Genomic DNA, 144,179 nt, shown 5'->3' with positions numbered 1-144,179 from the left:
ATCATGACCAAGTTTATGGATGCCTCCGAAATTGACGGAGAATAATCATACAAAACGTAATGTACTCAAACTAATTTTACATTCGTCTATGCATTTGACACTGAGAAATCAAAATGTTTTCAAGCTAATGTCTTTGTCTTCAGACCTCTTGAAAACGCTCCATATACAATGTACAACGTTTCGTTCCGTTTTGATGATGGCAATACAACGCAATAGTATACACGGTATAATCTATAGCCTTGTTCCTTCAAGGGTCATCCCACGAGACCGACGCCCACGAGTCATATACGGCCCACGAGTTCGACATTGGAAAAAAAAAAGTCCATGATCGATGTGTCACGCAGTCTTCGAGTCATACAGCCCACGAGTTCCACACTAGGCAAACAAGGCCCATGAGTTCGTCAATAAGCAAAAAGGCCCAAGAGTTCGACGCTAGGCAAAAACGACTCACGAGTTCGACATTACCTCATGGGGCTTTAATAGTGTGTCGGTCTTGCGGGTATTTCTTGTCTGGAATGATGTTCTTTTTAGGGGGGGGGGGGGGGCTTAATTCAGTTGGAGACTTTGTAGGATGACACATCACCTCCTGCAATTTGTATATCATGCAGTTCCTTTCTAAGAGTTGTTCTTCACTTTAGTGAAATCATGTTTTCAATTTATTTCATATTTTCTCACATATATCACAATAAAGTATATAAATACGAAAATTATACAAAACATAATTAGATGAGACTTCATCGGAATGTACAGAAGTTTGATTTGGTATAAACACAAGGTCTGTATGCATGCGAATTAAACTGTGGTCATGATGCGAAAAAATATGATGGGGCCTGCAGTAAAAGCATTAGCTTGTACAGCCGTAGGTCCCGTGAGTAATCAGATTAGGGAAAGTTTAAAATGCGGATTTTTTTTAAAAAGACCAACTATAACTGGGGAAACCGATTAAAAAACAAACAAAACAAAAAAAATCCAATTAAGTTTATGTCACTAAATAAAAATACAGAAAGGTCACATGTTGCAGCAGTATAACCTACTGCTTAGTAAGGACATTGGTAGAACAACAACTGGGATTGCAGAAATTCAAGGGGTGTGTTGCAGAGTATAGACAATGGCGTAACTGTATGACATAAATACATAAGTGGAAGGTGGAATAATAATGAGATTTGTCGTGAATGTAAACAATACCGTGTAGTAGGGAAATAAAACAATATGTCATATCTTTATGGTTTCAGGCGGGATTCTGATGAAACTCGTACTATTCTGCCTATTTGATACCACTCACAATAATGTCAGCCTGAACATGTGGAATTGGAACTTTGACCTTTGCCAGGGTCACTCTATGAATTATTAGATTTCGAAAAAAGAGGAAAATAAAAGGAATCCTTTTATCACCGATGCAGCTAAAAAGTAAATTATCCAATGCTGTTATTTCCACACAGACATACACTTGTATTATATACGGGTTTTTGTATTGTTTTGTTTGTTTTGTTTTTCTTCTTCTTGTTGTTGTTTTTTTGTGTTTTTTTTTTTTAGTCCGTGGTTATCTCTCACCTTTGTCGGGGACAGACTGGAGCGCTGGAGACAGCTTGGAGAGACATCCCTGGTGTGCTGTGTACAACGGTTTATTAGGGGAGGGACGTTGGAAAGGGATACTCAGGAGCTAGCTCACAAAGGCAGAGGACACAGCAAGCAATTTCTATGAAGGAAAGAGTCAGCCATTACGTGTCAGAACTTCATTACGCTGGTGACGATATTTATCAGCTGTACACAAAACACAGACTTGGGATGTTGCGTTTAAGTATTGACTGCTATAGATTACCACACAGCTATATACTGAAGATAGAGACTATAGCTCATCAAACTCTTTAGATGAAGTTAGTTCAAATTGTACGAAGCGATGTTCTCACGTCTGTCAGCATATACATCGTGTGCTCAGATGATTCTTGACTATGGTATATTATGCAAAATAACACTGCCATCAAAAAGCTACCATTGTTTGGAAGGAAACATCCACGAAGAGGCAAAGTGCAATAATAACAAACTTAAGATGTGGCTGGATATAAAAAAAAGTATATCATGATTTTTCGTTTTAAACGAGTTCCCCGTGACGAGGAAACAATTATTCGCTTTATCGATGAGATTTGATAGCTTTTGATTTATGATAATATAGCTGTCATTTTAACACAACACCAAAATTTTGATATGCATGAGACATGTTGTTATGAACAATGTAGATGCCATGTTATGACTGCGGAAACACATCTGCGCTTGGAACACTATTTCTAAGATTTGCAACCAACAAATGAATGCAATAAAAGACAAATATCAAATGAATTGGAATACAAAGGAAAATCGACACAACACGAAAGAAAATATATCGATCCGCATAATGATACTCTCTCCATAACCATAAAAATAATAGGTGTCCCATGTTGAAGGAATACCGTAATTCTAAAATGAACTTGTTGCCTATATCAATTATACTCACTCTGAACATACCCAGCACGTCACACGAGAGAGCGTCCTTCGATGGCAAGTATGCGAACAACTTGTTCCCACTTGTTTTTATACATGACAACAACAGAAACTTTGGCCCGACAGTAATGACTGTACCCCTTCCTCCTCGCTCTTTAACCCTATCCGTGCCGAGGAACACCAGGCATGGGTCGCTGTTTGTGCGTCGAGGGAAAAGGTACAGCGATTGAGATGGAGAGTGGGCCTGGAAAGATGGGGTGGGGTGGGGAGTGGGAGGGGTGGGGTGGTTGAGGGGGATGTCATTAAATAGTCGAAGGAGAGCTGCTGTTGGCTGCTGTGAGCGAGTGGGATGTGGTGAGGGACGAAGTGAGCAAAAATAAATATATCAATATTAAAGTGGTTTGCGTTATTGAAAATCATTTAAGGAAAAACCACCCTCAATCTTCTTGATTATAACGGTAATAAAATCTATAGATGCAATGTTGATGGACAATTCAAGCCATGGATGAAACAAGGCTACAAATGTTTGCTGAAGAGCATGAGCTTTAAAACTGTAAACGAATGCCGATATAGGTAAGGCCTATATGTTGGAAAACATACATGTGTAGTGAGATATCTTTGTACATGTAGGCCCTATAGTTGTTTTCCCAGTTGCGAGGAAGTGAATTTTCGGTGTTGGATGTCAGCTTGTTCAGATCACAAGTATGTGTGTGATTGGTGTTGTTGTGCTTTTTATCGCCTTCTCCAGCTCCGAGCACACTGAGCAATGAAAGACAATTTTGAAATGGATCTTTAAGCAGCTTTTATCTCCAAAATAGCGCACCAAGATGGTTCCAACAGTACAAGTTCACGATCGCTTTCCCTGCAAGTGTGTCGCAATCTCAACACTGGCTCATGGCCAGGTTCCCAACATTGCCAAATCTGGATGAAGCAGAGTGGTGGGGCGCTGTTGTATGTGAATAACACGCAACTTATAGGTCTACATTACAACCAAATTCCACTCCCGTATGTTTCAGTCGATATGGATCAAACTGTGGAAGATCTTTGGGGTAACAGTGTTTAAAACTTTTGCTCAGATTTTCAATGCACACGGACCTGCCCCATTCCCTCCCCCTTAATCTTCTCACAGTCCATCTCACAAAAGCCTCTGAGTAGGGCCATATTCCAACTCAAAACAGACACACAAGTTAAATTTATGTTCATGATTACTGAAGATGAAGAAGAACGACATTTCTGAATTAACCGTTAACCAATGCCAAGTTGCTCTACAACTATCCATACTTTAGGGTGTTGCTGCTTTCTCTCTCTCCCTCTCTCTCTCTCTCTCTCTCTCCAGCCGAAAAGGTCTCCATGACTGACTCATACACTGATACAGCTGTACACACCTTCAAACACTTTCAGACACCACCAAAAATCAAACACACACTATTGACATATTGTATATTGTAAATGATTGGATACTGGATACATTTATATAATTCTTTTCTGGACTGCATGTGGCAATACATCCATAAACATTTTGTAAGAGGGTGTACAATGTAACTGCATATGACTAACAGACAAAGTCACACCTCTCCGGTTTCACACTGTAGACAACTACAATTATACATGTGATTGACATTGTTCTCATTATGGAAACTGCAGTAAATTTTCCTCTTGTTCTCTGTATTTTCTTCAATTATTCATTAACTTGAACCTATACTACTTTGTATCCCTTTTCAAATACATGTACAATTACTGTGATGATACAAAGAATGAATGCAAAGATACCAAGAAATAGTGCATTCCCTAATACACATGATACAAGTAGTACAATGAGGTAGACAGATCTAGTCATCCTGTTGTGCTGCATTATACGTGTACATTGTATAATCAAGGTTACCTATGCCAAATTTACACGGTTACAATGAAAGTTCATTACAAAGTAAAAATTCTGGCCCGAAATTTTTTCCATGTATTTTAATTTATTTGTTTGGCTTTAATGACATTTCAATACAATGAAAGAACACTACGTGTACATATTCACAGCTACTCGTGCCAAATTTCTCAGCACTGAGCAACTGACACTTCTGGAAAGTCTGTCACTGAAAATGTGAGTAAATGCAGGGATGACATTTTGAAGAACAATATAGAGCACTCTCGTTTTCACAAACACGGGTTATAATGAAATTTCATTACAACATTTCAAGGTAAAAATTCTGATCCAAAAATTATATTCCATATATCTTTGCATACTTGTAATCTATTTGTTTGGCTATAAATAAATTTCAATTGAAAAAAAAAAACAACTGCCAGTCCCAAGGCTTTTTGTTATAATAGGCATTGCCTGCATCATATCTTTGCAGTTAACCTGTTCCCTGCCAGAATTTGAAATCACCACTGACTTTACAGTGTACCACGTTCCTGAGCACAATGGTCAATACCCATTTCAGTTCCCAAGTTCAAATTTCCCATGTACAGCGCCATCCGCATTCCATAGAAATCTAAGTGAACTACATTTTCTGATACCACCAAGATGACTTGGACAGCCAAATGCATCACAAAACGACTTTGCTTGGTGTGTGTGATACATTTGTGTTTGATTTTAAACATCACATGGGTTCAATTAGAGATGGGACTAAAGTGTACCAACTTCACCAATGTTGTCATATACCACAACTGTTTTGAATAATGTTTTCCAAGGCGATATTGTCATTACGACACAAATATAGAACACAGCAAATGGCACCAATTTTGTGGCTGGTATTGCTTTGGGAGTTGCCCCAGAGTAACAAGTATTTTTGCATAAATTGGTTGATTTTTTTCATATTTAAATGAACATTATCAATGCTATCAGAATGTTCCTAGTTTCATGTCAGAAGCTTTTACAAAGTGTTGTCACTGATTTGATTTCATCATTATGACGGCAAAACACAATCTTTCTCCAATGCCTAATTAAGTTAAAATGCAGGAGGTGCTGACTTTGCCTCAGGCACTTGAAAGAACTGATATGATAAAGGCATTGTTTGCAATTTGCAGATGAAACTAAAACCCAGCTTTAGTGCTTGAAAGTGGTTCTGAAATGTGAGTTGGGGATGGAAACAACCAGTGTAAAAAAGTTAATCACCAATCAATCTTAAGTATTGTTAAATATACAAAATGTGAACAACACTTATGATAAAATTGTTTCTAGACTCAGCCATCTACAGTTATGGTTTAGTGAGAAAAAGAGTGATATCTCCTTATATCTTAGCCTTTATTGCAAAATTTTTATATGGCAGGATATTTTGTGATACAACTGACCTACACATATGCATCAAATGTGATAACTCAACATTTTTTAACTCACTGCTCCCAATGGTAAACAGTACCTTTAAAGAGCGAGGTTTAATCTTCACTGCATTTAATGCACCTCGAGAGGAAAACTGTAATTTTACACCCAGTCAGTCTACAGGTATGAAATGCTCTACTGTAGCACATCTACCTCTTGCTGTAAGTGCTCACCCATTATACAGAACTGTCATCTTGCATTCTTCTTACTCTTCTTTTTCTTTGTCCGGGTTATACTCTCATCTTTCCTTGCATCATCACTACCCACATCTTTCTTCCTCTTGGCTATCTCCATTATATCAACTACTTCTCCCATTTCATTGTCTCCTGGAGATTTACTACGATCGTTATTCTCTTTGGATTTCCTCTTATTTTTCTTGCCCTTTTTCTTCCTTTTGATGGGCATTTCATCTTCATTTGACACCATTACATCACTGGTTTGTATCTCACTTCTCTCCTTGCCTGATGTAGCTTCAATGGCACTAGATGTCTGACAATTATAATCACCTACCACTCTCTCGTGCTGCTTGGTCACTTCTAAGTCACTGCTTTCAACACCAAAACTGTCATCAAGTCTTTTTGAGGTCTTCTCTGTGTGGGGTCCACCATTCTTAATATCCTCTTCGCCACTGCTTTTAAGTTTCTTTTGTTTCTTCTTTGATTTCTTATTAGGTGTTTCCTCTTTTAACCCACCTGCCGCCACCATTTCTCCATCGACACAATCCTCCATCTCTTCATCACTTCTATCATAATCCCACTGAACTCCTTGACCGTCTTCTACTGCTGCTGTCCTATCATGCTTCCTCTTCTTTTTCCTTTCTTTCTTTTCTCTTCTTTTGGAAGAGTCTCCTCCATCCTCTTTTCTCTTCAAACTTTCGCTATCATCAGCTTCCATCTCTGTCTCCACGTTCGCCACGTGGTCTCCCTTCTGGATGCGGTTGCCATGACGATTCTCTTGCATCTGGATTCGTTTCAACTTACCAGACAGATGAAGCCCATGCCTGGCTCCCCTGAGAAGAAACCACAAAAGATGATACCAAAGTTTTAAACGAAGTGCTCCCCAATCTTAAAACCTTAGTTTGCATAAAAAATAGCCTCATACCGCAAGTTCCCATAAGGGAATCTGATCTGAAATGACAACACATTGTACAGATGTATTACACCTCACATGCCTGTCCCATATTTACAAATTAGACTACAAGACTGCCTTTTTTACATACATACAATGTGTACGCCTTCGTTTGATTTGAAGATTTCTAGAATAGAGCAACAAGAAAGTGAACTTAATTTTAATTGTCATAGTTGACTGGAGGAATAGTTATTTGCTGTTTTGCTATTTACATGCAACTCACATGGATCTACACTCAATGATACTTGCTTTGCCTGCTCATTCTTTATGATAAACTACTGCACTCACATGATTATGGTTTCAGTGTTCTGTTCCCACATTCCATTTTGGTTGTTATGTACACAATTATGTAGGCAATTAGATACAGTGTACCCCCGTTATAGCCAAGTCCTCGGGACCAGCGGTTTTCTTTCATTTATCAAAATTTCATTAACCAAACAGTATGTTGTGTAAAGATGAACAGATGATATTTTGGGACCTGAATCTTTATTTCGTTGTGATGATACGTCTGTTATCATAAACCATCTTCATTAAAACGGGAGTGCACTGTATTTGATTCACAAATATTAAACGGAAATGTGAAGTAAGGAATTACTTGTGGGCAGTCCTCCCTCCACAAGCTTTGTACAATCTTTCATCATTGCCCTCGTAGGACTCTGGTGGATCTTCGTCACTCTCACTGTCTTCTGATGAGGATGACAGTGAGGTTTTCTCCTGGGAGATCAATCCATCTGCCTTCATGGTGCCATGCTGTGACAAAGACAATCAAATGTGAATTGAAGTATCAGTTGCAGTGAGTATATTTGGTGAGAGCAGGGGCGGATCCAGGAATTCTGTAAAGGGGGGGGGGGGGGGGAGGGGGCGTGACTAATATTTCTGGTGCCACTTCCGGGTTTCATTTCATTTTTTTCTTTTTATTTTCTTTGTTTTTAACGAAAATTAAAGGGGGGGGGGGTGCGCCAATTGCGCCCCCCTCTGGATCCGCCACTGTGAGAGTAAATTGCATTCCCTGTTTCCCTTGGGAGACCCAAGGGAAGGGCTACAAAACACTGCATACCACAGAAAACATTGATGCAAAGTACATAGAGCTTTTTGAAAGCAAACATTACAGCTTGGCTAAGAACTGGGAAAGGTGCACATACTAAGAATGCTAAATAAGAATTAAGGGGAAAAAAACAGCAGAAGAATTGTACTGTACATTCTAAACACATATCAATTAATGGCTTTTTAAGGTGGCTCCTATTACAGCAAGTCCAAATAATGGAACATCAGAAAGGGAAACCTTGATTACATAGCTATGGCTACATGCTGTACGAATATACCGCAAAATTCATCTAGTCAAAGCTGGTAATAATTGAGTAACACGATAACATCGAAGAAGAGGGAAGAGAGGATGTTTAATTCAAATGCTCTGGAATTCAAGAAATGTAGTCATTAAGACCTTGTCCTGCTCTATGTACAGAGACACTCCCACTGTATTTGCAATGCATTTCTTTTTATTATCCTAAATTTTTTGTTTTGTTCTACAGAGCAAAAAGCTTTAAAAAATGCTGCAAAGTAACAAATACATTGTAGAATAGAACCTCCTCTGTCTTTGCTTGACAGTTTGGTTCATGTATGTGGTAGGTTTTGAGAAACAAAGTGGGATAATTTGAAATAACTCCTGGGAAGCTTAGATTTGTCTGAAGAACTTAATCATACATAATCCATGCTTGGCATTTTTTCATCAGGCTTTATCTCATCAGGCTGATTGGCACAAATGTGTAGAAAGTGAGTGCATATTGTCACATACCTTCACAAATGATCCATAAAGAAGAGACTTTGCTTTGACTTTTGATGTCTTTCGCTTGTTTGATATGAGGTCGTCCTTGCTTCCTTTTAAGCTGACCTTCACGCCTTCCTGTATAAGGGTTTGAAAGAATGAGTATGCCCTCATGTGATGAATACTGTAATTAGGACAAAGAGGGAGGAAAGAGAGAGGAACTGCTGGAAAGTGTACATAGAGTACCAACTTAGCATGTGTTGATTATCATTTACTTACTTAGTTCAGAGGGGTTAAAAGTATGCATAACCAAAATCAAGAATCTGTGCAGAATAGCTGTTCACTAATCTTACACAATCATTATGTTACCATTTGTTGTTCTCTTTTGCTACCTGCTATTCATTCTTAACCCTAAAAAGGCCGGGGGGGGGGGGTTGAATCAACCCCCCCCCCGACATTTTTCGCGACTACTCCGCCGCGTGAAATTTTTTGATCGTGCCGTTCGCTGACTTTTTACTTTCAAGTCTCGCGCATCTTTTGACATCATTTTCGCGAAAATCGCGCATACCGTTACGATGCTGCATGACGTTTTATACATGCCTGTCAGACCGAAAATGGCTCAAAAACGTGATTTTGTGTATAAGTGTACGCAAATGGAGTTTTGTCTTCTTATTCATAAAGATATGATTATTTTCACTTTTATAGACTGAAACTAATTAATTTTAGCATAATAATGCTTGATATACATAGGTTCTTTCATAAATTTTGCGGGAAAAAAATGATAAAACAAAAGTCGAAAAAACAAAGAAATACATAAAACAATAAAATACATAAGAAACTATGCTACAAAGAATGTTTTCACCAAAAATTAGGATTCTAGGAGCTTTAATTTCTGATTTAGAGCAAAACGTATGATTTTATGCATATATTAGCATAATTAATTGTTATGACAGAAATTTTCATTTCTTTTTGTATAGCTTGGTAGAAGATGCCACAGGTAATGCACGTGCCAAATCAACCCCTCCCCGGCCACAGAACACCCAACAAAGCCCGGCCTGGTTTGGGTTAAAATGTGGAAAACTTGATGGAGAAGATTGAATCATGCTGACTGTAGAGACTGATGTCAGTCCAGCTTGGATGTTTAATTCTACCCAAACTAAAGTGGGCATCTCACTTGCTTGGAAACTTGCAAAAACTCATGGTGACCTATCAGCGGCGCAGTGGAGATGTCGCGGAGAGAAGACATAGTCTGGAGATGTCGCAGTGACATTCCTGTGACTTCTGGGTTGTAAGTTTGTTTGGAGATGTCTTAGACATCGCCCTGTAGTCGCCTTCTTGGTGAAAGTGCAAGCCATTTCTTGGTCTTTTGAGTCGCACGAGTCACAGCGACGTCTCCTCCAGTGGGTTCTATGACATTTGCTCCTGTGACAATTGCTCCCATGAAATATTTGCACTCTAAAAGTCAAATATAAATTCCACCCACAAGCATAAGCATAACCCTAACCTTAATCCTAATCCTCACATCAAACTAAACCTAAAATTCTATCACAACCCTAACCCTTACCCCAAGTCCTTGGAGAAAATAAGACCAGAGCAGTTGTCGGAGGAGCAAATGTTGTGTCACCGCTCCAGCAAGATAGTCCTTTTAATGGCAGTACAGATGCCAGTCTCAGTTTAGTTTTTCCCCTAACCCGAAAATGAGTGTAAGTCATCAGAAATTATGCCTATGGTTTGCATGGTCTTTCAGCTAATTTTCAAAGTGGCAAGCCATTCGACATTGGGAATGAACCAAAGATTGAACAGCTTCTCATCCTGAAAGAGATCAAACTAGTACTGAAGTGCAGTACTTTACCTCACTGTTTTTGACGGAGATGTTCTTGGCTGCTGAATTGAAGACATGATCCCACCAGTGGAAAGAGAATTGCTCCCCTGCATTGTGTCCCATCTGCATGAAGAAAACACAGTATACCACCATGGGTGAGGTAAACGTATGATGCCTTAATACCGATTAAAGGGTGTGTACAGTTCTGGTCGGGGTGAGGATTTAGCTTTTAACGTTTTGCGAGATATTCAGAAATCACTCTATGAGATGTCAAAGAGCATGCAATTCTAAGGGGTATCAAAAGTTGTGATATTTGATGAAAATCAGTTTTGAAATGGCTGAAATGGCTGAGATATCCAAAAACAAGGTGAAACAAAGAGATCCTAATAAAAGGCATGGCCTGTCGCCTTTTATCATCATCACTTTTTTGGAAATCTCAGCCATTTGAAAACCAATTTTCATTAAATTAATGTTGAATCCTTCTTAAAATTACATGCTCTTTCATATTTCATAAGAGGTTTCAAATATCTCACTCAGGAATGTTCAAAATCCCCACCTCAACCAGTACTGTACAGTCCCTTTAAAGGCATAATTTGAAATACAGTGTAGTTTTAAAATGTGAATTAGGGATAGAAACAACCACTGTAAAAATTTGAATATAATCGATGTTGAGTACTGTTAAATAAACAAAATGTGACCAATAGATATAATAAAAGTGTTTTCAGACTAAACCATCTACAGTTATGGTTTATTGAGAAAAATACTGATATCTCCCTATATTTTAGGCTTTATTGCAGAAATTTTATATGGTAGGGTGTTTTGCGATACAACAGACCTACACATACATTGCATCAAATGTGATATCTTGAACATTTTTTAGATCACTGCTCCAAAAGGTAAACAGAACCTTTAATGTGTGTAGATTGGTATTTCTACTACTTAACAAATCAAATCTATTTGGCAAAAACGAGAAGGGATTTGTTTAATCCTTTCCCTGGTTTACTTTTTCTTTTCTTTGGTTTTTTTTTTTTTTTAAGAAAAGAGACTGTTATGCACATTGCCCACAAGAAAAGAAGAAGAAGAAGAAAAAGAAGAAGAACAAAAGGTGCAGGAAGCAAGGTTCAGAGTGTACATTATCCAGACTACACATGCATTGAAGTTATTACCTCTCCTATATTTTACTTACCCCTGCAGTGTCAAACTTAAGTTTTGGTTTGATGGCATCAGTTATCCCTGATTCAGTTCTTCCTAGGCCTTTCCCTGTGAGAATGACATTCAGTAGTGAACACAATACAGCATCTCATTATTTCATGTTACAATAACATAAAATCTTCATATCCTATACATTTATACATATACATGTACATAGAATATAGGGCTTAAATAGCCTACATACAATAATATGTACCGTACATACACACGATACAGTATGCAGCAAAGATACACTGTAGGTACATGGTAGTCATGGTGACTGGGAGTATTTTTCTGTCTATTCTCTTTCAGTCTTCAATTTTACTGTCTAGAAGTAGCAGTATGAAGAATATATCGATTCATGGTCATTCATACAATTTCAAACAGCAAATATAAATGACAATAACTAGCCCGACCAAATAGTGTGCAACACTTGTGTACAACGACAGGGCTGTGTATAGTTACTGCACAACATGAAATAATAACAGATCAAATCAGAATATAGGTTCTAGATAGAACATGTATTACATCAGAACAGCTACTCTGCAGCCCCAACATGAAGCGTTCTGGCTGCAGATAATAGGATTTTGGGTCTCGCACAGGGTAGTATCGCAGCCAAATGTCAACTTAAATACTAAAAATTGCTTCAATTTGAATACATACAGATGTGGTCCAATTATTAACAACAGAATACTTGGTACGTTGAACATTTCTGTCCAAATTGACGACTTCAAATCAAAATGATTCGGTCAAGAAGAACCTGGGAGAACAACAACTGCTCTGTACGACACATTTGAAACCTGTGCACAGGTACTAGCCGGTAGCAGTGTAGCCTCTTGACCAGGCATTCTTGCTGTGCGACATCGTGTGGCGCCTGATCGCTCTCTGCTGTTATGGGCACGTTCACCATTCACTCGAACCCTTTCGCTCGCCACTACCCAGCGCGCAGCAAAAGGGCCTGATAAAAGGCTAAATACATAGCAACTTTCATGCATATTCATATCGCCGATGCGCAAAGTGCCATGCAAAGGTTGATTCAAAAAATGAATGAATGAATGGGAGGTATGGAGATGAACTTCTTGTAGAAAAATGTCTTTTCAAGACCATGAGATCAATGTGGAAATGAACAAGTGCACAACCACAGTGGTCTAATTGGAACTTATGTACAAGTATAGTTTAAAAGTAAATTTAAGCCATTTGCTGGTAAAATAGGACACTCTAATGATTTAGACGTGCTTAAATTTGTGTTTCTTTTTTCACCATACAGAGACACCACTCTGTTTGCTCCCCTCAGGGCGCTCCATAACGCCAGCGCTGGGTGCTCCCTAACCCCGGCGCAGGGCGCTCCCTAACCCCGGCGTGGGGCGCTGTAACTAGCGACACGGTACGTGTTGGGGGTCACTGTAACCGCACCAGCGACCCCAACCCGTACTGAGTCGGGGTCACATTGCAGCCCTATGGCTATTGATGTACCACCTGATATGGCTTAATATTTTGGTGACCAGAGACCAAAATACAGAGTTTTACACTGAAATTCGTAGCCATACTGTTAGATAAGATGTACTTACAATCAAAGGTGCAGAAATCGAATTTACAATACGATCTGTTCCCTGTTTTAAGAGCCCAGTGAAAGATTTTATCCGAGGTTCTAGTCCTTCCACACTTCATATCGTAGTACAACTTACACAGCGCATGCGCTAACAGCCTTGCTGTCGATCAGGTATGGATAAAACGTAGCACATATTATAATACACAATGTATGCGTGTGGGAAGAAAAAACAGGACGGCTAGCTGAGAACTGAAATGAATATTCATTCGCGCATGCGCAGATCATTTTATTTACGTGACACGTTCAAAATGGCGATTCGCACTACGTGGAGATGGTCTCAGAGATGATGATGATTAATCTTGTTTTCGGAGGTATGTAATGGTGAGGGATACATAGTTGCCTATAATATTCAACAATATGGTATTACAACATGTGGTTTTTCGTTGCGAATCCAAGTGTCATTTTGAACAATGAGTTGTTTACTGTATTGCAAGCATCGCAGTGCACTTGATTACTTCACTAAATTGCATACAAGTCGTCGGGGCAGGATTAGGGTCGCTGGTGCGGTTAGGGGCTCCCTAACCCCAGGGCGCTCCTTGCACACAGTTATAACGCTTCACATTCGGCGTTCGGGCTGTGTTTTGCAGTTAGGCGCTCCCATACTGGCCCATAGACGCATAGTATAATGACCGTGTGAAGGAGTGTAATGGGGTTACTGTAAAATGAGGAATGTTCGTGTGCATTTTAATTTTGCGAATTTCGCGAGCGCCAAGATTCGCGAAATTAAAATGCATGTTAAAGTTCTTTTTTTGTCTACATTACACTAGATCTATATGCATTAAACGCCTGCGGCAATTAGCGAAAATTTCATGCCACTAAAACTAAAGGCCGGCCGCGGCCGTCAGCTCCAATTTGCCAAAATTTCATGCCGAGAATATATCTATCAATGTTTTAACGTTATACAATAGTTTCTACTTAAATTCTAGGGCAAACTTAGCCCGACCAGACTGTGTATAGTTAGGGCAAACTCAGTCAAACTGAACATTCCTGTGACTGTGTCTGGCCGGCCGGCTGTGCTGTGGATCTGTACTTCTAACGTTAGTTTGTCTGTCATCCTCAGTCAAGAGTACTCAGACGGGTAAAGTTTTTAAATTAATCATCATTCATAGTAAATTTAGGCCCTATCACAAAATTCCACCGTTTGACGCTGGCTACCTCAGTCCGGGAAACCCGCTCATGAGGACTGCCCCCGCGTACGAGGATGGTCCCTCCTCATGAGGACCTCCCCCCGCCTCATGAGGCCCCCCGGGGAACGCCTCATGAGGCCCCCCATTCACTTCTTATTCATCTCACATCTGACGTATAAATTGTCGCAACTTTGCACGGTGATTTTTTGTTACACACACATGTCCACTATCCATGATGAAAAGAAGAAAAAAATCCTGTCTGTTTTTTTTTTTTTTAATCGAGTTTGAATCACCCGATGCAGAGCGCCCATCAAAACACGGGCGCCAGCGCGTTCGCACAATGCAAGACTGCCGCACCTAGCGGCCTGATCCGACTAAATATTTTCGATGCTTTTTTCTGCGGCTCTCACCTCTCCACGCACGAATCAGCCTCGTGAAGCTGAAGTCTGACATCTTTTTACACAAATTCGTAACGAGAAAAATTAAATCAGTACTAACCTGATCTTGTCCATATATTCCAAATTACTATTCCACACTGATAGAGTAGGTGGGTAGATGACATACTCCAGTTTGTTAGCAAAATAATCACTTTGTAGGTATGACGAGTTCACTTTCTTCGTCAATTCCGCCGCCCGCTTACCGTTTGGGCGCTTTCTCTGGAATCATCCCGCGACGCGACGTACGTCGCATCACATCACGCATCCAGCACATACCAGTCTGGTACTTAGTATGTGCTGGATGCGTGATGTGATGCGACGTACGTCGCGTCGCGGGATGATTCCAGAAAAAGCGCCCAAATGGCGGAATCGTGGGCGGAATTGACGAAGAAAGTGAACTCGTCATACCTACAAAGTGATTATTTTGCTAACAAACTGGAGTATGTCATCTACCCACCTACTCTATCAGTGTGGAATAGTAATTTGGAATATATGGACAAGATCAGGTTAGTACTGATTTAATTTTTCTCGTTACGAATTTGTGTAAAAAGATGTCAGACTTCAGCTTCACGAGGCTGATTCGTGCGCGGAGAGGTGAGAGCCGCAGAAAAAAGCATCGAAAATATTTAGTCGGATCAGGCCGCTAGGTGCGGCAGTCTTGCATTGTGCGAACGCGCTGGCGCCCGTGTTTTGATGGGCGCTCTGCATCGGGTGATTAAAACTCGATTTAAAAAAAAAAAAAAACAGACAGGATTTTTTCTTCTTTTCATCATGGATAGTGAACATGTGTGTGTAACAAAAAATCACCGTGCAAAGTTGCGACAATTTATACGTCAGATGTGAGATGAATAAGAAGTGAATGGGGGGCCTCATGAGGCGGGGGGAGTTCCTCATGAGGAGGGACCATCCTCGTACGCGGGGGCGGTCCTCATGAGCGGGTTTCCCGGACTGACCTTGCATGGTTAGATCTAGACCTTTCATTCTCAATTTCCGTATCTGGCTGCTGACTGCTACTGGGCCTGGGAAAATGGAAATGTTCTAAATTAACTAGTTCTAGTTTACTGTCGCACTAATGTAAGCATAGCACTCTAGGTCTAGTCTAGTCTCTAGCACTCCACTGGAGTAGCAGTCACGCTCACCACACATATTTATCAGCGTGTGGGACTAAAGCGATCCTTATATGGGAGAGCTGCGAGTATAAGCGCCGTTGAAGCTTACATTAATACAACGTTTAGCCCGGTTATTCACGAGCGTATACGTACCTTGCATCCATCCATATTTTTGCATTTGATTTTGGGCAAAACAATTGTCAGCCATCACTGCAGATCACCAGCAGCCAGCACAGCGCTAACGTTATCAGAATCGAAGCCACCGACACTTATTACACGAACACGTACCACGTGAACGAAACTAGCGAGCGGCGAGCGCGTATTGTACGGACTCCGCGTGTGTTTTGCCTACACGATAACGAAGTACCGGTACATGTGTACATGTACAGTATGTACGTGGAGCTGACTGACATCACACACTACATACACACAGTGACAATGCACAGTGGTGCCGCGCCGTGGTACGGTGGCCATGGGTATTGACTTATGAAACATGTCTATGACAAGTGTTTCGTCATCTTGCTAACCGAGCAGGCACGCCGACGGACCGGGGCAAAGAAAGCCAAACAACTGGCCCATCATGATGGCCGTTGTGTTCTGAGGGACACCACAACAGACAACAGGGAAGTTGAATTACATAAAACTAACCAACAGACAAAATCCTAGCTGACGCCTGCGCCTGAGCTTGAACCCGCACGCCATAACATACAGTCGCAGTCCGCACTACAGCCAACACCAAGGTCAAGCTCTTCGAAGCGACAAACTTCCTCCTCGGACTGGCTCGGAGATCTCTCCTGACTTATTGATAGTCTCTAATCTAACGTAGAAATTGAAACACGATGTTCTCCATCGGTGGATTGAATCCGCAGGTTAGTACACAGTCTAGATATTATGCAGTCATCCTCATGTGCTGGTGAGAGAAGGTACCCCGTGAGAAAACATTGCATTGTTAGCTCTCCCAACATTGGCCCACTATCGGTGACAAGAGACCACGGAATACATTGCATGATGTTACAGGAGGCAACAAATTTGAGTATTGCTAATATATAGATCTAATGTAGGTGATGTCAGATGCCTCTCGAAATATGCAAAAATAATTAACAACCACAGCAAAGTGATGTGTAAGATTCATGATTGATGAGTGCATTTATTGATTCCTTGTTAATAATGTTATCGCCATTGTATCGTAGATTCTGTTATAGAATCTGGAATAAGAATCAATACAATAGTACCAAACAGTCCAAGGGTACCATCCATGACTGCATGAGTGCAAGTGCCGGGTAGGTCTCTTGTAAATTGGATGGTTTGGATGGACTGCACAAATTTTGTAACGAGCAATGACACTACAACTACAAGTTGTAGTGTCATAGTTGTAGTACAACTAAACAAGTAGAATCTATTTGTAGTATTAATATTATTCACGTCTAAACAGACATCAATCATCATTCACCATGAATGTTAAAAATCGAATGGTAGTTATATACTCTTTATGTTGTCGTGTAGAACATAGACTCTATGTGTTTTAACCTGTTGAGGACAAGTCCTGACTGAGGGCAAAAGTGTCTTAAGTTTACGACTGTTGGGAAAGGCATGTTGTAGCAAAATCAGCCCGTCCTCGACAACAACGGGTTAATAGTAAAAATCCAGGAATTCCGTAAAGGGGGGGAGGGGGGAAGGGCAGCGCCTTTACAAAATCAAAAGGGGCGCATGCGCCCCTCCATCCATTTTTTCTTTTTCTTTTTAAACAAAAAATAAAGAGGGTGGGGTGGCGCGCGCCTGGTGCATTTTCCCCTGGGTCCACCACTCCAGTCTATACAGTAGTAGAAACGTCTAGATCCAACTAGGACCAGAACAATATGGAGTCTACATTGTACAAATTTTAATACCAGATCCCAACCTAATACAGCTCTGCCTACACAAAGGATTGCTTCAAACAAAGTGATGGACTGGCAGTTTGCATTGTGAGAGAGCATGAACTGATGAGGATGCCTTTGATACAAGAATCTGCAAGATTTTTTTTTTTTTTTTTACTTGTAATGTCTGTTGTATGTACAGTACAATTTCATTTTTATGTTTGATTTTAAACCAGAACCAATGACTGTTTTTGTGCTCACTCAATATTACAGCAGCTGGTGCTACCGTTGCCGCACCTCGTCACAGCGTTTCATTCACTAAAGGGTGTAGCAGAAACCAGTGCTGGCAGGAGATGTCATCATTCACCAGTGAAAACATCATCAAAAACAAAGACAGGCAAAGCTGAAGGAGAAGCACATTTCACAGACAGTCTCTCAAATGTAAGGTTGAAAGCACAAAGTATTACTCTATGAAATAAAATGACTATGATAAGTGAAAGTTGCTCTGTTATGTGCCCTTGGAACTTTTTCAGTTGCTATGACAATACCAGGGCAGAACATATACCATAGTATAATGTAAGTTGCTGATACTGAAGATAAACTGATGCCGAAGATGAACTAACCAATACGATCTTGTAAAGACTTTTGAGATAAAGACATTGGGATGCAAACTCCAGGTTGTCAATATAATGACATTAGTGATCTGACCTGTATTGATTATGAACAAGTGTATGATTTGCAGAAACCTGTTTGACAGTGTCAGATTGGAAAATCTGGTTAACCACACCTGAAAAGATGTGAAAGGAAGGAGAGCGATGGATACAATTTAATATGTTTAGGGAAATGTGAAAAGATTGTTATCATTTGTCCAAGAAAGAAAAAACAAAAACAACCTGGAGAAATATTTGATCAAAATGTGTCATGCTTATTGGAATGTCTCGAGTGTTACATTATTCAAGCCATAACTGCATTTTTCGAAATATCGGGGAGAGTCTTATGTGAGTTATGACAGAAATAACCTGTATGTAGAAAGCTGATATGAAGAATTCAAATATCACTTTGAACAGTTACTCGTAACTAAACAATCACAGAAGATTGATCAGCAGTTATTGAGATGGCCATCTTTCCCTGTCTTTTGTCTCTCTTGCTCTTTCCCTACCATCTCTTTCCCTATGTCTCGCCACATGCATGTCTCTATCACTCTCTATACTTATGTGTCTGCATTTATATATATAAGATTTATCCTTCTTTTCCCTGTCTGTCTGTCTATTTCCCCCTTATCCCGAGCAGGTGACGCTCAAATTGACAGATCTTGGAGCCCAAATGCTCCCAAAAGACTGGATGAAGACGTTACTACCCACCATCACCGAAGCAGCAGAGAGACTGGATAGAGTACAATCACCTTCTTACACCTCTGCAGAGTCCTTCTTTGAAAACAGACACGGTGATTACCTCAAGAGTGCCTTGAAAAATTGTTGATAGCTTGAGTCTATAGTATTGGTGTGGCTGGAAGCGGGGATAGGGAGGGGAGACATACAAGTTAACAATAATGACTTTTGAGATAGCTCTGAGCGCATCACTTACCTTTTGTTTGTTTGTTTATTTTGTGTTTGTCTTAGCATTCAGAGGTGAACATGATGTTGAGGCCGACTTTACTCATTAATAAACACGTATCAACATGCCACTATCTGATGAGACAATTTTTAGCTCCAGCATTGCGAGTAGACTTGGACAGGCTAAAAACAATGAAGGGGCACTTACATACCTTGGTGCAATGTTGTACATCTATGATATATTTGATCAGGGCATGATCGTAGTGTGCAACTTACCTTTTTATGCGCGATGGTGCAAACCCCCTGTGTGCCACATTATTCTTAGACTGATATTGGCATAGTTAGGGAAATAATTCTATTTTTCAAATCTGTGTAACTTATTGTAGAATCTTTTATGCTGGACATGCAATGACCCGAGTTGTACAAAAAATGACAATTTTTGTTGTGATGTTAATTTGCTGACAAATCTCATCTGTGATTATTTTCTCTGAAATGGCCATTAGCTACATTTTGTCAAGGTCTGGGAGGCGTGACTTTTCACACATAACTGTGACAGAAATTAGAAAGTACTCAAAAATCAAATTAGGAACACCACTTGATATTCCATCACCACCCAATGAATGCAAGCTACGTGTGAGAGGAATGGAGTAGCGTGTGAAGCTTTCATTGTCCTTGTACTTTGGCATTTGGCAATTTATCAATCGGTTTCGACAGGTTGATGCTATTTGAGCAAAAATGCGAACTGGGCACGCTGAGGTTGGCGTGCGAATGTGAAACAAAGGATTAATTGTTCAGATCCAATGTTACCAAATTGAGCATTGTATAAGAAAGTCATGAGCTTAATGGTAGTAAATTATTTGAAATGGTGACGTAGATTACTGTTGAATGCTGCTTTGGCCACGTGATTTTGAGGTCACTTGTATAGAATTTCAGTCCTTTTGCCTCACCTCTAAAATTCTTACATATCCTTATGGATAACATTATATAGCATACTGCATTAGAACGGTTTGACTGCAAAGTCATATAGGGATTCTGACACTTGCTGTGTAGTTTTAGAAAGTGAACCTATGCTTCAGTGTGCTGGTGTAAGGTGCAGTCTGTTAATTGTCGATTACTGACAGTAATCTCTTTTTTGTTCTAGGTTTTCCTGCATCACATCTAAGATTCTCTCACCCTATGCCAACACAACCAAGTCTCCGGTTGCTGCAAAGTTTCCTCCAGACAAACCAGTGTTCATCACAGGCATGGGGTAAGCAAAGCCACTCTCTTGTCTAGGATCAAGATTTTTGTTCATATTTTTATTTTAAGTATTTCAGTATGAAACTTTCAACACCACAAACATTAGTTACAACATACCATATTCAAAGAAATTTGTTGTATAGATAGTTTTTTGTATTCAAAGTGTTGAAATGTGAAATGTTCATTCATGTGTCTGTGTGTCTGTGTGTGTCTGTGTGTGAGTATTCTAAATAAATTAAACCTTCCGTCATACTGTAAATGAAGCTACAAGCTATATATACAATAAAAAACCTGTCATAACATAAAGTAGGCACACGTTAGAAACAAGTTCCTGCAACTATGAAGTAATCTGTCCTCCAAAACAGCAACTACATATTGATCAAAGTGATGGAGTACATCACAAGTTATTTTCACTTTCATATTGTTATATGTGCAATATGGATTTCCAATGTCTTATTTGGTTTTAAATGCAGTAACAGAACAGAGGAGAGGTTTCAAAACCAAGAGAGCGGCCACAGCAAAGTCACTATCCTCCAGGAAAGCTGGCCAGGAAGACGTAGGCCTATCATCCTTTCTGAAGGTGAGAAAGCGAGAGGTTTTCAATGTGTTTTCACGTAAATGGCTTTACTGCCATTATTTGATTTAAAAAAGTATCTATAGAAAATATTTATCCTTCAGGCAGAAACTGAAGTGTCCTGTGATGATGTTGATATGATTTGTATCCATCTCCTTCCGAGAGTGTCCTCATACAGAACTCCTTGCTGTGTGCCATCTCTAAAAACAAAAAGCAGTTGTACTAGGTTGTTCAACTTTTCACATGGAGAATGTTTGATATCAGATATCTGTATTGCAGGACAGATCTGTTAAGAGCAACAATATCAACAGCAATGCAACAAAACCGTGAAAGTTGATACAGTGGACTCTCCTTGCAGCGAAGTTCTCGGGACCAGCAGTTTTCTTTCATTATATCGAAATTTGGTTATAACCGAACAAATGAACAATAAAATTACATAGAGTGGATAACGTTACGGCGTGAATTTTTACTTCCTTGTAACCGAAATTTTGTTAAAACCGTTTCCGTTATAATGGGAGTGCACTGTATTTGATTTGTATTCCTCCCCTCAGAAATTTACGTCCTCAAAGGACACCAAAGAGAGGAAGTTTCGTGACAAGCTCGACGATGCCCTGACGAGCCACGAGGACCAGGTAGCCGACAAGGACTCCTTCAAGACTGGCTACCTGGAGGGCTACATGATGGGCAAGGAGGAGCCCAAGAAGACGGACAGGTTCCGGGGATGGGCCACCGTCCTCGTCTTTGGGGTCCTAGCTTACCTGTATGTCAAGATGGTGTCTGTCTTTGGTAAGTCACGTGTCCAATGGTCGCAAGCATGTCAAGGATTTTATTTGTTTCATTTGTCTGTACAATATCAACCAGTGGCTGATTACAATTGATCGTGTGCAAGTCATATTTTGTAGGGAATTAAAAGACAGCTGTGTCTTGTCCATGCAGTGTGACTGTGTGGTATGTAAGTTTATACTGGGAATTTTTCTGTCATCACCCGTGCATGTGGTGGTGCACTTCTAGGTTTGTCATGCCAACTGTGTGGGTGTGATGAAGCCATTACTCACAGTCATTCTTGTGGCTATGAATGTGACCAGCATCTGAGTCAGGTCCTGGTGTCACATTCTTTAGTGCCTTCCAATTATGCCTCCTCAATTTTGCATGTGGTAGCACATCAGCTCAAGACTTTCACAGTGAAATATGTGCTGTGCTTTTAACCTGGTATTATGCAGGTGTACTGTATAAGTGGAAATTTTCGCTGTGTTGGAATACTCATGCAATTTGTGCAACCAGAAAGTAACATGAAAATAATAAGGACACAAATATTATTGCTTGCCATATGTTCCTGTAGTTGATGTCTTGTTTCCACAGAATTACTAACTTGTGAAGCTCACTTTACCCAACTGAGCATGAAAAATTACTCATGTGAACATATCCACTTTCACGGTAGAGTGGACAAATGTTATTTTTAAATCTTTTTAAAATTTAAGTTCAGCTCACAAGGTATTATGTGTTTTCCGCCCTCTCTACTTCTACAGCCCGCGTGTCCATCATTGGTACCTCCAGCGTGGACAGCATGAATGTGGCAGATGTCACATTTGATGACGTCAGAGGGGTAAATAAAACTTTTTGAAGCTACAGCGATGCATTTTTTGTGTTTGTGTGTATTTGTGTGCGTGAATGACAGAGTGATATTAAAGGTGTCGATCATAGATCACTGGAGAGTTTGAAACTTTGTTCATTATATGCACCACATGATGTCATCATTCTGAGACTATGTGTTGTGTGTATGCCACATATTTACATAATCTTGAAATTTTGGTGAATTTCTGGGTGCCTCTCCAATGTGAATGAAACTGACTGTTATACATTCTATTTCAAAGATTACAAAGCCATTATTTCTACCCGTGATTTTATGACTGTCCAAGAAGCGCAGAAAACAAGCAACAAAATCCAAGAATTCTAACACTGTTATGCATGTGTAGGTTCTGACTTGATTACAATGTGCCCAAGCTTGACAAGCATGTCCATGTATTTCATGTGACTTGTATTTATCCCCCCCCCCCCCAACCCATTCATGACTACTTATATCATTGTTCTTTAGGCTGAGGAGGCAAAGAATGAGCTTCAAGATATCGTCAATTACCTGAAGGATCCTAGCAAGTACACCGCACTGGGCGGCAAGCTGCCGAAAGGTAATGTTTCTTCTTCATCCTGCTGCTTACTACCATTCAATTACTTGATTTACCTGTTGCACTTTGCAGAAATGTTTGTGCTGATGATATTTTTTTTTCCCAGTGATACTTGTAACAATAAAAGAAAACTTTTTTTTTCTTTTTTATACAGAATTAATACTTGCCTAAAAAAAAAAAATACAATTAAAGGGCAAGATATTCAGTATCAGCGATGACACTGCATTGAATAGGACCAATTCCTAGGTATTTGTCTGATTCTGATTTTCTTTCTGATTTTGACACGGATCTTGTAGTATGTATTGTAACTGATTATCCACCATTGCAATCTTATGTTTTTATTTGTATGCCTTCCTTGTGACACACCTATGACTGTAGTACATGATGTAGTCACGTTTTCTCTTGCACATGGCATTCTCATGAGGCCCTTTCATGTTACTGATAGGCAAGATGTAGGGAACTTCAGTGACAAGCTTCTTAAACACAATATTTGTTGGATGAAGAAGTGTAACGAAAACAACAAGGAGAAAAGAGAACTAGTGTCTGTGATGGTGGTTATCACACTGTAGTATAATGGCTAATCAGAGTCTTGCATGTTAATGACATGCATAACTGTTATGAAATCTGTGGTTTACACTTGGATGCAACAATGTGTGGCAGTTTTTTCATTTCCAAACACACATGTACCCGCTCCCTCATAAAGCATTGGCACAAGCTGTTGGCTGACAAATTGAACTTGATTTCTCAGGCTCTCAGACTTACAGGACTGAAATGCATTTTCAGAGAAATTGTGATTCCCTCTATACCATTTCAGACTATTTCATGTGTTCCTTTTCCCCCTGTGTTATTGATATGATGAACCTAAGCATCTTCTGTTGTTTTCTTCTTGGTACAGGAGTATTGCTGCAGGGGTCCCCTGGGACTGGTAAGACTCTTCTGGCCAGGGCAGTGGCTGGAGAGGCAGACGTTCCTTTCTTCTATGCGTCGGGCTCGGACTTTGACAATATGTTTGTTGGCTCTGGGGCCAAGAGAGTCAGAGATATATTTAGTGAGTTCAACCAACTACCTTGCTACTCTTCCGTTTATTTCAGTGCAATTTTCAATGACTTTTATCTCCCTGCTGAGGAAGTAGCTTGGCATATATTGAAACTGCATGCATGGGTGCTTAAAATAGTAAACACTGTGATAGGGTTGATGTGGACATGAGTTTGTTCTGGCCTGGAGAGATTAGGGTGTAGGAAGTGAATTTGGTCAGTTAATGTTGAATTTAACTTACCTCCATCATTACCTCTGGCAACTAGTCGTGTGCAGTGTTAATTTCATAGCGACATTATGATCCTGATAGTGTTGATACAGTACTCAGAAAGATGAAGCTGTGTGGGCCCCATTTCATAAAAAGTGAAGAGTTTGTTCGCAAAAACCGATAAGTCCATATTTGCCAAATGGAGATATTTGCGATGAAAGGTCAAGTAAAATAAAGAGAATAATAAGAAAATTTTTGCTTCTTTTGACCATAACCTCAAAAATGTACCTTTATATGTAGTGACCAATATATCATTTAAAAGGTATTATCTTTTACTTTAGGACAGAGACAGTGCTTCAAAATCTTCAAAAATGGACTTATCGGTTTTTGCGAAAAAACTCTTCAAGTGTATATGATTGCAATTCTTGCTGGAATAGCAGTTGTTAAGGTAATGACAAGAATCCAGCTTCCTGATTGGCTGTTGCTATGGGAAGTTGCCATTCCCGCAAGAGTGGCTATCTTTAACATCGTATATGAAATGAGTCCAAATCTTATATGATGCTGGGGTAGTAGACACTCATGTGACAAAGCTTTTCTTGGGATTTTCACAGCCGAAGCAAAAGCTAGCAGCCCGTGCCTGATATTCATTGATGAGCTGGACTCTGTCGGTGGTAAGCGCGTGGACTCCCCACTCCACCCCTACGCCAGGCAGACCATCAATCAGCTGCTTTCCGAGATGGATGGCTTCAAGCAGAATGAGGGCATCGTGGTCTTGGCGGCCACAAACTTCCCAGAATCCCTCGATCCGTAAGTTATCTTCAATTTGAATGACTTTCCACCATTACTCCGTAATCCAACATCTTTCCTTTTTCAGTGATATCTACTATACTTTTGCTGCAAATGCATAGGTTTGAATGAGGTTGCTTGAATTAAAGTGCCATTTCTGTCCCAAGAATTGATATGTACCAAACAATATCTGCTTGACACTAGTCTTTGACAGCTGTCATTAGTTTTGAATAAAAAAAAGAAAAAGAAAAAGAAAATAGACTGTGGACAATTTTTGTTGTAGACAAAGTAAGAAAATACCTGTCAGCTTGATAAAAGGATAATGATGTTACAAACGATTGTTATAAATTGATGTGTAAACTACGTTCAAGCAAAATGTTTATAGCCTACCTACCTGACATTGAAAGGCATCCAACTTTTTTATGCCTCCGCCACGAAGTGGTGCCGGAGGCATTATGTTTTCGGGTTGTCCGTCCACCCGTCCTTCCGTCCGTCCGTCCTTCCGTCCGTCCGTCCTTCCGTCCGTCTGTAATGAATTTTGTGGACAGGGTAACTATCAAAACCTTTTGAGGTATCCTAATGAAACTTGGCATGTATGTGCATTAGGGGGTGAAGTTGTGCCTATCAAATTTTGGGTGCACATGCTCAAGGTCAAAGGTCAAAAGGTCAAGGTCAAATGCTTAAAATTTTACTATTTCCCCCATATCTATGCAATGCCTGAAGATATTTTCTTGAAACTAAGTGTATACATGTATTACCCAATTAAGATTCTCTGGTGAAAGTTTGGGGTCATGAGGTCAAAAGGTCAAGTAAAATGTTAAAATTTCACTTTTTTCTCTTTATCTTGGAAATTGTTCAAGGTATCTTTATGGAACAAAATATATATGCATGTACTGACTGGCAGTGGTTATCTAGGTAATTTGGGGTTTATGGGGTCAAAGGTCAGGGGTCAAAGGTCAAGGGCAATACTTCAAAATTTTACTATTTTCCTTATATTTATGCAATGCCAGCAGGATTTTTTTTTTTTTTTTTACTTGATGTATGCATGTATAACCCACTAGAGATTCTCTGGGATTTTTTTTTTTTTTTTGCCAAGAAGGTCAAAGGTCAAAAGGTCAAAGATCAAGTGAAAACGCTGAACTTACTTCTTTCTCCACATCTCGGAAGTGGCTCAAGTTATCTTTAAACTTAGTATATATTTATGTATACCTGCCTGACAGTGATTCTCTTATGAATCAAAGGCCAGATGAAAATGATAACAATTTGCTGTTCAATACAGAAATTGCACTTTTTTTCCATACCTTGAAAATTACTCAAGTGCGTAAACTTATGAAAGGGTCAAAGTCGAAGTTAAAGTTCTTAAATCCCCAAATACATGCTCTCCTATTCATCCAATTAAACATAGGTCAAGGAAGGTGAACATTCGATACATTTGTGACAAACATGTCATTTTAATATTTTGCCAATTTTGTGAAAATGTAATCACACATTGTCCACATGTACTATAGACCTATTAGGAGAATCATGCATTATGGCAGAGGCATACCAGTCGCCATAGCGACATTTCTAGTTTTAATCTGACATGTACTTTTTAATCGGTTGATGCTAAAATGCTTCTAATGTTCTCCTTTTTCTGGAAAGTTGTAAAGAATAAGGTAAAAGTTTTTAAACAATATTTATGCCATTACCTTGTGAATCTTGCAGTCTTTTCTTGATTCCCGGAGACGGTGTTTGTGTATTTATTTCCTTGCAGTGCTCTAACAAGACCTGGAAGATTCGACATGAAAGTTGTGGTTCCACGGCCAGATGTCAAAGGTCGGCAGGATATTCTTGACCTCTACCTAGGAAAGGTCAAAGTTTCAACAGGTATGCTAATGGTACCAGATGGCATGTGTCTGTTTGGTTTGTTGAAAGTAAAACTTGAGTTATTATGATGGTATGGCTTCAATCTTTGAATTTTTATGGCTTCAGTCATTGAATTTTTGTAGAGCTTCAATCTTTGAATTTTTATGGTCCTAACATTCCAGTCATTATTTTGGTACATTTTAAATTCTATAATTTTGGGTGTTGCAAGAAAAGTTTTTGAAGTATCCCACAATGAGATCTTTGAGAACACACAGGAACTTAACTGATATTTTAGGCGAATCAGGATTTTGTGTTACCATAATATGTGCAATGTGGACATAATACACACCTCTGAATCATGTCATGTATCTGTGGTAAGATATGTGATTGTATTCATGAATACCCATCAGGTCGGAGAAATGACATTTCTATGGTTTAGTTTTGTATCTTTACTCGAAGATATGATATGTGTTATTGTCCCCGCCGAACGAGTTCGAGCAGGGGACTATGAAACGGGCTCCGTACGTGTGTGTGTCCGTGTGTCCGTCCGTCCTCCGTCCGTGTGTCCGTGTGTCCGTCCGTCCGTCCGTGTGTCCGTCCGTGTGTGATCAAAATCTTCAATTTGCTACTTCTCTGTCATTTATGAGCCAATTTTGATTCTGTTTGCTTTATATGATAGCACTACATGGGAGCTTTGAAACTTCTACACAGAATTTCAGTCGTGACCTTTGACCTTGACCTTTGACCTATATTGTACATTTTGCTACAAAATGCTACTCCTTCGCCATTTCTAACCCGATTTCGATTCCGTTTGCTTTATGTGATGGCACTAGGTGAGGGCTTCAAAACTTCTACACAGAATTTTGACCTTTGACTTCTTTGACCTTTGACCTTGATTTTTTACCTATATTGTACATTTTGCTACTAAATGCTACTTCCGGCGGGGACATATATTACGCACCGCGTACTTTCTACTTTTCCTTGTTAACTATTAGTATATAATAAGGTTGATTTTTAAAAAAATATATATGCATCCTGTGTTGTCAATGTTTATATGATTGTTTGTTTCAGCTGCAGCATTTTCAAACCCTCTTATTACTAAATTCATAACCTGAATTCATTACCTGGCCAGCACATTTTAGAAGACTGAAGTTTTTGTCCTCTGAATTTGGTCAAAGTCTTTAACTTTCTCTCTGAGCTTAAGTAGATTTAATGAATATATCTACCAATAATTCAACATTGTCTTTGTTCAACAAAAGATTTGTAGTGAAATTCAGAGGTGGCAATTTAAGCTGACAAGACGATCCCAGGACTTGACTCGTGATAAATTATTAAAGATGGGGCATGAACTTGTAAGAAACAATTTTCTAGACCTTCTTTGCTGTACCAAAACAATTCTCCTCTTGTTAAAGGACAAGTTCACCTTCATAAACATAAGGATTGAGAGAATGCAACAATAATAGTAGAACACATCAGTGAAAGTTGGAGGAAAATTGGACAATCGATGCAAAAGTTATGAATTTTTAAAATTTTTGCGTTGGAACTGCTGGATGAGGAGACTACTACAGCTTGTGAGTCATATGCGTACAACAGTATAAAGAAAATGTAAAAGAAAATTCAACATATTTTAACTTTTTTCGCATAATAAAAGAGCACTTGACTTGCCTCTTTCTAAAGGCGGGGGGAACAATATTACCCATAACATTTGTCTGTAACGAGTCAGGGGAATGTGTACTTTTTTCAAAAGATGGAATTTTGTGAAATTCTCTTTATATTTTCCTTATATTGTTGTACGCATGTGACATCTAAGTTATACATACACTGCAGTAGTCTTCTCATCCAGTGGTTACTGCACAAAAACTTCAAAAATTCATAACTTTTGAACGGATTGTCTGATTTTCCTCAAACTTTCACTGATGTGTTCTATTAATATTGCTACATTCTCTCAATCCTTATGTTTATGAAGGTGAACTTGTCCTTTAAATAGCGCTTAAATTTGTGACCACCAATAAAATCATTGATCAGCACTGTGTTCTATTTTCCCCCGCTATGTTTTGCTTCACAGAGGTGGACGTTGAGACCCTAGCAAGAGGAACTGTTGGCTTCACAGGTAATAATCTGAAGGGATTTGCCCAATGTCATTGAATTATCTCTTGTAGCTCTATACTGTCAGACATATTTGCAAGAAGGTACTGTGTTCATATACCGATTGATTTGGACTGACGGGTGTGGCTCAACTTGGGGCCTGTGATCAGCAAGTAATCGCTTGACTGACTTTCATTTTGTGATTGTTCACTTTAATTACTCTTGTTTGTATTGAAGCAACATTCTATCCTGATATTATTTTATTGTGTATGATAACAGAAATACTAGTGGAATAAATCAGTAAAATTTAGGGAAAGATGTGAAAGAATTGTAAAAGTTTTTACAGAGAGTAAGACAAATTTGCCAATTTGGCAATTCTGTATTATCTAGGTGTTCCACAACTCTCTATTTGCTTGTTACACAAAATTTTACAAATTTTCATTTAACTCAAATATTTGGGCACAAACAAAACTTATCTGCTGAGGAGAACAGGCAAAAACATATTTTTGTTGTCATATACCAAGAACAGGACTGAAGAAAAAAAAAATCTCTGGACAGAAATGAATATTGGTGATTTTTTGTTGTTGGAGTTCTTATTTTGACTCCATTTCTGCAAGGGGAATATGACAGTACTTTGCCACAGAGGCTGTCTATCTGAACTGTGCCATGCCACTACTATGTGTCCTTGAATATCAGGTATACTGGATTCATTGATTGTGTATGGATTTAGTGGATTTAGTGGATTGAACAGGGGTGCGAAACATGACATGAATGCTCATAAGTTTGGTCTATACCTGATGGACAAACTTTCATTATCTATGATTGAAAACTTGGTATTAGGATGAGCCAACGTACACAGCTGATTGCCATCTCAAATCAAGTAATGCTAATTGAGTATGGGGAGATTGTGACTGACTTTTTGAATAATCAGAGAATGCTGTGTGTGCCATGTATTTAGCAAGTCTAATTTTCCCCAAGACAGCAAGTCTAATTTTCCCCAAGACAGCATTTCCAGATAATTTCACAAGTGTTTAGATTTGACATTGTGGAGTAGAGTAATAAACTAATAAACAGAGAAACAGAGGCTAGCACGTCTCATTCATGTCAGAATCAGAGTTGATATGTTTGTATGTTGTTCAATTTGCGGATAGCACCCAACTCGCGAAATTTGTGAAAATAAAAACCCAAACCCAGTGAAATATATGGTGTATACAACAGCAGTTGATAGGTTTGTTTGATGTCATAGGACCTTGGTCTCTTGTGACTGGTTCAGTGGGATTTTTGTAATCTTGACCCTGTACACTTGCATCTTTTCCTTTTTCCTGGCTGAAGGAGCCGACCTTCAGAACTTAGTCAACCAGGCAGCGCTGGAAGCAGCCAGGCGAGGCAAGGAGTCTGTGGACATGAAGGATCTTGAATTTGCCAAGGATAAAATCATCATGGGTGAGTAGATGCCATGAAAATTTAATGGAATTGAGCAGGCAATCTTACAAAGTAAAGTATTTCCTATATATAGTATCGTAATCTCTATCAGAGTCAAAATGAAATCGTAGAGATTGAAGTGATGTCAGTGATACAGTGCTCACCTGTTTAATATGGAACTGCTTTAGTGGGAACCCGCTGAAGTGCAACAAAACATGGTGTAACAAAATTTTCACTTTATTTCCACCGCTTAATCAGAACCATGAACTGCTTTATTGGGACAAATCTGGCTGAAACACTCCCATTGTCCATCATTGTGTAATGTCTCAATAAAATAAGTAAATCCTTAGAAATGAGTGCAGGGATTTCATTTCCCTACCAGAATGATTATTTTCTAACCAGGTCCCAGTATTAGAGTTAGATACTGACTGCAGACTAAACATTTGCCGTTGGGCCGTAAGACGTAGCGCAGAGGCGATCATCTTATCCAATGGCGTCAGCTTCTACTCATGCACTTTAATACACTGTACTTCGTACAGTGCAATACATAGAGTCACCTTCTCCGTGTGCGGCCCATACTCTCCCTGTTTGTGCATAAACTATGCATGCAGTGTGTGTGTTTGTGTGTGACAGCATAACAAGGGGGCATGAATATTAGAAAAATGTGTTCGTACAACCATTGCAATCAGTGTCGTCGTAATGTGCATGTTGTTGACATGTTAAACAGCGTGTGGAAGTTAGCATATAGCTGCCACTTTCTCTACATTAATAGGGTCATGGGCATCGTGACTTGATATGTACTTTGAACCCTAAAAAAGGCTTATTTTCTGGATCAAATGAATGAAGGTTTGTTCTGATGATGCATTTACCAAAATTATGAGACTGTTGTGTCTTTTCTTATCACAGTTTTGTGTCTGCATGTCGTAGCACGGGTGTACTTGTTGCTGTGGTTATCAGCAAGTTTGATAACTGTGCATGGTTAGTGTAGTGCCCACATACTTGCTTCATGTTTTGTGGTTTGCACAGGCCAGTACCAGCCACTGCTTAAGTGGGAGCAAAACTTGTCTCCCGACCCCTCCTGATTAAGCGGTGAACACTGTGGGAGCAATATTACATGACAAAAGTATACACAAATAGTGTGATAGCAGCAAATGAGAAGAGCAAGTTTGTAAAACATATTTGACTTTGTATATCTTTCTGTATATGCTGTTTAATTGTTATTGATTGCTATTAGTTGCATTGTATTGTCGCATAGTATTTAGGCCATGGGTAGAAAAGATGCATGGTCACCCCAAGAGTGGGGGGACTTGAAGGATTTCATATTTGTTTATGGTAGGGGAGTGAGAAAATGTCTATGTTGTAGCTGGACCAGGCATTTCTTTTTTCTTATACATATATTGTATGTATGTTTGATATAGGCCCGGAGAGGAAGAGTGCCAAAATCGACCTGAGGAACAAGAAGATCACTGCATACCATGAGGGAGGCCACGCCTTGGTAGCCTTCTTTACCAAGGATGCCAAGCCCATCAACAAAGCCACCATCATGCCACGAGGACCAACACTTGGTCATGTGAGTATCAGCCTACCCTCTTCTCGGTACACTCCTCTGAGTAGGATTGCATCATATGGCCTGGGGGCTGGGGGGGGGGGGATGTGGGATGGGCTTGAAGATCCTCTTGAGTAGTACTCCTTGGCCCACCTTCATTCTTCAGAATTTCAGTCTGCTAATGGATGATAATGGTATTTCTTGTAGCGCTTCAGACTGGGAAAACCAATCCATGGCGTACAGATAGATATCACTATAATCATGAAACTCACTTTAAAAGAAATAAGAATGCTAATTCAACCCAATAGAGGCCATTGTCAGATGACAGTGCAAAAATTGCTGGCATTCAAGTATTTTACAAAAAATGTATGCTTTCCCAGAATGTTTGTGAATAAATATAAAATAGTAATGGACTGCTTTTCGGGACATTCATGATATCGTTGCCCTGAGGGATCTCAACTTCGTGCTACGACTTGCTAGGAGCCTGCTTAGAGAGTTGTAGCATGGAGCTGAGATATCAAGGGACAATATATCAACAAAGTAGCAACAATTTACTTGATGGATCATGTTCGCACTAGCCAGTTCACATTTGGAGCGCGGCCATAAACGTTTGCATGGCAATCACATTAGACAAGGGTCGCCTCTTGTGCTATGGAAGCCAAGCATTTACAGTGCATGCATGTACTTTTTGCATATGTTCTAAAACAGCATAATTTAGTACTATGGGATGGTTTAGAATTATGGGACAGTTATGGGTATCGTTGGGCTGAAGGCTATTGTTGAATTTATACCCTCGATTTCATCCAATCATAAATGAAGATTCATCAAATGAGAGTTATATGATATGGATTAGCATCAGAGTATCAGATGTTCAAAATAACATTGATGAGATCAGTGAATGCCTGATATATCATAGATTTCCACATTTGCATTGTTGATTGTGATCAGGTTTCACTGCTGCCGGACAATGACCAGTGGAGTGAGACCAAGTCACAGCTCCTGGCCCAGATGGATGTGTGCATGGGAGGCCGAGTCGCCGAGGAACTGGTCTTTGGTACCGACAACATCACCACGGGGGCATCCAGCGACTTTGAGCAGGCCACCAAGATTGCCCAACTCATGGTCACAAAGTTTGGGATGAGTGAAAAGGTACTGAAAAGGTCCCCATAGCCTTGTTTCCATGGTTGCATGATATTTAGTGACTGGCATTAGTCAATGTTCAGGGAGCCATATAACCCATTAAATAAGGGAAAGGGGAAAAAAACCTCTTGACTATTTTATCATTTTGCTCTTTTGTGTCAATAATGCTGACATGTGCCATGACCTGACCAGAAAACTATCAACCCAGAAGCCATTCGTCATAAAAGTCATTAATTGAAAATGAAAAGATTGGAGAGTGTATTGATTTCTTTTAGAGTGTATGTGCAGTGTCTTTTTTGTGTAAATATTGAAATATATTAAAAAAAATAAAAACAAATCAAAGAAAGTGATTGGAAGGAGTTCCATATGAAGTGGACAAGAGAAAGAAAGTGATGGAAATCTTTCCAGGCAACTTGATGTGGCACACCTTACCCCGATGTACCGTCATCTCCCAGATTAGTTTTGTGTAGCTCCACCTCATGTTCATAAGACGTACAGTTGCACTTTGCTATCATGGCAGTCAAATTTTAGCAATCGGCCTCAACTATCCCAGTGCCAATTCAGCGCTGTTATATTATGTTTAACATAATCATGATAATAAAAATAATACTTTTTTGTAATCATTGAGGGAATGATAGGGAAAAAGTTAGGCTGGCTTATTCAATCTGTGCAAGAAGGGGTAGGTAATATCTGATCTTTTCTAACATGATACATAAAGGAAAAAAAAAAGCATGCCAAAGTTGCTGCAGGGTTTTGAGGGAGTGTAAAGGGAGTACACACACTTTCAGGGAATCGTACACTTTTGGTTGAGACCTAATTTCAGGTTTCAAACATTTTTTTGGTGAAAATGAGAAACCTCTTATGAAATATGAAAGAGCATGTAATTCTATGAGGAATTCAACATTTATTTGTTGAAAATTGATTTTGAAATGGCTGAGATAGACAAAAAAGAGGGATTCTAATAAAGTGTGCGACCCACACTTTACAATCCCTTTGTTTTACTTTGTTTTTGGATGTTTCAGTCATTCCAAACCCAATTTTCATCAAATAAACTTTGGGGGGGGGGGCCTGGGAGGCCCCCCTCTCCATACTTTTGGCAATTGCTTCGCGACCGCTGGGAATTTCGGATTCTCGCTTCATGACTTTTTCCCCTGAAGTCTTGCGCACATTTTGATACCACATTTGTCCATATCAGACCTACCTAGGGGGTGTTATGGGCCAATTAGTATGCGCATGTCATTAAAATGGCTAATCGCTGCATATATTTGTGTACAGTTACATACTGTCAATAGACCATGGCTTGCATTACTTTATAAATTTTGCTCAGGAATTGGTTTTCCACTTGGTTCATGCTTCTATATTGTTCTGAAATAAATATGGCAAAGTTTAGAAACAATGATATACATAAGGAATATGTTACAGCTGTTATTTTTTTGGGTGATATTCCATGTTTTTTGCTAAAATTGCCTGCTGGTTTTATGGAAAATATTGTTTTTTCAATATTGCTTTATCTTCACGTGTCTATTATAGGACGGTAAACAAGCATGCTGTTATTCCACTAAAAAAAATTAGTTTTTCAGCCCTCGTATTTGATACTGTAATGCTGTTTTCAAGGCTAGCATCTCTGCCTTCTCCCTACGAAGTCCTCATTAGTGAGCTATAGATCTGCGATGCAAACGCTGAGACATTAATTAGGCAAAAAATAGTGTTCTGCATATAATAGTGTTCTGCTTATGCATGAGACAGCTGTTTCCATTCTTCAACCTGGTAGGCTGTGTCGTCTTAGCGATTGCGTCGCAAAACTAAAGCTCACTGTTGTCGAGCTGTAACAACACTTCAATGATCCAGTTTTCTGAGGAACAAGAATTGACTCGTTGGGAAAGATGCTGTTATGTTCATCAGTATGTTACGCTCGTGCTTTGTATGAAAACTACAAGTTGCCCTTTGGTTGTGATTAGAAGTGAATTCGGAATTATCTCTCACATTCCATATTTCATTTCAGCTGGGTGTGATGACGTTCCAGGACAAAGATCCCCTGGTGTACGGCGACAGTAACAAGCTCAGTCCGGAGACACAACTCCTTATCGAAAATGAGATACGCGCACTGCTGAAGGTGAGCATCCCATATAGATGTGTCATTTTGCTACTTTCTGTGCTTAATGGCTCAGCTTGTCGAAAGCAGATGCAATTTCCTTCTTTCCTGTTGTTAAAACCTTCGTATGATTCATGTTGATATGTTGTCCATTTTACTCTCAAATTTGTTTATTACACCATCACTACCACCTGTATCGCTTGTCCATTCATTTTTTTTGTCATTCCTCTCATTAGCAAATGCCCCATATACTCATGGATAACGGAATAAAAAGAGAAAAAAAGAATGTGGAAACTAATGCATGAAAAAGATAGCTGTATTATCCGAAGACAATAAACTTGCCATTTTACAAATGGCAGAATATTCAAATATGAGATTAAAGAATAGGTATAATAATTTATTGCAGAAATGAAGAAATTATTCAGGAATGCAAACTTCATTGAATCCATGAGTTGTCAAACCTCAAAAGACTTGTATTTGATTATAAGACAAACTTACTCTAAGTATTACTCACATGTATATGTTGTGCTCATATCCTTTACAGGGAGATATTAAAATAGGCAGGAACAATGCTCTCTCCCATAAGACAAACTTACTCATAGCAGAACTTTTATTATTTTTGACTTCCTGTAGTAATCTATGTAGTATCAATTTTAATGTACATTACACTTGCATGCATACCAAACGCTAGATGTGTTTTTATGCCTCCACCATGAAGTGGTGCCAGAGGCATTATGTTTTTGGGTTGTCCGTCCATACGTCCGTACGTCCATCCGCATTCGTTTACGCGATAACTTGAGAAATATTGACTGGAATATTACCAAACTTGGTCCAAGTATAAAGTATGATAAGGCAATTACTTGATTAGATTTTGGGTGAAATTGGCCAAAGGTCAAAGGTCAAGGTCAAATCATGAAATTGTATTCGTTTACGCGATAACTCAAGACTGGATCAAGCAAATTTCACCAAACTTTGTCCGAGGATGATGTGTGATGGGACAATTACATGATTAGTTTAAAGAGGTCAAAGATCAAGTTCAAATCCTAAAATTTATCTGTTTACGTGATAACTCAAAACTGGATGAAGCAGCTTACACCAAACTAGGTCCAAGGATGATGTATGATGGGGCAATTAGTTGAGGAAATTTTAGTGGCATTGGAAAGAGGTCAAAGGTCAAAAAGTCAAGGTCAAATGCTAAAAATGTTGCTATTTCCCCCATATCTATGCAATGCCCGAAGGTATTTTATTGAAACTTAGTGTAGACATGTACTACTGCGTAAAGATTTTCCAGATAGAGTTTATGTCATAAGGTCAATGGTCAAAAGGTCAAAGGTTAGGTGAAAATATGGCAATTTCACTTTTCTCGCAAATTGTTCAATGTATCTTCATGGAACTTGGTACATATGCATGTACTGACTGGCAGGGATTATCTAGGGAATTTAGGGGTCATGGGTCAATGGTCAGGGGTCAAAGGTCAAGGTCAACTCCTCAAAATTTTACTGTTCCCCTCATATACTAGTATATGCAATGCTTGCATCATTAGTTTTAATACTTAACATAAGTATGTATTACCTAATGGAAATTCTCTGGGAAATTTCCAGCCAAAAGGTCAAAGGTTAAGGGTCAAAGGTCAGGTTTGAATTTTAAAAAAAAAATCTATTTTGTACTGTAATTACACTCTTTCTTCATACCTTGAAAATTACTTGATGCATAAACTTATAACAGGGGCGGTCAGAAGTCAAGAAAAAATCCTCAATTCCCCAAATATGTGTACCTGCACCCTTCGACAGTTATAGCAAACCCAGTTTGAGGAAAGTGAACATTCAAGACATTTTTGACAAACCTGTCATACCAATATTTTGCCAGTTATGTGAAATTGTCATCACACATTGTGAAGACATTGTACTATACAACTATTGGGAGAATCATGCATTATGGCGGAGGCATCAGTCGCCATAGTGACATTTCTAGTTCATGAATGTCATAGGTGACAATGCAATGGCAGTCTTCTGCTTTTTTACTGTTTTCTGGGTTGCAGTACTATTCATTTATTTATCTTTGTGTGTGTGTGTGTGTGAGTCCTGTTTGGAGAGTGTGTGGGCTGGTTATGTAATGAAGCGCTGTGGAATGCCTTTGGATTTGACAGTTTCAAGTTCTTTGCTTTGCATAGTGATTAATCTGAACTTGATTGTTAGTGTATACCAGGTACATGTAATGAAATGAGAGGGATTTGGGCAAATCGAATTGTGTGATCATGAGAATTCTCTCCAACTCTACCATATTGGAGTGCAGTTCATAATGAATATTTTGCCTCCACTTCAATTGGAATAACCTGAAATTATACCATAGTAGTAGACAGTCAACCTCGCCTAAGTGGAATCGAAAGAGGACCAGAGAAATCCTTCAACTTGTGTGAATTTCAGCTTACATGATAGAATTAACACAAATTTATAATATTCATCTGGGGTAGGATTTTTCTTCGACTCAGCCAATTCTTTGACTTGTTCAAGGTCGATTCAGGCCATGTTGTCTGTATTTTAGAATAAAAGTCAACTTGAAACAAGGTGATGCATTGCATTGCTATGGTGTCTGTTGACTTCGCACTGGTTTTCACTGTCATTTCTCTCAACTTGAGGGATGCAAAAGGCAATATGTTTGGGGTTACAGTCTGTTGTACTAGGTGCCATCTCCTTGATACAACGGAAGAAATATGCTGTGGTGGGTTTTCATGATACTTGAGCCAGGTATGCTACATGAAGGGTAGATACGTAGCACGTAAGAATTTCTGGCAAACCGTTATGTATGGTCAAGGTTATAATCAACGTTCTTGACCAAGAATGTTGATTTTCCGGTTGCCATCTTCAGCTGGGAATGTCCATTGAAAATAAACTTGGTAGGAAGCACGAAACTAGGTAGAGAAGTGGAAACTTGGTAGAGAAGTATTAGCATGAAATACTAGGGTAAGAGGTTGAAGGTCATGGTACGCAGTCATTGAAAGTAAGCCCCAAAATGTCATGTCATCCTTAGATTATAATTTATGACTTCATTTAGGCAAGGCCAGGGATTAAGCAGTTTGGTCCAATGAAATACCAGCAAATTGGCAGAATTTTCCTGGTGTTTGGAGGGTTTAAAAATTGAATCATGAAATTCAGTGATCAAAATTAATGAACTTCATGGGAGTGTGAGTAGCAGGCCGTAAAATCTGCAATTTTAGTGGTTGCTTTAGAGGATGGAATCATTCCGGTTAACTGTGTCCTGCAGTGGAATTGTTCTAGTTGGGTTGCATTTCCAGCTACACATCATTATAGCACAAAAGCCTTTATAAATCAATGCATGTTTCTACTTCATCTAGTGATATTGTCAACTTCACAATATTCCTTTTTTATGACATAGATAGGCTTGTCGATTCCTCTCCTCCCATACAATTATTTAAGTAAAGATATTCAAAGGAGGTGTGCGGATGGATGTGGGAAATCAGAATTCATGAAAAATATCTACACACCATAGGTAAGAGATGATAAATTTAGTACCAAGCCAAGGACAGAAAAAAAAACAAAATTATTGAGTCGGAACAGGAGCGTAAAACCAGCAATATTTATGAGATATGCATTGAAATGAATTGTGTCAAAATTCAGCAGATATTCCCCCTGTAGAGACATGAATTATTCACTGATTATTTCACATTCTCTTTGCTCCTTGATCGTAGAGGGATGATTGCTCTGGTGGAGCGACAACAATGAATATTTCACATTCTGTGGTTTGTGCAGCAGCACGAGAAATGGAATTGATTTGTTTTATTGATGAGAACACTGAAGGTCGTGTAACTTCCGTCTTTCATTGTGCCAGTGATTGAGGAGATTTATGTGTACCCACAAGCAGCAAGAGAAATCGCATTCCGGAAATCACAAATCCTCAAGCTGCACCCAGCATCCTTGGCTGCTACATCATGATGCTTTATGAAACTGTCATAAAACACAAGTAGCAGCATTATTGATAGAAGTATAATACTACTATCCATGGGTTTTTTATTTGAAACAAAAAAGAAGGAGAGAACCAAAACCAAACCAAACAAAAGCACATGAACAAAGACAGACATCATTGAATGCAATTTTTGTTGTAAATAATAAGTGATTGTTCTTTCTCTTCATTTATTTGAGGGGTTTTTTTGTTTTGTTTTTTTGCTGGTGTGTAAGTCATAGCATCTGAAATTGATGTATCCAAATCCGCTGGAATGCACCAAAGAAATAATAATAAGGAGAGTTCAGACAGCATAGAGGATTCTCCGTTCACAAAATATTGAGAGCATAGAGGAACCCAAAATCGAGAACACATATTTTACTGTCCCTTTTCAAAGTCATATTTTTTTTTTGACCACACCCCTTCGAGTACATTTTATCCAGTAACCCCTTACAGTAAATGTTCTGGAAATGTTATTATTTGAAGAAGTGGTCACAAAGTTGAAGTTATGACCTCTGGACTAACCATGACATTCTATGCTATGCTTTCCGGGCAACTCTGTACGCCTTGTATAGTGATAATGATAAAAGTAGATTACTCTTAACAGTAATAGTAAACTATACTGGGTCCTTATCATGATGAGATTGGATATAGCGAGATGCCTGATATAATGAGGTACTTAGTTTTGAAGGACCCATTCTTTTATATTCCTGTTTTTACCCCTGATATGATGAGAAACTCTAATGAGGAAATTTCAGTGGTCCCAGGCAGCTCGTTATAACAAAGTTCCCATGTATAGTCATATCACAACCTGAAAAAGACTCTCTGTATGTTTGAAGGATGAAAGTGTGAAGTAAAAGAAATTATATTTGTTGTGATAGTTTTATTTTTGTGAATAGTTCAGGTCAACTGTTAAAAGCCAAATATTCTCATGCCAAACTCTTGCCTTCTGTAACACAACTGCTGCGTACTGTACTTGTATGTGATATATGGTTTTCACTGTTTGAAGTCGGTAAATTTGCTGCCCTGGTGGGAGGTCATTTACATCTCATTACATTGCCATGGTTTTTGATTGTGGATTTCACCCGCTTGTGAAATTGTACAAATCGTGACTTGGGAAATGTCATGCTTGCGAATGTATGACATATTTTGAGTCTATCAGGGTCAAGGTGGAGACTTCACAAGATGCGATCCATTTTTGTGGTGTTTATGCAGGATTCCTACGAACGGGCAAGGAGTATTCTGAAGGGGCACAGCAAGGAGCACACCCTGCTGGCAGAAGCCCTGCTGCGCTATGAGACACTCAATGCTGTCGAGATCGGCAAGGTCATCAAGGGTCAACAGCTGGACAGGTGAAAGTCCACCGGTCAACGGGTATAGAACTGCACCCCTTCGGTGGAGATGATACGGTGTAACCCTGACAGCATGGCCAACTCGGGCACCAAGCATGTTCAACCCGTCAAGTGAATGTACCGTATGGTTGTAATTCCTTAGCCATCACCATGTTAGTGATCACACATACATGTATTTCAACTTGGCAAGAACAAGGCAAATAGGTGTCACATGTACTCTATCTCAAAAAGATTGCACTGTGTGTACGTCATAACATAACAGTTATGGTTTCGAACTGTATTATAGGAGAGTAATCATATCTTTAACTTACTGTAACTATCAGTGAAAAGAAAGAAAGAAAAAGAACCTTATTGACCTGTCATGTCACATCATGCTGACTTCGTTTTTCAATAAATTAAATTAAATATGTACAATGTGAAAACCTTTTTTCTGAATTGTATATTTGTTAGTAAGGTAGAGACCTAATCATCATACTATTAAAAGGGGGAAAAAAGGTCTGCCTGAAATGTGCTAGTGGAATCTTAGACATATTGCCTTGTACATAGTCTTTATTTCTCCTTGAGAATCGTGATTGTCTAAATTCTGCTTGAGTAGAGCAAGGTTGGTTCCAGGCAGAGATGACAGTTTTCAGGCAAAAGGCTCAGGGTCTTAGGGCTCTGTACAAAGTAGCTTCTTGTAGATGTATTTCAAGCCCTCTCTTTTATCCTAACTGGCATCCCTGTCCATGTTTAGGCACTAAACAAGCAGGCAAGAGTACATGTATGTTTTTTAAAGGGTTGTATTTCTGCATTATTTGTTGACACAGGAAATGAAGACTCCACTTGTATTTCTGGGGTTATATCTGTCCAGTAGAGGTGCATTCATATGTGTGACCCCTTTATTTGTAGACAAATACAAGAACATGCTTGAAAAATAGCATTATATCAAACTAGGTGGAGGCAAGCCGAAGTGATGAAAGATGAGTTTCATAAGAGGTTATCGGGAGAATATTTAGGAGAACGTTCAATCTTAAGTACAGTGGACTCCCATTATGACGAAGTCCTCGGGACCTGCAGTTTTCTTTCGTTATAACCGAACAAAAAAACAGTAAAAAACAAAGAGTGGATAATGTTACGGTCTGAATTTTTACTTCGTTGTAACCGGAATTTTGTTATAACTGTGTTCATTATAACGGAAGTGCACTGTACAGTAATTTCCCAGTGCAACACAATTTTTTTTTTCTTTTTATTGTGATATGAATGCAGATGTATTTTGGGGAATAGAGCCTGTGACACAAATTTTGTCATTCAAAAAATGAAGGTTTTCCACAAGCACAGCAAACTGCTTGATTAAAAAAAGAAGATTTCTGAAAAAAGCGTCCTCCTGAATCCCCATTGCTGTAGTGCAATCTTTGAATGGAATGACCCATCCCGACATGTACACCTGATTATACCTTATGGAAGTAAATGTTGCAGAGCAGTGAGAAATATTCTCCATGAAGAATTTTACGCATGATCAAATATCAGTGCCCTCAGGCATATTATTTCATTTAGTTTTTGTTGCTGTTTTTTTCCTTTTTTTTTTCTTTTTTGTTATATTGAGTAGGGGGTTAACATGGACCATCTAGCTGTAATGTGCAGGTTGCTTGTGTTTTGTTTTGTTTGTTTGTTTTTTTTTTGGGGGGGGGGTTTGTCCTGAGGACTATTTTTTTGGTTTGTTTCATTTTGTTATCTTCTTTTTTTTCCTTTTTTGGAGGGGGGCTTCAAAGTCAGGTAGGATGCAATAATTAGAAACAATAAGAAAAAATGAACAAAGATATTCAGTAACTATATATCGAGATCATACTACTGGTATGCAAGTGATATTTATGTATTACAAAACTACTGTATAAAAGACCTGAATTCATTTTGAAAAAATATCCTTTTAATTTACTGGTTTGGGTTGTTTTTTTTTTTTTTCATTTTCAATCTCATTTAATTTTCATTTCTACATGGTACAAATCAAATCACTTTAGAAATCAAATATGTTTATTCATCATTTATCTTGGCTAACTTTGCACATGAGAGATAAAGAAATCATTGTGAGGAAAAGCAGAGATATAATACAAGGAAAAATTGAACTACCATGCAGAAGGGTCCTCAGTAAGCCAAGCTTAAAGTCTTTTCTGTATGCAAAGGAATTTCATTATATTGAGAATTCTAGATCGAAGTATTCTTTTATATAATAATACCAGAGACTCCAACCCCAAGCACCTTCTGATCTGGAGATTCTCCCGCCTGAAACCCCTAGCAAACGGGAGACTCCAACTTGATGTGCGTGAAGCGCGAAGTTCCTTGCTGCCATGGTTCAGGGCCCGCTTATGGGCCGTGGGAGCTCTATAGAGTTCTAGATACTCTCGTGCTTTCTAAGGCTTATTTTTCAAGAAACGATGGCAATAAGTTAGAAATCCTTTCCAACGGGAGACACAGGGCTAGGGCGGGAGAAATTAAATCTCAAACGGGAGAACGTGAGATTTTGCAAAAATGGGCTTTCGGCGGGAGATCTCCCGTCGAAAGCGAGAGAGTTGGAGTCTCTGTAATACACTTGTATAAGATTTGTAGGCATTTTAATGTTCCCAAGATCAAAATACATGTATATGGGGTATGCTGCATCATTAGTCATTGTGCTTGTTTTTTTCGGGGGGGGGGGGGGAGGGTTTTAGGACAAATGTTTCAAGAAGGTTTTGTTGTTGTTGCTGTTGTTGTTATCGTTATCGTTGTTGAATGATTTATGTATTTTTGTCACCAAAGCTAAACAATACGCTTCTTGTTTCCAGAGTAGTGTAACTAGTCTTCACTGGCAGAACATAAGTTATAACGTTTCTTTTCTAGTATTTGTCAGGGTCATATCATGGTCAGCATTGATGTCTATTTAACAACTGAGATATTCCATTACCAAAACAAGTTCAGTTTTAAGTTGAGTATGTGTAGATATCAGGACGGGGCTATTTGGCCATAGAAGATATAAAATTGTCTCTGATTTAACTTTAATGACAGGATTTTGCCAAATTGAAACTTATTGGACTAATATGTTTATTTGAAATGCAGTTGTATTTATAACTCGGTGGGTAAATGGAACAGGGATTGAGCCTCGGTGATTAAGTTTGCCTTTTCCTCCCCTGGCAACTAGCAGTATGCACCTAGAATCACCACATTTTTATATCATGTGATATGGCTTTCTCCTTGTATTTTATGGTGACATGCCAAATAAATGAATAACAATAAAATAGTGCATTAATGATGTGGATTCTCTTACCCTCTCTGATTTCTCACACCAGCCTGATGTTATTTCTATTGAAGAAGTGTATTGCAGCTCATGCAACAGGTGCACTTTATCATGTGGTGTATCCTGCATTTACATGTGAGATGACACCTATGTGATTAATCCAAAATCCTGATGGCTTATGTAATCAAATCTCACTGGTTTTACTTTGGCCTAGATATTGTAGGGTCTACTCACATTGTTGGAATGTATTTCAAGCACTGGTGTCATTTTCAGTTCCTGTGCAAATTTTTCCCACTTTATTTCATCGTACTGTCCTTTTCAGCTTCATTTTGGGCGAAATTATTTTTTTTTTTCACAATGCACTCAGAGTAATACATACAAGAATCTTGTTACTTAAATCACAAAGACCCATTGAGAGTGTAGTCTTTGCCACAAGTGGAAATAACTAATCCGAAGTGGCAGAAGATATTGCAACCATGCATATTAACAACATTGGAAGGTAGCCAAGATTTTGTTCATTTCCTTATTTGATGTAAAGCATATTGCGTACACATTTCTTCAAAATGAAATCTTGAAGAGACAGAACCTACAGCAGAGGAATTCAAACTAGGGTAGTCAAACTTCTTCCTTTGTTGTAGTGAATTGACAAATTTTGTATAATTTCAGCATATACTCTAAGTGTTGCCTAAGGCTGCCTAAATTCTCCACTCCCAATAAATCTTTGATAAATACGCTTATTTGACTGTACATCTTGAAATGCTTTTGATTGTGACTGTACATCTTCTCTTCACCCTTCAAGCTAGGTTTGTGTTTACATGACAATTTGCCCCCATGTGGGTAATTTATACGGCATGAGTCGAGTGAAAGTGAAGCCATGTACGAGTGACAAGTTACAGTCATTTCATTCTCAAAGCCCATTGAAGAAACGAACCTTTATTAACTCTTGTCTGCCGGCAGTGCTGTCCCTTTATCAACTTCATTAAAAATGTCAACAATGAACACAATAAGCCGTTTGGATTGTGTGCGTTTCCCCATTCAAGGAATACCAGCATGCAATGTGCAGCGTATGAAATACTGAGTACTGGTAAGTCTTACTTTGTTGTGATTTGTGAAGATTCTCTATCTACTGGCTCTGTTAATAGTGGGATTTGCTAAAATGCTTCGTAAAAGATAGTGAGTCTAAAAGCATGGCACTTTGAAGTAGTGGTTGGTAAGCAGAACTTGTGTTAGTGATAGTGTTTCATTCCCCAATATAAAGTAATGTATTATTTTTGAATGATATTTAAACCAGGAAAAGATGAGTGTGTGTGTGTGTGTGTGTGTGTGTGTGTGTGTGTGTGTGTGTGTTTGCGTATGCATATGTGATTTCACTCTTTCTCTTTCTCTCTCTTCTCTCTGAGACCACCATATACATTGTACGACCCCTTTGGATCAGCTGTGATGTTACTGGTCCACGTGGATTGCATCGTATGTACTGGTGTAAATAAAATAATAAGCGATATCAATTATATTCTGCTGTATGCTCCACACATTCTACCTCTCAGGTTTAATGCTGCTTTCATGAATTCATCTCATGTGTATGTTTTTGTTTTTGTTTTGTTTTGTTTTTTTGTTGTTTTTTTTCTTCGTGTGTGTGTGTGTGTGTGTGTGTGTGTGTGTGTGTGCGTGCACTTGCTTATGTTTTTGTACGCATGACCTTGTTCCATCATTCTTAGTGTAATCATTCTTTTGGATGTGCTGGGAGAGGGGGGGGGGGGGGTTAGCTTTCCTGAGAGTAAAAAGTTGCATGTCTCCGGAATGTTGATGTGTTTTGTTTGTTTGTTTGTTTGTTTGTTTATTGGTGTGTGTGTTGTCGTTGTTTTTAGGTTTTTGGAGGGCTGCATAGCCGGTTAGAAGTACATGTAGTCATGTCGCGATGGTTTTTCAGGTAGGATATGACAGGGAGTGACCAGGGTCCCATTTTACCAGAGCTTCTTATTGATTTTAAGTCCCCGAAATCAGTTAAAACTCTCCCAAATCAATTATAAGTCCATAAATAAATCATACCTTATGAATTGATTATAAGTCAGTTTTATCAAAAGACCTATTGTTGAAATCAATTAAAACTTCAAATCAATTATAAGTCTCTTCGTAAAACGGAAACCCATGCTTGATTGAAAGTTATAATCGATTGTAAGTTGGTCAGAGTTATCATTCATTTCACTATCAATCATATCTCCCGCTTTATAAAACAGGGCCTTGAGTTTTAACTCGCGCTTTCTCTCCCCTTTGAATGTTTGTTTGATGTTTGTTTTGTTTGTTTTTACGAAATGGATACCAATACAAGAATGTACACGTGAAGTAATGCAATGTAATGCATGTGCGACACCTATATCTTTGACTTTCTCTCTTTCTCTGTCCCTCTCACGCACACACGCCCGTCCCCGTGCGCGCACACACACACACACACACACTTTTTTTCAGTAATCTTTACTTGATTGCTGTATAACTTTACATGACAAAACATTCATCTTGAATGTATGCAACAATATTTAGTCAACAATGATTGATCAAACGAAAAACAATACATAATAACCCGAGAATCATAACATACAGTACATCTTAATTTTACAATCTAAAATACAGTCTTACTCGTACGCACACACAAAAGAAAAAGGAAAAGAAAACAAAAAAAACCTGACCTACCCCTTCCACCCCCTGTAGTTCTAGGGTATACCCGTTCACATCCCAACCCTACACTTCAATAAATTACCTTTTATCGTAAAATTCTATAATGATATTCATCCTACATAGCCCTGTACTAATTAATGTAATCACAAATCACAGGCGCTAACAACGGAGAAGAAGAAGAAGAAAGTGTTAACAATAAGCCACAGAGAAAAATAAAAACCAAACTTACATTTGAACAACTACTATCTCCTTACAAAACCCCAGCCGCTCTCTCCCATTCAAATACATTAACTTTTAAACACTTTTTTTCGCTATTTTTTTCAAATATTCCAATTGATTAATAGATTAACATATTCCCACTTTATCAGATGCACACCTAATTTCCCTCTCGCAATTGCCAATTATCATTTCCTCTTCAATACTTGCTACTACTCTTTTCTGAATTGCGTTCAGAAGATGGTAAAATGCCACTACTTCTTGACTTATAAATATTATATTTCAACAGAATAATCAACAAATTAGCAAACACACACACACACAAACAACACAGTTTATCTCTGTAATGAGCAACAACTTGGTGTCATTTCATACTTAGAGGGGAAGTCCAGTCCAAATATAAGTTAGTCTGATAAAAAAGAGTAAAATCTTACAAGTTCAACAGTAAATATTTGACTGAAATCAGATGAAAAATAAGGAGGTTATGACATTTTGGAGTTTTGCTAATTTCTGCGAAACAGTTCTTGTACAGTGGATATGAATATGCAAATAAGTGAGCTATAACCATGTCATAACCTCGCAATTTTCCATTGATCGCGTACAAAAAAAGTGACGAAAATTCAAATGTTCTATCATTGAAGTCTGAAACATGATGTTATTCCGTTGAATAACTTCAGAACAGTGATCAGTTAGATATACATGTACATGTACCAGGATTTGACTCTCAGGCATAATTGGAGGGGTCGGTGCAATATAGTGCTAACCCACACTTTTGTAAAAATTGAGTTACATGCATTTTCATAATCCTTATCCTTCACTCTAACATCCGTGAAAATATCGTATTAGAATTCAACCAATAAGATTGTAAAAATGCATGCATTCATGTTTTATTAATGTACAATGCATGGACTTTCCAAACATTCAACAGCGATTATCTCAAAATGACTATTGTGTGGGTTAGCACTATATTGCACCGACCCCTTCAATTGTATTTGAATGAAAAACTGGAAATTTCAAACTTTTATGTACAAACTATATGGCAGGTTGTGAGGGGATGACATGCTCATTCTACCATTTGCATATTCATATTGACCGTTCAAGAACTGTTTCCTGAAATTTTAGCAAAACTTCAAAATGTCATAACTTCCTTATTTTTCACCCGATTTCGATCAGAATTTTACCGTTAAACACGTAATATTTTACTCTTTTTTTCAAACTAACTTATATTTGGATTGGATTTCCCCTTTAAAGCTGATCCACTACCTTCCGACCCCCGATCACAGTAAGACAATCCGAGGCGCTCTGATGTAAACACATCCAAGTCGTGACGTCACATGTGGCACCGAGTTTGAGTTTGAGTTCACGACCTCTCGACGATCCCCGGTCTAGGAACATCGCCAAGTGACCTATCACGCTTCTCTTTATTATATCGATGTAGCTGTCCTGAATAAGGAAAGGAGTATCACTCTGGGAATCCAAGGATTATACTAACGTAGATGAGAACAGAAGACCGGGTTCAGCGATACAGGTCGGGAAAAATACAAAACAAGAACAAATTTATGGAAAGAGGGCGGAAGAGAAAGAGAAAAAAAGATAGAGGGAGAGACAGGCAGAGCGAGGGAGAGAGATGGATGAAGACCTTATTTCATGTTCGAATTAAGGAACCTTCAGAATAAGAAACCACATTTCATTTTCGGCTCAACTAACCTTCAGAACATCGAACCTTCGAAATAAAGGCACAAAAAGTTTAGATTAACGAACCCTATTCATTTTCGGATTTACAACGAATCTTCAGAAAAACGAACCTTCGCAACAATCCAACAAAAATGCTCAGCTTAACGACCCTCTATAGGCAAAGGAAATTATATGTTTTGGAATAACGAACCTTCGGAATGACGAACTTTATCTGTGTGTGTTTTTTTTTCTCATTAACGAACCTTCATAATAACAAACAGCACCCGCATGTAGTGATTGTATAGTAGCCGTGTCTGAGAGGCCATATAGGCCAGCTTTACAAAAATGGTGTAAGTGGAAAATATATTCAAAATGGTGTTGGCAAGCCCGGCACTGCGACGATATTTCAGAAATAGGTCCACGTACTGGCAGAAAAGGTCTGTCAATACGTCATACTGTGGTCCAAGCCGCATAATAAACGATGAGGGCTCTCGTGTGAAACTCCTCCTCTACATCTCCCTGCTGCAATAGTCATCGATGTCACCCTATAGCAAACCACCCCTATACCCCATTACCAATGCCTCCACGACTGGAAAAGTCTCCAAAGCAAACAGAAAAGGACCCTAACCGCCTGGATGGGGACATTGAGGCTGGGTTGTCAACCCCTCTTCCACCTCATTCTCCACTCCCCCCCCCCCCCCCCCCAGAATGATCAACGAGCAGAAATCTCAAAATAATAATGAATATTATTGTGCATCGTTCTCCTCACAATACAATATGACAGAACGCCAGCATAAGTATCAGACGAGCAAGCATTTAAGATATAAAGAAAGCCAGAGCAATGGATACATGCATTCATGTTGGTAATAAACATTGTAATAAGTGTAACTTGTTTTTATCTTGTTATCCATCTGATACAGCTTGTATGTGACCATGGGTGATTAGTCATTTAGATAAAATTCAGCCAGGATCTGTTGAAAAAAAAAAACCTCTATTAGATCAATGGACGGGCTCTGAAACCGTGACTATTGGGGAGATGATAATGGGGTGACGACCATGACGACGACGACGACGATGATGACGAAGACGATGATTATTGATGGGTGAGTATACAGTGCTCAGTATTAAAGAAGAAATCCACTCTAAAATTTTCTTAATTTCATTGAAAAAGAGAACAATATTTCCTGCAGAACAGTGCAAATATGATCAAAAGCGGATAAGAAACAAGAAAGTTATGACATTTTGACATATCAAAATTTTTCGGAAAGCGCTTCTTGACCAGTCGTTATGAATATTCAACTCAGCAAGTTCTTATGTTCTCACAATTTCTCATACTGATTTCAAATATTGAAATAAGAAAAATCTCATATTTCTGCTGTATAGATATAATACTTGCCGTGAAACCATCCAAAATGAAAAAAAAAACAACAACATTAATGTTAACTCTATATATTTTGGTATTGGAATATGCTTTTACCTGTATATGTATTAGCTAAAGATAACATTTTTCCCCGAATTTCATATATAACGTACACGAAAAATTATGAGGGCATGACATCATTAACTTGCTTACTTGAATATTCATAAGGACTGGTCAAGAAATATTTTCCGAAGAAATGTGAAATTTCAAAATGTCATATCTTCCTTATTATAATTTTTCATCCGATTTTTGTCGTTTCTGGAATGTTCTGGATTTTTTTCTCTTACCTTTAGAGTTTATATACTTTGGGGTAGATTCCCTCTTTAAAGGACAACAAAATGATTGCAGGTGTATTTTGTTGCAAGAACTTTTGAATGTACACCGCATTTTATGCAAAACAAGTGGACGGGTTTAATGCCTCGTCCCGACATTCCTGTCTGAGGTTGACAGTGTCTCGGGTCACTTTCCTTTTTATCCCCTCTTTTCTTTTTCTGCAGGCCACACAGTGGGCATCCTTTATTGTCTATTATACTGACAATTAAGTCACAGAGAGGCGAATAAGGTTAACTACTGTATATCTCCCAAAACAAAAAGCAAACATTCGAGTATGAAAGGCTCCTCGTGATTAAGTTGATCGCGGTGTGCAATAAAGGCGACAGCTCACCACTGTGCAACATTACTAGTACGTGACCAAATAAATCAGGCTCTTTCCACGTACAGGTATATTTTTATCTCTTATTTCAAGTGCTTCCACTTTTGCAGCGCCAACGTTTCCCCTTTGTATGAAATTCCATGTCTTCCTGGTTATATCATCCTTTATTTCGTCGGCAGCAGATAAATTCTGGAGTAGCAAACCCGCGTGTAGCCTGCTCAAAATTTAACACAAACAGGGGGGGGGGGGGTATATTGATTAGAAAGAGTATGAGCTGTAGCATTCCTCACAAAGGAACAGCAGCATACATTTACATTTTGTCTTTTTTATTTATCTATTTCTTTTTGTAGGCGTTTGAAAAGAGTGTTATATAATTATGTCGGGATCGGTAAGAGGGGACAAGTCTTATATTCATAACCGTTGTAACTTCACGCCCAATAAGGCGAGTACAAGTCAAGTTGCTCAACACCATGGAAGTCGCACATGAACTTTAACCACCGGCAAATATAAAGATGAGGTGGGGAGATAATTATAGGACGGCTGATGAAAGATTAGACCCCTATAGGACCCCTTTCCAGGAGGACGAAAACTATATTGGCAAAATATTTTAACAATCTCCAAGACCCCCCGAAAAAAAAATTCATGTTGATACGTTCTATAAGATCCTTGAGGACTGATACAGGGACCAAAAATTCTTCCCGATCTCTTATTAGCCCCTCTGTATCGTAGAGCACGGTCTCCAAAATGATTTCTAAGCAATTTCACTGACTTTTCTCGCTTTTTCACCGCTCTGTAGATGATCTCCCTCTCATTATTATTACTACCACTATAGGGCAGACAATAATTCTTCCAAATTGTTGCGTTTGATGAGGAATAACATGTTGAGAGATCATTGAAAGACTGGTGAGAGGCTTGAGCGCTTGTTGAGATACCACCGAGTATTCACTTGTAGTCAGCTTCCCTCACAAACCACAAAGTGACGGTCAGAATATGATGAATACCATTCTGATCATAAAAGCATTTCACTGAGAGATCATTGGGAACCACGAAAGACCTTGAAGATCACCGAGTAATGGTCTTTGAGAGATATCTAGAAATTTTTGTGGTCTCATAACAGTCTGCGTCTGTAGAACAGGAGGGGAGGGGTAGGAACCTAGGTGCGGCTGTGCTGAAGGCTATGGTGGACCCGACATGTGAAACTGCTCGGTTGAAATGAGAAATTCATTAAGTCTTGGCATATATTTAGATTTCAGGTTTAAAGGAACATATTCAACCGTTGCTGAAATAGCGAATACAACGGACGACCTTACTTTCAAGTCCAGTGATTGCCTACATTTCTCTTATGAGGCTTATATTGTAGTAGATGATCTGTAACAACATGCTGAAGCACGTCGGTTGTCTCGTCACATGACCCTTTTGTACTGCTTTATTTTATTTGCTCGGGTTTGCATGGATGTTTCTGTATCTGTGCCCATGTCTGTGTGTGTGTGTGTGTGTGTGTGTGTGTGCGCGCGCGCGCGTCATCTTGTCCCATTGCTTTACTTGGACCTCTTCCTCTTATTTCTTCTGAATCGGAGTGCCCATTCGTTTACTTAAACTTACGTATGCAACTATTTTTTAGCTTACCTGAGCCGAAGAATCAAGTGAGCTATTGCCATCACTCTTCGATCGTCCGGCGCCCGTCATGCGTCGTGCGTCGTGCGTCGTGCGTCGTGCGTCGTGCGTCGTGCGTAAACATTTTACATAATTATTCATTGTCTCGAAAACCCCACGACCGATTTTCACCAAACTTGGCAGGTAGCATACAGGTATAGCATTTTCATATTAAATGTGAAATTCTTACCAGGCATCACATACGCACTGAATAGGGCAAATTATTCACGAAGAATGGTAACTTTTAATAGGCTTCTGTTCTTATGTAAAAGCTTGTGCTTCAAAGGCTTGCCTGTCTTGGCAGGCATCACATAAGCACTGAAGAGGGCAGACATGGGGCGTCCTCAGTGTATTCAGCAATCTTTCTTGGTGATAAAGTGCCTGATCTCAAGGCAATGTGAGAGACGTCTTTTAAAATGCTTTCAGCGATGTTTAACAGACGTCAGGTGTACATCTTGGCCAACTGTGTATAAAAACTTTAGTAAGTACCGCAGAACAGAAACGAGCCACGACTTCATCAAAGGACGTCCAAGAAGTTGAAGATCAGTTCTGTGTGTGTGTGTGTGTGTGTGTGTGTGTGTGTGTGTGTGTGTGTGTGTGTTTGTGTGTGTGATTGACTGAGTGCGACTATGTGTGTATTTTGATATGTTTGTGTGGCATGATTAATCTTGTCTAGGACTGTCATTTGGATCTGCAAAGACCGAACTAAAAACACCAAGATTCCAATTGTTTTATCAAAACATCACATGAGCATTACTATACTTTAGCACAAGTTGATTTTTGCACTCTCTTAAACAATGTTTCCTGTTTATCTAAGCGTGAACACATACCATACAAAAGTGATACTGAATGATTCGGGATAAAACACTTTCAGAAATGTATGATAAACCTTTTGTTCATGGCTGGTTTTGAAAAGTAAGTGTAAACTTTTTTGACTCACCTTGTATATTGCTTGATATTTATTCATTGTACGTATTTGGATTTGCTTCATTGTACCATACTATGATATGCACCAATATGCTACTTCACACTCTTGTACAAATCGTCATTGTCATTTTGTAATCATTTTGTTATTATTTGGATATGGAAAATAACTGATATGAAATGAAATGAGCGATGAAGTTATGCCCGGGATGTGATCGAGTGCTGTCGAGTAACAGTCTAATAGTGAGCGAGTTTGGTCGAGTAGTGGTCAAAAGCAGTCGAGTTGTTCATCAAAACAGATCGAACCTGGATCAAGTTAATCGGGAACCAGTCGTGTCGTAGTCGAGTGTAGATCGGGTTGATCGGGAACTGATCCGCAGGAAAAAAAAAAAAATCCATCCCGACAAACTAGATCTTTGTACGATCGTTTCTCGTTGGCGTTTCCCAATCACCTCGACCTCTACTCGATCAATACCCGATCGCTGTTCGATTGCTTGCCTTTTCGACCCCTACACAATTTGTTTTGACATGTCAAAAATTGTTGTGTAGGAAGTTGGGCCTGACGACAAAGGTTGATCGACTCCGATCGCCCTTGACGAGCGAGAATGGAGAGGGCAAATCCCGCTCTAGATACCACAACGGATTGAAGGTTGAGGTGGGCGGGAAGATACAAAGACCTCGCCTCCAAGGAGCAGGCAAACAACACATTTTATTCATATTGTCTTTTACATGTCATCTGTAAACATGTATTGTGTTAAAAGGTTGTTTGTAATTCCTTCGCCTAGAAAATGTGTACATAAGATTCTGATATCAAAGACATTGTGATAAGAAATGTCAATACTTCTGTGTTTCCTATCAAAATTAAGTGGGGAAAAGAAAAAAAAAAGAGTCTCGCTTCATGAGAAATGTTAAGGGTAACAATAGGAATGGAAGATTCCCTCTATACAACAACGGATGGCAAGGTTGAGGTGGGCAGGAAGTACAAAGACCTCTCCTCCAAGGAGCAGAAATAATAGTAAACTATTGTCTTTTTAATGCCATCTGCAAAGATGTATTTTGTTTAGAAGTTTTTGTTAATTCATACCAATTCAAGATAAAGGTATACATACGGGAACCAGTCGTATTGATCGGGAGCTGATCAGTAGAAACAAAAAAATCTGTCCCGACCCAACTAGATCTTTGTACGATGGTTTCCCCTTGGCGTTTCACAATCACCTCGACCTCTTCTTGATCAACACCCGATTGCTGTTCGATTGTTTTCCTTCTCAACCCCTACACAATGTTTTTGTTAGTTTGTTTTGTTGGGTTTTTTTTTCTACATGCAAATTGTTGTGTAGGAAGCTGGACCTGCCGATCAAGGTTGATCGACTCCGATCGCCCTTGCCGAGCGAGAATAGAGAGGGCGAATCCCGCTCTTACAACGGATTGAAGGTCGAGAAGATACAAAGACTCCCTCTCCAAGGAGCAGACAATCACACATTTTTATTTTCTATTGTCTTCTTCATGTTATCTGTAAACACGTGCTGTGTTGAAAGGTTGTTGGTAATTCATTCGCCTGGAAAATGTGGACATAAAATTCTGACATCAAAGACATCGTGATTGGAAATGTCAATACCTCTGTGTTTCCTATCAAACTTATTTGTTAGTGGGGAAAAGAAAAAAAAAAGTCTCGCTTCATGAGAAATGTTTAGGGTGACAATAGAGATGGAGGATCCTGCTCTATACAACAACAGATGGCAAGGTTGAGGTGGGCGGGAAGTACAAAGACCTCCCCTCCAAGGAGCAGAAATAATTGTTTACTATTGTCTTTTCAATGCCATCTGCAAATATGTATTTTGTTGAGAAGTTTTTGTTAATTCATTCCGAGATAAAGGTATACATACGAATTCCGACAATTAAAAGCATCGTGATAAGATATGTAAACAGTCTGACAGTATGTGCGAATGTTGTTTCCTACTAAACTTATATTAGTTAGTGGGGAAAAGAAATGTCACCCTTCATGGGGGTTCCATGATATTTGCTCCTGAGACAATTGTTCCCATAAAATATCTGCACACTGATCCAAACATAAACTCTACCCACAAACATAACCCTAACCTTAATCCCCCTATCAGGCTAAACCTAAAACCCTATCACGACCCTAATTCTAATCCTACTCCTCACATCAAGCTAAACCTAAAACCCTATCCCAAACCTAATCCTAATCCTCACACCAAGCTAAACCTAAACCCTATCACAACCCTAACCCTAAAACCAAGTCCTTGGAGAAAATAAGACTGGAGGAATTGTCGCAGCAGCCAATGTCGTGTCATCCTTCATGGGAGACGTCAAGGGTGACAATGGGGAGGAAAGATCAAAACTCGATACCGTAACGGATACCAAGGTCGAGGTGAACGGGAAGTACAAAGACCTCAAGGAGTAGACAAACATTATTTTCTATTGTGTTTTCCATGCCGGTTACAAACATGTATTGTGCTGAAATGTTGTTGTTACTTCATTCGGAGATAAAGGTGCATAATAAAGATTCCGACGTTCAAAGCATCAGTCTGAGAAATGTAAACAGTATGTGTGAATGCTTATGTTTCCTGTTAAACTTGTTTGTAAGTGGGGAAAAGAAAAGAGAAGTTTCGCTTCATGGGAGACGTCAAGGGTGACAATAGGGAAGGAAGATCCCGCTTCATAGCACAACGGATGGCAAGGTTGAGGTGGGCGGGAAGTACAAAGACTCCTCTCGATCCAAGGAGCAGAAAGACACACATTATAAGTTTCTATGGTCTTTTTCGTGCCATCTTGATACAGTATCTGAAAAACGATTTATTCTTTTTCCGCGGTCAACCATATACCTTCGGTATTTGGCAGTGTAGTACACCGTACCTCGCTCGACCTTTACATTGTAATTGACACAGACGTTTGATTTTGACGTATGTAATTTCTTGTTTGTTTGTTTTTTGTGTTTTGTTCTTTACCCCTCCCCCCCCCTTCAAGGAGCAGACAAAAACACATAGTAATTTTCTATTGTCTTTTTCTTATGCCATGCATCTGTAAACATGTATTGTGTTGAAGAAAAGTTGGTAACTTATTCGCAGGTAAAATGTGTACATAGAAATTCTGAAATTAGAAACATCAGTTTGAGAAATGTAAACAGTATGTACGAATGCTTCTGTTTCCTACAAAATGTATTTGTTAGTGGGGAAAAGAAAAGAAAAGAAAAGAAAGGTCTTTCGAAAAATATTAGGGTGACAATGGGGAGGGAAGATCTTGCTCTAGACAACAAGGGATAACAAGGTCGAGGTGGGCGGGAAGAACAAAGACCTCCCCTCCAAGGGGCAGACAATCACACATAATTATTTCTATTATCTTTTTCACGCCATGTGTAAAAATGTATTGTGTTTAGATGTTGTTGTTAGTTCATTCCCTAGGTAAAATGTATACAAAAATTCCGACGTTAAAAGAATCAGTTTGATAAAAGTAAACAGTATGTGCCAATGCTTCGATGTTCCTGTTAAACTTATTTGTTAGTGGGAAAAGAAAAGAAAAGTCTCGCTTCATTATAGGAGACGTCAGGGGTGACAATGGGGGGGGGGGGGGGGAAGAGAGATCCTGCTCTATACCACAGGATGTCGAGGTCGAGGTGGGCGGGAAGTACAAAGACCTCCCCTTCAAGGAGCAGACAATCACATGATTATTTTCTATTGTCTTTTTCATGCCGTCTTCATATCTACAAAGTTTTCCTCGGTCAACAATACCTTTTGTACTTGGCATTCTAGTGCAATGTAGGCCTACCTACAGACCTCGTTTTACCTTTACATTGTAATTAAAAACAGGCGTTTGACTTTGACGCATGCAAATTCGTATACTGCTGGACGATCATTGCAATAGCATTCCGTGCTGCTACTTTGGACTTGCTCAGTAAGAAGACAGCACAAATCTACCACTTGCAGATGAAACAAAAACACAGCTATAGTGCTTCAAAATAGTTCTAAAATGTGAGTTAAGGATTGAAATAACCAGTATAAAAAAACTTAATCAGTATAATCAATGTTAAGTACTGTTGAATATACAAAATGTGAACAATAGCTATAATAAAGTTGGCTCTAGACTAAACCGTCTACAGTTATGGTTTATTTAAGAAATAGCGATATTTCCTTATATTTTAGGCTTCATCGCAATTTTTTTATGTGGTAGGATGTACATATGCATCAAATGTGACAACTCGAACATTTTTAAATCACTGTTCCCAGTGGTAAAAAGTACCTTTAAACTCTGATAAAGCTACCCATCAATTTCTTCTTATTCTTTGATTTTTTTTCGTTTATATGTTAGCAGAAAGAAACGAAGGCAAACTCCACAACCTCAGGATTTTGCTTTCATGTAGTACTCAAAACACGCACAATTAATGTAACACCACACACATCACATAATTTTTTTTTTACATCCAAGAGTATTTTACGATAACACCCAAACACCTGTTGTTTCCACCACTGGGTAGGCCTACTCTCAGTTCTCGTTGTAGTTGTAAATATACTCTCGAATAAATGGTGATTGTGAACAAGACAGAATTTTCAATTCGTGTGGGCTGCGGTCGCCAGTACTTCTGCCCGCTACGTGCTAACAAAAAGAAAAAAATAAAATAAATGAGTCATTCCCGAAAGTGCGAAATGTGGACCGTTGGGAGAAAGTCGACGGTCATCCGTAGGACCTAATAATATTGTTCGTCTGCATTGATGTCTTTCTGTGTCTACAGATGGTGCTGACCCTGTTCACGGCCAATAACATGCCGTTTTTTAATTGCCCTTTGAAATACCTAGGAATGTTTCGTGTTTTTTCAGGGATGATACATACTGCGACCTCGTACTTGTTTATCATGCGTCTGTGCTCCCCCACCCACAAGATGTATTCAGCTTCTTCTGGTTGGCAGCGATTCGGTCACTATTATTGCACTGACAATGAGCCATAGACATAAAATTAGCAATTGTTCGCAAGCAAAAGCTTTTGCCGGCAAGCACAAGCAACTGCTTGCTGCCAGAAAACAGTTGCTTATAGATGCAGTATTTGCTTGAAAATATATGCAGAGAACAAACCTTTTACTTGTTATTGCTAGCAGTTGCTCACGTTGTTGTTGTTGTTGTTTTAAACTCTGTCATACCAGCTTAAGCTTTTGCGTAACTGGGGCATTTGCATTAAAGTTTCATTTTCTATGTTGGAAAGAGAGAAGCCAAAGATGTACAGGAGCAGAACAAATTAAGCAGAATTTGTTCGTGAATCGTATCGGGAATTATTTCGATTCAACAAGGAACAAGAAGAACCATTTAGTTGTTATAAGCACACAAAAAGAGAAGGATGTCGGTGGAGAGCATGATGAAGTCTACAACCCATGACCTGGCGGATCCGGGGTCCCAAGTCAGCCAGTATGTGTGTGTGTGTGTGTGTGTGTGTGTGTGTGTGTTTCATTGGGTTTCATTTGCAAAAATGGGAACTGAAGATTTTTTTAGAGATAGGTTAATTCAATGATTTTTATTCCCATGGTTGGTAGGGATAGATGTACAGATTGCTGGTCTGAATTATATATCTTGATTATCATTTTCAATTTTTTTTCCCACGTCAGACGCACGGCCAGTTTCGGTTTCTGGTGTAAGTCTATGAATTAGGTAACCCTAATTATCATGGTTATAACTTAAATTTTTTTTCAACTTTTCAAGTTCTCATACTGTCCATAAAGTGGTAGCATGAGAAGCCAAGATTTGACCCATCACAACTCCGTCTTTACCTTAACCCTATAAAGCCCAAGGGGGGGGGGGGCACATTGTGCCCCCCCTTCCAGATTTTCCTTCGCCACTCCTTCGTCCTTAATCCGATTTCAACCAAATTTGGTGACTTTTCCTAAAATCTTATTGCAAACATTTTGATATATAATTTAGCTATATTTGATGTTGCTGGTTGCCATGGCAACCATAAACTGACAACCATGTCAGTCAGATTTTGCATCTTTTTTCTGTTCCCATTTCATTTAACAGCATTACAGTGTATGAAATGTGTGTTTCTTGGCTGAAATTTGTTGAAGAAGCAAAATTTTAAGTAATTATGGTCCTGGAAAGTTTTTCTTATTATTTCCTTTGTATTTATGAAATGAAATGAAATGAAATGAAATGAAATGAAATGAAATTTATTCATATTCCACATGGTGGACATTATATGATAGAATATACAGGGTATAACACATAGTGGACATTATATCAAAACTATACACAGTATGTTACATGTATATATACAAGATATAGTGATATTCTGAGATAGAATAACACCATATACAAATGTGGAGGGGACTACTTAGAAGCACTGCTTGTTAAATGTAGTCCCCCTACAGATTATAGACAAAATGATATCAAAGATAAGGCTGAGTGAAATATAACAAAAACACCATAATTATATACACTATTTACAAGGGCACATGAACCGTACTATGGATATACAAACAAGTCATGTATATGTTACAAAGCATAAGTTTATGTATAAAGTGTTTACAGTGTACATTATATACAGTGTACCATTAGAATAATGAATGAAACAGAAGATGACCTTCCGAGTATACTTAATGAAGTACTTCTAGAAAACATTGATTTAAATATACATACGTTTAATTACCATAAAACTGTTTATTAATACTTATCAAGAAACACATTTTTGAGCTTATACTTAAAGCTATTCAAGCTCTGAGCTTGTTTTAGTGAACGATCAAAGGAATTCCAAAGCTTAGGACCAGTAAACATAAAATTTCTGTTAGCAAAACTGGTTCTATTTTTAGGAAGATGATAATCATTCGCATACCTTGTTGAGTAATTATGTATAACATTATTTTTTCGAAACATTTCCTTAAATACAGCAGGAGTAGCGTTAATTTCTACATTGTACATAAAACAACCCAGCTGAAGACGATATAAATCAGTAATCTTAAGAATACGGTTTTCTTTAAACAAAACATCAGTGTGTGATCTATAAGCGGTATTGCATATCAAACGCATCGCTCTTTTCTGCAAGAGGAGCACCCTGTCCATTTTAGTTTGTATTGCATTTCCCCATGCCATTACGCCATAATTAAGGTAAGGAAGAATAAGAGTTGAATATAACATAAGAAGCACTGACTTGGGGAGAATCCGTTTAACGTGATTAATGATACCAATATTTCTTGAAACTATCTTACAAATATTATCAATATGACAATTCCAAGTTAGCTTATTGTCAATTGTAATACCGAGAAATTTTGTAGTCTTGACTTCTTTAATAACAGAATTATCAAATATCACTTGGTCAGGAAGTTGTTTAACAGAGTTACTGAATAACATGTAATTGGTTTTTTGTTTATTTAAAGATAATTTATTTGCTTTTATCCAATTTGTTACATGTGCAAGTTCTACATTTAAAACTTCTACTAACTTATTAGGATCACTGTGAGTATAGAATACGTTTGAATCATCAGCAAAAAGGATAAAAGAGAGAACACTCGAAGAACATCGAATATCATTTACATAAATAGAGAATAGCAGTGGACCAAGAAGGCTTCCTTGGGGAACTCCACACGTGATTGGTACCGTAGACGAATTATATCCATCAATGGTAACAAATTGCTTTCTTCCAGAAAGATAACTTTCGAACCATTCCAGAGCCTTACCTCTAATACCATAGTGCGCAAGTTTGTATAACAGAATGTCGTGATTTATAGTATCGAATGCTTTAGAAAAATCTAAGAACAAACCGATAGTATGACAGGATTTTTCGATTGAAGCTGATATGGTATTTATTAAACTTAGAATGGCATGAGTTGTGTTATGTTTTTCTCTAAAGCCAAATTGGGAGTCAGATATGATGTTGTGAGATTCAAGGAAGGTAGTTGTCCTTGAATGAACAATTTTCTCTAAGATTTTTGATAACGAAGTTAACAAAGATATTGGGCGATAGTTGCTGATACATAATTTGTCTCCTTTCTTAAATATTGGAGTCACCTTTGCGAGTTTCATTTTAGATGGTACTTGACCAGATTGTAATGAAAGGTTATATAAAAACAATAAAGGATCTGCTATACAATGTATAATGTGTTTGATAAGGACATTGCCAATGTCATCATAGCCAGGGGCTTTGTTTGCTTTGAGCTGAAGTACAATTTTGATTAATTCTTGCCTGTCAATTGGTTTGAAAAAAATTGAGTGGTCGTTTGGTGAGGAAAGAAATTCGTAAAATGATTTATCACTTGGAGTAATAGTTTGTGCTAAATTTGAACCTATCTTTGAAAAGTATGAGTTAAAAATCTCGGCAATTTCAGACTTGTCCTCAATGATAGTATTATCAACTTGAACTTTAGAAATGGGATTTACAGCCTTCCCTCTATTCAAAACGGTATTTATTACTTTCCAAGTGTGCTTGATATCACATTTGAATTGACTCAATTGGTCCGCAAAATATTGTTTTTTAGCTAATCTGAGTGTATTGGTAAGAATATTTTTGTACGAAATATATTTCATTCGAGAGGTTTCGTCACGGTTTTTGATAAAATTAACATATAAAGTACTCTTGCGATTTATTGAGCGTAAGAGTGTTTTGGAAACCCATGGTTGCTTGGGGATTCGTTTGTAATCCTGTGTACGACATTTCCTTAAGGGAATGCATGCATCTAGGCAATTATTCAAAAGATAAAGAAAGTTATCATATGCTTGGTCAATATTTTCATTTGCGTCATACACAGTTGACCAGTCCACAGATTGAAGTTTTTCTTGAACGAGAGCGATATTTTCAGGGGTGAATTTACGACGAAATACATGCCTTCGAATTGTACTATGACTCCTTGGTCCAATATCAAGGTGACAAAATATCATAAAATGGTCTGATATATCGCTCACCACTATGCCAGATTTTGGAAAAGGTTTTAGGTTCGCAAAAATGTTATCAATAAGAGTAGCAGAATGACCAGTAATTCTTGTTGGTTTAGAAATAAGAGGCAGAAATGAGGCTTGTAAAATGTTATCAAGGAAGTTATCACAGGCAGCATTACTGCTTGACAAAAGATTTATATTGAAATCACCCATGATGATGCAATCCTTATTGTGGAATGCACCGTTTCGACAAATATCGTTCATAATATTCATAAAATCATCATAATTAGATTGAGGAGGTCTGTATATAACTCCAAGCAGAATGTTTTTGCCCTTACAGACAGAAATTTCAATAAATAATGATTCTATTACATCATTCATATATTTCAGTTCTTCCTTTATAGCGTAATTATATATTCGGGGAACATATATAGCTACTCCACCACCTGGTCTATTTGATCTGTTGTTAATGACAATATCATAACCAGCAAGAACATTAATTGGACCTGACGCTGGAGTTTCAGCAGACCACGTTTCAGAGAGGCCTATGATAGGCAACATGGGCAAATCAATATTATCAAGAAATAAGCGAAGCTTTTCAAAGTTTCGATTAGCACTTCTTATATTCAAATGGAAACAAAATAATTCAGCTCGTTCTAGCGTTCGTAAATATTCTCTAAGGGTAGCTTCTGTAAAGTATGGCGATTGAGCAAGTTGACACGCTTCATCGTGGCTGTTAAACTCAATGTTAAGTTCATCTAGATTGTCAGCTAAGATTCTAGTTGCAGTCCTATCAAACTTGGTGTTTCTAGCAGGTACATTTTGGTCTTTTTGAAATAAAGTAACAAAGTCATCATCTGTTAAGAGATTAAAAGGAAAAATATTGTTATCCAGCATTTAGAGGAAGGATCATAGTGGTAGAAAACAAACAAAGGTAATACGTATATTTACTGTAGCTTTGACAAGTCCTCTTTCCTGTTGATGACACTGATGGCGCCTCCGTCGTTTTTCTTCACGTAGATTCGCCCGTTGTGGGTCCACAGGTATTTGTATCCGGCCAGCCTCCTTGCTCTGTTTGTTTCCTTCAGCAGCTCCCTGGTGGACGCAACAAGGTTTTCGTTGACATAGATCCTTCCGTTGCCCTTAGAGTTGCTGCGGAGCCCGAGATCTTTCGTGGTGAAGTGCTGTAGCTTTCTTCGGCCGTCGTAGATCATGTTTCGCGAGCGTCGGTTGGTGAATCTCACGATAATCGGCCGTGGCCCCCGCTGATCATCCTCTTTTCCTATTCGATGAGCAATGTCGATGTCGCCAGCGCTCACATCTTCGGTGATCTTCTGAGCGATCTTTAAGACGATCTTTTCAGGGTTTTCACCCTTTTCTTCTGGCACGCCGGCAATTTCAAGGTTGACCCGACGGTGGTACTGGTCGAGGTCTTTAATTTGGTGTGTCAGATCGTCCACTCTTTTCTCCAGCTGCTGATTTTTTTGTTTGAGCTCGTGATTTTCTCCCTCCAGTCGCTCGGTGATCTTTTTCATCTCCTCGAATTTGGCATCGAGAAAAGTGATAGAGTTCAAAATGCCCTGCTGGCCCTCCTTCACATCCGAGACCGCTTTCTCCAGTTGAGAAAATTTGCCGTTAAGAATACGTGAGAGATTTGCTACTTCATCCCTCAACGCGCTGAGATCCACTTCCTCAGCAGATTTCTTCTTCGGAGGCATCTTTTGATGATGTCACAAAAGCTCCTAACACTAAGCGCGAAATAAAGGGATGGTTGCTATGCGCGATGAGGTAGTGATGGAAGAGTACGCAGGAAGGATGCGTGGCATACGCACCAGGTAAGTTTTGTTTGAAAAGTCTCAAGCAAAATATCTTCCCAAAACAGCGAAAATGAGTGAAATAACCGTACGATACGCGAAGTAGAAGCACTTAATGCAGATGTCAATCAGATAACTAGATTCTCAGTCAAAAACGCCGTCATTTGATGTAAAAAACTCACAACAGGCAAAACTGAATCCGCATATACCGAGTGTCACTTGGGAGCTCCTCAAAAACACGTCTTCCTATGTTGACCACCTAATGATTCATTTATGTGACAAAGGCATAAAACAATAGATATAAAAGAGATAATTGAAAACAATAATATTTTATACAGATTGCCCTTATATTTTGAGTTATTTTGATTCCTTCACCCAAGTTATGCCCCTAATATCATTAGTTTATCATATTATCAATTTGCAATCTCAAAATTCCACTATTATGCAAATATGAAATGTCATAACTATACATGTACCCACCCCAAACATTTCATCTCAGGTCTCATAATGTATCACTATGTTGATATGAATAGCGCCCCCATGTGGTGACCTTGAGAAATTTCCAACATAACAAATAATAAAATTCCACTTGCTTATCATTTTATGGCAAATATGAATATGATTGGTCTATAACAAGACATATATAATGGGGATAAAGAAATTATACCGAAAAATCATGTTTTTAGCATATTTCTTATGTATTTCTTTATATTTTTGTAAATAGCGCCCTCCATGGGTGACCTTGTGAAAATTCAAATGTACGGTCATGTAGAGTATGAGTTACTCTACCCACATGCCAAATATGACGATGATACATCAAATAATAAAAAAGTTATATAGGGGGCACAATGTGCCCCCCCCCCCCACCCCTTGGGCCTGCGAGGGGTCAAAATAGCTTGGGCTTAATAGGGTTAATAGTATATATCGACAAGCACATGTCGACAAGCAGAAGCATGTGCTGTAAATTTTCTGATGTGCTTGCAATACTTAGCATTATGTCCCCCAAGAAGGATAGGTTATCAACTTTCAGAGATATCCGTGTAAGGACCGCAAAGGGACCCAGTTGCCTCCATACTCTTCCTTGATGTCCGTGTTAGCTCCGTATACGATTCCGGTGTGGTCCGCGTTGCTATTTTGTCTGATCGTGTGGACACCGCACTTGTCCGTGTGATAGACTCCGTATTATTTTGTCCGCATGGACACCCAGTTGGGATCGTATCTGTTGTAATAGTGGACAGATTCAATGATGAATAAATATACAGTTGTTTAAAGATAAATGTATAACAACTTTAATCCACAATTAAAAACGAATGTCATGGTAATGACTGCTGCTCTGACCGTATCACTCAATTATAGAATACATATGATATACATACATTTGTGATAAACTATGTAGTGCGCTCATTATACAACAGTCTTCACACCGGCATCGAGAGGAAAGTCGTGATGTCACACCTCAGAACACCAAAGATTACGATCCGTGATGATCCGTAAGGCGATCCCTGGAAGTGTAAGGGGCTTTATACGAGTAAGCAATTTATGACCAGCTATGCACCCTCGCCCCCCCCCCCCCCTCCTCCCCACATAAATGCAAAGCAAAGCAAAACAAAACAAACATGACGCCGAAAAGGTCTGGCCTTATCGCCATCGTATAACACACAGCCTGCATTTGTAGAGGCTGGCCTATTCATTTGGCCATTTTCATTAGTAATAATAATAGTAGACATTTAGAGCGCCTTTTCCACTGGATGCAAAGCGCTATGACATGTCATCCCTGGTCGCCATAGGAGATAAAATATATACAAAATACCAGGCAGTGACAGTATAAGTCCAGTGCACATGAGGGACATCAAAACAAATAAGTCTTCAAGTTTTGTTTGAAATGATCGAGTGTGGGTGAAGATTTGAGAAGAGGATGGAGCTTATTCCACAGCCTAGGAGTACAAGAAGAGAAAGCTGCATCTCCGGATAGTTTTTTTTTTTTGTGTGTGTGTGTGTGGTTGTGTAAAGATAACGGATGATGAAAGACGAGTGCGCCTAGAGTGAGAGTGTCGTACCAGACACTCCTCAATGTACTCTGGAGCTCTTTTGTTGACTACTTTGTAGACCAGCAGGAGAAGCTTGAAGGATATTCTTGCTTTGATTGGCAGCAGTGTTCTCTACAGTGGATGGCTTCCTACCTCACAAACCGAAGGAGTCGTGTCTGCGTGTCTGGTCACTTGTCTAGGGAGTGTACTGGTACTTCAGTAGTTGGTATTCCACAAGGATCTGTAATTGGGCCCCTATTGTTCACCATGTATACCAGTCCTCTTGGAAATCTTCTACGTACTGAAAATATTAAGTATCAATGTATGTATGCAGATGACGTGCAAATCTATCTTGAGTTTGACCCAGTGACCCTTCCAGTGTTCAACTCACTCTGAATGCACTGTCCAAATGTGTGGGTAAAGTGCAGGAATGGATGACTGTGAACAAGCTGAAACTCAATGAAGAGAAAACAGAGTTTCTTGTTCTCGCCTCCCAACGCCATCTTAAGCTTGTACAGGACATCAAACTTGCTCTTGTGATACAATTCTCATCTCTCCATCTGATCATGTGCGCAATCTTGGAGTTATCTTTTCCTCTGATGCAAAGATGAGCATGCAGGTTTCACAGATCTGTAAGTTAGCTAACTACTACATCAGAAATCTGTGGAAGATCAGAAAATTTATTGATGCTTCTACTTGTCACGCAGCAGTCCGTGCATTGGTCTTATCGCGACTTGACTACTGTAATGCTCTTCTTGGCGGAATCAGTCAGGCTGATGCGGATCGCTTACATTGAAGATCTCATCATTTCAGGGAGACATTCAATGTTCCTTCATGTTGCACTCAAACTTGGAAAAAGTGCGATCTGTCATAGTGATCTTTAAAGTTCATGTGCTCAGTCATGAATGACATTTGTCTACATAATTAGGTACCAATGGAAAAAGGAAGAGCTCCTTTCCTCAAAACCAACATTGGGCTCTCCATAGCTAACAGATATGAAGCCCTCCAAAGTTAGATCCCCCTTTTTTAAACGCGCTGTTGTTATCCATCTGTGCATTATGTATCAATATAATGTACTAATGGCAGTTGAATACGACATCCACCCCAAAAGTAAATAAACTTCAAATGAAAGAGAAAAATATTCCCTACAGAATGATACTAAAGTGACAAAAATCAGGTACGAAATAAAGGAAGTTATGACATTTTGAAATGTCACATTTTTTTTCCGGAAAACATTTCTTGACCAGTTTTAAGAATATTCAAATGAGCGAGTTCATGATGTCATGCCCTAACAATTTTTCATGTATGATATATACGAAATTCGGAAAATTTGTCATTTTTAGCTGATACAAGTAAAAGCATGTTCCCATACAAAAATATGTATCACAGTTTACATTGTTCTTTTTTCTTTTGGGTGGTTGTTAAGACGAGTTTTATACTTATACAGCTGAAATATGTGATTTTTGTCATTTCTGTATATGATGTGAATAAGAAACTGTGAGAGCATGACATCGTCAACATGCTGATTTAAATATACATAAGGACTGGTCAAAATGTTTTCCGAAAAAATTGCGAAATTTCAAAATGTCATATTTCTAATCCAATTTTTGTCATTTTTATATCGTTCCGTAGGGTATACTTTTCTCTTTCTTTTTATTTATCTATTTATTTATTTTTGGGAGGATTTTCTCTTTAAATGTACAACGTCTTCAATGGTATTAGTGGTTTGCTTCTAAATGTTGCATACTCTAATCTAACCCTTATCTAACCCTTATCCGAATATCTCCATTATCCGTAAGCGATCTCGCCGTGATTTTTTTTTTCCAATCTAATAATTACGGGGAAAAGGGGGATTCTAAACTCAGACAAAATTCCAGCACAAACTCCCATGAATTACATATTATTCCAATATAATTAACTTACATTCACATCAAATCTTTATCTAAATAACATGCATTCAGACATTTACCACAACCAAATTACAGCAAGAACATGGACAGAAAACTTTTCATTAAATCAGGGCACGGTACAAGCGATCGTTCATTCAGCAAATTATCAGACAATTCTAAACGCAGACGATGTGATAAGGATGTGACATGTTCACTCAAAATTGATACATGCATGCATGTAGTTATACTATTGTGTATGCAGCTGCGTGTATTAAACATTGAGTCTTCCATATCCGGCCAAATCCCTTATCCGGATGAGTGGCCGGTCCCGACATGTCCGGATAGGAGAGGACGGACTGTATTAGGCATCGATGAAATGAAAGTATCGTTAAAGAGAGGATCCCAGTAATGTTTTTCATGAAATTGTATCAAGCTCAAATTCACCTTCTCTTATCCTTGTCTCTGTCCCTGTAATTGCTCCTCCAGTTGAACATCATAATATTATAGGACGTCATTTGTCCTTCGTCATCATTTCGTCATCATCTCATCCACTGTCACTGAGTGCTTGTTTACCTTTTGACAATGTATACCTAAGCAATATGAGTCCAGTAACCGCGCGTCGCTGAGCGTGCTCGTTGTCTATGCTGAGTGTTATTGATCAGTTTGAAGTCAGACGTGACAATTTTCGTCACCAGTTTGCGCTCAGTCGTTCAAGATGCAGCTATATAAGGACTTTCAGTATGCGAGAAACACGTCTACAAACAATTGGTTACTTGGTAAGTACAGGAGAATATTTTGAATAGCCCTCATAATTTACTAGCCGAGGTCGTAGCCCTTTTATTGCCGGACTCAATTTCTCTCAACTCCTCCGAATAGACAGTGTTTAGTTCAAGCCAATGCAATTACTTTTGTCTCGCTTTTTTTCAAAAGAACATTGAACGTGAGGGCATACCCCGTAAATACATTGTTTTGCTCACAAACCTGATCAAAATTATATTAACCAGATTGTATACGTTTCCTATGTCAGCCTAACGAGAAAAAAAAATGATGTTTTGAGAATAATGATTATATTTTGCTCCATGATGTAAAATATGGTTTACTCCGAAGATATTTAATATGAAGATTATATTTCTTCTGTTTCAGGCTCATTTCAATCTACTTTGATCTTAGTTTGAGAAGGCGTTTTCCCTGTAACCATGCTTAAGACAGCTCTTCTCCGCGTATAAGTGATGTTTTAAGTTTGGGTCAGTTTTACTCTATGACCTCACATTGCATTGAGCCCCCGATGGAGGACTTGGGGAGGGGAATTTCAACTACATGCCGATTCATGTACCTTAGAATAAGGGGAATTGAATTAAATCTAATTAAACTTAAATCGAAGATCAAATTTAATCTAATTAAACTTAAATCGAAGATCAAACTTTGAACCTTGACTAGACAATCCCTGAAGCAGCTCTTTCCGAACTAAACTGGGATGAAATGTGCTGTGACAGTTATACGTGATGGCGCAGTCAATATATTGTAGCATTCTAAATTTGTTATAAAAACAGCGATGTGCACACTGAAAACTCTACTATAAAGTTACACATTTCAAACTGAAGACTGGACAGTACACTATATACTGGGAATAAAGAAATTATAAAGAAAAATCATGTTTTTAGCACATTTCCTATGTATTTCTCTATATTTTGGTAAATACCGCCCTCTGTGGGTGACCTTGAAAAAATTCAAGTATGCGGTCATGTAGAGTATCAGTTGCTCTACCTATGTGCCAAATATGATAATGTAACATCAAACAATAACAAAGTTATAGGGGGGGGGGGCACAATGTGCCCCACCCCCCTTGGGCCTGGGAAGGGTCAAAATAGCTTGGGCTTTATAGGGTTAAGTTGGATTCCGTTAGTGGGTAAAATGTCCAGCTTTATAACACTTCTGTTTCGATGGTTTTAAAATTCGGGGTCATTACATGTGACCCATCCTCAACTGCGAACTGGTCTATAGTTGGTGTTTGCTGCGTGTCATAGATGGTGTTGCGAATTTATAATAACTAACTATTAGGGAAGGGAGAAAGATACTGGTGGCACAACAACATGTCACACATCTCTGACAACAAACAAACCAGCACCACCATACCACACTTAAGTAATAACAAAACTTTATTCATTGCAACTGACGGAAGAATTTCATGAATTTGAAAAACTTTATTCTTCCCCTCGCCTCAAACGCCTTCGTCCCCAGTCTCGATCCATGCTCTTCTCAACGTGGGCTCAACAGGCCACACCCACTTTGCACAAATGCATATTCATGACATAACTTAGAGTATAGTAAATACTCCTTTCTTTGCCCTTTCTTGCCCTTTTAGCGCTTTGTATCCAGTGGAAAACGCGCTCTTAATGTCTACTACTATTATCATTATTTCCTCCTTTCAATCAGACGTTTTCTGTGTTTTTACTTGTATGTTGTAACGTTCGACAACAGCCTCAAAAGACATCCATCCAAAATGAATTGAGTATCGTTATTTTCGTAACCTCTTCCATGAAACATAAATAACTGAACGGTTGAAATGAATGTTGCAAGTTATAGACGAAAAAAGCGTCTGGCGTCATAACTTGAGGAGGATCTGAGCGGTGCTATTCATGAAAAACACGAAGAGTATTCCAGACTGGGATGTGTCAGCTGCCCAGCCATCCCCGACGGATGCGGGGTGTTCGCCCGGAGGCGATGCCCTGCGAAGGGGTTAGTAGCCTACTCTGACCACGTAGACATACGTGATTAGACTTCGATGAGGTTTTGTGTATATTGTGCACGTATGGAGACAAGAAGAAAGAATTGAAAAAAAAAACATAAAAAGAAAGAAGAAGAAAGAATGGATGATGTTTGTTGCTGGAGCATTAAAGTTAGATATCGGATGGCAACTGTTTTTGCAATCATGATTGTGTTTTCCCGATTAGATACAAATTTCTGACAAAGGTATACCTGTGCACACACATTGCGAAAAGATTCCAATTTATGATAATCTATTATGAATTTCATGTTCTGTTTAGAACTGTAACAACAGACGGCCATAGAATGATAACTGATAACAACCATTATATTAAATTAATTTTGTATCTTTAATAGCAATCACTTTCTGCGGTAATGCACCGTGGCAATATAAAAAATGATTTTATTCACTCACAGGCCATTCTGGAAATTTAGTAGACATTAATCAGGTTTAGTAATACAGTGGCATGGATTGATGTATTTCCAAACTTTCAGGATGAATCATGCTAGTTAATGCTTATAGAGTATTACGGTAGAGATTGTAATAAAGTGATTTGGATCCGCCTTTCAATAGGATTGTTATTAAAGTGTCGAAACGCAGCAAAAGCGCACAGACTTTGTTAGATTAATGAGATGATCACTGCCAGCATGCAGCCATAACCCATCTCCTACTCGTGCTGCGAATCAAGAGGAAAATATCTATCGATTCGCTTCATACTCACCGTATGATTATGATATCGGACTAATGCAAATAGTTCAGAATCAATCCTTTACCAATCGCCAATGGGTCGCGTATTCTCCAGTGATTGAAGTCCCAAACGACCGGTATTTCTTTGGCTGGAGGAGGCATTTATGTTGCCTAATTGCTCAGCGCTCTGTAGTGTAACTTTCCTCCATTAATTCCATTTGTTTCGTTATGTCTTTACAAGACTAGTCACATCATCAAAACTATTGATTATCGCTATATCATAACTCACCGCTCAGTATTGATGTTTCGTACATTTGATTTTTGTTGTTGTTGTTGTTGTTGTTACCTTCTTCCATGTCTGTTGTACGGAATGCGTACACTGACATAAACTCTTTTATTGGCAAACGGAACAACTGAAGTATAAAGTTGACGAGAAGCACTTTAGGAGAGGGAGAACCTTCCCCAAGACCATGGGGCTTTACCTTTGCCATAGAATTTTAGACGATTCCTTGAGGTAGATAGATAGATAGATAGATAGATAGATAGATAGATAAATGAATAAATAGATAGATAAATAAATAAATAAATAAATAAATAAATAAATAATGAATAAATAAATGGATCTCGGCGATGATCCCCATCATCATCAAAAATCTTATTACCACCTCCCTTTGTTGTCAAAATCAGTTCATAATTTTCCCAGTAATATTGCTGATAGACGATACAAGTTCAAAAGGTCAATGAACCATATACATATAATAATCACTTTAATCACAAATTGTGATATGCAGGCGAGACATCGCTTGGCGTTTGCCTTGTGTATTTGCTAAATCAGAAATTGGTTGACATGGTGACCATCTTTGCATCTCATTATTGATTTAGGCCTATATGACAAGTGAAGTGCCCTAGGGATGAGTTTTTGCTTTCCCCATCCTTTATTTCTGTATGTAATTATATTTTAGTGAATTTATCAGTGAAACAGGCGTGTGTTTGATTATAATGATTATATATGGCATGATTTTAGTGATGATCCTGAAAATGGTGTCAGTTAATACATTATAAGCCAAAGAAAAATAAATGATATATATTATGTAAATAGTTTTTGTTTCAGTTGTAAATGTCGGGCTAATCTATCACGTTCTCATGGGAAGATTTCCATTGCGGACAATAAAGTAATCAATCAATCAATCAAAGAAACTTACTAACATATTACTAATAAAAAACAAAACAAATGAACAAACAAACAAACACTGGCAAAGAGACAACACCCATGCATGGTATAGAAGAATACCCCTTCACCAAACTATCTGCTCACCTGTCTGAATCTGTATAGTGCTATGCTTCAATGTTATGAATAAAGCAATGGAATAACTATTTGACAAGTACTAGTAACTGAACTCAAAGTCTAACTTCGTTCTCCCAGTTGTCACGGGTTTTATGTACAACTACGAGAAATGACAATAAAATGCGTATATTGTATAATAATATATCGATACAGTGAGAGAGGATTGTCGCACTATATAATTATATATATAATGTGTACATTCAAAGATGTGTGTATATATGCCTATATATATATATATATATATATATATATACATACAATGTGTGTATAATAATAAATTGACTCATCTTATTTACGATGCTTGCAAAATAACTCACGTGCATGGAGTTTACTGATATTTACATGTGTACATGCAATGTAATATTTTTATTTGTTTTATTCGCAGCTATACTCTTATTGTTTTTGTTTTTACCAGATTCAGATTCATAAATCACTGATTCCTGAAGGGGCAAAATATTTTAATAAAATGGTGGCACACAGGAATGAGTGTGTGTGTGTGTGTGTGTGTGTGTGTGTGTGTGTGTTTGTGTGGTTTTGTGTGTGTCTTTGGCAGTCATATTAGTTTCGTGAGTCATTCTTTTAATGAAATGATGGGCTCTCGACTTGATAGTTGTTCAAGAAATCTTTCCCATTGCACTTTAAAGATTGATGCTTTCACTAATTGTATTATAACGTTTGAAACCCATGTGGTGCATGACAATTAGGGAGACACGATCCTCTGCAGGTCTATGAATGGGCGAAAGAAATTGAAGTGGGACTCCTGAAATTTCAAACTTGCCGCAGGAATACAGTCGATAATGACAGAACCATATGATTTCTCGAAGGGACTTGTCGGGAATGCAGTGATCATTACAGGCCTAGAAGCACTTGTCAAGCGCTTTCAAAAGAAAGTACAGCTTTCATGCCGCAGTTTGAGCGAAGATGATACGCCAGGAATACCAGGGCTGATGTCGAAAACAAAAGCTGCTTGGGAACATGCATACCGAAACGCATTTTCTGCTTGTAGATTCCATGCAGCAGCAAGCTAAGCTGAGCGTGCAATCACGATGTTTTTGTAACCTCATTTATGACTCGTGTATTATAATACTTTTAATGGTAATACCACACCTGTCATTTTGAAGTAAATTCTTCTTGTTGTTGCTGTCTTATGTATTTTGGCTGTACTATGCTGACATAAAAATGTGATCAATTAACACTTCAAATCTTATCACTTTCCCCCTTTTACATATAGACCAGTTTCTACATACACACTCTCACACGCGTGAACTATAAAATCCAAACATATTAAAGTGATATAAAAAAAGGTTTCATACCAATTCAAATTCCATGCACAAACTTTCACTCCAACTTAATAGACCACGTGAAATGCTCACCAAGCTCAATAAACAAACCGAATGACTCATCATGGAAATATTATGGATAATAATCATGACACTTTTAATTGAAACTAATACTACTATTCTATACCAACAATCTGTATAGCTATAATGATCGCTTGATTGACAACAGCATGCGGAAAAGCAGAGAAAAATATACAATTTAGCATATCATACATGACATACATATCCTTTTTATGGAGACACCACTGTATTGGAATATGTGAGAGAAACTTCTAGAATATGTACTGAGGTGACCTCTTCTACCTTTTTTTTTTGCGTGTTTTGTTTTAATGCGTTAATCTGCGAGATGGTAATGCGGGTACAACCGAAAGGCCAATTTGTCCTTTATTATGCTATTTGATTTCACGAAGCAGATTTATTTGACTTTTTTGTTAAGCGTTGGACATGTAAGGCACTTTGAGGAGAATAACGGCTGCTTTCTAGGACTACAGAGTACATAGGCGGAATCCTGATGTAAGCTTGAAAAACTCTCGGCTACACTTCGGCTTACAATAAATGGTAAGTGTTCAATTATTCAATTGTTTGATCTCTGCTAGATTCAAATGCAACTGAACACGGACATTCAGAAACACGAAGTGACATCAGATTTACACGACCTGTCAAACAAAACAAACCAAGAGAGCAATTACTAGAAAAATCTCTCAAACAAGCCGTAGTGCGCGGCAGTTATAGTTGGAGTAAAATCTATATAACACGTCTCCATGTTGAAGTAAACTGTGCTTTATAGCAAACTGTGCAACCTGGTAAGTGTGCACCAACAAGGTTCAGCAACCGTCATTGGATAGACTATTGAGCAGAGAAATGACGGACAGAGACGTGAACTGCTTTTAGATCTAATCGGGAGATGTTTGTCAGAATGGCAAGTTTTCAATATTTGGGGGGGGGGGGTTGTATTGTAAATATTTATTACTGAAATACTTAGAAATGGATGAAACTTTCACCTAATCATCCTAACAAATTCAATCGAACCCTCATCACAGAAAGAAAAGGTTTCCTATTTGGACTCACTTTTTTCCTCCTCTACAAGAGTTAAGTTTTCTTTTTTTTTTTCATTAAGCATGCTATGAAAGTAAAGCTGCAGCAGCACGCGATGATTTTGAAGACAAAGAAATGTCAGCAGGGGGAAATTACGTTCAAATGTCAGTAAAAAACCCAAATAAAATTGACAAATTGTCTGACAAGTGACGGAGTCATCTTCATGGAAAGGTCCAAACAAACTGTCCCCAGTCTTGTGACATTCGGAATTTTTCAAGGAAATGTGCTTCATGCTAATCATATTCCGAAAGACGTTTATCTTAACTTAATCATTTCTCATTACTTAACAGTGGTGTATCTTAACCAAAATCACCAAAAAGAAAGAAAATGATAATATACAATTGAGTGATCTTCAAGATGTACAAAAACCCAAACAAACTTAACTACCAATCCAATTGATTACAAACATAGTATGAACCATGCGACTAATCTAACAGATTTAATTTATATACGGAGACCACGATATGTTTGTAATTATGTATGCATTTTGTTCAATGAGATTTCATTGCATTTTTCTGTTAAGAATAATATTTATGATTTGTTGTCATTTTCGGGATACATTTTTCTCATAATAATCTTCCATATGACATTTGCATGTGAACGCCAAGAGTGAAATAGAAGTGTTAGCTACCTTCCAAATTGACAACATTCAAGTCAATAGCTGGTGGGCTATATATGCGTGACCATTTCACTCAACTACTCAACTACAGGCTGGCGGGGAATTTGGCAAAGGACTTACGACTAGCCCGTGAAGGCTCACCGACTGTCCCTGCCCCAGGTGCCAGCAAATTGCGACGTGATGAGGAAATTATTATCGAATCAAGGGGATGATTTTTTTTTTACCAAGGCTTGATTAAAGTGAGAATAGGAAAAGAGAATGGGAGAATCGAAGAGAAGTAAAGGCAGAGAAGAAAATCACTATAATCACGGGAAGCTTAAAATAAGAATAAACGTACAATTAGGAAAATACACAATAATACACTCGTTTAAATACAACCCTAGAACCATTACCATAATTACCGTTTATGTAAACGTGGATTACAAAGGCAAAGTAGTTGTTTTCGCGAAGCGGCTTAAAGAGCACTAATGTTAGATTATCATCGAGAACGTCAAAGTTGAAACAGAGTTGGGATCATCACCAGTGACAGTCGATCATAGAATCGGATTTGTTTCTTCGCAGTCTCTCGCATAATTACGATTTAGGAGCAAACATGCTAAATTCATAAATCTAACGCTAAAATGAATTGAGAAAACCGCTCCTCTTTTTATCTACCAAGAATATAAAGAGGGGAGAAAAGATGGATGCAAATGTCGTTGGCCAGTGATTTAATGCCAGCGAATGTATAAAAAGCATAACTCAATAGGAAAATCTGTACTGAATCTATCTAATCACAGATGAAAAAAAAAATGCGTTAACTACCGAGGATAACCAAACGTTTGTTCACAAGCATCGTCTTTTTCGCACGCATATATACACAAGAAGCCAATCTAATGATTATCATTTTTCAAAAGAGAAGGAATAAGTCCCGAAACCTACAACTGTAAGTCAAACTTCAATTGCTATGGGCAATGGTAACGCCCTGTACAACTAAAATAGAACCTAATTAAGGATACATTACACTTTTACCTATTCATTAAAAAAAGTAATCATTGTTATATTGTTGACATAGATTACACTGGAATCATTCCTCGATATATGCAAGGTTTTGAGATCTGATATCTAGCGATATTCCCATTAAATTCCCAATAGCATTTCCCAAGAACTCCATTAGATCTTCTATTACATTTACATAAACCAAATGCATCTTAATAAGGTAATGTTACTGACTTATGAGTCAGAGACAAAAGTAATTAGAGATAAAGGAAGTTGATTAGATAATATACTCAACACCAACATTATAGATTTCCACGCAAACAACATGAAAATAGATAATGCATCTGACACGGTAAAGAATTGTGAAATAAAGGTATCTTCTGTGGCTGTTTTTTTGTTTGTTGTTGTTGTTGGTTTTTTGTTTTTTTGCTGCGTTGTTGTTGGGATCGATTCAACGCTTCCATCAATAACTCAAGTGGTTACAACACACAAAATACACACAAGCAAATCAATATCTATGTTGATGTACACAATGACGTTTCCGGGCCTTTGTACTAGAGGCATGACGTTTTCGAGTGATTTAGAATGGCAGCTCTTGTTTGGTATCAATCTCATATCCCGTTTGTTTGTTTGTTTTTTTAATCCTGATGTTGACATATATGTGTTTTATTTCTGTTATCAAAGCAGGTTCATGAAGTAAGGAAAGACATTGCATAATTATGCGAACTACAAGGAGTTATCTCCACGATAATCATTACACACTTGGTTCAAACTATGGGATCAGGGATGACTTGATAACTTGTCAGCTGTGAAAACAAACTTCGGTTTGTGTATTTTCTTTCCAATTCCTTTTAGGTCAAGCCAGATAAGTAAGGCGTGTGCATTACGGTGACGACATTTATCCTCAGTAAGGATTTCCGCGCTTTAGTTTGTCTCACGCAAAACTGAAACCTTTTGATAAATTTTACTTTCAATTATCTATCAATATCTAAGGAAAGAAAGGTGTACACAGTGCCTGACTTTCTTATACTTGGTATCGATATGTCAAAGTATCTCTGTTGATCATTGAGATAAGTACACTGATTTGCATATTTCCGTTTATCTGCTTGCTTTCCAAGATGAGTTGCACACGAAATAAAAAATAAAAACACACACATACACAAACAAAGAGATATGCAACCATCTTACAAGAAAAACATGGCCTTTGTTTTTACTCTTCGAAGTAAATGGAACCATTATCATTATAATATAATTACAGCAACTTGTAAATAAAAAGCCTGAATATTCACTATTACTAGTGTTTTAGATCTTTAGTGTTCTAATGTTATCATTAATTCATTAACCATTAGGGGGAAATTAAACTAGAGACTTGTTTATACGTCAGCTCACTTACCGTTACTTCAAGTATCGCCATTTATTTATAAAATGGGCACTTTGTTCGAGCAGATATAGTGTTCTTATCATCACATCATGATTGTTTTAATCCGTTTATGTTGTTTCCCCCAAGATTATCTCCAGAATTTTACATGAGGAGGGGATGTAATGAATACCTTATTCCTTTGCCACATCATGGGAATCTTGTAATCCATCAGCGGGTCATGATAGCGTCGAGGCCGTCCCAATGAATTAATAAAAGTAACGCATGTACTGGCGGAATCACAATGTACTTAAACGTGCATAACCTGGTAAGTCGGGTCGTGAAAAGCTAATCACGGCACCCTATTTGACACAGATGGTTCAACCATTACACGCTAAATCCATTTAAACAGAACAGAAAAGCAAACAGGCAACAAAATGAAGGGAATTAGTTCTTACTTGAATCTGGGAAAATTAGAATTAATGGGAGTCCATTATGATTTCTTGCATTTTTTTTCTTTAGTTTGTTGAGCTGTTTGTTTGTTTTTTTTCGTTTCCTTAAAGAAGGGGGAACTTAAAATCCGCACTTTTTCTACAAACAAGCTACTCCAGCAATTAGCAAGATCCAGATTGTGGATGTCTCACTCCGTTTTATACATGTTATATAACAAATATTACACACAAACAATATGTACATGCAATATATATATATATATGTGTGTATATATATACAACATATTGTTTGCGTGTGATATATTTGGGGTTCTATTTTAATTCATGTGATTACGAACAGCAATTCCTTTACCTATTTGATTTTAGAAATTCCTCTCGTCTCGTCTGAAAGACAAATAAAAATATCAATTCAAAACTCTTTGCGCTGATTGGAACTAGCAAACTGTGTGGTTCTAAAATGAGATGGTGCCGTTTTTCTAGGCCTCGAGTTGCTTGCTCTCTCTTTCTCTCGGTTGAAATGAGTTGACGAGATGACATCACGACGAGGTGTCCTTGTAGAGCTATAAGGAACTCTCAATCTCCGCAAGTTGGATCAACTGGAGGGGGGGGGGGGAGGAGAGTGACGGTCCGGTAAGGGGTGTGGGAAAAATAGAAAATAGAAGAAAACATTTGATTTTTCATTTCATTGTATTTTCCATATCCAAGTAATATATTTTTTTCAGTTCATTTCATTTTATTTTCCATATCCGAACAATACAAAATTATTGCAAATTATCACAAATTATTACAAATGATTTCAAACAAGAATGGCGCCAAATAAAAGTAATGTAAAGGAGAAACGGTAAGTGATATGTCAGAAAAAGCAGAATGGCAGGGAAAAGAGGAAAGAGAGAGAGAGAAAGAAAGAAAGAAAAGATAAAAGTTAATAAGTTAATAAGGCAATCTAATTTGATTACGATAGAATGAAAATTATCCATACCATTATATTTTCAATGTAGTCGGCTTGAATCAAGGAATATTCTTTACCACGTCTGGTCACCTTTTCTAATTGCATAATAATGTATATTAAGGTTCCTCAAATACTTTCGAAGGAAGACGCCCAGCTTCATCTTTGGAATGATTTATATTAAGGTTATCAAGTAAGAGAACCTCGTTCTTGTCACTATAATCGAAACAAAGCTCATTTTAATGAAACCGCTAGATTGCTTTTTTTCTCTAATTACCGCCTCAACATGCCTCCATCATATTTATATGGGGATAGCATGGCGTAATAAAGTCTTTTCATACTGAATTAATGATCGCACAGACCCAAGACACCTTCAATAAAAGATGACGTTCTCCATATATATTACGGTGGAACGTGAACAGTGCAATTGAGAGAGACGTTGACCTAGATCAGAAGGTGGAGCCCGAAGGCTGTGACGGTAATTGTGTGTGTGTGTGTGTGTGTGTGTGTGTGTGTGTGTGTGTGTGTGTGTGTGTGTGTGTGTGTGTATGATATGTGTGTGTATTTGTTTGTGTGTCTTGCTCGTGTGTGTTGTGTCAGCAACCACCTGAAAATTGAGAAACGCATTTTCCGTCCTTTAAGAGTGTGTTTAGACAGATAACCTAGAAATTAAATGCAAGAATGACAAACTAATAGTCGACACAATCAGCATGGTTTTGATCGTGAGCAATGTACTGTGTATGTTATTACCAAACCATGCTCCCAACGTGCTTTGTTTTAGAGTAATAAGAAAATACATGTTAGACGGAGAAACAATATCAATAACACCCTTTCCATTGATATACCGTATCCTCCCCCAAAAACAAAACAAAACAAAACAAAACAAAACAACGGGACCCTCCGCAACGATAACTTTAAAATCGTGAATCAATCAAAATACAATTTCAGGGTATGAAACTATAACTTGTTACCCACATCTTCCAGAAAACCCTATCCGATCTGCTTCTGTGGTCAAAGAGAAATGAGGAGTTTTGTAGAGCATGTCAGAATCCCTTCCTTCCAAGTTCTGTCCATTGTGTTCACACATTAATATGCAGTTCCAGGAGCATCCAAGTGCTGAACTTGAAAGAATCAGACCCATAACATGCTGTACAATAATCCACAGTTCTCTGTAACTACTTAACCAAATTGTTTGGGATTTCCTGCAAAATAAAGGTAAGAGATATTTTTAGACCCTGAAGTAGCATTCAGATAGTTTTATCATATTGGAAGTTATTAATGCGAAAATCTAATCGTATTTTTTTTTTTTTTTTTTTTTTTTTAGGGGAGGGGGGACATACTGTACAGGTGTACTGATATTGATGTGATGTTTCATCTGGATTAGGGATCCAGCCATCAATGTGCATCGCGTCACAGAAAACAGGTGGATTCCTTTAACTCTGCGTGTTTTTAAAAGCCGAATCAAGATCTAAATAATGACCATGTCACAAGTTTGAATGGCTTTGCTTTACCATGTCCTTTGCTATACGTATACATAACGTATACAATATAAGTATGTATATAATATGTATATATGTATATGTATATATATATATATATATATATATATATATATATAGGCATATTCGAGAATTCGAGTGCGTTTAGGATCATCCACAAAGAGAATGAATATGATAATGGTTTGATGATCAATTTTTACCCAAGTATAGCCACATTCATACGCAATGACTCACTGAGAAAAACTTCTCACGAATTCCATGAAAATTAATCACCAGAAAAATGGCGTTATACTTTCCCTCCCAACAATGTTTACCTCACTCACCATGAAATATCTGGACAGACAAAACAAGCACACACAAAAAACCCAGAAATACAGAAGTGATCTTCATGGTATAATTTTGATCATGAACTAGGCCTACGAGCCGATATCAAGTTTCGTCTTTCTTCTTCATCGTACAAAAGGCGACAGTGTGTTTGGGTGTTGCACTAAGTACGCAATCTTGTATCGATCAAGGAAGTATACTGATCAATATTTTTGAAAAAGAGATTTAGTCTGTATCTATATCATAGAGGAATTCCCAATTTCTGTCCAGTTATGATAACGATAAAACAGACCATTATAAAAAAAACCAGTTGAAACAGAGTTCTTAAATATACTGTTTGGGGCTTTAGAGTATGGCTTTTAAACGACGTTATTTAAACAATCTGTTCCATGTGAAGAATTGGTCGTCAATAAATCATTCTAAATCTTAAACTTTCAATAAAGAATTGGTTTTATTCGACGAAAACATGAATGATTACCCCCATTTTAAAGAGATGAAAAGAATCCGAAAAGAAAAAAAAAGTCTTGAAGAAGAACAACCTTTCCATCTTATTTCATCAAGAGTGTTTTTATTTGGTTCTCTGCTTTGAGTAGATATGAATGAATTCTTCATCGTAATCCGGCGTGAAATACACGCGGGCATCATATGAAACGAAACATTTTCTGTGTGGCAAATGATGGAAGCAATTTTAAAGCTTGATGGTGTAAAAACAGAATAGAGCTTATATGACTAAGAAGAAAGTGAGGAAAATCCGATAAAAGGTGAGGATAGTATGCGAGAGATTTTTCCTGGGCGAGAGTTGCTCTAAAGAGTTTTTTTTTTACGTTGTTTTCTCCCACGTTTACGCCACAAAGCAAATAAGTGGAGATTATTTTGTGCGAGAAGGTGTCGACAATTTCGAGAAAAAGGTCCGAGTTTGTACGAATACGTAAGTTCAGATTTTTAAACATGCATTTCAAATCGATTTTTGACAAACCCGTCAAGATTCATTGAGCGTTTGGCCCCGGTGTCTCCAGCAACCACTGTGTACAGAAATATATGGTACAATGAAATTACTTTTTCTTTTCATGCAATCCAAATGTTCAATTTAGTCGCAAAAAAACAACATCACATTAACATGCATTTTTCTTTCTCTCTTCCCCGTTACTGTTTACAGATAAAATAGTTCTTTTGGCTTCTCGTCATAGGTTCGAATTATGGGCACACTGGGACATTTTGCTCAATTTGAAAATTGCTCTGTAGAGATGGTCATGTCGATGCTTTTTACATCATCTCTTGCAGAGCTGTCCTTGAAAAGATGTGACAGAGAGATATTAAGATGACATATTTGGTACTTATTGTGTTTGCAGTGCGATTTCTGCCGGATGTATCAGCGATTAGCACTGTTTGGCCAATAATGATTGGCTACTTTCTCTTTGTTCAAAATATTTCCAAGTGCAGTGGGCGTGGAAAATGGTTTGCTCCTTAGAGCAAAAATAAACAAAGTCAGCACGTGTCACAAAAGTCATCGCAATAATCAGCTCAAATAATGTGGGTATAATTTATCAATCCTCAATCCTCTGTAAAATAGCACCTATCAGGGTGGAAAATGTTGAATACATCCTAACATATAATGATTTTAATAATAATGATGATGATAATGATACATTATATTTGTAACGCGCTTAGATGGGGTTGTTTGCGTGTACTCAAAACAACGAAAACGGCAAAGAACACGCTGACATTCTATTTTGAAGCCAAGAATAACACTCCCTCACAACAACAACAACGACGACGACAACAACAACAACAACAACAACAACAAGCAAACAAACAAACAAACAAAACCAGAATTCACTTCCTTTAAAGAGATCATATTGGTCGTCATCCTTTCAAGGCAGTAAACATGATTTTGCCTGACGCATATAGAATGATTTCATCGATTTCCATGCAGATATGAGAATGCTTGCTACACACACACACACACACACACACACACACACACACACACACACACACACACACACACGTCTAAACGGCTCCACTGTTCAACCGGTGGGCCGTGAAGCTTTTTCAGGTGGGCCATGCACGATGTCGGTCAAAAAACAAACAACACAGATTTTAAAAATATTTGCATTTTATCAAACTGGTCCTCCAATGAGAGAGCCGAAGTGAGCCTCGGGTTAAAAAAAAAACAAACAAACAAACAAAAAACAAAACAAAACAAAACAAAACAAATACAAAAACTGAGAAATTGAGATAGGGTATGCATGCACTTAGGTACATTCATCAATCGTCCCATAGAAACATTGTCCATCCGATAAGAATATGATCTCTGAAACAAAAGAGTTGCTCACCGGAGGAAAAAAAAAAAATAAAACATTACACTTCTATTACCTATACCTATACCCTTACACCTTAACTTACAGCACCAGCCTCACAGAATCAAATTTTTCTTGCGGCTCTATATGTCCTCATATTTCCTCATACCTCTTTGCTTTTTTTTTTAAAGATATCTACCTTATTTATAGGTAAAGTGTGAAAAGTGTAAAGAAAATAGTTCACGATCTTTGTACTTTTAGCACTATCAACTAAGTAATTTTCTGATTTTCTTTATTTTTTAAATCAGAATTTATTCATTCTATTCTTTCTTCAATGTAAAATACGCGTAAGATTCTGAGTAAAAATTTGGTATTTTGATGAGGTCATATTACAGAACTTACCCAAGGAATCGCTAAGTTAAATTAAAGTTAAACATAAATAGACATAAGCGTAAGTTATTAAAAGTGACAACTTCGCGTCTCTTCAAAAAGTAATGGTGATCATATCGCACTCGTGTAATGTTCGTTATTCCGAAGGTTCGTTAATCCGAAGATGAAAGAAGGTTGGTTATTCCGAAACTTATTTCCCTATACCTTGATGTTCATAATTCGAAATGTAGGGTTCCTTAATCAAACTATCTATGGTGTTACTCCGAAGGTTCGTTATCCGAAAATGAATAAGATTTTTTTTCAAAAATGAAATAAGGTCGTTATTCCGAAGGTTTGTTAATCCGAACATGACATGAGGTCAGTTATTCCAGAGATTTGTTCATCTGGAAAAGGAATAAGGTCCATTAATCCGAATATGAAAAGAATGTGCATATAACGAACCTTTTTAATTACAAATCTTCTTTAGTTTTCGTATTAGCAAACCTTCGGAATAACGAACCGTATATCATTTTCAAATTTTCGAACCTATGGAATTATGAACCTTCGAAATAATGAACCTTAATTCATATTGATATTAAAAAGTCCTCGGAATAGCAAACCTTTAGAATAACGAATTGTAGCCATCGCAATCTCTTTATATGAATAATGAAATGTTGTCATATCACCTGGCAGTTTTTTCCGCCATGAAAAAAACCCCAAAGACTTCAGACTCTCTGCTGAAATGATATGATACATTTTCAACAACTTAACAAGAATATCTTACCTCCATAAATTACCCATGAAAAGAGTAAGCAGAGAAATTACTGCAATAACCATAGCAATGCTGCTATAGTTATGGTACTTATGGTACGTATGGTACTTAAGATAATGGCATAATTTTGTAAACGTGTCTACCAATCTTGGTTAAATTGTTACTTCTCGAATATCCATATAAAGTTGACGTTCCAAACAACATTCATCCTACTGATGATAGTGACATATGACGTTTTTCTTTGTTTCATATAATGTATATATAAATATATGTGTATATATATATGTATATATATACATATACATATACTATCTATATATATATATATATATATATATATATATATATATATATTCAAGAAGTACTTTTACTTATAAAAGCAGCGGCAACTTTTAATACCTGATTTTTTTTGTTTTGTGCGTGCGTGTGTGTGTGTGTGTGGTCATGTCAGTGTAAATCGATAAATAACAAGGGAAAAAAAGTAAACCTTTTCGCCAACCCATTCTTTGATCATTACGTACCTTGTAAAATAGAACAGGATGATTTGCATCATAATAACTTTTCCCTTGGCCTTTAATCTTCACCAAGCTATGTGTAAGATTCGTTGGATTGTGTCCGGGGGGCAGGGATTATACCTATCTCTCACATCGCTGATCCTATCGACAGAGAGAGAGAGCTCGCCCAGAAACGAGATGATCCTCCAAACCGCGCTAAAGTGGTTGGCATTTTACACAAGAGGAGCCCCAATTACCAGATTTTCCTTGTCTCAAAAAATTCAGGAAAATGCAAATTGTGATGAAAGCACTCAAGCAAACAAACAATAAATATATATATTTTTGTTTATGTGTGTCATTTTTTTTATCAAGGATTTGTGTAAAGGCAACGAAAGGAATTCTGTTTTATAAATGGTTCAGCAATGGTCAGTGCAAGACAGAGGGAGAACAGATGTATTAAGAAATATAACCGGCAGTTACATTTAAAAAGTGCACAAAAGAATACACATGACATAACTTTGTTAGGTGACAAATAAAAAGAAGAAGAGAGAAACAGATAAAAAATGAATCAATCAGTATAATTATATAATATACACGTAATAGATCCTGCACCCCTCTCCCAAACACACATGGAGCCCTACACACTCAAAAAACGTTTAGCTGCCCTTGATTTTTTATGTACACCTATAACACCACATTGATACCAGAACCAATTACCATTTCTGCCGGATGTAGCTTATACAGCCACATTTTGTATCACCTCCTATAAAGCCTACTATGAGCACCAAAGCCACCTTATTACTGCTAACTACCAGTTACCACTGTTGTTCTACTGACGGTCAGCCCTTTTCTCTCAGGTAATGAGATGTTATGTGAGCTACCACTACATGATTACACGAGTCTTACTACAACATTATGTACTACTTCAATATCTGCTGATTTCCCCTGTGCCACTTCGTCCGCTGTCTTTTGCTTCCTCATAAAACCAGCCGATAAACTTACCATTCCCCTGGGTGTGAAGTCTCGCAAAATGGATTGTGTTAATCATGTTTCGTTATGTGACATCATCAGGAGCAAGTTAAGAGGAATAAGACTTGCAGAATGCACATGCTACAAAACGTTTTTTTTTTTTTTTTTTTTTTTGGGGGGGGGGGAGATTATTGACTAATGAAATTGATCCCAATTTAAGGCACATTTGAGAAAACAACAACAACGACAACAACAACAAATGAAAATAAGAGGGAGTGACCGCCCGTAAAGGGATTGGACTATCACGTCTATAGATATCGTTTTGGACTTTTGATGGAAAACATTGTCGTTCACAACCTTATTGAAATGTGCACGGCATTTATTCAGTCCGATACCAGCCGAGGAGATTATGAAGTGCCAATGCGCTGCGACTTGTCGGCTTTTTTGTTTTTTGTTTTTGTTACCGAATGCATCAATCCTTGCTATGCTTTTATCATAGCGACCAAGAGAGTCTGCTGTTGAAGAAGGTAGAGCACTATCACATTACAGAAATTCTGCCGATCACCAATGTTTTAATTTGTCCAATAAAACAATAATTTTGCTTCTGACAAGGCCCCAAACATTCAAGGCCTGAGGCCTTCCCAGATATGGTAACATTATATTAGCATCATGTCAGTTATCAAATGCCAAAACGGAACATGAATTAATTTTGTTTTTAATATTGATTAATTTTATTATGATTTATAATTAATATTGTTTTCAGAGTGATCCACGTCCTACAAGCTCCACTTTTCAGTAGATCACTCTTTTCCATTGCTATATTTACTTTTTGTCCCCATTGCCAAATGTTCATTTTTTATTTCATAATCATTCTTGCATATTATTATATTTGTATAATAAGCCATTTCGGAGCTAGCTCATGGGCACATTGGTCCGAATGACCTTTCTTTTTTTTCAGTCGGTTAGAGGCACTCCGCTCATTTTTGAGCGACATAATACGTAAACTTTGCGTAACAAATATTATGGAATTCATTGAACCTGTCCAAACAAAGAATGAACTTGCGTAGACCAGACGACTAGAATGATTCATAAATTAACACTTGAGAATGCATCCATTTCATTATTTTGCTTTGAATGTATTGACAATCTCTTTCTATTGATATTGCCAAATACCACTTTTGACGTCAGGTGGATGTGCTGGCAAACAGCATTTATAAGGATTACATGAATAATCATTACATCACAGATGCTACTCCCCAGTGAATTTAAAAACCAACATGCTTGTTGGTATGAATAACCTTTCTTCTGCTCATGCGTAAAGTGGAACTGCGAACTGGCTTATTGTAAAACATGTAGTTTGTATTATGTATTTCTTTTGGTTGGCTGGAAGTACAGTAAAATTAAATTGAAAAATTGAATTGAAACATAATAAAGCCTTACAAGGAATCATTCAATGACATTCTTTCAGTGTAAATTTGAGAGCGGTATTTGACCGTAGGTTCATAATTATTTGTCCACGTACTCCAGATTTGATGAGAGGTTTATGATTTACTAGTTTTCTGTAGTATCTTTAAAGCAGAAATTTATAGAGAATCTAGAAATATGACAAGTTTGATATCTACGGAAACTTTACCCCCAAACTGTTTTTGAGATTGAAAAAACACCCAATTTCCATGACCACGTAGCTCCGTTCGCTACAAGAAACATCGGATTTGAGCGACGTCACCAATGTGTATGAGCTGATTTGCCGTACGGCTATATGAGACCCGCTCTGGCAAAACCCGAAACTTCTCAGCAAATGTGATTTCGCGCTACAGCCCGAAAAAGGTCAAAAATGACCTCAGGGACCAAATTGACATTTTGGTATCACGTTGTAGGGGAAATTTTCTAGTTTCTGATTGATATCAAACACATTTCGAAATACAACCTACAAAATGTGGAATTTTGAAGAGAAAAGTGGGATGTCAATCTCAAAAGTTGGCCAAAATCTTACGTCTAAAGACCATATCCCCCTTCGCTTACGGCGAAAATGACTGTTGTTTTGGCGATCGTGTCTTAGATATTCTGCGTTGAACTCTGACACATTTGGTACCTACAGAAACCTCTACCTCTGCTTATTCCAAATATGGTCATGGCATGATGTCATGCTACTCACTTTCATTCATAAATTCGTCTGAAACATGCGTAAGTTTATTCAAATCGTCTCCCAGACGCGTAAACAGCCTTGTTACCAAGACACTTGAACGAATTACGTGCAACCTACGTGTTATACTATTGGGATCGCTGCAGCAGCGGTGCATGCTTGCATGCAACACGTGTATCGTGACTGCTGCTCAGCACCGAAATGATGCAGTTTCCCGCTTTGTTAGACTGTTTTTTTAACAAGTTGAGGTAGAAATTAGAATTTAAACCAACACACAAGAGAAAAAGAAGGTCACATTTATCTAACAAACTTTCATCATGCCATTTCGAAGAAGAATCAAGCTGAAATCACGGCATCAAGGAATACCTCTTCACTGCCGATTCTGCTGGTACTGTTGTGCGTACACCTGATCACGGCGATCGCGAATCTTGAGCTGATTACGGTAGGTTTTGTGCTTTTCAAACGTCGTATTTCCGTAAATTTATGGGTGTAAAAATGATTTCCAATCAATTACAGCTCTTTGACTTAGTTATCATCCTTCATGAGTATTTAAGATTACCTCAGCAATACGCAATTCCCCCACAATGATCGATTTGTTGTGTCAATAATAACAGCAAATTGTGGCTGTACGAAGGAACAGCTGATCACGGCGATCGTGAATCTTGAGCTGATTACGGTAGGTTTTATGCTTTTCAAACGTATTTCCGTAAATTTATGGGTGCAAAAATGATTTCCAATCAATTACAGCTCTTTGACTTAGTTATCATCCTTTATGAGTATGTAAGATTACCTCAGCTATACGCAATTCCCCCACAATGATCGATGTGTTGTGTCAATAAGAACAGCAAATTGTGGCTGTACGAAGGAACAGCTGATCACGGCGATCGTGAATCTTGAGCTGACGACAGGTTTTGTGCTTTTAAAACTTTGTTTTTCCGTAAATTTATGGGAGTAAAAAATGATTCCAATGAACACAAACAAACAAACAATTTCACGACGTAAATAGTTTTGGCGGACGATTTATTCTAGATTGACAACAAATTACACACCAATTTCCTGAAAAGTGTACACAGTTTGCCTATAGATACGTAAATCCCACTGGGTTGCATACACATTTGGTGACGTCGCAGATTTGGCACTTTTCGTAGCCGTATCGAACTTTTTCCAGTGCTCAAATTTGGTAAAAATAAAGATTCTTACATTCAAAGCAGAGACAACTTTATTGCATGATTTATGTCAGAAATTAATCAAAATAACATTAAATGATAGAAAACAGTTTATATGATATTATTTCCTATAAATGTCTTCTTTAACAGTAATCAAATGTCTTACTGATCCACCAGATAACGGATATTTCAGATCAGTCGTCGTGTATATTGTGATTTTTGTTTGTTTATTTTTTAGCAAGGGTGAATAAGAATTGCAAATTGATCGAGTTGTATCTTTATCTAAATGTTACCCACATCCTTTGCGACAGATCTGCACTGGACAGCCGATTTTGCACTTTGTGAATCAAATACTGTGTGAATGAAGGAGTAATCCCATCTACATGATTGAACGTCTTAGTGATTAGCGTATTCTTTATATTCGAAATAAGAATTTATTTCCGTGATACCGAGATGATCAGAGTACTTGCCTGAATACGTGTATACATGGCCTAGAAAATTATAAAGACTGACCCGCTTGACCACAATCACAATTAGTAGTTCACCAGGCCTATAAAAAGTATTAGACATACTGTCTTCATATCATACCAGCTGTCAGGGTGCTCCAGGAAACGATGTCTATTTTCATGATTAGCTGTGCAAAGTCATATCCCCAACAATTTTGGGCATACAGGGTCTCTATACCTTTAACACAGTGAAGTATAAAAGCAAAGGTTCTTTCCGCGCCCGACAATGAGACTTGGTAGGGAGGAGTACTGCCTAATCCATTCATCAGCTCCCAGTATATGTAGTTCATATGTCGGCTTAATCAAACAGACTGCATGGAGGACTCTCCTTAGTTGTATTTTCTTTTTAACTGTGAAAATTCAAAATCTATGCTGAAAAGGGCAACCATACAGGGCGTCGTAACTACCAAGCCGAAAACTAAGAAATGAACCAATCAAATTTCATAATATGAAATTTGCTTAATCTATATATTATATAGGTTAAGCGTTAACTATCCCGGTTAATATACCATACCATGAACTGTGCTCATTTACAAATTACAATTTGACACGTTGATCAACAAGAATGACAGAATATTCATTAAAAAATGTGAAAAGCGGACACCAACAACAGCAAAACTCAGGTCGAGCAAGCAGGCGCACATAGAACACAAAGAAGAATGATAAAGAATATATATGAAAATATAGACGTAATAAACGAGTTATCTGAGAGCGATGGATTATGCAACGGTAATAACAATAATCATACCGCGAAAGGAATTGACTACAGTTAAAATCATACCCGTTCAAAACTAGGAAATTTCATAGCAACAATGTCGAGTCGATTGGCACACAATGAATGCAATTACGGAGACGAGAAGATGGAATGAGACGCATTCAGAGAGAGAGAGAGAGAGAGAGAGAGAGAGCAGGAGAGAAATAATTATATAGACAGAGAGTGAGAAAAGGAGGGAGACGAAAGAAGAGCGAGAAAATGAATCAATGGGCCACAAAGTGCGCACTTGTATGTAATTGCAACCAAGAGCGTAATTATCTAAAATGGAACCACATTGGTTACAAGGTATCTGTCATCATCAATATCACAAGTGAGAATGATCTTAGACCCTGATCTCTCATACTCAATGAGTAAGACTGGACTTCATTAGTGTAGTAGTAATGCGGATTTCTGATCTTTGTTTAGACTTATAATGGCAATTTCAAACATTTCATTTTTTTCTTTCTTTGTATGAGGAGGTATGCCATGGTATTACCGTTTGTTGTTTGCTGTTTGCTGTATGCTGTTTCCAGATGATGTATCTGATTCAAAATATGTTCCCCCGCATTCGGTGTTTAAAGATGCTACCTTCATTAAGTAAAAATATTTTCTTTGGTCTCGATAGTATCATGTAGTAAAAAATAACCTTATTGTATGGTTCCACGAAAGTGTCTAGAACGAGGATGAAACTATGAAGATACTGCTTTATAGCAGAAAGTTATGGAAAAAAGTATGAATGACTTTTCAACTCTATCAGGTCTTGCAGGTCTTTCTTTTTCGTTTTTTTTTAAAGTATTGATTTAAAAAAAAAAATCTCAGAATGTCCTTGAGGATAAACGGAAAGCAGACAAGCCGGCCACGTGCCAGTCACTTGAAAAATACATGCCAGTCACTTGAAAAAGACATGCCATTCAAATTATTCATGAAAAAAGATATTCCTGCTCAATTGCATTCTCGGCATCGTTTATACAGTCCTTTGTAAGAGAAAGCAATTATCCTGGTGATAATGCGTTTTGAGAGTGCGGTTTTACAGGTGGGTCTCGTATGCATTATGCCACGGCATTCATAGTTTATTGACATCTACTTTGAGAAGATAACTCCAAGACTGATATATTGCAATGCATTTGAAAAATCAGTGGAATGCAAACGTTGTCGGTGATGACAAAGGATTGATGTCGCAAATTGGAAAATAGGAAGACAAAAAATCATCAATAAATTTCCTCCATACTGATTGGATTGATGTCTAAACATGACGCGACAAATTTCATAATTCGTATGATAATTTTTGAAACACGTGTCTGTCTCTCTCATACTGACATCGTGGAATATTATGGCTGACATAGCTATTAATACAAGTATGGTTATTCTAGGAAATTTGAAGACTTTTTTGAGGGTTCACTGTGAGAATTTTTTTTTTCAATGGTGTGCATATATTTATTATGGTGGGTTTAGATGGTAAATATTTATCATTCTGAATGAAAACGCAAATAAACATACATCGTGTGCATAGTACTGTCGGGACACTTTTTTTCGACAGGAAACGTCATTCAATATGTATCAAATGTTATTGAATTCTGTTAAATGAATTCCACAGCAACATATTTAGAGACACAACTCCAACGACAAGGCGGTGATGGTGCTGATGCTTTTCACGGGGTCCTGTACCCAATATACTAAGATAGACCTAAAATTTACAGGGTAAATAGATTTTATCTATACATTATACAATTGCTTGGTTTAACGTGGCTTTTTTTTTGGGGGGGGGATTTTAGTGGCCGTATACTGCAGATGGCAGCTATTTAAGGCAGGTTGGACTATACATGTATACGTATGCATAAACGCCCACGCACACGAATTAACACGTATTGCACATTGGTGTACTTAAAAGGAATTCTACTCAGCAAGGAATCAAAATCTGAAGTCCTGTTGACGCGAACATCTTGGGATGATTTTTCCCCACATATACTCTGTCAAAGAAAAACAGATACTCTAAAAACACACAGATTTACTTTACAACCACTTCAAACAATTTCAGTGACTACTTTTGAAATCTAGTATTAAAAGACATAGGCTCTACTCTCAAGAAATCAAAATTTAAAAAAGAAATGAAAATGGAAAGTTCTGACATAAAAGTATAGGCCTATTATGCTCTCACAGTATCAATCTTAACCATGTAGGGTTTTGTGTGATACAAACGTTCCAGAAACTACACTACGTACTGTTGGAAACAGCTTTAGATATGACTTGTCAGCGATTCTTGGAGAAAAATCAAAGTGGATGTGATGGACAAACATTTTGTAAAATGATTGTTGGAAGATCCATAGGATGTGATGCCATACGTCAGGTAACGTGTTTCCAATCTTGTGCAAAATTAAATGATAAAAATGTAATAATCAAGACGCGAGTGATCGCTCCATCGTCAATGAGTGATCTTATCCACACACACACACACACACACACACACACACACACACACAATGTGATATAAATGTACACACATGCATACAATTCAATTACTGTATTATGATGCATTTGTACACTCAGCAAAAAAAGAAAGAAAATGCGTTTTCAAGTTTAGATTTCTCATAGAATATTTGGCTGAAAGCTAATGTATTATATACCATATTGAAGGTAATTTATTTGGCTATCAACCTGGTAGATCATCAAAAAGGGAAATTGTACGCATGAGTGAACACCATTGTTTTTCTCTTCCAGAGCACAAAAGTAAAAATTGCAAAACTGAACAATTTGCCATTCATGAGTATGTGCTCTTCCATAGAATAAGAACAAACAAAAAATTCCACACAAAAAGAAACATGAATTAAGTTGCAAAAATAAACCTTTGATCTCTATGATATCTTTAAAGACCAAAAGATCAATGAAGGCTAAAAATAAAGGGGGAAAATAAAGCATCTTATGTCAAATCTATATTCAAATGAAATGACAGAAGTAATAATTAACAAAAATGGTAGAAATTTGAGGTTTTTTTTTTTCAAATTTGGAAATTGTAAATAATGTTCGGTTCTTGAAATTGTCACATGGATTCTTAAATCACTAGATTGAAAGAAATGAATAAAGAAATTCTGCTCATTTAACCATCTTTATGCTTATTATTCCCTTTGTCATTTGAAGTTTGACTTGACAGAAAATTTTTATTTTTTCCCCTTAGTTTCCCACTTTGTTTTCTTAGAGGTTATAAAGAGATAAAGAGAACAAAAACTTATTTTTCCTATTTTATTCATGTCTCTCAATGTGTTAAACTGGTCTTTTGTTGTCAATGTTATCGTAAAGGGCATTTGCAAATAAAAGAGAACTTGTCAATTTTTGCAATTTTTAATTTTGTGCCTTGGAGGACAAAATCGAATGTGCTTACTCATGCGAAAAGTTTTTTTTTTCTAATCAAGCTATTATCTTAATAGGCAATTAAATTACCTTTACTATGGTATATAATACATGGATTTTTATAAAAATCTTCCATGAAAAATATGACCTCGAAAAAGTGTTTACTTTCTTTTTTTCCTGAGTGTATATCCTTTCATTCACACAAACATTGTAAATGTCCAATGATCATAACGATAATGATTAGCAGAATTATTAAGTTTGTCATTCACAAAAACAGACCTTGAAAAAACACACTTAAAATAAATAAATGAACAAACAAACAAATGCAAAGAACTGCAAATAATCGCATTGATATATAGTCTTGAGCATGGCCGTATTGCCCGAGAGCCCGTTAGTTTTTTCAAATGCTACCTACGATTTTTTTTTTTTCATCTGGCAAATTTAGGCGGGAATGATCGTCGAACTTCTGGGATGGGTGGGTGTTCTTGTTTCCAAAACATGCGGACTCCTTCTGATCTCGGAGGAGTACAGTTGACGTACATCGCTCGCTAACGCTGCCTAGATTGATGTACATCCCTGGCATCATTTAACATCATTATGTGTCCAGACGTATTAATGTCATTTATTACTTTGAAATGATTATATCAATTCTAGGAATTTAAATGCAATCTGCTTATGAATAATGCAGCATAATGACGGTGAATTTACTGGTTCCCAATTATCCGCGCTTTCGAGACACTCGCAAACCCGTATATAGACTGCTCGATCAATATGTAATGTTGCTCGTTCCTGTTCCATAATGTATACACGCTTAAGATAACCTGCCAAAAGTACGTTCGTCTTTGTAGTATGCGATAGGTATGACTTATACTGGTATCAGCGATATCAGAGCATCACCGAAAATGGATGTATGTTTTCTCTTGAGACAAACGCTTTCGTTTTCAGTAGTTTCGTTCAACTGACTCCCCATGTCATATGATTACAATTGAGGCTTTAATCTGTCTCAGAAGTGGGCCTTTGTTTCGGTTTTTCAATTTTCAAAGGAGATTTACAGCAAAATAAGAATTGTTTCAAGTGACATCGATCATGTCGATGATATGTAATCAGACGCTGTCTTCAAATTAATGAAATTCTTCCGTCGAGATGTTTTCATTGCAACTGCATCAGTCGCAATAGAAGCTGTCTGTTATTCATTGAAAGCATGCACGTTATAATCGTGAGCAGCTTATTTTATAGTCATCCGAATTGTTGCTCTATACCCACAAGGCGTGATAAGGTATGATTCTGACGATGCTTACGAAAAATTACTTGTCATAAATATGATTTAGACCAGAAGAAAATACTTTTGAGATTTAGATTCTATCAACTTATGAGTTATAAAGTCAATTTCTTACAGGAGGGGGAGGGGTGCTTTTGGGGTTATTTTTTCGTCTAAAAATCAACTTCAATAAATAGATATTGACATCTAAAGTCAGGTAGAATGAATGTGAGAGTAGAGGTTCTGTTGTTGATGCAGTTAATTGTATACTTAGTAGTGATGAATGAATATTACTGTAAAGGGATTGTCAGTAAAATAAAAGGTAATAGTGAAAAAAATATGCGGTATATGAATTGTGATCTATGTTTGGTGAAATAATTGATCAGAATGTAAGGATTACGGAATTGATGTAAAGGTATTGTGTATTTGTTTTGTGCATTTTGTTTTCAGTGATGAAGAATAAAATATTCTTTAAAACAAAAAACAAAACAGAACAAAAATCAACTGGGATATTTCTTTTCATCCATTCTATGAGGTATCCGAGAATGACTCTGTTTAGCATCTACTCAGATATTATTTTGTAGACCATTCAAAATATAGTTCCCTTTAGGTGCTGATCCGTCAACGAATCTGAAAAATGGCTGAATGAACTCATAAGGCCCAACTCCGACCTGGTCATAATCACAATAATTGATTGCAACTCTCTATCATTGCAGATGATTCCAGCCAAGGCTGATTTCAGCTGCCCGTTTCAAACAAGATGAAAATAGAAAAAGTGCTAACTCACTATACGCAGGAGGCAAACAATGAGCGTCCCACGCCGTAAGAGGAATTATCTTTTCAACCCCTTCGAGCCCATCTCTAATAAGTGAGTTTTAAAGAAGCTGCACCATTAGACCGATCATCTCCTCAAGCTAAAGCTTGCGAGGCGATTTTTCTGTATATTTAGATTGATAACACTGATCTCGCTTTCGACACAAGGTAAACAACCTCTCACTGTATCCTCTTCATATCATTCTCTTTTGTGTGACTAACTCATCCCGTTTTATTCGTCCTCCCACTTTCGTACAGTGGATCTGCAACATCCTTGCCCCAACTCTTCTTTCTTCGCTCGATTGAAATCAAACAGAATGCTACGGCTTATTATTTCCAACAGGATTTTCCATTTTCAGTTGCATATATAGGTTCGATGTGCGGTGCTACCAATCTTTCCTCTCAAATATCACCCGTACTTGAGTTTTCACTAAAATGCAGTATTTACCCTACAGTATCTTTAAATTTAACAGCTGAGTACATTTTTAAATTCTCAGATTGTAGTCACCATGAACAATTACACTGTTTCGATATTATTTTATAGCAGGGGAACGTATGGCAGTGAGGTATTGACGGAGCCAATATTATTATCTCTTCGAGTCAGGGAACTACCCAAATGATATACATGACAACAACCCCAGGCATATAAAAAGGGGAAATGCACCTGAGACATTGAGGCATTTTTCTTGGCAACTTTCTCTTCTGCATCTCGTATGAATCCATATGTCTTAATAAGTTCAAATTTATTCATACTGCAAACAAAATAATGCAGAGTTATACTTGTTAATCGCATTATAACATGGGAAAAAACACTTATCCACTGGTTTCTTCCTAAACTCCGCTGACATGAAAAGACGTGCTAATGAAAATGTAGTAGTAAGAAAATGAAAAATTTAACATAATAATGACTTAATGAAGGAGGTGAAACCGATAATGATTTTAAACAAAATGAGACCGAGTTCAAAATATCACAAGCATGCATTAAAAAGACCCGTATGTGATAATGTTTTCGACGTTTCAAATTAGAATTTCGCCAAGTGATAGTTACATTTCTTTAAAAGAAATTCCGTCCAAAGTAGCGCAGGAAATCTATGCGAAATGAATGCAGAGCACTATAGATGATACCAGAAACGTTTGGCTCATTGACTGTACGTGCATGCGAATGAATGGGTAGATTGAAAGTCATATTAGTTCAGCTTTGGGGCAAAGTAGTGTATGCTAGTGCTCAAGTAAATTACACGATATTACAGGACATTGGAAATGGAAAATATTTATTAATCCTCAATCAGATTTTCCGCATGAAACTGCGTAGATTTCGTTCTGGATATCACAGGACGCCTATCGTAAAAGAAAGATTTATAAACATTGAGAGAAATAATCGTTTGTGTGCTGTTTGTGTACCTTACATGTCAAAGGTGATGTGTTTCATTATCGATTTTTCTGCCCATCATTCGAGAAACAAAAGGAATTACATGTAAAGAAATACTACATTCAACACAAAAAATGTGTACGAATTATTTGATACGACAAATACACATACGCTAACTAACTTGGCGACATTTTGTAAAGCTATAATGTGTCAGTTTTGATTTGTTTGTTTATCAGTAGTATAAGTTTTTCTATCATCTATTCTTATGCTACATGTTGCTGTTTAAAACTCTTCATAACTTTTCGCTTTTTGTTTGTTTTTGTTTTGTTTTGCAATATTTTCACAATTTATCTACTTTGACATCATTCAGCTTTACTGGTGCCTTTTGATATTTTACTTTTCCGCCTCACATGCATTTACATTAAGATTTTGTTTTCATTATGTGTAGAATCCAATACATCTTTCTCAGCTATTCTAAAATATCATTGATATTGGTTACATTATTGTAAATATCATTGTAAACAAGCTTCTTGAAATGAATGGTTGATTTCCTAATATCCTAAAAAGGATGACAAACTGTCACATTTTATATGTAAATATGTCTTTGTGTTATACTCTTTGTCAGCTTATCAGGAGCTCCCTGACAATCATGAAATAAAACAAAAGATCCAATGTATCATTCAAATGCGTAGACGTAGACATAAACCAACCATCCTGTTTACGTTGCCTCCGACGATACGCATCGTTTACTCTGTATTCACCACGTTTTGTACATTAGATTGATTGAAAATACTGAGTATATGTCCATGGCTGTACGCGGGATTTTTTTTTCGGGGGGGGGGGGGGGGGCAAGAGCATGTTTAATAATGTATCGAGAGAGCAGAGAGGACACGCAAGCGAGGAAGCATGGCGACCGAACAAGGGGGAGGGAGTAATTTTGCCTTTATACAATGAAATTCACCCTCCTGGTGCCCACTTTTTCTGAAGTATGTTCCGCCCGCTTGTACGTCTTTGACTTTGTACTAATTTTATGGAGGTGAAAAAGGAGAGGGGGTGGGGGAGGGCGAATTCTCCTTCCACACAAGGAAGGTTTTCATATATAATTAGAATAGAAGTTCAACGACCTGGTACACACCTTTGTTGGAATATTTAGAAATTCAGTGGAAACAGCAAGAGAAAATATATTCAGAGACAATGTAAATGGCTAAATTGTGGTATATGTCACTTCTTTTTCTGTGTTTGCGTCACCATTGCGAACTGAAAGTATAGAGGTGGATCGAGCAGGGTAGAGTGTTGAAAGAGGGGATACCCCCTTACTGATCAAATTGCAACTGATTAACAAACTGCCCTACATCGACGTAAATAAGCACCGACTTAATCAGTGTTTCAGTAGTAGCCATGATAAGATAATCATGGGCATACATACTCGCGCTGGGTTCGAACCAACGATCTCCTGATTACCGGATAGGCGGCACATCCACTGGACCACCGAGCTGTCGCCCGACAGCCAGTGCTGGTTCTCATTCATACAGCACGCATCGAGTACTGCATATTTTATTCAAATTGATAAAATTGTGAGTTTAGTTATTTCTATTACAACTGTCGTGCTTTGCGCCTTTTTTATCATGGCTACCCCTAAAACACCGATTGATTCGGTGTTTATTCATGTCGACGGTTAATATTAGCAATGATTAAAAGATTGGCATAGATTGGAATAGATTTGTCAATCGTAAGAATTCATTAATTGAATACTGGTCAAATCATTTGAAAATCATACATCAGAGTAAAAAAAAAAAGGAGAAGTGTGGTTTGAAAGTTTCGGGAGGGGAGAAGAATTGCCCTCTCACACCCGCTGCCTACCGCCATGCAATGTTTACTTCCTATGTATAAAATGTAAAGTATAAGCAACAGGGGTCTTAAACTTACCGTGTATATTTTTCTCCTCCATGCCGCGGGTAGGCTGTCCACAATTTCTTCAAGACTGAGCTGCTCGGGGGTGTCGTTATCGTTGTAGCCTTCATCGAGTTTTTGAATGAGATTCCCCATCTCCGACGATTGCTGGATAATAGAGAGAGGAATTGAGGACATCAGTCTTGTTATTTTTCAACTTGTTGCCATCATGAAAAGTTTGGTCAGCAGTTCGTGGAGTCATCAAGATGTGCTGGCAGAGACTGGTGTCTAGCACCTGTTAATACTTTTATACATTCTGCATGGTCGTTTTGTATAGCAAACTTGATTTTGGCGTGACGGAAAGCTAGCGGTCATTTTGAAATCTCATACATCGGCAAGTGAGAGAGAGAGAAACAGAGAGAGACTACAAACTATTCAGCAATCTGTATGACAGAACACAAATCGATTGCACTTCTACGAAAATTCTAGAAGGAAAATTGCACAGCTTCACCTTTTGCACGTGGTTAAACGATACTTTACAACTCTTTATGTGCAGTTTACACATCGAAAAAGAACACAATCAAAGCAGGATTTTATTGAAACCATATTTGTCATGCATAGATTGTCTTGCTAAAATGATTACTGATCTGTATGTGTTATGTCTCCTTAACGTACTAGGTATTCGTGAAAATTTCGCGAGTTTGTTTGTATCATCTTACGGTGAATCTTTGGTTTAACAGGCACGAGTGGTGAAGGAATTCCACGAGCTCGACACGAGCTGTATATGATCCACGAGCTAGACACGAGGCAAATAAGGCCCAAGAGCTCGACATTACATCGTGGGCTTAATTTACGTTGTGTCGAGTTCGTGGACCTTATTTGCTTTTACTGTCTAGCTCGTGGGCCTGTACTGTACTTACTGTCTGTCGTGAGCCTGTGTCACTCGGTGTCTAGTCGTGTTGTGGCGTGTATGACTCGTGGGTGTATGACTCGTGGGTGCATGGATCATGAACTTTTTTTCTTTTTTCAATGTCTAGCTCGAGGGCCGTATGACTCATGCTCGTCTCAAGACGATTTACAAAGTTTTTGTTATGTCGCTTCCATCTATGATCTACTAATTGCTTGCTCACGATGTAACTTAGCAATGTTATGTCATCTTGCAAGACACGCAATGCAGCTAAATTAATGTGTTTTCACTGTATAATCAAAATACTGTCTAGAAAGACTGATGATACACAATGTCCCTTCAATCACTGCGATGTGTTCACATAACTTGCACGTATACGCACGAGGGCATTGAACGTTGGTTGATATCAACGACACGATCCATGTACTATTTTCCAATGAAAACAACATACCAAATGTAACTTGATCTTATTCAATTCATTATTCACTTTACTTCATCACTCAAAAGGAGCCACTATCACCATGTAATTTCATGATCTATGTCCACATTTCATTTACTACCATTACCTGGGGCATTAATTAGATTTCAAATTAGTTTTAATGATTTAAAGAACGGTTGAAGTGCATGCATGGGCTGACGAACGAGCTGGAACTACTGATATCGGAGATCAGAGGCAGGGACGCAAGGATGTGTTAAAGCCACGTAGTCTGAGTCAAGGCAATTCCTATTGCGACCAAATCAAACAGTACATTCTCTAGGGTGATATTCACTTGAATATTGCACGAGAAAGTGACTGTTCGTCTGAAAGAAATAATCCCAATAGGGTCCCACCTAGAGCAGTGGAGATACACATATTCTTACATGTTTAATATAACAATGACAAAAAGAAAATAGGTGTAAAATGAGGTGTAAAAATGTCGTTTACGTATTGATTATATAATACCCTTTCGCAACTATCTGGGTTACGCTTTGTAATGCGGAGTAGTAATGTGTATGCCTGTGTGGGTGTATGAAAATATGTAATGAATGTGCCAAAGTTTTTGCCAAAAGGAGGTGTACGCTGCATGTAAGGGGTAAAAATGTCGAGTGTGGTTAAGAGTGTAATTGCATCCGTCTCTATCTGCATTTATGAATGTTTTAATGTCTAACGGTTTTTATTGTTATATTTGTGTTTTGGAAACAAGAGTTGTGAAACGAATAAGCAATAGTACAACGTTATCATATCACTATACCTGGTCAGTAATGTAAGATGTCAATGTCACCTTTTTTTTTTTCTTCTCTCTCTTCAAGTTTACTATTTTTTCTTCCTCTCATTATACTGGCCAGGTTTATGGTCGCTTACTTGAATGTGTTTGTTCATCTTTAAAGGTACAACCCTGTGAATGCATACCATGTGCACTAGTCCACATCATGTGATTATAAACACACTCTAAATGAGCTAAAAAGGGGAAGGTGCAAACATGCATTGTCAGCTTGGGTGTAGAAGCAAGTGTATCCATAACGCCGGTATTCGTTTACGAATCGATTACATAATACCCAAACGCAGGTTGCGATATGCAATGCGGAGTATATACATGTGTATGCTTCTGTGGGAGTATGAAAATATGTGATGCATGTGCCAAAGTTTTTGCCAAAGGGAGATGTACGGTCTATGTGAGGTGTAAAAATGTCGAGTGTGTTCAAAAGTGTTCAAGTGTTCAAAATCTGTTTTTATCTGTATTACATGAATGTTTTAATGTCTGACGGTTTTTTAATGTTATATCTGTGCTTTGGAAATTGAGTTATGAAATGAATAAGCAATGTTATGTTATTATATGACTATATATGTTCTGTCATGTAAGTTGTGGGTTTTTTTTATAAGTGCGGTGATATTGTTTTGATATGTTGTATTACTGTGTAAACTACCTCAATTCGGCCTTGTTAGGCTGCCATGGTAGTTATCTTTTAAACCATGAATAAATAAATAAATAAATAAATAAATAAATAAATAAATAAATAAACATTATTCTCACTGGTGTGTCATTTGGCCTGTGTTTTGTCTTGAGCAATGTTAGCGTGATTAAAGTCATTTATGGGGTAGTTGTTACAATGATGATGGTAGCGATAGTAATATCACTGTCATTCACTATCATCAGTATACGGAAAAACAGAGCTGTCAATAAAGTCATCAATTCAACTATTACTGTTCATTTTTTCTGACAACTATCGCTCTCATTGTCATAATTCATATATCGTGAGTATAGGCCCTACACACATTATGAATGAAACTATGAAACATTTGTTACGTTGGGGTAATATACATATGTATGAATTATATATATATATTATGTAAATATTATATACATATATTATATATATATATGTTATATATATGTGTATATATATATATATATATATATATATATATATATATATATAAATATATATATATATAGAGAGAGAGAGAGAGAGAAGAACGAGAGTTAAAGGAAAGTGTAAACGAAGAGTTAGCGGCTTTTACTGAAGTATATTCATGTTCCAAATCCACCCACAATCATTCTTGCTTACGTCACTTGTTCCCCCCCCCCCCCCATAGGATACTAGTAGGGGAAAGCTTCAATTGCGTGCTTCAAAACTTGGTTGCACCTTGCAAAATCCGAAGACTCTAAAACAATGTCAGGTATGATGTCACGGTAAAATGTTCCCACGGCCTCTCATACTACTAAAGGGATAGATTATATAGAACATCTTGTGTGTACAAGTTACCTCAGAGATGTAATACAGTATCTCTCCATATAATAGTTATCTCCACAACACACACCTAATTCCGTGTGGGTTAACATCGAGACGTAAAAGCTCGTGGTGGTATTTCCCACCGTGCACTCTTTTACGCTGAAAGGGGCATCAGTTACCTTTTATATTCACGGTTCGTTCAACATTCTGTGTACTTGGGGCTCGTGACAAGATTGGATTATGATGCAAGTTCTCAAGTTATCGGCAGAAACGATTTTATCTAATTTAACATCAGGTTTATCTCACGTTATCGTGTCCCAGATCAAATATAGGACACACTGCTCTCAAGTACGTAGGCACACACTCTATAGCATTAAAGAGCTAGAGGTGTGGCGCCCTTTTAGCGCGGGAGGTGACAAACAGGGAAACTTAAAGCCTACAATGAACGATTGTGCATGCTAGCGGAGGGCCGGATGTCGCACTTGCCTAAAACGAGCGCCATAAAACACGTGGGAATTGTAACGGTAATAAAGAATGGTTTTCGACTTGCAGCAATCGACTAACACAATTTTGTATTTGCACGCACCATGCACCTAATTGTGCCTGTGACGGAGATACAAAAGAATGCATTCCAAGCAAGTGAATCAAATTTGTAGCAAATGATTTTGTTCAGATTTTATTTCTTCTTTGTATACTTTGAGCGCCAGGTTAATGTCAACACGGGTTCTTTGTTGGTTTGGACTTCTTTGTTTGACAGCGTAAGGTTAGACAATGCTGACGATAGGGTACGGGACACGTCATTTACCTAACAAATATGTAGAATGTACACTTAAACATGAAAAATATGTCATTTCATTAAAGATATTCGCGAAGAGTAAAGTAAAAAGGAAAAAGGCAAAATGTAGAGCAGATACACGGGCACACATGCTAATTGAAATGGTAAACGCTTAGTGCTAGCACGTACGATAAACACATCTCCATTAGTACCGTTTGTATCTTCCACTGAGTACCTCTAATGACATGAAGCTATTCGTGATCACACCAGCAATATCTGCCATATCATTTTTCGCGAGGTCCCCTTATCCCCTCCCGCGGCAGGAGCCTGCACAGGCGTGATGATACAGCCTTAGCCGCCTTTTAGCACCTAGTGGGAAGAAGGGCGGGAATGGTATGGGGAGGGGACTGGATGCGACTGAGGGAAGTCTATTTCTGCCAGAGGTGAAGGTCCGAATATTAGATTAGGGAATAGGCCTACATGTGAACACTTTATTTGTGTGTGTATGTGTGTGTGTGTGGGGGGGGGGGGGGTGTTTTCTTTCTCGTAATCGTATTGGAGCCAACATGATGTATATAGGAGTAAGAAATTCGTTTTGAAATTATATTACTTGAAGTTTTCAAAACGTGAACAATGATTATGATTAAGCTACTAATGATTTAATTCAAGATACATTATTCAGTCTGTTTTCTCAAACTTTACGAGTTTACGTATTTAGTTTAAATGTAATGCTTGTGACTCGCGTTGAGATATCCTTCCTCGGACATCGAATCCAACATCAAAATAATGCCTTACAAGTGCCGATCCTTGTCACACACAATTTTTTCCTTATTCTCAACAGAGAATTTATTCGAGAATATTGCAACTGCTCAAAGTTACTTAACAATAAAACAAAGTAGATATTTTATTCATTGGTGCTGCCTGATCAGAACGTAAAAAAGTGCATGCAAATAACAACAGTACAAAATGATGACATTTCACCTCATGATTAAGATTTACAAAGCAAGTACACAAAAACTAGTAAGAAAATAGGGAAGGCAAGAATGAAAAATAAGATTAATATAAATTTCAGATACATTATGTATTCACTTTTCATTTGTCTAAATCAAGCAGACGCGAAAAAAGAAGAAATCATTAATGCTTTACTGCACAATCTTTTAACCCTCCCTAGCCCATCTCTGCCCATCACTTTGTTCATGCAGAAGATACAAGCTGCATAAAATATCAATGAGGTAATTTTCTTTCGGTGTTTACCGTCCCAACAGTCAATATTCCCTCTCTAAGGGAAACTCCCACACACGCAATACACAGATAAGCATACACTATGTACACGGTGGAAATGTATGGTTCGTACACCTGATCTAAACTATGGATCTGGACATTGTAAATTAGATCGCAGCTTAAATCGTATTAGCCCTCTTTTGCCCCCCTGGACATAAACTCTGAAACTGCCTAGAACACGTCATAACCCCAAAATTGGGAGAATACAGCTGGTATTTTATATTTCTTGAAATCGGATGATTATTTTTCAATATTATTGTAAAAGTCATTTACGAAACTGGAGCTCCCCCGGGCGCGCGCTGTTTCCGAGATGTTGCGACGTTGAACATGGTAGGTGTAAATATTGTGTCTCACGCCACATCGCACATTTGGATCTGCATCACATTAAAAAGAATAAGCTGGGACAGAACCCTCTTTCCCACCCACACAACTGTGATATTATTTTACAAAGTTAGCATTGACTAGCATTAATTTCAAAATGACATAATGAAATTCGAAATAGAAAGTGTCCTAATTCATGAAAGTCAAATGACAGCATAAATTCAATTGTTTGTAGACTCTTATGTCCTGGAGAATAAAACAAACCAATGAATAGAAAAAAGAAAGAAAGAATTATACGTTTAAAAGAACCTAAAATGCTTGAGAGCGGAGGCTTACGTATAGAACCTAGCCTCGTCCCAAAATGTATTTCCTTATTTTCCTATTGTCACCAAATGTAGCAAAATCAACCTGATGACGCCGCCTATGAAAAACAGAGAGGACAGCCATATAAATAGCTTAATGTGCTAAAAGGAATAGTGTGAAAATGATTCGGGATAAAAATGTCAGCCGTAAAGATATCAGGGGTATGTCAAGGTTAAAGTTTGACCCTTGAGATCTTGACCTGTGACATTCTTACCCGTGACATTTTTCCCCACTGGCACTCTTTCTTCCGCCATCTATACTGCTGACTTTTTATTTTGTCTCTCACATTATTTTGTACCCCTAACATTCTTACCTCTGACATTTTACCACTGGCAATTAATTGAAATTTTTATTCCTGACATATTGGGTGCACGTCACGAGACCGACACCCACGAGTCATACAGCCCGCGAGTCATACAGCTCACAAGTCATACAGCCCATGAGTTACACAGCTCACGAGTCATACAGCCCATTAGTTCGACACTAAGCTAACAAGGCCCACGAGACCGACACATTAAACCCCGTGTTGTATCATTCTGTCGAACTCGTGGGCTGTTTTTACCTAGTGTCGTACTCATGGGCTGTATGACTCATGAGCTGTATGACTCATGGACCTCTTTTCAATGTCGAACTCGTGGGCTGTATGACTCGTGGGTGTCGGTCTTGTAGAATGACCCCATGATTCACCCCTGACATTTTTCTCTGACATTTTCACCCCTGACACTTTTATCCATGACATTTTACCTCTGACATTTTACCTGACATCGTTATAATGTAATGTAGAATAGAGAATACTCGCCTGCAGTATATCTTTGAGCGAGTCTCCGCTCTCTGAGATGTCCATGGCTCTCTCTGTAAGAAACAAGTAAGAATCATAAAATATGTTACGTAAAACACACGAAAGTTTTTACATTACATTACATTATACCTACATTCTTTTATTCATGACAATCATAAATTCAAGATTAAGGTAGAATTTAAACACAAAGATTTGTTCAAAAAATATCATTCCCGAAAAATGATAAAAATCATTATATAGAATTTTATGATCACCACACTCAAGCCACATCAAATGTTGGTTTTGTTTTGTTTTAATTTGTTTTGTTTTGTTTCGTTTCGTTTGTTTCTTTTTTAGGGGAGTTCTCTCACTTTGGGTTCAGTAAATACTTAACCAAGAGGGATTGTTGAAATTTATAATTCACATGATTCATTACAGTCATTAATTTTATAAGTCAATGAATTCAAAACCTTACGAAATACTTCTTTTTGGATATTCTTTTCCTTCCGGTTCAGTAAATACCACATAACTGTTGGTAATCCAAGCTTACATCTTCCCATTCTGATACTGCTGTTTTATCAGAAAGGTGAATTGTTGTTGTCGTATTTGCTGCACAGTAATTTGTTTGTCAATTCAAGTTATCATAAATAAATTGTTTGCACTGGAAATGTGGGTTTTTCCTTGTAGGTATTAAGTGCATTGCGCGAAAAGTAATGTGTTTTTCGCCAAGTCAGTGCGGGTGCACGTCACGAGACCGACACCCACGAGTCATATAAAGCTCACAAGTCATACAGTCCATGAGTTATACAGCTCACGAGTCATACAGCCCATGAGTTCGACACTAAACTAACAAGGCCCACGAGACCGACACATTAAGACCCGTGTTGTATCTGTCGAACTCGTAGGCTGTTTTTATCTATAAAATGTCGAACTCATGGGCTGCATGACTCGGGGGCTGTATGACTCATGGACCTCTTTTCAATGTCGAACTCGTGAGCTGTATGACTCGTGGGTGTCGGTCTAGTGGGATGAAACCCCGTTAAGGCATTCACAGACATGATGTTAGAGCATGACACCATTCACGATATACTCACTGCCTGATTGATGAATCCTGGCACATCGTATCCAACACTCTATAAAAGAAAATACAAACATTTATGGAAAATACATTATATACATACATACATACATACATACATACATACATAATGAAGACGAACAGGTGTTAAAGGACAAGTCCACCTTTATATACTATGTGGATTGAGTGAATGCAGCAATATTAGTAGAACACATCAGTGTAAGTTTGGGGGAAATCGGACAATCCGTTCAAAAGTTATGAATTTTTAAAGTATCTGCGTAGTCACTGCTGGATGAGAAGACTACTAAAGTGTATGATGTCATATGCGTACAACCATATAAAGAAAATAAAAAGAGAATCTTACAAAAATTTACTTTTTGAATAAAGTGCACATTTCTTCGACTTGTTACTGACATATATTGAGGGTAATATTATTCCCCCTGCCTTCTGAAAGAGAGAAGTCAGGTGTTCTTTTGTTATGCGAGAAAAGTGAAAATATGTTGAATATTTTCTTTATTCTTTCTTTATATCGTTGTACTCATGTGACATCACAAGCTATAGTAGTCTTCTCATCCAGCCTTGAGTGAGCAGAAACTTCAAAAATTCATAACTTTTGAACGGATTGTCCGGTTTTCCTCAAACTCTCAACGATTCACTCAACCCACATGTCTATGAAGGTGAACTTGTCCTTTAACGAAGTTTTCAGCGTGGTATAAGTCAAATAAATTCACAGTATTACAGACCTGAATCACAAAGATCAGAATTCTTTTATTTCTCATGTGTCATTACAATTTTCTTAACTACTGATATCAAAATAAGTGATCACCTCATACTGGCCCAGTACAAATCATATTGTGATTTGACGCTGTTAAAGTATCTAACTTTTTTTTTTCAAAAAACAAACAACCAAACAAACAACTTTGATCGTATGCAACACTCAATGTGTACTAATGATAATGTATTATGTTATTTATTTCGATTACCCCTAAATTTTCAACATTTTAACGCCTTCTGGGTTACTCAGTTTGACCGATGATAGAATTAAATGTGGCATAGTCTTAGGGCGAAATTTACGACCTATCTCTTCGCCCACTCATTCGTCATACTCAGCAATGAGTGCACGCACACTGAAAATCCCACAATCATGCACATACCGCTGTAAAAACCAATATATTCTTAAAGCAGTCTTTACGGTATGTCACCCCCTGCCTGCTCCATTCTTCCTTATATTGGAGAGAAGGAAGCATAAAAACATAAAACGTAAACTCTTACAATAACCATCGAAACATGTTGAAATGAATGTTGACGAAAGGTACTTTTTAACTGATAACAATACACACATACGTTAGAATTATCAATATGATAATGATGATAATTCACAATATTTGTACAAGCGTGTATCTCATAAAATTTCTCTATTTGTATCGCTGAGAAGAAGAGAAAGAGGAAAGAAGAAGGTACAGTTTCAGAATGTTCAGACATAAATAACGATTAACACCTGCATTATATATGCTAAACCATGATACTATTGAATGAACAAATGATTTTTTAATATGGATTTGAATTTTTCTGTTGGGTTAGTTTGTTTTATGCATTCAGGTAGATTATTTCACAACGGAGAGGATGCTGACTGCAAAGATCATGAACCGTTAGATTGGGTATTGGTAGGAGGAACTAGAAGGAGTGATTCGTTGTGGATTACAAATTCCGGGAGGATGTGTATTCCGTTATAAGCTGTTAAAGATAGATTATATTCACATTCTGGATTAAGAGAGTCGAAAATGATGATAAAAAAAATCTTTGGAGCTGTGATTCAGCATTCAGAAAGCGGGCGCTATATTTTTGAGGAGTTTCCTCAGCTGGCTTCAGGATATCTAATATTTTACGTTCACATTAACATCCGCCCTGCTGAAAAAACACAGTGTTCCACTTTGTGAAACACTTATGTAAAACACAGTGTGAACACATTGTGAACGCAGCGTGTAATTTCCTCACACTGTTAATTTCGAACATTTTGATCTTGTGGAACACATCGTGAATCATCAATTCACAGTGTGAAGCAGGAACTATGTGAACACTGTGTGAAAAACCACACCACAGTGTGAAATCCTCTTCACACTGGTAAATTTGAGTGTTTTCACCATAACCGACTATGTGAACACATTGCGAACACAATGTGGGGCACTGTGTTCTTTCCAGCAGGCCATCAATATCGCGTCATCCATTTCCGGGTGGATTTTAGTTCACTTTTAACTTCTACTAAAGTAATTACAATGTCACATATGGGTATGCTCTTGATAATTACAAAAACACAAAGAGAATGAGATGGAGAGAAAAAAAAACACTCACCTCTGTCATTTCCACAATTGCATCCGGCCGACACTGAAAAAAAATGAAAACAAAACAATAACAAGGGTAACTTAAAACATACATGTTTACAAGCAGACAGACAGACACACACACATACAAGTACACACGCACAGATCTGCCCCCTCCCCCCCCCCTCCCAAAAAAAACCATTAAAAACACAACAACACAAAAACGCGCATTTACAATCAGGTGACAGACTTACACACAAATATCGGGAGACTTGTTCAATCACAATTGCTTATAACATCGATACACAGTTCAGTTCATTTAAGTGGTTGCTCAGATATAGTGTGCCTGCCCTTGTCATTCCCTTAAAAATTTACTTGTGGCTTCGCATAACATGATAATACTGGCATGATTGGTAATACGTATAGACATATTATACACATACATACATCAGGTGTTTCATTTCTTTGTTCTTCTTTGTTTCCTTCGAACTCTACTCATCCCAATATTTCAAGAGACAAAATAGGTTAATGCGCGCTCTATCTTCGTGTTTATCTTAGATTAAAGGTAGATATGTTTGACCAGAATGAAAGTCACTGCTAGCGATTAGTTATCACATCTATATTACAGCTTGAATAACTACTGAAAATTACTCAAGAAATAGGGCAATAAATTAAAGTCCAAATGTCCTAGCTCTCTTCACTGCTCTGTTGGCACGTCCATCTACATAGTTGGCCACGTGTAGAACAAACCATCATAAAGAGATTTTTTCCCTCATACTTTTTTTTTCTCTCGTAAGATGTTATCGGGTCTTCACTGGCCTAAATGAAAGTTTATTTTGTTCAGGTTCCTCTTCACAAAGAAAGAGTGGATGAATAATGTAATTTATTTTGTATGATTTCTCATGTGAAAGTCGTCTTTTGATAGACATATATATATATATATATATATATGAACATGTTGCGAATTCGCGTATTAGCTCCAATATAACGAAGAATCAAGAAATAAACCAGTAATGCATTATTTCGCCAATATATAAGAAAGAATGAGTTTATTGAGCAACTCAAATTTTCGGTGGCCTCCATCTTCTTCAGGAGTCTCGACGGGGAATGTCAATGCCATTATGTATATATGATATTATATCGTATGTATATCGACATCTTGTCTAGAAGAGGCAGAAGAGTACATCCATGTAGTGCTTAAATTTATCTTAGGATTCAGAACTAAGGCTTCTGTTGTCACTCAATGTTGTGTTGTTGGTCAAAATTCTAAATGCCCATTTTTTCATGAGCGCCAAATTTGCACATCGTTTACAAGCGTTAGGGCCCTTGCTATCGTCATCGTCATTACCTTTCAAGGATGATGGGGGGGGGGGGGTCATTTCATGAAGTGTTTTGTCGGATTTTCTTTTTTTTGGACAAATATAGCTTGTAATAGCTTGTCTCAGAAAACGGTTCATGAAATGCCCCGCAGGAATTTACACGAAAAAAACAAACAAACAAACAATTTTATGATGACCTCTTTCTGAAAGTGTACTGTCCATGAAATCTTACTGATAGCAAAAACCATAAATAAGCAAAAAAAAAAAAAAAAAAAAAAAGAAGAAGAAGAAAGAAAATGAAAAATGAAGCTAAACAAAACAAAGATTTGCAAAGACGTTCAGACATTGTGGAGAGACGCTACGGGCAAATTAAATCCCGTGCGGAAGCGTGCAATGCGTTCACCTCGAAACATATCCCACTAGAAAGCTGGCATACAATCGCATGAAAGACAAAAATGGAAGAAGAAATCACTGGGTATCAAGGTCTTCCGAAATGCAACCAAGAATCAGCATGTCATAGTGACGTTAGTGCTCTACAGCAAGCATCATCATTCACCAAAGGTTGTACTATTGATTCTTGATTATCCTCGCTGCGCCACAATCCCTGTTAGGTTTCTTTCTTTTTTTCAAGTCTTGGATGTAGCCTTTTCCTTTTTGTCTGGTCACATCCTTTCTGAAACGATTGTTTCACATGCGATATACGATTGTTTCACATGCGATATACCCTTTAAGACCTTTCTTCTTGGTTGTCACTATTTCGTAAGCTCATCGGCACGATATGTGTGATAGGCCAATGTATGACAGGTGTCTCACCATCGAGAACTTCCTTTTTTTCTAGTGGTTTCTAATATTGTCTTCTACCGTTTTGTTGTAGGTGAAATTTCATCTGGAGAAAACGGGATCCACCTAAAACTATAATGCATCTCCATATGGATGTAACCACTCAAGTATTATAGTCTCGATGTCTTTTTTGTTTCCTGCAACGCTCAGGAGGTCTTCCAGTTAATATCTACATCTATTACAATTCTTGCTTTCGTACGTGGGTGTTCGATGATCCTTCCCATTATGATACAGCCACTCACACATTTAACTCTCATTCAAACAACCATGACGGCAATGTCTTAATATGCACGATGAGACCCAGTCACACCGCTGATGTTTCGCACTTCACCGGTTCTACTTTCGATAAACTACTCTATCAGGAACCCAATATCGTTACTGCAACAGCTAATTGAAACCTAAAGTTCCAAGAAAGTTCAAGATGCCGTCATGCTGGGAAAGAAAGTCAGAGAATTGATGGCGAGGGGGGGGGGGGGGATAGAGGGGGAGGGAGGGAGCAGGATGGTTCCGCACTGAATACTGAGAGCAAAAGGTCGCTAATGGTTCACTGTGTGACAAAGTAAAGGTGATTGATAGACAGATAGATAGAGTTACATGATAATCTGGAATGTTACAGATGGATAGATAGATAGATAGATAGATAGACAGACAGACATAGAGACAAAGAGATAAAAGGGGAATTGATAAAGTAATGGACAGAGAGAGAGAGAGAGAGAGCGAGAGAGAGGGAGTATACTGGTAATTGCAGACACAGCAAGTAAACCCACGCTGCACAAGAAGAGAAAACTAAAGCAAATCCATTAAAAAGCAACTAGTAATGACACTGCCTTGTACCAGGTGAAAGGAGAAAGGGGAACTACATCTCACTTTCCTGTGACGCAGTACTTCTAAAGGGAGATGAGATGAAGTGTCAATTCACCCTTTTCACCTCCCAGATTGCACTTTTTGAGGCATAAGAACTAATTGAAGCAGAACCAAAATCACTTTATTGTCTCCGGCCAGAAACGCGACAAAGTTCTACGCTAATAGCTACAGTTTTGGTTGCTGTTGTTTTTGTGTGATTATGACACGTTTTCCACCGGGTTGTAATGCTTAAGGTGTTCTACACCTTATATTTCCTTTCTTTCTTTCCTTTGATACCAAACAACAAGTTCGTCGTGCTGTAGAAAATAGCCATTTGCCACTGATGCTACAAGGAAAGTAAAAAAAAAAACACTCTTTAAAAGGAAAGTGAGCTGTCACATTTCAAATTCTTAAAAGGACTGTGTGCTACCGATAATATGACTAATTTGAATGAGTCGTTTCCCGTCTGGTTGTTCATTTCTGGTTTGGGGGCAAAGTTCACGTGACAGATAACCATTACTTATCCCTGTTTATCATCACGCCCTTAAAGTAAAACAAACAAAATTGATTACATTTACAGGTTATAACATTCATTGTCATATTATGTTGTAGCACACAAATCAACGTGTGTGGTTTTTTTAGGGGGGGGGTGAAAATTTGTATCAAACTTGACTTGGTTTAACTGTTAAACCCGTTGTTTACCATTGAGGTGTGTTTGTTTTAACATTTGCGACATTAGCAGACCAAAATTTTGAATTCAATTCGTTTTTACTCATTCTCAGAGGATCAAAAAGTGAGTTTTCAATGTTGTGTCAAATATCATTAGTCTTAATTCACTCACTTTCAAAGGCAAACTAAACATTATTATATCTAAACGAATATCCGGTGAGTAAAAAGGAAGAAGAAGAAGAACAAAAGAGCCAACTTGTTCGCTCAGGATTCTATGAGCATGGTGAAGGGGATGAGCTAAGACCGAGTAAGAGAAAGAACTGCGAAGAAAAGATGAGAAAACATATAGCAGGAGTTACGAAATGAGAGGAGGATAACCTGATACGTGGAAGTGTACAGGGAGGGCGAGAGGAAAGAGTTTGAAAAGCTTCAGGGAATGGGCTGGTGTGTAACTCGAATCTTTGCCCAAAGAGTCAGTCACCCCCGCTGGAAATCGCTCTCCTCATCATGGACCGACCGAATACCACCAGAAAGCTGTGACGTAAGCATGACATCGATAAATCTACGAGGTCTGTCATATTCATAGCACTACACACACACATACACACACACACACACACTTTTAAGCTTTATGATGTTCTTTATTTGAATTTCTTTCGATATCAGGTCAACGTTAAAACATTGATATGAACAAAAATAAGCAGCTGTATTCTTCTCTCTAGTGCTGCTAAATATATATATATATATATATATTTACGTAGAGTACAATGTATTTTGTGGTGGTTTTTTTGTTGTTGCAAATCATACCATGTATAAAAAAATGACATAAAGTTGTGCATGACTCTCAGAAAAAGCTATCTTGATCTAATTAATCAAGCCAATCCATATCTGCCTCATTACACAAAAACTGCTGCTGAATCACTTTTTTTTTACATACGTTATTTTTTTTACAAAGCGTATTCTCTATACCAAAATTATATCAAATTCTGCATAGCTCTTAGAGAAAAAGCTATCTTGATCAAATTAATCAATATCTGCTTCATTACACACACACACACACACACAATCACTTAGATATGCACACATACAGAATTTTAAACAATGTACATATGAATGTAAATATCAATACATTCAAATATAGCTGCAAGAAAATTAAGGTGGATGGCTAAAAAAAAGAAAAAAGAAATTTGACATTGATTATAAAAAGCTCGATTTATGTAATATTTAATTATCTCTTGTCTGAATTCAAATGTCTATACATAGGAGTAATCAAAATTAGGAACCATCAAAATGACAAAATCCACCATGAAGCAATTCTATCGGACCATGATAAAAGCTCAGCATAAACCGTCTGGCTAAGGAAAGAAGAAAAAAAAACAGGTAATGTCTGATTCGTGATCGAACAATCTACCTGTCTATCTATCAGAGCAGAATCATGAAAGGTTATATATTTGGAAGCCATGTTTGAAATGAGCAGGAAAATGTGTCAGTTCCTCGTATCATCTTCCCAAAAGTGTTGAAATTTCCTCACCCCCTGCGATATTCTGTCCCCATACCAATAAATAGCAATTTGCTTGCATTACGAATAAAGGCAAGCATGATCAGAGTGCTTGTGTATGCCGATCGATTTCCAAATGGAACCACGTGGCGAGAATGAATGGCATAGATACCATTTATCATGATTGTGAAGTGCTTCAAAGAAACAGAAAACACAACACGCTCGATTCCCTGTGGATATGACAAGAAGGTTCGTATAATAAGTGGCAAAGATGAATTCGAGACATATGTGGTTATGTCAGATTTATTGGAACGCTGTTGGTACGATGTCAATAATTTATTTGGAACATTGTGAATTATGGCATTCTGCCGTATATAAAGGAATAGAATGATGATACGAGAGAGTGACAAACAGAAAGAGAATGGACTAGACTGAAAGAAGTTCAAGTGAATACCATATACCACCTTGGCTTCACAGTTTATTTTGTCTTTCTGTTCTATTTCGATATATGAAGAATATGTATATTCCTTCTTTTCTTTTTACTGCATAAAGTGTTTTGTACACTGAAGTCTTATATCATTTGTTGAAAATGAAAATGAATAAATGACATGAAAAGAAAAATAAAATACGAGAACAACACACTGAACACTTTAGCGAAGTAAATAAGCAAATATCGGCATTAATTTCTTGAATAAAAATTACGGATATGACACAACTCAGGGGCGGATTCACGATTTCTGTAAAGGGGGGGGGGGCGCAACTAATATTTCTGGTGCCACTTCCGGGTCTCATTTCATTTTTTAATTTTTATTTCTTTTGCTTTTAACGAAAAAATAAAGGGGGAGGGACGTGCTTCGGGTACGCTCCCCTCTGGATCCACCACTGCAACTGACAGGGACAGAGGCTTCACAATCAGTTTGACCTCTTCTGGTCAGAAAAAAAATACGAATACAAATACAAATACAGAGAGTCCTGACCTTGAAATCTTCGACCTTCAATCACGTGACCGGCTCCCCTCATTAGACACCTCAATTTGTTTTCACGCTCTTCTTAATAAAGGAACCATAAATGATAACTTGTCATTAAGGACACCTCAATTTGTTTGTCTGTTGTTTTTTTTTTTTTTTTTTTTTTTTGGGGGGGGGGGGTTGCGCTTGTCTTAATAAAGGAACCATAAAAGGGAGCTTGTGTTTGCGGGGAAGACAAGTCAGAAGGAAAAAAAAAACGTTTCGCAAATAATTATGCATTCCATCCATAAATATGGTCAATATAAAGAGCAATTTTGGCAGGAAATCGAATGCTCGCACTCATTTCAGAGTAGAAGCATCTATAAAATTGACGCAGTTCTTGTATTAACATCACAACCTACAGTCAAAATCAACAAAAACAGCTGCATAGAACCTTCATATCTTAAATTGGCTTGGTATCGGAAAACAAAATTAGTTATCCGTTTGAAATTCTCTCTTGTTGCATTTCCAAGAATTCATAATTGGGTGTTTTGAGGGGAAATTGATAAAGACGAATCAAATAATCACCAAAATTTAGAGCTAACGTCAAACATGTCTTAAGACTGTGACACCTATTGAGACGGCAGACTGACTGAGTCTGCCACGTGACTGTTACGTAAATTTACATGGGAATCCTCAGTATTCAATTTGTATTTGGTATCTATGTGAACCAAAGACTTTCTCCTTGCTTTTATAGAATAGCAGCAACACCAACCAAAGCTACCACCTTCTGCCCTGAGTAATTTGTAATGATAACGCGCTCTTTTTGTTATGAATAATGGTCTTCACAGAAGTATCCAAAAAGTACATGAATTTACTTCAAAATGCAGAATATCAAGCGGCGTTACAGTATCTTAACCACTAAAGACGAGAACGCACAACTACGCCACTTTATTGTGCCCGTCACGTTTCCACTGTAGCTAAAAAAAAAAATGATCAAGGAATTAAATTGTATAGTATTTACTTATCTGGGGCATTTGTTAAAACATGCGAAGTGGCAGAAATTTTAATCATATCGCATGGCGATTGGCTGAACTATTCTTTTTCCTACCAAAAGAACACATATTGGATAACTTTTATATTAATAAGCAGTTCTGCCCGATCTTTCTTTACGCCGTTCACGCGTAGTTAAAGAATGATCCCACACGACTTTGGCTCTTACACACAACCCTCTCGGAGCAGAGACAAAGGATGTAAAAAGGACAACTCGAAAACGATGGACCGTTGATTACGAATTACTCATTGGTTAATTCATGGACCTCATTTCATTTCCGAAGATGATCAGAAATTCCTCACTACGGTGTAACGACACATTTTTCCGCCTTCTTCGCCGTACATCTCCAAAACGTGCCGGATAGCCCAGCGCACCAGGAAGGCAAAAGAAGTGCGGACTGCACGGAAAGCTATCCGGGAGCCAGCTCGGGGAGACATACATCCCTGCCGCGCAGAGGGGATAATTAACGGGCAAGGAAAAAGGAGTCAGCGGTGGTGTTGATTTTACTCAATGTGTGTGAGGAGAGGGACGACAGGAGGATCGCCGCCAGTTTTAAAGTCGGTTAGCGTTATCAGGAAGTACGATCTGCTCGACGGATCGATCTCGGCAAGGGAGGATGAAGTTAAACGTTTAATCGAAGACGACACAATTAAGTCTTCGGGTCCAAAGTACAGCGGTAACATACACGCCAAGTCAACCCCTATAACGTATATATTTCCTCTAAATTGTATATTCTAGCCCTTTTCCGTTATAGTTTCGTTGGTTTCGAAAACTCTTCGGAGTTCTCTGCGACTTTACTTCAAGCATTCACATATAAATATCAAAAGTGGCATTGCATACGTATGCATTATTTGTTATATGCGATTATACATTCATTCGCACATATTATTTAGCAGTACTCTTTATAGTGTGCTGTACTTCTTTACTTTTTACCTGTATACTTTGCATTATGCATCTCCTTTTGTTCAATGGAAATAAAGAAAATGAATTGAAAGTGGTGATGAAACCAACAATCTGACCTCACTTAACTGATTTACGAATTATGATGACATTATTGGAGGTTGTAATTTTGTAATTGTAATTGTAATATCATGCATGGGATGTCGTCATTTTCGCATCTTAGAATAGATCAAGGTATACCAGCAGTTGGATGATCGCTTGTGGAGCTTGTCAATTATCAGTATTTCTGCTTTTGTTCTCACGTATAAGATATTATTCATATCACACACACACACAAAAAAAACAACTTTAAGACGAAAGCATTACAGCTGGGGAAACCATCGTTCATCAGTCATTATGTGAACATGATGATATCGCCGCCATATGGAATGTTTAATGATTTGAAATGTTTCACTTGATGAGCAAGATTGATGAATCGTCTGGGCGTTATATGGAATGCAGCATATTCATAACATTCATGAATGATAATGCTTTATAATCATGGGCGGATCCAGGAATTCTGTAAAGAGGGGGCGCCTTTACAAAATGAAAGGGGGGAAGCACGCACCCCTCCCCCATTTGTTCTTTTTATCTATTTTGTTTTTACAAAAAATAAAGGGGGGGGGGGCGCCCGGTGCGGTTCTCCCTGGATCTACCACTGATAATTCAATCATTACTAACCCTTTCTTTCATTGCAACGTTGGCGTAACAGCAGGGTGTAGAAAGATGAATGATGTGAGTCATATCAAACGAAATAAGAACTCCCGTCAGTCATACATACAATGTACAAACGTAAATTGATACACGCACATAAAGTATTGCTCAAAAACAGCATTCTCATTTCCCAGTTCCTTTTGCTCATAATCATGTCTCAAATGTCAGAAGCAATGATAAACATATAATCCACTCTGCTAATGTCGTTATTCCGGAAATGTAATGGATTTCATCTATTTTTGGCTGTGTAGATAATGCCTTATGAGATGTGTAAATATTCTCCCGATGACGTATAACTATACCAGTGAGCCCGCTTAAAGGATGAGTGCCTTTCCACGCCCACAAGCCTTACATGTCTTCTTTTTTTGTTGTTGATAACTTTGAATGCAATCTGACGTTATTGATTGAAAATTGAGACTGCAAACCAGACGACACATAGGCACGTGAAACGTTTGAGGAAAAGAATTGAAATGAAAATGCAAGAGTATGATTAGGTGAGAATGGACAGTATCACGATAAAAGAGAGGAAGAAAATACATAGGACAGTAGAATATAGTAGAGAGATGATTTTCTGTTTTCTTAAGAATGTGAGAAAAGCCATAAGAAAAATGGAGCCGAATATGCAGAATCATATGGGTACAGGCAATTTTATATAAATGTACATTATGTTTTTAGCTAAGTTAAAGAAAAAAAAAACACAATATGGCAAAGTACTAGAAAGATGAGGCGTACAAAAAATATCAACGCTACTGTAAAAGACTTATTGTCCATTGGTAGCTAAGTACCCCCCCCCCCCATGGGAGTTATAATTATGCTTTTAAATTTCCCTCGTATAAAACTAACATCAAAAAGTGCGATAATTGGGTGTTATTTTTGCAAATGTTTCATAGCCTTAGATCACTAAAGCCATTACGGGTCCCCAAAAATCGTCTTATGTAGTCAGGTCTTAATTATCCTAAGTTGGTCAGGATATTGTAAACGGTGTATCGTGTATCTTTTCGTTGTCTCAAACAACAACCATAGGACAAAATACCACGAACAATTTGCGTGGCATTGGACTAGATAAGTACTCTGTAATTGGTGCGAACAAAACGAACCTCACGTATTCATATAGTCATTTTTGCTCGTTTGTTTCTACTCTAGAAGATATTGAATCTTCTTAGTCATTAGGAGCTGATTTTATTCTACTTCTTCCCTTTTCGAATGGTATGATGAAAGCAATGACCCTCAAACAAATCATATCATGCCTACATCATGAAATTAAATCAGAAGTAAATGTCGGCAAAATTGCGATCTGTGAAGGCCACTAAAAGAAACGAGGTAATAAAGAAAGGAATGAGAGACAGAGAAAGATAGATTGAGATGGTAAAGGGAAAATAAAGATTTTATTCACGAAAGTTCATAGAAGGGAACGCAGCCATTTCTCACATTCCCACACAATGCCAAGAATTCCATGTTATGTGGGTCATCCCGACAGTTTTCTAATTTGGTGTTGCTGAATTGATGGGTAGGAAAAGTAATGAAGAAGATTTTTCATTTTCATGGTAAGCCATACCCCCCGACGCTCCTATGCGATTTATCCGCTCGTGACTCGAGCGCTAAAAAGGCCCCGTTCAGACCGTGGAGGAAATTGCTTCTAGACAGCTGAAGATATAATGGCCAGCCAGTCTAATAGTTTGAAGTTCATTCAACCTCGGAAGAATTTTGTTCGAAAAGTGCCGATCCCGGCAAGAAATGATCTGACTTGACGCCTCGTGAGGAACACACATTTTTTTTTTATCAAATAAGAAAAGAGAGGAAGAGAGAGGCAGATATGAAATAAATAAACTTCCGTACTCCCTCTCTCCCAGAAGAAGGCATTCTGACAAGACGGCGAAAGGGCATTTAGAAATGACTGGATCATATTTCACATACTAAGTCAGGCTGTAGTCAAAGAAGTATGTCCGAGAAGATGTTTTTATCAAATCATTTTAAAACTCTTCTCTATGCGTCGCAATGTGATAGCAGTGGATTTTTCCTTCGAGTATATAGATACACTCCTTTCAATCAAGTAAGCAAAAAGACAACAACGACTTTAGTAACTATAGAACATTGAATCCTTATAGACGTATTATTACCGCCATTCTTTCCCAGTTGAATCTCAATTATCAATGCAGAGGGATAGATGTTGTTATTACAAGTGTGAAATCATTTCATATTCCACAATGAATAAAGTATAATGTTTCATTGAATATTTAACGCTATGCTTCATTGCTGTCTCATAAGCGTCGTTGGAAAATCAAAAGGGTACTCAAAGCACATACCACAAAGTCGAGAAGGGAGGAGTGGAACAACTACTAGAAGGACACCAATCTTGTCTATCCCCTTATAAGCCCATATATAGCCATATGATTGATACGTTGACAAGATGTTTTATTCAAGCCTGCAGTAAGAAACAGATTCTCCCACGGCGCGAACATGCTGTACTTCAGTAACTTCATTTCCGATATGCCCTTTGACTAGTCTATCTTTCTCAATGTTTCCTGAATCTTATTAGAAAAAGAATCATCAAAATTATTAGAACAGTGAGACGTCAATTTACAGTGTTAATAATACGGCATGTTCTATAACGTTGATATGTCGATAAATTGAGAGCCAAATCTTAAGTGACTTTCATGGTATTCCAAGACTCAAATGTTTTAGAACATCACAGTCGAAGCATCTGACTATATTTCAACCCGTGCATTAAAGCTTGATTGAGGACAATAGCTAAATCTACTTCCCTTTAAAAAGATGGCATAGTTCTGATTGAGATTGGGGTTCAGATTTTAACTTTTTGCGCGAAAATTTGATATCACTTATGAAATATTAAAAGACATACAATTCTAAGAAGAATTCAAAGTTGTTGTTCTTTTATGAGAATCGGTTTTTAAGTGGCTGAAGTATCCAATAACAAAGTAAAACAAAGCGGTCCTGATAAAAGGCGGGTCCCACCTTTTATTGGACCTTTTTGGTGTTTGTTTGTTGTTTTTTTTTTTGGTATATCTCAGCCATTTCAAAACCAATCTTTATCAAATAAACTTTGAACTTCTCATAGAATTAGATGCTCTTCATATATTTCATAAGAGGTTTCTCATTACCTCGCAAAAAAAGTTGAAAACCGGAATCCTCATCTCAACCAAAGCTTCACAATCCCTTTAACATGGTGTGCTACTATGTTTCAATGACTATATACAAACGTAAATGCTTCTTGGGGATAATAGTTAGAATTTGATTGCTGTTTTTTCAAACACTATATGGTCGCTGTCATTTTGATGGCTGTCGTTTCATGCAAACGTGTCACCTTACTGAAGTTCAAGGTCCGTTAAAGTAACATCCGTCGTTCATTATGTTTATATGCATCAGAAAATCACTGAAGATATGATTCATGTGAATATACTATTTTTATGAATTTGAAATTGAGGATTCACACTGCTCAAGGTCCATGCAGATCATCATAATCTTATAGGGAGACGAAAAGACGTCTGAAAAGAGCTGTGTTTAAAGCATGCTAGACGAAGGAGGAGTTAACGGACTCTTGGCTTCAAATTACACCCTTGTTATTTGATCGTCTTATATATTATATCTCCCAAACAGGAAGAATTCGATTAAAATCACTAACGCGTCGCTGGTCCTCACGCACGAGACCGTCCGTCCTGGAGTGAGCCCTGTTTGCTTTCCACCACCGATTGGTTTACCGAGGCATCAAAAGCGATTCCCTCATTGACACAATCTCTTCACGACCAAGGGCGAATGAATTCAACTGTCTCACCATCCATATACTAGCCACACAAATTCGCTGATAGGTGTAAACTCTCGTGGCTGCCAAATAATCAGCGAGCATGTAATAAGGTGCAGTCCACCTTGACTGAAGTTCTACGACGTCCAATTTATGTTGGTGGTTCATAGGTGTACACGTGTACACGTTCATGTCTCTTTCTTGTCTTACCGACCCAAACAATGTATATGTATATGTATTATATATATGTTTATATATATAATGGAAGAGAGAGAGAGAGAGAGAGAGAGATGTGCGCAGAAGAGCGTTGAGAGGACAGGGAAAGATGAGAGTCTTTGGAAGAGTAGAGAAAAAGAGATAAATTGCAGTACAAAGAAGGCCATCAGCGAGAGAGAGAGAGAGAGCGGCGTAGGAGACAAAAAAGGCCAGAAAAAGAGTGTCAGAAAGACATCCTAAAAATGCACGATTAATCAGTACATTAGCGTTACATCTAGTCCTCACTTTGTCAATTCCCCATAAATAAGGCAAGGGGGAAAAAAACAAGAATAAATCATGTTTATCTATGCGTATAGTAGAGAGTGAACGGACGCAGAAAGGCCAACCGCTCCTTCCAGCATTTCGCTATCTGCAAACCAATTCATCCCGACTATCGATCTGCTATCGATAACGACAGCCTCTTTCATTGAAGAGATCGAGTGCTTGGGTCCATTTTAACACGATGACGTCATGTACAGGCCTATGAATCAAACCGGTGAGCGAGTTGTTAGTATAACGAAAAAGGTTCTATCGCTGCGTAGAATAATGTTTCCGAAACCAGTCGATAATGCATATTCACATCGATTCGTTTGTTTTTACCGCGGTATTCTTTTTTTTTTCCTTTGAACTGCACCAGAGATTTCAGTAACTCTAAATGTACCTCAGCACACAGCACAGGCACACGGAGTGTTTTGATATTTTGTGCAACCAAAATATGTTTTGAATGAATATGATGTTTAATAAAAGGTGCAAAGGCATCAAATGAAGTGCAATACAAAAAAAAAAAAAACCATTAACACAAAATTATAAGCAGAGAGAGAAAAGAATCCTAAATGCTAGAAAATATGAACAGAAAAAGCCTTTGGCTCATAAAAAGTGGTGCAGGTTAAAATGCCTCATACCACCCAATTAAAGTTTTATGATTATGATCATGCAATTCTGTTCTTTCTAACCCAATGTGATAATCACTCTGTTCATTACATTGTTACAACAGTAACTTTGTTCTATTACTTATTTTGGGAAATATGAGAAACAATAGATTAAACTAAAGTGGAAGACATAAGATTGAAAGGCGCTGACTGAACGGACAACGATTCTAAGCTTCATTTCGATTATGTGAGGGACTTCATGTCAACACGCACTTGTTCATATCATATAGCGAGTTTTAGCGGCCAAGCCGTGAAAATGGGCTTCAATACAACCCCCTCCCCCTCAACAAAAATTAACAAATAAATAGATAAAATGTTATCTATAAGTCAGCGAATTTTCGTTCTCTCAAAAGATGGAATAGAAATGGCTCGCTAATCAGTGCTCAAACAGAGGCATCGATTTTATTGGATGTATCTCAAATCACTCTCGGTTCATTGAAGAATAAACTTTTATTCCACTCGTGGTCAATTCACGACAGAAGTTTGCCAGACTGTTGAGATGTTATAGCCGAGAATGAATGAATACAGGTAAACATTTCGAGAACGTTTGTCACAAAACAGCGACGATAGAAGCTGTAGGTTTGCCGTTCGAGCCTGGAAAAAAAAAATGATAAAAAGGCGATGATATGACGGGAAGGGATGACAGGGCGAGTTGGAGATATTACCTACGCAAATCTCAGGAATTCGGATGACAGCAGCTGTCAGTTTACAGAACACAACAGAGACAAGCGGTATATACAAGTAATGACTCGGGGATAATATCGAGAAACAACAATGTGTAAGACAGGTAGATATAGATCTTTTAGCACTTTAGTTTAATGAGGTAAAGATTATGCTCTCAAAAAAGCCAAAAAAAAAAAAAAAACGATACAAGGAGTTATTTGGATAGATAAAAAGAACACGTCGTGGCATTTACATAATGCACATATGAGTGAAAGCTATCATTGAAATGGAAGTCGGTGATGAGAAGTGGTAAAGAAAACACACACACACATGAGTTTCCTAGCAACAAGCAGAGTAAGCTTGGTGAATGCATGCATCACTTGCAGCGTTCTGAGGTAGATAGTTGGTTATTAGCGGATGATCAGTTTGCTAAAGAGGACTGGAGACAAAATGCTGTACCATGGTGTTTTCAATCACACATGCTGTGACAGTATAAACTAAACGTGAAGAACCTGAGGAACATTTCTTTTTGAATATCTCCTAAAGCCTTGAGAGTTATGAAGTGATGTTAACAGAAATGAGTCGAACTTCCATGCACTCAGCATTTCTGCTGTTCATGTTATAATGAATTGGCAGCGTCAAATATCAGCAAAACTTTTCCCTTTTTTGGTCATGACAAAATTTAGTTGACAGTCAACTGTATTCCCTCTATCCGTGCCTTCCTCTCTCCCACCCCCTCCCTCCCTCGCTCTCTTTCTCTCTCTTTCTGTTTCATTCACTTTCTTTTTCTTATTTTCTATCTCTCTGGCTGACTATATTGATTTGGCGGGCTACTGTTCCGTAATATTGATAAAGCGATTTCTATATCCATGAATAACCAAGTGAATGTGGTTTTGTCAAAGTCGGCGTACTGTCGGTATAAAGCTGAACCTTTTACATCGCGTGAATGCCAGGTTTGTCAAATCAATGGGTAAATCAATTGATTTGACCTGTTTCTCGATGTGAAATAAAGGGTGAAGCCTGTTCGTACCATGTACGGAGGAATCTTAAGCCTGCTGTATTAGCTATCCGCGTTTCTCCATAACAGACATAAGTCATAATTTTAAATGTAAGCACTGGGATTTCTGTCGTATTGACGTGACTTCAGCAATGGCTGTCAAGGTTGGTTTTCACTTTAACTACAACGGTATGATGGCGAATTATCGTTCTTCCTCTCCGAAATCAAGATAAGAATGATAAAGTGATCCCAGGGTTTTAATGCAACGCCTGAGGAAGAAAACATACTGGAATAAATCTCATTCTGCGAGCAAACAAATTGAAATGATATCTATTATGACGGGTAATTGTAGATGGTATGTTAACTGACATGCCTAACTATGTCGTGCTGCATTTGAAACTTAAAAAAAACACCGTTATTTCATAGCTTCTAGGAATTTTTTAGCACAGCTTGCTTTTACTGACATAGATAGAATTGACGTTTCTCTCAGTCATGGTAGATTGGTTCAGCGAATCTAATCCTGTATTTCTGAAATGATTCCAAATTCAATGGAACTACCACTCTGGATAGCTATCGTTTTCTCATTGAAGGGAGCCAAGCTGATGTCAAGTTGCATGATTCATGTTGGAGAAGAACGGCATGTATAAAACGTCGTTGTCTTTGTCGAAAGTATATTGCCCTAACAAAACAGAGCCTTACCGTTCTTTTTTTCTCCTAGATTGATATTACACGTAAAATTCCACTCTTAGTATTTCAGACCAAAAGATATACGACACATTGCGGCTACTGCTGAAATTCTTTGCTGACACGTGTATGTTTGGTATAGCTGCTAAAAAGCAGAACATGCTACCAAGCACTCATGTCTGAAACGCATCATGCTAATGGGTAGCATTGCTATAGTGTAAATTGAAGTCCTCCTTAATGTCATTTAGTTTCCACCTCCACATGGCACATGATAAAAGGAGGGGCAAAAGATTGAAGTTGAAACGTAGGTTGTACCTTTATACATGAAAGATTCATCGACTGTAACTGAATCTAAGCCTTTTAAGGGAAGCACGAATTGTATTATCATATATATTCACGTCGTGGAAAACCGGGGAACTGGAGAACTGGCCGACGTATCCCATTTAGAGCAGCTGAATAAAAGAGCAGAAAATGTGGTGAATGAAATTATTGGCAAATTATGAGCTCCTTGAAAAATGCACTTATGCCGAGAGTGGTCGGTGAGTGGTTCTATTACATGTCTGTGGAGTGCAACTGTGCACAAGAGGAAATGAGTAATAAGTCGAAAACCTGAACTAGACATGCAGAACAGTTGTTTAGGCAGATAAAAAGACCTTTATGAGGGCAATAACTATTGATACTGCCAACTAATTCTTGGTGTGGTATGATAAAGGTAATGTATTTATATTATGCGAACACTGTTATCCTTTTTTTTTAATCAATCATATAACGTATCAATCATATAAGTTCGTTATGTGATTGAGACGGGACTGATTTTTGTGTATATTTCATTTGTTCTGTCTGGGAAGTGTGGTCAGAATTTATGATGGAACTTTGTATTGCTACACATTTATAGACACAAAAAGACTTCTTTCACTTAGAGTTTATTTTGAGTAAGCACCAAACACAATCACCTTCCGGGAGAAAGCCAAAGATAAGTTCCACAAGAGAAATCGACGCCCCAATTATACAACGCAGACAGCCGATTTAAGATGCCAGCACGTGGATAAAGACATATATATATATATATATATATATATATATATATATATATATATATATATATATGTCTGTGTGTGTGTGTGTGCGTGTGTGTGTGTGTGTGTGTGTGTGTATGTGTGTGTGTGTGATTGACCGACATTCTGAATTTCTGTTCATCTTCACCCTGACTTGTATGCACTATTACCATTGGTGACAGCCCGCTCACCTGGGTTAACGTGCTTTACGGAACGACAGAAAATGCTAGTGATATTATGATAATGTTTGCATTTTCATTGTCATTTTGTTGTTATCTTTCTTTATTCATGACGGTTTCAATCATACGGTCAACACTTTGAAAACCCCAATCACGTGTCCCCTGCTATAGGTATACGATATCAAAACGACAAATTGGCATTGTTTCACCTCCATTTTCCTCGTTCCTTGAATATGATTGTATTATATGCTATGACATTAGTACGACCACCTTTACGAGCTTTACCGCGTGTCATGATTCGCTACACTCGACCGCACACTCACGATTCCCTAAGCCGCCTATATACATCGATCAAATTCATCGCCCGGCTCCCGCGGAATATACCACCGCTGACACTTGCCTCCATGGAGCATCATCCTCTTGCCTTGTCCCAATATTTAGTTACCGCCTCTCGATGTATCAATGGCAACATTGTGACTATCGCCACCTTACTTCTTCCCCCCAAATGTTAATATCATTAGTGACAGCGGAGCTCTTCAATTAACCTACTATGTACACTTAAGGAAAAGTAAACAGACATCTTTGGCAAATTTGTATAATCCAAAATAAATCGGATTCAGGGAAGGAGAGGAAGAGAGAGAGAAGGGGGGGGGGGGGAGGGAGAGGGAGAGAGAGGGGGATGGTGAGAGTGGGAGAAAAGGTCGACCGCAAACGGTAGTCGCTGTGACAAGGGACAGCCATAATGAAAGCAGTGTTACGTCAAACTGCCCCAACACTGTTTTCCCCGGCGGAAATACTCAGAGAGGTTGATAAGAAATATTCACTCTTGTATTGCATTCATGCATTCAGTAATTCTAGCACCATAGCAGCATAGAACCTGAAACGTGCAATGATATCATATTCATGGGGGGGGGGGGGGGGGCGCTTAGTTAGACAGGGTATAAGAGTGAAAGTACTTTCTTTGAAAAATTTCGGTTACATTTTTTTAAGCGGACCAGTGATTTGCACTTGGTAAAGATCGATTCAAAGTGAGAATCCAAGTAACAGAGGAATGGGAGTAATTTGATTTATCTTTTTCATAATTAGGAATGGATTCAGGTCAATAAGAAGTCTATTAGATATAGTGTTCTTAATTACATGTAATCATAAAAAAAAGTATATACAAGGGGCCCGCCCAATTTAAATTTACGAGAAATATATAAATAAGCGCAATCTTTCCATTTAGACATTTTGATTACGCCTCTTTATTGCTTATTACTTGTTGTCTTACTGATGCAAACGAAAAAAGAAAATTGTAGTTGTCTTTTTATAAACAGTAATTAGTAGGCAAGTTTGACATTAAGGGAAAAGATGAACGGCGAAGAAAATCTGTGAAAGATGTTTTATAGCTGTAGAAATTAATCAAATAAATTTCTCGGAGATAAATACAAATGAAAGAGGGGAAGAATGCGAGAGGGAGGGGTTTTGAGGATGGAAAAAGAAAGAGAGAGAGAGAGAGAGGAAGGAAATTTGTTAATTATCTTTCAACTTACATAAGCACAAACTTATTACATGAGTTCGTATATAGCGTGAAAGCGCATGTACAGATATTTGGAAAGTGGACCGGTTTTTTGCGTATTTTTAAATCAATAGTCGTATTGTGGAAAAGACTTGATTTTACAGCGGAGGTCCCGAGTTCGAATCGCATGCTCATGCGTCCTTGAACAAGATATTTTATCCGTAATATCCTTCTCGACCAAGGCTTATAAATGGATGGATACCTGGCAATATTAGGGTAATTATAGTGGTAGGGCCTTCTGGTAGAGCGGCCGCAATGCTGAAGATGTTATCCTGAATGTTATATAAACATCATTATCAAAATCATACTTGCTATTCTCATTGTTAGTTCATGTTTAATCATCGGCAGGTTACAACTATTATTGTTTCAAAAGTTTTGATATCAACCGTGTTGGTGATAACCTAAGCAGGAGGTTGTCGATTTCAAAAATGCTCTGATGACCACTCTCTATAAATTGAGTCATTGATCCACCATACGTGTGCTTTGTACGTGAATCAATGAGTTCACGTTTGCAAGACTCGGCGATTACCTACCTGAAACTCTGTGCTGTTTTTTAAATCGCAAACTACCATTGAGTCCGCAGAGAAATGAGTGGACAAAGAATAAGAATTGTTTGAAAGTTGGGATCGAGATTTTTTTTAAAGTCTAGTATCTAGAGGATCTGAACTCTGAATTTGACGCTAAACATCGAATCTAGATCCAAATGAGGACGAATTGCTGGAATCCCAACGCTTGTCAGAGGTAATACGAGCTTGGAACCACGCTGATTTGACCAAAGCGGAGTCTCTCCTCTGCCTGATAGTTGCTATTCACTCCAGAATATAAAGCTAACTGCTTCTATCGCAAGGATGATTCTTCAGATCTGGTAGTAGTAAAAAGCGAGTCATATTTTTGCACTACAGGGAAGAGAGAGAGAGAGGGAGGAGAGATGAAGAGATGGGGAGAAAGGGAGAGAGGGAGATCAATTAGCAATACAAAATATTCATATCTTCCATCCGCCTCGACCCGTGCATTCCTGCCGTGCATCTACCACATGCACCAGAAGCATTGTTACACTTCGGAGCGATTGGGAAGCGGACTCGATTAAAGTGCATGATTTCCACGAGTAAAAGGAAGAAGAAGGAGAAGAAGCTGATTAAATATACCCCTAATACTAATTCCATTTGCCAAGAAGAGAGGATAGCTGCTACCTGGCGGTTATAATCGTGGAGAAAAGTAAGACGTTGGGAAGAAAATGGAAAGCTTAGTCTTGAGATCTCCAACTCTACATCATACCGCCATAAATGCCAGACCATTTTTTTTTTCACGCTGAGGGGGGCAAAGAAGAGAAACTACTCACAATACCTGCTGGGGGCTGACATATAATTACTCAAATGGTTTATCGAGAACGGAGTCGACATATATAAGTGCACAGTGGACAAGGGCTAAGAGGAGAAAAAAAACTTGGTACGTCTGAGCTGGATACAGATGTAGCATGAAAGGTAGTCCGTGTTTTGATCGATATTCTACTTTGCAAGAGGGTGAATATTGGAACGACATCACAGAAGAAACTGTTCAATTTTCTTTCGCTAATTCGCTGTGTAATTTGTTCTTTTTTTTTCATTTCATTTTCACATTGTGTAACGTGTACAGTACAGTGTATCCTTTGTAATGTTCATCTCTGGTTTTTGTTTCATGTTTGTGATGTTAATGATATGTATCCTATATTCTTTACCTGGTCGAATAAATAATAATAATAATAATTGTAATTTCCACGTAAACCTAAGATCTTTGCTGTGGACTTTCCAGTTTATGGACTATTTTGGGCAATGCGAACGACGGATTTCTGTCCTTGGCTTTATTTGTGTTTCATCTTGACTGTAATCTTGTACTTCGGTTTGAACAGAAATGTTAACAAATAAATTTTCTTCCAGGTGTGAAAATTTTCTTTCGCCTGTGCTTAAACTGTAAAATTTGAAGAAGTTATGTATTGTCTGCTTCAAAATATTTCGTAAGCAACCTCATGACCTTCAATAGCTACACTCGATGATCCTTTCAGCTTATTGGTAATTACTTTTTCTACTTATTACAATCATCAAAATGAGCTCGTGACGTAAGCAAATACTTCCGGATTCTCACTGGGACTGACGCCCCCAGTCAGTGCCAGTGTTTGGAGTAGGTCAGCCATAGTGGTTATGGTGACGTCTTCATCAGCTCCGTGTACAGACGCTGCTGTGGGGGGGGGGGGGGGGGGGATTGGGGGTAGGGGATCGATGCAGAGCCTGGTGTCGAAAAGGTTTCAAAGCGAAGTAGTGACCTTTTGCCACCAATCAATCAAGCAATCAGCCATTAAGTGAACGGATTTAGTCACAGTCACTACAACCCCATGAATGTATATTGTAAACATTGCCATTTGCCATTTACTATTTGCACCCTGCGCGTTACAGGAACTGTGACAGGGTCCGTTTAAATTTTACCATATACACGTTGCCGCTGCGGCAAATCTGACAAAATACGTTCACTTGACTAGTATAAAGACAATTGTATGCTATATATCTTTAATTGACACGTACTTGCAGTTATGCTACTGAAAATTTGAAATTTTGAAAATTGATGAGACATGGATAGTTTGCGTCAAATTGAATAACGAAAATGATTTATTTCCCGCTATCAAACATGTTTGTTTTTTTTTTTGTCAGATCCTGTCGCACTAACATACTTTATCTGGTATAAAAATTAAGGCTTTGTGACTTGACAGTGAAAATAGGAAGACTGTTATTATTACACTAAAACCAAACAATACCATTTTTTCATGCATACAGAGTTCGCACTATAAACACGTGACGAATATGCAAATGCAATTTATTATGAATGTTTAGGAAATATTTTCGTAATCGGTTGAATTTCTTTCTTGAATGATCTGAAATTAAAAAAAAGGACCAGACATGTTATGTTCAAAATTGCACTAGATATTTTCCCCGGTTATACTTATTAGAAGCAAAACAAGCAAAACAAACAAACAAACAAACAAACAAACAAACAAACAAACAAATAGACAGACCCAACTCATTCATTTTCATCTAAAGCTTTTCCTACATTGGCAACTTTGCAAAACTAACGTGTAAGGAATATCGCTCATCTTCTTGACGAAACTTTCCGAGATATGAGAAAAATGAGAGTAGAAGAGGTAAAGTTAGCTAAAATGGCCACTTTGTTATATACAGAAAGAGTAAGCGGTAATTCTGTGATATTGGCGTACAGGTCAATGTTTGTGATTACCATAACGTGTCAGGGTGATACATGTAAGAAAATGTAATCAACTGCATTCCTTCACCAAAAGTTCATAACAGATATTTACGATTATAATTAAGAGCATTACGATCAATAAATTTTTGTTCTAATGTTATTCGTGTATCACAAGCTGAACTTAAATCGCCTTGCAAACATGCCGCGTCACGTAAGAAATATGAAGAACGAGTTAGCACCACCAAGTAAGGTGGAAAAGAAAAGTCAATATCCTCTCTCATTGTGGGTGTATATGCGTTAAGTAATGAAAGCTGTGCTGGGGCGGAGATGTGCACGGCAAGGTTTAATTGTCATTTCCATTACGACACAGGGGAAAAGGTAAAAGGGATTTCTGAATCAGAACGCTGTCTTGCCAAACTGTGTGTGTGTAAAATTTTCAGTGTCGGTATATCAGCAGAATTGTATGATGTACGTAATTGTATCGTCCTAATATCATTCATGTTCAATTGCTTGATTTTTGAACTTTTTTTTACACGTGTATAAATGTGTAAATATATCATTATCGCTGCGTGACTGTGATCACTATATTCTCTTTGCAATAGAAATAGTCACTCTTCATGTATATAGTACTATAAGGGCATCACTAAAACCTATAAGGAAATGGAAGTCACAGATTTGAATTTTGATAATATTCACAAAGAAAACAAGACGAATGCAGAATATTGTATCTATGGACGTCAAACAGTTACCATATCACGATACATGAATGACGCATCATTCTTTCTTTCGGCTCCAATACGGTATAATAGCACACAAAGCTTTTCTCACAGCATCAACCATTATGAATATATAAAAAAAAGAAGAAATGAAATGAAAATAAATGATATGAAAGGAAAACCAAGCACACAAGAACTTGGTAAGTGTCCTTTTAAGAAATAAGGGAGATATCTAGGGATTTGTTTCCTTTTTCCCCGGTTTCCGTGCGGGATAGGAGATGGTCTTCCTCTCACACGGCATATACTGTTCTTGAGTGAAATAAAAAAAAAGATACCCCATTCACTCGTAAGATTGATGTATTCCCAAGCGCTCCACCCATGCGATTGAGGCGACGGATCGTGAAAGTGGTTGACTAGAAGAGGTCGCAATGTGGAGCTGGTTGCATCTTCTGCTCTGACCCAGGAGAATTAAGGCGACCTCCTCGTATATAATTCAGACACCGAGGCGGCCAATTAATGTGGTCGGGGAAAAAAAAGAATAACTACACACATACATAGCCATATACAAACAGACAGACAGGTATATAGACACATGCGCAGATGTGGACAAAAGATACAATGGTTTCTCAAATGAATCCTGAACAATTACAAGCGTTTACCAATGAATTAGATTGTCTTCTCTGCGGCGAGCATTCATGACGAATTGGGCAATTGTCGTAACAACAAAGATGATATCCAAAAAGCGGTTAACATGGATAGTTGTTAATATATCATTAATTTTGTATTACACGGATTGCTATTCAAAAGAAAAATCATCATTTGACTGCACAAAGATTGGTATATTCCTGATGTCTCTTGTTTCATTTCAACACGATAAGTTAAACCATTTTGAATTACTCGTATTAAACTTAATCATCGGGGTTAAAGTCCAGCTCTGAAAGCAGGGAAGTGCTATCTTCCTACCGGGGAGGTGTTGACAAAAGACGGAGACCACGCCCACTGCTTCCACACCTCCAAAGTGTCCCCCCCCCCCCACCTGTTGCCAGGAGACTGGTCATGCTTCTGGGGATACTATTTCACTCTCTCCCTTCTTTCTATATCTTTTGCATGCTTTTCCTGTGTTTTCCTTCTCTTTTCCCTTTTCTTTCCCTCCAAAATATACAGACACACAAGCCAACGTTCTCTCTCTTTCTCATACAGGCACTCACAGGCTGAAGCAACGCGCACGCACACACTGTTACCTCTTTGTTTTATCTCTCTCCCCCCCCCCTCTTTCTTCTTCGACCCTCTCCCTCTTCCCACTCTCTCTTTCCCACACACACACACACATTGTCATACAAGAGTGAAAGAGGCTTCCAGTCAGAACTCGATCGATCGGAGGCGGACGTACAAAGGCAGCGGAAGGCACGCCAGCCTGCGGGTGGCACAGCGGCGCAATGGGAGCAGATAACCATTACTGTGGCAGACCAGAAATCGGCCTACCGGGAATCTTATGTGTCGCGAAAAGGATGTTGAGGGGAATTAAAACGACACTGCTACAAGATGATAATTTGCACAAGTGCCTTTCTGTTGCTGTGCAGAAGTAATAGTATTTTAAGTGAAGACCCTCTTTCGGTTCGTTACGAATGATTGATCAGCAATTTGCAGGAGGTAGGCTAGACTATTAAACTATTATGGAATCAACTTATAATAGATCAAGGGAGCATTATGGATGTTTCATAGAGGTGTTATTCCATTTTATTGTCAAGAAATGATTTGATCAACACTTAGACTGTGAACATTAAGTTTGATGAGAGACAAATTGCCTCAAATCTTTGAAAAAGGCATAAAACTTTAATATCATGTTGATCTGAGGACCACTTTCTTACCCATTAATATTGATTGCATGCACAAACCTGTCATTATGCTGGGTCAACTCCCCCCCCCCCCCGCCTTGGCAATACAAGCATCTTTTACAAATTACCGAGTTAATAATGTCATGTAGTGCTCCTTTGAGTTACACCTTGTTCTTTTTCTCACATTATTAAGTCAATTATCTTTTGCCCCTTCCATGCATGCCCCGCCAGATTTTAGTCATATCCTTTTACCTTGGTATGGCTTAACCTTTAAGCTATACCCTCTTAAGTGTCACAGAAAGCAAGACAGGGTGCAGCTACCAATTCTTGGCCTTTTCCTCTCATGCGCTCTGAGGCATCATGACGTCACTTCTATGCCTTGGATATCAGTCGCGATACCTCCACCAAGGAGCCAAGCAGGCAAGAATCATTTTATCGCAGTCATGAGAGTACAGAATTTGGATTTAGGCACTTTTTTAACAAGCCGCCCTTTGATGACGAGATTGTGAATGACATTGGGGTTAGAAAGGCCCGGAATTTTGGAGGAAACTGGAGGCACCGGTCGATGCCTTGGCACTTGGTGGACATTTCCAAGCTCTAACCCCTCTCGAGACCGCCATCTGAACATGCCAATGATATAGTATTTCAAGCAGGTCACTTGTGGTGCTGATAGAGTTAATAGAAGTGGGGACTTTGGACCCTACGGGTTACATGCCTAATTTTGGTCTTGCTGGCATGAATACGAGAACACGTATTGATATCTGATCCATCTCTTTCCCTCTGGTTTGTCAATTCCCAACGCCAGCATGCATTTCTAGCCGAATTCCTTTCTCTGAACAAGCTGCCCTTTGACAGGTGGCCAGAAAAGATACAAGCATCCACGCAACTGAACTTGAAGCAAAAAAAAAAAAAATTGACAAAAAAAAAATCTCTAAACATCCGGTCAAAGTAGAAGTGTGAAAGGAAGGGTGATGAATTATTGAGGCATTTTACTCAAATGAAATATCTATTGTTTCATTTGGGATTTTTGTTCCATGCATAGTTTGACAGGCAAACACACACACACACACACACACACACACACACGCATACGAAAACACACACAAAAATAAGACTCCCGTGAATGTCATATAGGCATTTCACATTCATGTTCTTATCATCCGTCACAATCATATGATATTAACTTGTTGCTTGGTAAAATTTTTCGACTTCTGTTAAGATGTTCCGAATGTACTCCATACTCAGCCATTCATAGTCGAAACCTAACCCAGAAATTACTATGTATTGCATTTGTGAGCATACAAACTGCATGATTTTGTCGATTACACCTAACCCATTTTTTCCATAAAATCTTCCCTGGATATATTCTAATGGAGAAACAAAATTGCTTCGCATCCTTCCGACAAGCCTCTACACCTCGCATCCGATCCTGTTCTTAAAAACCCTCTCATCGGATCTATTGGAAACCATATGACCAGCTTGGATTCCTAGACTCCTAGCACAGTCTTTTTTTTCCCCCACTCCCTTCTGGCGCTCGTTCTGTACATAAAGATGTATTGCGGACAATGCTGGATCTCTCAACCGCTTTACACCTCCCACTTTTTATTCCAGAGTGGCTCTTTCTGATAGATTTTCCAGCATTTGTCTAGTTTGGCCCTGAAGCTGAGAGCACGTCAGGTTAAAACAAGTTCCTACATGCTACTGACAAAAGCAACACAAATGGTATTTTCTGCTTTCAGTCTTATTTTTGAAAAGAAAAAAATTAACAACCACAACAGCCAAACAAACGTTTAGTATATTATGGGAACGACCTCTTGGAAACTTATGACGTTACTTCAGAAACGAAGAGCCATGCTCTTGAAAGGGGGGGGGGATATATTGACAAGCTTCTTGATTTTCGATGATTTACTATGTATTTTCATTTTTTCAGCCCAGTACAAAACACAACTAGAGTCAAACGTCTCTAGTATAGCATGTATTGTAAATAATGTCAATTCAAGCTATCGCTGACCTTTATCTGTAATATTTCAGCTGATTTTGGGAGAGCGGCATTGCCAATGTTAATCAAGTAATTGATATGTAAATGGGAAAGAATGCTATTCACCAGAAGTGAAGTCATAGTCTATATCAGTTTAATTTCCGTACACACAGAGGGAGCTCTGTCAGGATTCTTTTTTTCCTTGGGAAATACAATGCAAGAATAGTAAAAGGAAGAGTGATATCGTAAAACAAAAGAGAATATACACGTAAGACACCAAAATCATCCATTCTTTGTTACGATTCATCAATGTCAGTTGAGGTATTGATATTGTTGGCGCGAGTTGATCTGAGTTGATCTGGCAAGACTAGCATCGGGAGGTTTCTATCACCCCATCCCCTTTCTCTCTCTCTCTCTCTCTCTCTCTCCTCCCTTTTCTCTTTCCACACCATTTATTCCACGAGTTTCATGTTGGATCCCCTTGTTTTATTAGGGTTATCCAAGCTATTGGTTGCCAAACAGTCAGGGTTTGTGTTCATTGTTGCCAATCGTTCTGCATGGAAATTAAGAAATACCGCATTTATGTGATAATATACATGTACTACAGATATGATACAACGAAAACTGTTGAAATTGTGAAAAAATACCCATATAACTGTGTAATGTCGTATTTGTATTGACAATTTAAATGAAATTGCTAAAAATTGATGTAATTGTAGAGCATACCATAGACAGAATAAATCAAATCAAATCAAATCAAATAAGAGATAAATTTGCTAACTTCCTTTCACCCAAACTATCTAACTTCTGTCCTAGTAAAGCCTTATAGCATCTTAACTTTTGTCTTTAATTCGGGTAAATAGAAAGGGTATAACGATCATTTGTAACTGATGTCGTTTTATTTTTGCATTTGGCTTGGCTTCCTATTCAGAAATTCAATTCCCACCAAGATAGAACGATCTAGAGATGTAAAATATTTTTCAAATTGTATTTTCGGTTGTCTTTGTCCAACCAAGAGATACATTGGATCTTCATTTTTCTACCAGTTATCTCACAGGCCAATTTTGTCTGTTTTGCTTGCTGCGTTTACATATTACACTAGGTCTACTGCGAACGGTCGTAAAAGAGAGCCAACAATGGTTACTATGTTGATATCTTCAGTAGATAGCATGTAGCAAGTCTTCGATGAAACTGCTTTATTTGCGGTCATTCTTAAACACACGCCTTGCGACAGCCCTCAGATACTCTGATACAAATACATAAACAAATGGACCGGTATCCAACATAATGCCCATGAGATATGACCAGAATTCTTAAAGAATGTGAATGAAAGAAAAAAGCTCATGTTGCTCTAGGCTACTAAGATATAACCCAAGGAGCGAATAGCGACTTTTTGCAGTTTCGTGGAGACAACCACGTAGAGGGAAAAGAGAAGGTGGAGTCACATAGCGTATCCTCGCAATGATGATAAAGCCATTCCTTAAGGCATGCGTACAAAATAGATCGCAAACTTGTCTATCGAGTCGAGGAGACCAATAATAATAGATCAATATACAAGACTTATTGATGGACGTCGCATACATTTCAAAGAATAAAAAAGGGAAAAGAAAAAACGGATTAAAAGGCGGATATGAAAAAAAGTTGATTTGCGGAGCGGCATTTTTCCCTCCTTCCCTTCGAGAGAGACTGAGTAACAGCTTACCATGGTGAAAGAAAATTCCGTGTATTTCAGCGGCAAAGTCAAATTTGTCAGACTAATTACTCAGTTTTGTCTTAAAGCCCCAAATGTGACCTTCATGTAGACTGACAGTTATATTCTAAGTAAATTTAGACATTGAGCCCTTCAATTTTCTGACCGTGAGCCATGGTAGCCTTTTAGAAAAATGGCTTCTATTCACTTGTCTAGCCGTATGGGCTGGTGTGAATATATATATATATATATATATATATATATATATATATATATATCTCTGTGTGTGTGTGTGTGTGTGTAACGTATACATCATAATTTACATAATTGATCAAACAAAGATCATTCAGATGCCAGCACCATTATTCCATTAGGGATGGAAAACTGTCATATGGGTTGGGAAGAACTACACAAACAACATGCAGATATCCACATTTGGTTAGAACTGAAATGGTCAAAAATTTAAACATGACTTTAATGATGGAAATGGTAAGTGTGCATTTGTGAAGCAAGTACGCGCATAGCATACTCAAGTACACGTATATCAGTGGTTGCCATTTTGAAAAATGGCTTCCATGACTTTCCTTTGCAAATTTCAAGAGGGTCTGGTCTTAATCCACATATTATATTGAAGAATAGTATAGTATTTATGTGTGCCAAATAGGGCGGTTCATTGTAACATAATGATACTGATAATGATAGTTATAAGATTATAGTATATAATACAAACTTATTTTGTTGTACTACTAAAGAAACGAGTTATGATGTTCTTTACACCACAGTCGATGTAACGCTGATATTATCTTTCTTCTTTCTTCCCGTCATTTCATCCATCAAACCTTGTTGCGGAGAGATAAGTAATGATGTAACGAACAATTAAGAGAGAGCTAGCATGTCTGTACAGCATCAAGTTAATTCATTTTGATAGTTTTAATGACACAGAAGGTCAGGTCGCTTTTACTCTACCTTGCGCCTTTTCTTGACTCAGCCTTGAACGTTATTGCATACGCCACATTGCGACAATGTGAACACTGCTATTGTTTTGTTGACCATTGTTGACGGGCCATGGAAATAATTATGGTAATCATATTCCGAGGAACGCTCTTCATAGCGGCATGATATCAATTTAGGAGATTAAATCTCCCACAGTCTTTCACTCATTTAGAACCTCCCATTCATTCCGAATTTTAAATTTTTGAATTACTTGGAAAATGAAGCAACTGATGCTGAAAAACGAACAGGCGTTTAACTTTTTTCGCTTGGTTTCCATTCCATTGTTAAATTAATCGCTGCCGCAGTATTACGAACGGGCCGTATATGTCTGTTTTTGATATTTTTCCCATTCCGAAAGTACTATTTCACCATGAATATGTATCACTGATATGGACGCACACACACACACACACACACACACAAAACATATATAACATATATATATATATATATATATATATATATATATATACGGTGCATATCAAGGTTGAAGTCATCAGGAACTCGCGCACAAAATACTTTTTGGGCCAATTACTTTGTGAGGGCCAAGCAATAATGGTGATTGGGGGCATGCTTCAGTGAGTACAAATGTCAAAGTCCTTGTATAGCTGGGGACACCTTGAAAGAAATGCCACATCTCCACCAATTTCATTATGACATGATACTTGTTTCCAGTTCATCTTATCACAAAATAGAGAGAAGCCAAAAATTGCTATTCACGTACACGGAAACAATTATGTTTATGAGGAAAGAGTAAATGTAAAGTTCAATCTTCCGTGTCCCAGTAGTCAGGCAGATGTTGCTATCATCTCATTTTTCTGCCTTCATCTGCTTTTATCATATTTGAATTAGTCGACGAAGCTAAATCTCGCGACATAAAATACCAATCACAGTAAAACTAAAGGGAAACTTGTCAAAAGGAAAAACTTCGAAATAGCTATCAAATGTACCAATTTTCATTTGTGCTTATGGTAATTCGTTCATCAGAAGATGGTAAAGATTAGCGAAAATCGTTTTTATCTGATATCCATACTTGATTCGAGAACACTCTATTGAACTGAATGATAAAGTTGTGAGTGGATTTATAACCGAATGTTGCTTATACGGAAGGGGTAAACAATAATACAAAAAACATCTTGAAAGATATTTCTTCATGATTCTGGTGAAAATAAGTCAGATGTGGTGTGTTTTCGAACAAAATCTGTCCAATATACCCTCTTCGACAGTTTTATGTTTTGCATTTGGTGATGAAAGAGGTGATATAAACAGACAACGTGTCATCAAGAGGAATGTAATGAATACAATGAGTGAATAAGTGATGCATTAAGATCTTGAAAATATTTCTCAAAGTTAGAAAGGAAACGAATCGATTTGTGGTGAAGAGAAACCGCTTCTCTTGCGCTCTTGAACGTTTAGATGGCATTTCGGACTCCCCCGCAGAGCAGACTCCTCCACTGATTTCGGAGGGGAATATCTTATGCGCAATATCACCACCTTGTTTTACTGTTACTTATTTGATAGAAGTTATCCACGAATCGAAGAAGTTTGTTGATGTTACAAAACGTTACCTGGCTTGTTGTTATCGACCCCACCCCCCCCCCTCCCCCCCCCCCCAAAAAAAAAAATCAACAAAATGAAACAAACGAACAGTGTCGCAACTGCCTAGCAACAGCTTAGCCTAGCAACACTTGGGTTTGAACAGTAACTTTACGTTTAATGGTCGAGTAGTTGTCGCTGTCATGATATGATACTTAAGAACTTAACACTTGCTTATTACTCTGGTGACGTAATGAAAAGAAAATGCATTTGCACGCAGAACACAGAGATGCGAGTGTTATCAAGAGATCTTAATGGGATACGGGTAGCGGCCCCGGGCAACATCATAGCAAAGTGACCGCGAGGGGGTCGATACAACAGTTGGAAACCCCACCTGTAAAGATTGTCACTTCATATTCTTGAGACCTGCACTCTTTCAAACTAGATATACATTGCAGTCTTAATAGAAATTTGACTGTGATAAAAAAATAGTAACAGATCAGTTTCCTTGTATATGACAACTCTAGTGGAGTATTAGCTGACATTCAGCATCACTCAGATCTAATCTTCATTTTCTTTTGTCTATTCAAATACATAGATCTCTTCAACATATCTACGGAATTAAAGAAAAAATTGTAATCAGGATACTACTGGCTACAACATGCCTATGTCTACCGAATTTTCGAGGCAAACTATTCCATGTCACACATCTTCGTCACTAAAGAGGCAAATCTATGGTAATCCAACAACATTTCACCACAGATTTTAACATTCATGGACTTGCATGGTAACCCGTAAAATGTAAGCTGCTGTAACACGTACTTCGGAAATCTCTGCTCTCTTTACTGGTTCAATGAATATATCATATGCATACCTGACACGAGGAGCAGAAAGGTTAAGAGCCATGTCATCGGAATCAGCGTTGATTTAGCCATGATCAAAGGTTTGCAGTTCTGACGAAGAGAGCTCCCGAGGTTCTTAGTAACAGGTGGTTAGCATTCCAGAAGCAAAGAAATCTCCAAGAGTGCTGTGTCTCCGGCTCCGGACTTTCGAAACAATCCGCGACTTGGTTGGAATAAAAATGGTCCTTTCGAACTTTAGTTCCTCACAAACAGGGAAATACACCAACAGCTTATCGGAAGTTTTGCTATTACTTTATGTTCCTGTTTTTCGTCAGAAAAAAAGTCATAAAAATCATGTACAGTTTGCCTGAAGTTTTTCTCTCAATCGCCACTTAAATCGGTATTGTTTCGAAGGAGGGTTTATCGGTCTGGCGCTGATCGATTTGAATGACGGCGTACACTACGCGCGAATCAAAGAAAGGTGTCGTCTGCCCACGTTCGATGTCTTTGCTTGTCATATGTCTGTGGAACGCCCGCCGAGATCACCATGGCATGTGGACAGAACGACGCTTTGCGTGCTACGCAATCCGTGAAATGAGTACACTGGTTCGGCGCGGCCTCACTTATAAATGCTTAAATCAATTTCAAAGAACATTCCAAACATGTACCATCGGGTAGTTTGGAAGCTTCACTGCTTATACCATGAAATCCGCCAGAATGAATACCCACATTCTTTACGTATTTTCAAGAAGGAGTAGACTACCGAAATAGCCCAGTGATTCAGGCAGTCAATATTTCATTTGATTTAGCCCTTGTTGTTCAAAAGATGTTCTCTCTCTCTCTCTCTCTCTCTCTCTCAAAATGCAGATACACTATTTACATTCAGTTGTTCATAAGGATACGACACACCCACATACTGTCTCTCCCTATCTATCTTTCGCATCCACACCCTTGCATGCGAACACACACACACACACACACACACACACACACACACACACATATGTGAGCACACACATGCATAATTTTACACACGTTTCTTGCATGGTGCCTGTTAATAAAAGTGTTTTTATGCCCTGAACGGAAGAAAAAAAATTAAGATCAAGTTTAGGACAAATACGTTAAGCTTCCGACTGAAAAGAGCATAACCATTTGCTAAAACAAGTCACCGGCTTAAACACATGCACTGTACATACATACACACAAACATACATAGGAATAGACCAAAAATATTTCTCCTTTCATCAGCATTCATGTAATGGTATAATCCTCACCATGAGTTATATTGCTCTTTACATCTTTCCGTTTCGAAATCCAAGTAAGCTTGTCGAGAGACAGCTCTCTATGTATAGAAACATACACAATATTACTTAAGATTCGTATAGAGTCAAACAATCTTTGATAATTTTTACACCTGGCATCCATCCATACCACAGCAAGAGGAAAAATGAATGTGGAACTAAAGATATTTTTGACCTGCAGGAGTACCACAAATAACACTCGGGGACTGGGTCACATACTAACAAATGGTGGAGAACGGAACCATTTCGATTTGGAACCATTTACACGTTCTCAGCGGAACTATTTTGCGAGAACCATGGGATGAAAACCATTTAATAACCTTTTTTAAGAGTGTAGTCTCTTATGATATAATACTTGTATCTCGGAGTCATTGGCCTATTTTTTCTCTCTTCCCATCCTCACACACACACACACACACACACACACACACACACACACACACACACACACACACACACACACAAACACACACACACACAAGCACACACACAAGTATGCACAAAGACGCACACACCTATTTTTATAGGGACAAACTTAAAATGCTGTTGAGATCTGTAGGCAAACACACCTAATAGATCAGGAAAGATCCGACTTTATTGCATATTGCACTTTACGCTGTTTACTCAAAGCACCGTTCTCGTCATGACCAAGTCTCCTTGTAGCAATATAACGTATTAGTATCTACACATTTGCTGTACTTTTATAGGGTGATTCTCGACTCCAAGCCCAAAGTTGACTCCTTCCTACCAGAGTGAAATCAAATAAACACAACACACGTATAAACATAAAATCGAAGTAAAAAAAAAGTTAAGAAAAATGAGTTTTCACTGTTTGATTAAAAAAAAAAGTTTATCAGAGACAATTTCAAAATTACACAAAAGTTAGTAACAGTAATGATGTCATTTCCTCAAAAATATATCCCTATATGGCCCTGTACATAAGTCGTTAAAACTTTTGATTTCATTTTATATGAAATCACGAAGAAATTTAACCTTGCTTCCATTTCAATAATTGAAGTATTGAAATGACTCAGCATAAAAAGTAGTTGAGGGAAGGGATTTTGTGTTTTTACAACCGTTCTTCAAACATGCAAACTAAAGGGGAAATGGGATCGTGACAAACATTTTATTTTCCAAATCTAATGATGCTTGCACAATTCTGGATGTTTATGTGCATAGTTCGTTTTAGAAAATATGAATG

The 144,179-nt window shown here is 37.9% G+C and overlaps 3 protein-coding genes across 3 annotated transcripts; 1 reads left to right on the top strand and 2 right to left on the bottom strand.

The window, feature by feature from the left end:
* Positions 1-16,474: 16,474 nt before the first annotated feature.
* Positions 16,475-42,032, top strand: LOC139732170 (ATP-dependent zinc metalloprotease YME1L1-like). The gene is made up of 17 exons (XM_071643039.1): positions 16,475-16,839; positions 18,097-18,264; positions 19,114-19,267; positions 20,518-20,625; positions 21,089-21,195; positions 21,741-21,975; positions 22,716-22,792; positions 23,282-23,372; positions 24,265-24,417; positions 25,224-25,419; positions 27,152-27,264; positions 29,309-29,353; positions 30,661-30,771; positions 32,169-32,320; positions 33,245-33,445; positions 35,439-35,549; positions 40,701-42,032. The coding sequence occupies exons 1-17, from the start codon at positions 16,810-16,812 to the stop codon at positions 40,839-40,841; spliced, it is 2,193 nt and encodes a 730-aa protein (XP_071499140.1). The 5' UTR covers positions 16,475-16,809; the 3' UTR covers positions 40,842-42,032.
* A 21,066-nt stretch (positions 42,033-63,098) lies between these two features.
* On the bottom strand, positions 63,099-63,869 carry LOC139732180 (uncharacterized). Its single transcript, XM_071643053.1, has one exon. It carries the CDS (start codon positions 63,867-63,869, stop codon positions 63,099-63,101), a length of 771 nt encoding a protein of 256 aa, XP_071499154.1.
* Positions 63,870-77,001: 13,132 nt separating this feature from the next.
* On the bottom strand, positions 77,002-142,253 carry LOC139732169 (uncharacterized). The gene is made up of 6 exons (XM_071643038.1): positions 141,710-142,253; positions 109,994-110,026; positions 107,661-107,699; positions 106,588-106,640; positions 99,466-99,597; positions 77,002-79,111 (listed from the first exon to the last, which is right to left on the bottom strand). The coding sequence occupies exons 1-6, from the start codon at positions 141,768-141,770 to the stop codon at positions 79,076-79,078; spliced, it is 354 nt and encodes a 117-aa protein (XP_071499139.1). The 5' UTR covers positions 141,771-142,253; the 3' UTR covers positions 77,002-79,075.
* Between the last annotated feature and the right edge of the window lie 1,926 nt (positions 142,254-144,179).

This window comes from Diadema antillarum, unplaced genomic scaffold (genome assembly GCF_040938485.1).
Source record: "Diadema antillarum isolate AM-2024a unplaced genomic scaffold, OU_Dant_1.0 seq00000403_RagTag, whole genome shotgun sequence".
In the NCBI taxonomy this organism is placed as follows: Eukaryota; Metazoa; Echinodermata; class Echinoidea; order Diadematoida; family Diadematidae; genus Diadema; species Diadema antillarum.
Note: the sequence above shows the minus strand (reverse complement) of the source record. Positions and strands in the feature narration are given on the sequence as shown.

Coding starts and splice junctions, on each gene's coding strand:
- LOC139732170 (XM_071643039.1), top strand. CDS start 16,810: ATGTTCTCCATCGGTGGATTGAATCCGCAG. Junction 24,418..25,223: donor GAGAGTCAGAGATATATTTA/GTGAGTTCAACC, acceptor GGATTTTCACAG/CCGAAGCAAAAGCTAGCAGC. Junction 35,550..40,700: donor AGATACGCGCACTGCTGAAG/GTGAGCATCCCA, acceptor GTGTTTATGCAG/GATTCCTACGAACGGGCAAG.
- LOC139732180 (XM_071643053.1), bottom strand. CDS start 63,869: ATGCCTCCGAAGAAGAAATCTGCTGAGGAAGTGGATCTCAGCGCGTTG.
- LOC139732169 (XM_071643038.1), bottom strand. CDS start 141,770: ATGGCTAAATCAACGCTGATTCCGATGACATGGCTCTTAACCTTTCTG. Junction 106,641..107,660: donor CAGGATTCATCAATCAGGCA/GTGAGTATATCG, acceptor TGTTTCTTACAG/AGAGAGCCATGGACATCTCA. Junction 99,598..106,587: donor CGCTCAAAGATATACTGCAG/GCGAGTATTCTC, acceptor TCTATTATCCAG/CAATCGTCGGAGATGGGGAA.